This window comes from Ipomoea nil, unplaced genomic scaffold (genome assembly GCF_001879475.1).
Source record: "Ipomoea nil cultivar Tokyo-kokei standard unplaced genomic scaffold, Asagao_1.1 scaffold2921, whole genome shotgun sequence".
NCBI lineage: Eukaryota > Viridiplantae > Streptophyta > Magnoliopsida > Solanales > Convolvulaceae > Ipomoea > Ipomoea nil.
In genome coordinates this window covers 2,001,155-2,144,628 of record NW_017619349.1, presented here as the reverse complement: position 1 = coordinate 2,144,628, position 143,474 = coordinate 2,001,155, and the positions used below count along the sequence as shown (strand labels likewise).

Here is a 143,474-nt window from a genome sequence, read left to right as displayed (position 1 = left end):
GTACTTTTAGTATATTAAGAATGTACATTACATTTAGAAAAAATATATTATTTGAGTACTGAAAATATATTATTTTATAGAGTTTTATTACATGTACTCCCAATTCTTACTCCCTCAATTTTACTCCCTGACGTGGCGGACTCTAATAAGTTATTTTTTTTCATGTGGGTCCCAATACAAGTGTCTACATCAAGGTTTTGTGTGTGGAAGTAAAAATTGGGAGTAAAAAATGTGAGTACACGTAGCATTTTTCTATTTAATATAATGTATATTCGATACACAAATAATGTACTTTTAATATATTAAAAAAGTACTTTTCACTATGTGAATCATGATCCACACAATAATTTGCGTAGGGTAGTTGATTGGGTTGTTAGCACCAACATAGAATACATACGTACGTGTGTGTATTAGAGTAAAAATATCCAAGGTTTAAACCTAGTATAGGTCCAAGGGAGTACGTGTCCAACAGCTTGCATACAAAATGCAAAAAAACATAGACTTCAGCTCTTGTATGGTGTCAACTCAAATTCTGCTACAATTGGGCCGGGGATTAATGTACGAGTGAAGCGTTGTATATATACCTCCCTTGTGTGCAAATTACACAATGAACCAGGTTCAATCTTACATTGTGAATTCTAGTGTAAAATGACATTCAGATTATGTGCAAGGTCGATCAACCTTGTATACTACTTGTTAGGATTAAACGTTTACTACTAATCCAAAAATTATAACTTATAGTAGAGACATAACTTTATTTTTTTATATCGCCACAAAATCTACCAGAAAGATAAACATATATACCCTCACAAGCACATCCTCCACAATACCCTTAGGGTATTTAGTTGACCTATCGGTCAATTGGATGCACATCCTAGTAGGTGTGAGGGGAGGTAAATTTTGACTTCTCAAAAAGATAAAGAGGCATCAAGTTGATAGAGGCCGGTCCCCAAGTCGGCTAGCTAGGCTCTATCAAATTGGAGATCATCGATGAAGCAACTCAAGCAATGTGTTTTCTATTTGAATCATTTTATCAAACTATTTATGTTTCATATTTTGGTATAAATATTTTGTTTTTATAAAGTTTTGATGTATTTTGATTTCTCAATTCGCCATATCCAACAATATTTATAGTTATGCTTTTAAGTGTTTTTTTTTTCTATCTTTTTTGTATTAATCTTTTGCCCCACTGAAAAAAATTTCTGGATCCGGCCCTAGAACTTTTGACGTCATTAAAAAACATATTGTTCTACCTAAAAACTGTGTTTGAGATACTAACCCAATATAAGTTTTTATCATTTATCTTAAGTTACTTTTAATTTACTCTTTTTCTAAAAATGTCAAACATATCTATCAATTATTATCTTATCTTATAATCTTAATCAAGTGGAGCGCAGCTATAGTCTCTTCATGATCAATTATCCATCAGTGATAAGATGTTTTTCTCCCTACCTTATCTTTTTAATCATCAATAGGCAAAAGGCTAACTGTACTCACAATAATATATAATGGGATTAATGGCCAGATCGAATATGACTGTAACAAAATTGTAGACTTGCCACAGAAGGTGATGAGGCAAATTAATCAATTATAATTATCAAGTGAAAAATCATGTGTGGCACCTTTTGGACAATTTGGTCCCAACTTTGATTGGACATGGAATTGTGACTATGTCCCCAACCCACCCTCTCTTGTCTATGTGCTTAGCGTCGGCCGAGTTGGTCCAACTTAACCTCTGCTTGATTCTAGACGTGACAGTGTAACTTATCATGGAGGGATGCGGTTAAATAGTTAATGTCCACCTATTTATTACCAATTAGTTTTAAGTAGGATATATAGGGTAACCAGATAGGCAAAGAACTCTGTGGTTAAGCGAAGATTGTGATCCAACACTATGTATATATTCATCTTCATCTTCTATACATACATACACTTACAACCAATTTATTCCATGAAGTGGATTGTATGTATTCGATCAGGTGACATGTTGTGATGTTGTGTTGCTTTCTTCTACTATTTAGTATTTACCACCCACTCATGTATAGTTATAGATTTCAAGGTCGTTCTCCCACTAGTTCAAATATGTTGTCCAAATGTTCACTTCAAATAAAATAAAAAAAAAAATTATTCATAGAATAATGTGAATATTAGATTTTTTTTTTTTTGTTAGATCATGAGGTGTTCTAAGCAGGCTCTAACTATAGGAGGCACCTTTAAGGCTGTACCATATATACTCAGCACATTGTAAACATTTAAACATTTCCAAACACTGTGTGATGCATTTATGCATACCTGATGGAGTCCGCACCAGCGGCAAGGGAATCACTGTCCGCATTTTCTGGCTTTGGATCCCATGAGAACACACTCATATGAGAAAACTAAGAACAAATCTCAGTCTTACATCTGTGAAAATTTGATGGTTCTGATCAGATTTAAAAAAATAAAACGTGATCGGCATTTTCGTAATTATCATCAACTTCACTATGCAAACATGAACACTTAAATATGCAATCTTTAACAACTAAATATGCAAACCTGGTAAATTTTATAAAATCAATGAAAAAATAAAAATTTAAATCTAAACCATAGATGCTAGAATCACTAAACCAAATAAAACAAAAAAACAGAGTCATAAATTCTAAAATTGAAACCCTAAGTGCACTATACTTTCGCATTTTTGCAAGTGCAATCTTTTAATACTAAATGTGCAAAATGTTAGTACTAAATGTGCCAATCTAAAAATTTTGAAATTGCATATTTTAGTGTTCAAGTTTGCATAGTAAAGTTGGTGATAATTACGAAAAATGTCACAACGTTTTTTTTAATCAAATTTGGTCAATCCAAATTTTCCATGTGTAAGGTTGAGATTGGTTCTTACTTTTCTCCTAAGGACTTGTTATCAAATGATCCAATACCTATATATATATATATATATATCAGTTTCCAGAAAGCCCATACGAGTGTATAAGGCAAATTATACCATGGATCATGGTTTATCTTACATTGTAGACCTTGTAAGTACATAATTTATTAACTATAGATATATAATATATTAATTGTATATGCATAATCTGAATGTGTTTTAGAGCAGAATTCGCAATGCAAGATGGACCATGATAATATATGCTATAACAATTGGGTGTATATATAGTAGCTAGTAGCTAGCTGTGGTACAAAGGCCAAACAATTAGTAACAACTTGCCTGGTACGGAGAGCATGTGTTAGTTAGACAAAACCCTTCGAAATCAATGAGAAATAGTTATTACGTGTAAGTGTAACATGCATGCATGTATTTATGCCACCAACTACCAATATGACACTGATTTGATGAACAGAACCAGTTATTGTTGGAATCAGAATTAGCCAATTAGGTTACTTCTTCGATCCAGATTCTTTTAAAAATCATGATTGTCAATTCACATTCAAATTAGCTCGAGCACATAAAAAAGGAAATCCACCCACACACGTGAGAGGCGTATTAAGCATCTATATATAAATGTACAGTTGAACTATCAGTTTAAATTTTTAATTTAATTGAGTTTACGAAAAGTATAATACATTTGATGAAAAATATAATGTAAAAGTATTATATTTTCTCTTATAAGTAATGAACACTTTAATTTATTCTTGATTATTATTACATTTTTCAATATAAATAGACAATAGTGCATTTTCATATTGATTCGACCCGACTAGTCCCACGAATAAGGATCCAAGAGACAGTTTCACACAAGTGTGACCCGAATTATAATATTTGTAAATGATGTATGTTTTTTTTTCCATTTATTCATATTTCCACATATGAGCAATAATTTGTTGGAGAAGAAAATTAAATGAAATATGTATTTTGTCCCTTTTTTTAAGAGTAAAAATATCCATTTTTATATAAAGGACGAAAATCGTCACTTTTAAAATAATTGAGAAATTAATGTGAATACATCAATAATTCAAGGGAAAAAAAACCTTATAAGCATATAATTGAGGAGGAAAAAGTGTATTTTTTCCTACTACCCCCCCCCCCCCCCCCCCCCCCACACACACACACACACACATATATATATATATATATATATATATATATATATATATATATATATATATATATATATATATATATATATATATATATATATATATTCTCTCATATTAGATTAATCTACAAAGAAAAATGAGTTATATTTTTTATGGTTTTATTTTTTATGTTTAATAAAATAAAGATACAAGAAAGATTTTGATTTGACGACAGGCAGAGCTTTATTGGCTTTAAATGTGACATTACATCAACTATTTTACCCAAAGCTACACGTACGAAATATTTAGCGTTTCGTATATATATCTGTATCTTGCAAATCAAATCAAAAGCTGCTCCTTCAAGTCTCAGACCCATGTGCATTGCTCCTTTGAACTGTCACCCCACAATCTATCAAATATTATAATCTTCTCATGAGTTACTTAATGATATTGTACATGTTTGTAAGTATCCCACGTAAAAAAGATTCTAAACCAACATCCTAGATTGGAAAATTATGCATATCCATGATTGAGTAGTTGTCAGAGTGCCCGCACGGGCTTAGCTTACTAGTTCAGTAAACAGTATTTGAAAGAAAAAACTAGGTTCGAACCTCAATAGTAACAGCGTGGGGATTATGCCCAAAGTAGACAGATCCCTTGTTCGCACCGACATTTGATAATGTCTATTGAGTCACTATGATTTACATCTTCTCAAATGCTCTGTCGGGTTAGGGTGTGAGGGGCTCTTGGGATTGAGATTTAACCTTTTGAGAGAAGAAGAGTAATTGTCATAGGCTCATAGCCATGCCTTGAATTGGTTCAATTCCAATTGATTTATACAAATGAAATAGGTGATTTTTTAAGTTGTAACAATTTACAAGTATTCCACTTAAATCGATTTATAAATCTGTTGAGCGGAAGCTAATGAAGGGCCAAGTGCCCAAGTCCAATACTGCCAGGTGACTAGGGGATATGATTATTGGGCGGAGGTCTGAAATTAAAGACTAAGTCCAGCACTCAACCTCTCAAAAATGTGACGGACATAAGAAAATAAAGCGTTACTAATTCAGTATGAGTTATAATTTTGACCGTAACTGTAAACGTTTGATCCAGACAAAAATAAAAATGGCGGACTCAAATTAATTGGTATTGTATGTATGACTCCAATTTTAGACCACTAGGCACTAGCTAGTTACAAAATCGACTAAAGTTAAATTCAATTTCAGATTCTGGTTTCGACTTAAAATTAAAAACAAAAAATTAGTGTGACAATGCTTCATTAAATCTAATCAAATTTGGTTTAGTGATCTAGTACAATAGAACTCCACCAAATATAGGAACCCTACCTTATCTAGATCAGTACAGGTAGAAGGCCATTGTTTGTCTGCAGTTTGCTTTCCACAGCCATTGTACTTAGAGAAAAATGAGTTTGTCAAGTGGTCATGCATGTCGGCAACTGTCAAAAGGATGCACCGCATATTTTTCCCTTTAGGGCATCGTCAATAGTAGTGATTTTTTTTGCGATTTTGAGATGCTAATTAAGGAGGAGAGAGGAGGGCAAGAAAAAAGAGAGAAAAAGAAAAAAGGGAACAAATTTAAAAATAAAATGGGAAAAGGCTTAAATACGCGCCAGTAGGTGCGTGTATGGGCGTGATTCTTGCACTCCACGCGGCTTCAATTACATTTATTTTCCCTTTTCTCTCTCCTGACGAGTCCCACAAAAATCAAAATTTATAAGAGTAAAAATCACTCTTCACCTCGGTTAAAAACCCACCCTCTAATGTTCTGTGCATGCCGTGCACGAAAAGTGGGCCCAACGTACAGCTGACACGACAACTCTTACTTTTCTTTCCTCTTTTTTTTTTTTTTTCTATATATAAAAACTTTCAAAAAACTCATGATAGAGTTGCTCTAAATTTCTTTTTTTCCTTGAAAAACCTATGGAGAGATGCCTGTAATCTATGTTAATATTAAGTAAGATATTAAAAAATCCAATAAAACTCAGAGGATCAACTATTCTGTATGTACAATCTGATAATTAACTTTACTCCTGTGTACCCAGAAGATTAAACTTTACTTTGTTCCCCAGAAGAGTCTTCTATATTTACACCCGCATAATAAACTTTAACAGCCCGTTTGATTGGAGGAACAATTGAAGATATATATTTTTTTTATGTAAGCATTTAAAAAACTTAACAGTTTATCATGTTTAACTAAGTTAGTACATTTAATTTTATAAAGTTTATTGGATGTGAGCTTATAAAATTTTTGTTTATAAAGTTTTTTGGAATTGAGCTTATGAAGTTTAATGTTGCATGATTAAGTAAATATTTCAGTGATACAATTTTATATCCAAAGTGTCCAAATAACAATTACATTGTATTATAGTTTTGACATAAATTTATTTGTATCCAAAGTGTCCAAATAACAATTACATTGTATTATAGTTTGACATAAATTTATTTGTTATTTATAATTAATAATAATAATAATATGGGCATTTTAGTCGATCTTTATATTACTTATTCCCTTTCAATTTTTAGGGATACCAAACATTGAAATTAAAATTCTCAATATATAATCCTATTCATGTAAACCAAAAATTGAAATTTAAATTCTCAATTTATTCCCACATTATTCATCTCCCATAGAATGGCAATTATTTAACCACCGGTAAACTCCTCTCAGAGTAAACTTTTCTTGTCAAAAAAGAATAACAAAATCCCTACCAAACTTAGAATAATATATGCAACTCAACACCACCAATATAGTATTGAAGCTTTGGATAGATATATAGTCATGTCTAAACATGTAAAATTTAAACATTTACCGTTACATTTCTAACATCTCACTCAAAGGTAACTGCAAAAAGAAACATTAAAAAAAAAAAAAAAAAAAAAAAAATCTCCAGTTCGTTCAAACTACTTTACATCCTTCTCCTACTTGATAAAATTTGGCATCAAATGATGACAAATTCACTGGAAATCTTGTAAATATGAACCTTCAGCCACATTCTTGTTGTTCATTCTTCAGTATATGGTGTCTCATATCAACACATCTCATATTCCATTAACTGTAGAAGAGAAAATCAAAATGTAAGTAAATAATAACCAAGCTTAGCCTTTTATGGGACGTTTTGTATGATGGAATTGCAATTCCATTCTTACTAAATTCCATGAAATTTACAATTCCACAACAAATGACAATTTTGCTCTCACAAGGGTATTTTAGTCTTTATTTACTTCTTCCCTTGCAATTTTCAATAATTCTATTCTTGTCTGAAATTTGAATTTTTACTATATTACCACCTTATTCTAGTCCCGCGAAATTACAATTCATTTCCCCCCTAATTTCAAGCTTCCAATAGTTAGTTGAAATAAAACACATGCTTCAATTTGGTATTAGAGCCAACCCCATGTCAAAAATAATGGATTCAAATCTTCATATCATCCAATTAAAAGAATAAAAAAGGTTATAATCCATGTGTTGCTTGAAACCCGTCAAAAGTAATCAACCCTTCAAACAGTCACACATGTAAGAGGCATGTTGAGCATATAATATATATATCGGACATGTGTGATATATATACAAATTAAAGCATGAAGAATAAGCAAAAATAAATTAAGGAAACATATATCTTACCGCTCCACAGATTGGACAGGTTTCACTTCTTTCCTGCCACTCAAATATGCAACTCAAGTGGTAATGGTGAGAACACTTGGTGATTATTTTGGGATTCTCAAGCGTATACTCTGCAAATTAAACACAAATAAATATCAAAGTTAAACCAGTGATTATTATATTATACTACTTTAATTTTATAGAAAGTAAATAAATAAGCTAAGGTTAGAGAAATGCATGCATGCCTTCAAGACATGTAGGGCAAACATCCTCGTCGTTATCATCATTTGACGATGGAACTGACCATTGAGGTTTAACATCGAACGTTAACAAGTGTTTCTTAGGTTCATCAACATCCAATCCGAGCCCTTGGTTTTTCCCTCCAGTAGGCTTCTCATTGTGGGCTTCAACTTGAGCATTTGGAACAATAACAATTCTTCTGGTCACATTCAATGTGGCGACTTCAACTTCATGGTTGGGATTATTGTTTGGTATCACCTCCGAATTGTTTGAAGAGGTCACACTTTGATAGCGATTAATGCGAGGGCGGCGTTGGGTCCCCCCGCAAAATACAGCTTGAAACTGCAGGCAAAAAGTGCATTTGGTAGTCAGGAAAGTTCAAACTTTTTTGTAATTTATCAGGTGAAAAAATCTTGATGTTCGGTGTAATAATTCTTATACATCTGAGTCACACTAACGAAACATGTTCACTGCTAGAAATTATTGAATTTTCGACCACCTGAAAGTGATCTTAAATCAAATTGAAAGTAAAAAGTGGTCGAAAATAGCAACAAAAATTTTCCGAATACCAAAGTGGTCGGAACAAGGCTTTCGACTTAATTTAAGATCACTTTTAGGTGGTCAGAAATTTCATAATTTCCGGTAGTGGTTAATTAATTTTTCCCACAAAGTTACAGAAATTGGCTTCCAAGAAAAAAATAAAATTGGGGAAAAGGGCAAGAGTTTAAAAGTATATATATATGCACCTTGGTCAGTAAAGTAACGCAACAATTTGAACGACGCCATTCATTCGAAGCATCCGAGGTAGCATTGTTGCAGGCACCCAAACAAGAACAGGCAGAACCCATGATGTCGTCTCTGAAATTTTACTGCTTAAATTCTCCCCTCTCCACAACAACTCAATAAACACAACCTAAAAAAATTTCAAGAAAAAAAAAAAGTAAAAAAGGGAATGGAATTAAACCCCTCAAAAAGGACTGATCACATAAAGAAATTCAACAAATCATATTGTTAACAAAGCCAATTGTTCCCCCTTCATCCCATTTTATATATCTGATCTAATTAGGTTAACAAAGGTGGACCAAAGTTGTTTTTAATTTAATTTTTCATAATTTTATTTTTGAGTCTACCCAGGGTTTCAATCCTCTCACACTGAATTGTATACACTTTTATTGACTGGGATAACTGATTTTAAATTTAAGGATGCTCCATACCCAAAGCAGAGGATCATACCCTTGAAATCCTGAATTTCTAATTTTTCATAATGTTAAGTTTAATATTTATATATGATTAATATTTGTATATGAACTTTATATATTTAGAAATTACATTAAAATAGTAATAAATACCAAAAAAAAAAGTTAAAGAATGCTAAAAAAATAAGGAAGAAAAGGTTAGTTTAACCAATGAAAGTATTCTAAACAGGTAAAAGAATACAGAGAGAATAATAATTTCTTGTAAAATTGCATGCAAAACCCAATGTTGATTCTCCATAAAAATAAAGAAGATTTAACAGAGAATAGATAACTTGGAATAAAGAATACCGTGGGAAGAAGAAGAACTTTATTTGAGAAGAATTGAAGTTGACAAATTAAAACAACTAACGATCTTGGAAACTTCGATTGTATTGATCAGTAAGGCCAAGCTAATTAAGGTTTTTGGACGAGGAATCAGCAGAGCACATAAACAGTAAATCTTTCCAATTCTTTAGGGAGAATTTCCTTAATTGTTTCGAAGAAATTTGTGATCTGGTGGTGGGTTAGTTGAAGGCGAGGATTAAGTAATTCTGTTTATATCATTATATAAGATTTTTCAGAATCCTACTTCGATTCTAACTCTAAGTCCCAGGTTATGAATACGTGTGATGTCAATAATATTTAGGAAAGGAATAACTGCCACTTATCCTACTATAGCTAAAATAGCAACTAAGCTACATATTTGACTTCAAAAAGTTCCAATTGGATTGTTAAACTAAAATAACAATATTCCTTAAAAAAAAAAAAACTAAAATAATAATAATAATGCCCATTCAAGGCAACTCTTCCAATTATGTTGTGGAAAAGGTGGACCCACGGTTCTATATTCATAATTACTAAACTATATGTTCATAATTATAAAGTTATATATTCATAATTTTTTAATTTGATATTCATAATTATTAAACTCTATATTCACAATTACAGAATCCTATGTTTACAATTATTGAACTATATGTTCATACTTATGTTCACAACTCTATGTTCATAATTATGTTCACAACTCTATGTTCATAATTATAGAACTATATGTTCATAATTTTTTAGAACTATATGTTCATAATTTTTGAATTATATATTCATAATTATGAACAGTTTTAGAACCGTATTCACTTTTCAAGGTGGACACGGAGCGTTATGCTGTGCAACCGTGTGCACTCATTGGATCCATAATTTCTATACTATAGATTCATAATTCCTATACTATAGATTCATAATTTCTATAATATAGATTCTTAATTTTGAAACTGTATAATTATCAAATTATGAACATATAGTTCAGTGATTTGTGAATACAGAGTTCAACAATTGGGAATATGAACATTAAAAATTATGAACATAGAGTTTTGTAATTGTGAATATAGAGTTCAATAATTATGAACTTATAGTATAAAAATTATGAATTCAATTCCGTGTGTATCATGCATGGTGCACACGATTGCACAGCATAATTTGCACGGTTGCATAGCATAATTTGTCGTTGCTTGATTAAAACTGAATGGTTTTGGATTGATTGGCCCAAAATATTTAAATAATGGGTTAGGCAAGATTATTTGAATAGTTGGGTTACTTAATTAATGGATTGGACTTGGAATTGGCCCATAATATATTTCAAGGAAATATATGCTGTTGAGATTAATTAAGGGAATGTGGTTATCTACTATATATATATCTACTATCTACTATATCTACTATTCTACTATATTAATAAAAGCCCAAGAGAGTTAGGTCTATAATGGGTAGAAAAAATGACGGTCAAAATTTTTAATCAAATGAATGACTCAGATTGATCAGATTTTAATTTTTCTTTAAAATTTTCTATTTTATCCTTAATGAATATAATTATCCGTTAAATATTATTTTTTCCGTTAATTCCTGTCAGTTCACCGTTAACTTACTCATTGATTTTAATAAGCACACCCCAATCAAAGTTTGCATAATTAGTACTCTATTTTACTCTTATTAAATTATTACTAGTTATTATACGCCCAATAAGTAATTAGAGCATAAAGCGAAAAAGGTGAAGAAGGTTACATAGCTGCTGAGAGTTGTGTTGTTGTACGTACTTCTAGGAGAGAACAACCCTAATCATAAATTCTTTATATTGATACGAGACCAAGGTCGATTATCCATGAGAAAATAAAAACAACATCACAATGAAAGGAAGCTAATGTCATCTCTCAAACGGTGACCCAATCAATGCATACTGAGCATCTGAGTATAATAATACATATAAGAAGCCAAAAATGTGAAAGAAGCAATGAATTGAATAAGAATCCAGTTTTATTTTATTGGCAGCAAAACTACACAAACTGATCCCAAAAAGAATAACAAATCACTTAATAATGATAGAATAAAAGAAAAACCGCAATGCAATACAAATATATGCGTGTATCATAGTAGCAACATGGTAGCAAGAAAGGAAGAAAAGCTGAATTCATCAAAGAACCTTATGCAACACTGCAGCAGCAAGCAATCCTTTATCAGGTATCCTCGACTCTAGAGTGAAACACAAAGCTTGGGAACATAGTTGTAATGTCCCTGTTAAAGCAATTCAAGAACGATGTTAAAATCAATATGGTAAGTCAAATATGCACATGCAGCAGCCATCCAAAATCTATAAGGCTCTAATTCCATTATATTCCTATATTTAACATTCAAAATATTACTACATACTCACATTCAATGGCCTATGACTCTCCGCCTATTAAAAAAATACTTAAATCTTCAAATTATATATACCTGCGAATATAAACATGGCCATATTTTGTTAATTAATTTTTTGATACCTCCGTATTAATGTTCATAACACAAATTTGACTACGAATAAGCTTACTCGGTCAAGAAGCTGACTCTTTCAGCAAGCGGTGCTAAACCCAGTAAACTCAATGCAAAAATCAATGGCAGCGTAGAACAACAAATGCAAACCAAATTAAAAATCAATATTTTTTCTGTGAACTTTAGAAGAAATTCTCAGAACAACAAATGCAAACCAAATTAAAAATCAATATTTTTTTAACATTCAGCAATATAGATTTTGGATGGCTGCTGCATGTGCATATTTGACTTACCATATTGATTTTTAATTTGGTTTGCATTTGTTGTTCTGAGAGATTTGTTGACAAAGAGAGTATTCAAATCACACAACAAATTAAAGTGAGAATTACCTCGCAATGTGCTTGTTTGACAATCAGCATTTAGCGGTTAGTGTTAGTGGATTATATTAACGAATTTGACAATCGAATTATATAAACGGTTGGTAAAAAGATATTTGAAAAAATTAGCTGTTTTGATTAACATGTAAAATGACCTAAAGGTATACATTATAATAATAAAAATAATAATAATAATAATTTTTTAAAAAAAATAAAAAAATATAATTAAGACAATCATATTAATTACTTGGAGGATTTATTGACAACAAGAGTATTCAAATCACACAACAAATTGAAGTGAGAAACTATCTCGCAATGTCCTTGTTCAGTTGTTTGGCAATCAACAGTTAGCTCTTCAATATTAGTATATATTTAATATTTTATGCCCTAATTTTTATTTTCTATCCCTTGTGTCCCGTATTTGGTTTCAACCATACATATACAGTTATTTTATTGACAATTATAATCAATCTTAACCATATTATCTTGCATTTGTAAATTTAAAATTGCCTATTTAAATACACAAATTTAACACTTAATTATACAATTCCAATATAATCTTGTCTTGATATACTTTAAAGTACTTATTTAAAAAAAAAATAAACAAACACATTGGACATTATCCTAATCGCGCAACGCGTAAAAAACTAGTATATATATATATATATATATATATATATATATATATATATATATATATATATATATATATATATATATATATATATATATATATACACTAATAAGAGCCCAAGGGAGTTAGGCCTATAATGGGTAGAAAAAATGACGGTCAAATTTTTTAATCAAATGAATGACTCAGATTGATCAGATTTTAATTTTTCCTTAAGATTTTCTAATTTATCCTTAATAAATATGATTATCCGTTAACTTTTCCCTTAAATATTATCTTTTCCGTTAGTTTTTATTAGTTCACCGTTAACTTACTCATTGATTTAAATAAGAAAGGTCTTAGGTTCGAACCCCATCCTAATTAAAGTTGACATAATTAGTACTCTATTTTACTCTTATTAAATTACTAGTTTTTTACGCGCATTGCGCGATTGAGATAATGTCCAATGTTTTTTTTAAATAAGTACTATAAAGTATATCAAGGTAACTACTTTAGGTCATTTTACATGTTAATCTAAACAGTTAATTTTTTGAAATATCTTTTTACCAACCGTTGATATAATTCCCTGGTCAAATCCGCTGATATAATTCGTTAACGCTAACCGCTAACTACTAATTGTCAAACAAGGACATTGCGAGGTAGTTCTCACTTCAATTTGTTGTGTGATTTTAATACTCTCTTTGTCAACAAATCTCTCAAGTAGTTAATATGATTGGCTTTATTAATTATATTTTTTTTTATATATATATTTAAGTACTATAAAATATATCAATGCAAGATTATATTAGAATTGTTCATGCATAGATAATTAAATGTTGAATTTGCGTATTTAAATAGGTAATTCTAAGTTTACAAATGCAAGATAATATAGTCAAGATTAATTATAATTGGGAGAAGATTAATTATAATTGTCAATAAAATAGTTGTATGCGTATGGTTGAAACCAAATACGGGGAATAAGGGAGAGCAAATAAAAATTAGGGCATAAAATATTAAATATATACTTATATTGAAGGGCTAACTGCTGATTGCTAAACAAATACATTGCGAGATAGTTTCCCACCTCAATTTGTTGTGTGATTTGAATACTCTTTTTCTCAATAAATCCCCCAAGTAGTTAATATGATTGGCTTAATTATATATTTTTTAATTTTGTTATAACAATTATTATTATTATTATTATTATTATTATTATTATTATTATTATTATTATTAGTATTATTATTATTAGTATTATTATGTATACCCTTAGGTCATTTTACATGTTAATCTAAACGACTAATTTTTTCAAATATCTTTTTACCAATCGTTAATATAATTTGCTGGTCAAATCCGCTAACGTTAACCGCTAACTGCTGATTATCAAACAAGGACATTGCGATGTAGTTCTCACTTCAATTTGTTGTGTGATTTGAATACTCTCTTTGTCAACAAATCTCTCAAGTAGTTAATATGACTGGCTTTATTAATTATGTTTTTTTTAATTTTTAATTTTTTCATGGTATTAATAAAATACTTGGTAAATAAATATATAGCATTATTTGGTATTATAACTTTTATATTTAATTAAAAAATAGTGCACAAAAAAGATAATAGACAATGTAGTGAATATAATTAATTGATTAATTTGAATGTAAAGAATTTTTACATTGAAAAAAATAAAGACAATATAACTAATGAAATTATTTCTCTTATTTAAGTTATTGATAACGAATAATTATTTTTTTGAATAAAGACATAGTACACACATAATTCTAAATTAAAGAAATGCATATATATTATTTTTTGTTGTAGCTACTAAATTATTAATTAATTTAATAAGAGTAAAATAGAGTACTAATTATGCCAACTTTAATTTGATTGGAATGAGGTTCGAACCTGAGACCTTTCTTATTAAAATCAATGAGTAAGTTAACGGTGAACTAACAGAAACTAACGGAAAAGATAATATTTAACGGAAAAGTTAAAGGATAATCATATTCATTAAGGATAAATTAGGAAATCTCAAGGAAAAATTAAAATCTGATCAAAACCATTCATTTGATTAAAAAACTTGACCACTATTTTTTCTACCCATTATAGGCCTAACTCTCATGGGCTCTTATTAGTATATATATAGTATAGTAGAAATAAAAATAAGAAAAATAATTTCATTAGTTATATTGTCTTTATTTTTTTTCAATATAAAATTTCTTTACATTTAAATTCATCAATTGATTATATTCGCTACATTGTCTCTACAATGTCTTTATTAAAAAAAATATTCACTATCAATAAATTAATTAAGAGAAATAATTTTATTAATTATATTGTTTTTATTTTTCTCTAATGTAAAAATTCTTTACATTCAAATTCATCAATTGATTATATTCATTACATTGTCTATTATTTTTTTTGTACATTATTTTTTAAATTAAATATCAAAGTTATAATACAAAATAATGTTATATATTTATTTACCAAGTATTTTATTAATACCATGAAAAAATTTAAAAAGTATATAAATATAATTAATAAAGTCAATCATATTAACTACTTGAGTGATTTGTTGACAAAGAGAGTATTCAAATCACACAACAAATTGAAGTGAAAACTATCTCACAATGTCCTTGTTTGACCATTAGCAGTTAGCGGATTTGACCAACGAATTCTACTACTACTCCCTCATTTATACTCCATGAGGTGGCAAACCAGGATTGGTTATTTTCTATCATGTGAGTCCACAGAAAAATGTCACATCAAAAGCATGTGAAAGAGAGTATAAGTTGAGAGTTTAACATGGGAGTACACCAAGTATTTTCCTATTCAATTTTAAGGGAGGACGACTTGGACAAAATGGATGATGGGGTCTTCTGTGCTCTCCGGTGCCAAGACTTGGTCAAAACAAAGTGATAATCGGGGTACCGTGACAAATAAAAGTATGCTGAAAAGAGATTTTTTTGTTTTCTTTCTTAAAAAAAAAAAAAAAGAAAAAAAAAAAGAGAAATCTATGCACAAAAATTAATATAGTTTTATAATGTTTGCTTTTGTTCTCAAGCATGCATACAAGTCTAATTTAGTTGTTATTGTTATACCATAAATTATTGTACGCCGTAACTTGGTCCAAAATGATATTTGGATTATGTATTTACAATTAACATATTATATATATACCGTTAATATATTATGTACATATAATTAATAAATCATGTAATTATAGGTAATATATTACGGAGTATATACTCAGTTTCTTTATAGATACAATTAACATATTATATACATACTATTAATATATTATGTACACATAATTAATAAATTATGTAATTATAGGTAATGTATTATATACGTCCAGGTTTTTTTTTTTTTTTTTTGCTTAAAAAAATTAAATAAAACGTTAACTGTAGTTATATAGTTTTAGAAGCATTCTTGTCATTGTATGTTATACTTATGAAATGCATTTTTAGATAACATGTTTAATTGTAAAATATTGAATACTACTTTAAGTTGAAGATGAATATATATGCGTTATTTATTTAAATATTTTTTAAATTTTACTTTTTTTTATAACTAATAAACAGAGTGGGGACTTTTCGTCCTCCAATAATTCCCGTGGGGATAGAGATAGGAGGATTTTTCCCTTCTTAGGGAATTATTGGAGGAAATGGGGTGTGACTTGATATGTCCCTCCCTCTCTCCGCTTGGTTCACATCTGTAGTTTTTTACACGCGGTCACCTTCAATTGGCTCACCTGATAAAATACATTAAATGGTCCTTGGGTAGCGAGGATGTGTGTTCTTTGGGAGGCGAAAATTTTTTAGCACCACCGGGCACCGACTTGGGTCAAATGGCCCCATCAATATATTTTGTGTGACGAAGATGAAGAAGATGAGATAAATTTTCAAATGCAATCGCTTTTACCTTTGAGATAAGTAAAATGTCAATTTTAACCCGATTAAAAATGGAGATTTTTTTTTCCGGTGAAATTTTGATGAAAAAGTGACTGGAAGGACCATTTTTACAAAAAAATCAATAATCGTGCAAGGTTCAAAAGTCGTGGATCAATTATACCAGTACCACTATAGTCGTGGGACCAAAAGTGCAAAAAACTCTTGAATGTCATGACCTCAACTATTATCAACACTATTTATTTGAATTTGTTGCACTGGGCTCCACAAGGCGACTAAGCAACTATATCAACTTGCCATTTTTTTACATTTTGCACTGGCAGCACTGCCAGCGAGTAGTTGTGCATTGTGCATACGGATGCAAAAACGACGTCGTTTTATTAAAAACGCGCGTCTTCCCTTTAAAAAAAATTCAGGTTCGATTCCCAGCAACAACATTATGATGTTCATTCATTATGGAATTTTAGTTCATAGATTATGGAATTTTAGTTCATTGATTCTGGAATTATAGTTTATCGATTATGGAATTGTAGTTCATCGATTTTGAAATTTTAGTTCATAGATTATGGAATTTTAGTTTATTCATTATGGAATTTTAGTTCATAGATTATGAAATTTTAGTTCATAGATTATGAAATTTTAGTTCATAGATTATGAAATTATAGTTCATCGATTCTAGAATTATAGTTCATCGATTCTGAAATTTTAGTTCATATGTTGTTGCTTGAAATCTAACTTGATTTTTTTGTTTTTTAAGGGGAGAGGCACTTTTTTAATAAAAGGACATCGTGGTGGATACCGATACCGATGCACAACATAATTTGCTACCAGGAGATAAGAGGAAATAGAGGCGAAAAAATGACGTTGGACGCATCGTTAGGTCGTGACGGAATTTAAAGAAAAAAAACAAAAAACAACAATAATTTTTGTCTTAGTGAATAGCGACCAATGGTGCAACAAAGATTTTATGATATATGACTTTACGTCTTTACCCTCTGATTGAATGATGCAACTCCCTCCCTCTATAAATCCGCATTACCTGCCTAGCTATTGCTAAAAAAGAACTTATTGCTCTGCAAACAAGATCAAATAGACAATGTCACAAAAACCTAGACCTCTTGCAGTTTTTGTTTTTCTACTTTTTCTCCTCGCCGTGAAGCCTCTTGAAGCCACTATATCACCTATATGGGTTCATCGACACGGCGGCGAACGAGGTTCAACAGAAAACAAACGTGTTTTGTTATCATATATGAAGTGGAAATCGGTTTCCCCTCCGGCCCCCAATCTCGCCACCAACAAAGCCGTTAACTCGACAACTATCGGCCACAAGAATGGACGGCGCTCAAGAAAACTTCTTTCGTCCCCGTCTCTTGTCCGATACCCAACCCCGGCACCAACTCCGCGCTAGTCAGAGCAATGAACTTTGCAGCTGGGCTGCTCCCGAGAAAGGCGTCAAGTAATCTTCTCCTTCCTTCTCTTTAATGGCGGCAGGTTACTCCTCCATTGGCTCAGTGAGTGAACATGCCCATGCAGCCATGCAGGTGTAAAATATATATATATATATATATATATATATATATATATATATATATATATATATATATATATATATATATATATATATATATATATATATATATATATATATTCCACCATTATATTATATAAAATAAGATTCCGTCTTTGTGTAATTGTACGATCCGAACCACAATTGCACAATAATCAAGATTCTATATATCTTTATGTAAATTGGAGTGTTTGAGCATTTTCTTGATGTATGTGGGGCCGGTTTAACAATTTATTGGGTTTTGCTTGTTTAATAACGAAGAGATCGAATATGTGAAACTAACAATCTAAGCTATATATCCAACCTCAATTTGCTTGTTCAACCTCTTCTTCTGTGCATAGCAATTCCTCTGTGTTTAGTCTTACAAAAACTCTCACATGAAGAAATTTCTTAAAATTTAATCGTGTTGATAATAATTGAGTTCATGAGATTTTATTGGAAATATAATTTAATCGTGTTGATAATAATCGTGTTTGATTGACTGATTTTTAAAACCCATATCATATGTGGACATGTTACGTAATCGTGTTTGATTGACTGATTTTTAAAACCCATATCATATGTGGACATGTTACGTCACGAAGTCAATTTTAGAAAAAGAACACAAAGAACCAATAACACAAGGCTCGAACCGACAATCTTCCAAATGGAAATCAATCCGAGTACCATTAGACCACATAGTCTTGGTTAAAAAAGAAAAGAGTTATTTAATGTTTTAATGTTTAATTTGTTTGTTTTGGTGTGGTTGGACTGGCAAGTCATTTTTAGAAAAAGAAAGAGTTATTTAATGTTTTAATGTTTAATTTGTTTGTTTTGGGGTGGTGGTGGTGGAATACTATCATTTAGTTAAATCTATAGTTTAAACAAAAAGTATGATTCCATTAGATCTCATTAAACTTCATCTGATCAATCTTCTAATATATATTTATTCTGCTTTTTATGTATTAAGACTAAATAAAACACTTTTGCATATGCGTTTCGAACCTCGAAGCCTTGTCATCAACTGCCTTGTCCAAATTTTTGATAAATATGCTTCCACCACTGGGATTCCCAACTTGAGCCCGAGCCTTAACCTGTGCCATCGAATAATCAAGAACTTCACCGTATTGCATAAACATATAGGTAAAATAGATAGCCTATCAGCTAATTTGACTTATTTGACCACTATGAATGTTTAATTAATTAACATTTTTAACAACTTATTACTCTAAAATGCTAAAATTCAAAAAGTTGTTCAAAATAATTTTTTCGATTAGTTTTTTGAGAAAATCATTTTGTATGTAATCAGGTAACAGCTAACAGCTAATTTATCAAACATTTTTATACAATCAGCTAATGCTATTAACTAGTCAAACTCACTAACCCAATTAGCTAACAACTGACAACCATTTACCAAACACCCACAAATTTTCTATGCACGGTATGAAGCTTCACAGGAATTACTTGAGTATTAGCTTGGTGTCCCTGTTGTGGTGCATCTGAAGCTTCTCTTGATTCAGTTGCATCAGTACTGCAAGAAGAAACCGATTCAAAATTCAGATTCTCGCTGTTAAAGTGTCCATGGTCTTTGCCTCCACGACCTCCCCGTTTATTGTTAATGTGTCCACGGCCTTTGCCTCCATGACCTCCCCAGTTGTTGTTAATGTGTCCACCGCCTTGGCCTCCACGACCTCCTGGACTATTGTTAAAGTCTCCATTCTCTGTGCCTCCATGAAATCCTTGGTTGTTAGAGCATTCACCATCTCGCCCTCCACGACCTCCCTGATTGTTGTTAAAGCATCCACGGTTTCTGCCACCCCGACCTCCACGATTGGAGCCTTTCTTAGAGCCTTTATATCCCTGTTCGGGTGCATCCTTCAGGGATGCGCATAGGACGCAAATTATGCTGTGCAACCGAATGCACCTTGCAAGGTGCATACGGTTGTAAAACGGCGCCGTTTTGGTTAAAAAAACGTGCGTCCCACTTAAAGAAGAAATCAGGTTCGATTCCCGGCAATAACATTTTTATATATCCAGAAATTCATAATTATATAACCACAATTTCATAACTATATATCCACAATGAATGATTGAAGTAAAAATCCACAATGAATGAATGAATGAAGTAAAAATCCACAATGAATGAATGAATGAAGTAAAAATCCACAATGAATGAACTAAATATCCACAATATATTATTGAACTAAATATCCACAATGAATGAACTAAATATTCATAAATTCATAACTATATAACCACAATTTCATAACTATATATCCACAATAATACTATTGCTGAGAGTCGAACCTGATTTTTTTTTTAAAAATGGAACGCGCGTTTTTAATCAAAACGACGTCGTTTTGAACCGTATGCACCATGCGCATGGTACATTCGGTTGCACAGCATAACTATTGTCAGGGATGCATTATTGGTTTTAAGGAAAAAATTTGCCGTCACGGTCGAACATCGAGTACGAGTAGTAGTGCTCCATGAATGTTTTTTTTCTTTTGGATATCACAATATTGTCTCTTCTACACGTTTAGCCCATTCGGCCAGGCCCAGATTCTTTTTAAAATTTTGATCATTTTAAAATAATAATGAATTTTAAAGAAAGTAAATACCCAAAATAGTCACTCGACTATAGCTAAATTCACAAATTGATTCTTGACTATTGATTTCAACCAATTAAGTCCTTAACCCCACCCTGCCGCCATCTGCCGTAGCCATCGTGAGGACACGGGGGAAGCTACATATGGTATTGTGCTGTTGTCTCCGGAGGGATCTTTTATTGCGGCGAAAAATGGGAGACTATCGAATTGTTTGTCACCATTCATGGCGGAGGCACTGGCATGTAAGGAAGCTCTATCCTGGCTTTTGGAGAAGAATATAACAACGGTAACCCTTCAAACAGATTGTTTACAGCTGAGGAATGCGATACGGCAGAATACAACTATCATAATGTCCTATGTTGGAGTAGTAGTTGACCAGTGTAGGACTTTAGCTTCGTCTTTTAATTATGTCTTGTTTAATCATGTTTCTAGGCAGATTAATGCGCATGCGCACACTTTAGCTTCGTTAGCTTTTATTCAGGATCAAGCTATATATTGGGATTCTATCCCTCCAGACTGCATTGCAGCTTTGATTCATTAATACAATCATTCATTGGTTGGCTTTCAAAAAAAGTCCTTAACTTTTCAATTTTGACCCAATTAAGTCCTCTGTCTATTTGATGGTTTGTTAACCGTTATCTCTGAGGATATTTATGTAATTGAAAAGCTTCGTGGTATAGATTACGGAAACACATATAAACAAATGTCCGCGTGTAAACATCCGCACCACACTCCACCAAAATGTTGAATAACCAAACACTTTAATTTCTTTAGCATTTTTATCTTTGAGTTACATCATATTTACCAATCATCCAATATCTTTGGGTTACATTATAATTAAAATTTTTAAATTTTTACTATATCTAAATTCCTTAAATTTAGAAATTTCTTTATCCATAATAATTTATTCAACAATAATGGTTGAACTAAATAAATACTGAGCAAAACACCTAATGGACTGGTACCATTGATATGATTCATTCATGTTTTTTTGGGGGATTATGATTCATTCATTAATCTTGTATATATATGCCTTCATTAAATATATTAGAACCCTTTGCAACAAAAATACTTGGTTACTTTAAATAAGGTTTAGTAACAGTTATAATGAATCTCTTATATTACATTGTATTTATATGCTATGAGTTACATATTTAAATAAACAAATTCGACATTAAATTACTTACGTATGAACTTCTCATATATAATCTTGCATTGATATTGATAGGGATATACGCCCGGGATCCGAGTGCATTACGACCAGGTAGCTGCCCGGCTGCCCCGCCAGGACCGTGTGACCTGTCCCGACCGACCAGGACCAAGAGTCCGCGAGCTGCTCCAGACGGCGGGGCTTCCCCCCGGGTGCTCCGAACGGTGGGGCTTCCCCCCGGGTGTCGAAGCATTGGGCAGTCGGGCCCACCGGACCCTGTCAGTCGGAGTCCGGTTGTAGAGACGTCACTTAGGGGGAAGGAAGTCAGATCCTAAGCGATGCGGCCACTGGCGGTGCCCGGTGCATGTTTGTCACGTGTCCGCCATGCCAGAAGCCCGACAGCACCTACTTTTGGGGCCCTATATATAGCTTGAAACGGTAAGCAAAGAGTGCATTTAGTAGTCAGGACAGTTCAAACTTTTTTACAATTTATCAGGTGGAAAAATCTCGATAGTGTAATAATATGTCTGAGTCAGACTAACGAAACATGTTAATTAATTTTTTCTGGAAAGTTATAGAAATTGGCTTCCAAGAAAAAAAATAAAATTGGGGGAAAGGGCAAGAGTTTTAAAGTATATATATGCACCTTGGTCAGTAAAGTAACGCAACAATTTGAATGACGGCATTCATTCGAAGCATCCGACAAATCGAAGATGTAAATATAAAACAAAATCCAAATACATGATGCACCGGGGCATACCCCTGATTATTACACAAGATAAAACTAAAAACAAAGCAACTAAAAATCAAGCCTATAATAACGTTACAGTTAAAATAAGCCCAAATGACAAACAAGAAACAAACGGTAGCCAATTTAATTAGGCCAAAGCCCAACCAAATCTGCCGTGCACCACTAATTCAAGCACAATGCACCGAAAACAAAACTATCACCATAAAACATAAAAACAAATGCCAATGCTACAAGAGAGACTCGAACCCTGGCTAGCATTGTTGCAGGCACCCAAACAAGAACAGGCAGAACCCATGATGTCGTTTCTGAAACTTTACACCTTAAATCCTCCCCTCTCCAGAACAATAACTCAATAAACACAACTTAAAAAATTTCAAGAAAAAAAAAAAGTAAAAAAGGGAATGAAATTAAACCCCTAAAAAAGGACTGATCACATAAAGAAATTCAACAAATCATATTGTTAACAAAGCCAATTGTTCCCCCTTCATCCCATTTTATATATCTGATCTGATTAGGTTAACGAAGGTGGACCGAAGTTGTTTTTAATTTAATTTTTCATAATGTTATTTTTGAGTCTACCCAGGGTTTTAATCCTCTCAGGTTGATTGTATGCACTTTTATTGAGTGGGACAACTGATTTTAAATTTAAGGTTGCTCCGTACCCAAAGTCAAGGATTATATCCTTGAAATCCTGAATTTCTAATTTTTATAATATTTGTATATGAACGTTATATATTTAGAAACTATATTAAAATAGTAATAAATACAAAGAAATTAAAGAATGCTAAAAAAAATAAGGAAAAGAATTAGTTTAACCAATGAAAGTATTCTAAACAGGTAAAATAATACAAAGAGAATACTAATTTCTTGTAAAATTGCATGAAAAACCCCAATGTTGATTCTCCATAAAAATAAAGAAGATTTAACAGAGAATAGATAATTTGGAATAAAGAATACCGTGGGGGAAGAAGAGGAAGAAGAAGAACTTTCTTTGAGAAGAATTGAAGTTGACAAGACAACTAACGATCTTGGAAACTTCGATTGTATTGATCAGTAAGGCCAAGCTAATTAAGGTTTTTGGACGAGGAATCAGCAGAGCTCATAAACAGTAAATCTTTCCAATTCTTTAGGGAGAATTTCCTTAATTGTTTCGAAGAAATTTGTGATCGGGTGATGGGTTAGTTGAAGGCGAGGATTAAGTAATTCTGTTTATATCATTATATAAGATTTTTCAGAATCCTACTTCGATTCTATCTCTAAAGTCCCAGGTTATGAATACGTGTGATTAGACTTGGCAATTCGTGTATACGGGTCCGTTAACGGGTCGACACGATAACGACACGAACACGATAAAGTTAAACACGGACACGACATGTTATGGTTAACGGGTTCAAATTTTTAATACGAAAAGAACACAATTTGTTAACGGGTTAATCGGGTTGACACGATAGATACATTTTGTTAACAGGTTTCAAGTCCTGTCGACACGATATGACACGAAACCCGCTATTTCTATTAATATATTTAAAAAACTAAAATTTAAAGTTAAGTTCTATATAATAATAATAATAAAAAGAAATAAAACCTACAGTTCAATTTATTAAAGAAATTTAAAAATACTCTATTCATAACATTCATAAAATGATAAAATAACATCCAAAAATCATAATTAAAGGAGTCCATACTAATTTTTAGAATAAAATTGAACACAATAAAAATTCAAATTTCAAATTGTTGAACATCAATAATTGTTGCGTAGGATCTTGGCTTAATGTAGTAAATTCATCCTTAGTCATGTTCATAATATCTTTTGTAATCTCATTCATGACAATGGTTCTTAACGGGTTATAAACAGGTTGGGTAAACGGGTTCGTGTTAATGGGTTAACACAATAATATTAACGGATTAAACAAGTTCTTAATAGGTTAAACGGGTTGACCTATTAAGACACGAAACCTAACGGGTCAACCCGTTAACGACTCGAAACACGTTAAGGCTAAACACTAACTCGTTATTTTCGTGTCATATTAACGGGTCGTATCGATAATTGCCAGGTCTACGTGTGATGTCAATAATATTTAGGAAAGGAATAACTGCCTCTTATCCTACTATAGCTGAAATAGCAACTAAGCTACATATTTGACTTCAAAAAGTTCCAATTGGATTGTTAAACTAAAATAATAATATTCCTAAAAAAGAAAAACTAAAATAATAATAATAATGCCCAAGGCAACTCTTCCAATTATGCTGTGGAAAAGGTGAACACGGTTCTATGTTCATAATTACTAAACTATATATTCATAATTATTAAGTTATATATTCATAATTTTTTAAATTGATATTCATTATTATTAAACTCTATATTCACAATTACAGAACTCTATGTTTACAATTACTGAACTATATAATCATAATTATAAAGCTATATATTCATAATTTTTGAACTTCATATTCACAATTATTGAATCTCTATATTCATAATTATAGAACTATGTGTCCATAATTATGTTCACAACTCTATGTTCATAATTATAGAACTATATGTTCATAATTTTTGAATTATATATTCATAATTATGAACAGTTTTAGAACCGTGTTCACTTTTCAAGGTGGACACGGAGCGTTATGCTGTGCAACCAGGTGCACCCATTGAATCCATAATTTCTATACTATAGATTTGTAATTTCTATACTATAGATTCATAATTTCTAAACTGTATAGTTATCAAATTATGAACATATAGTACAGTGATTTGTGAATACAAAGTTCAACAATTGGGAATATAAACATTGAAAATTATGAACATAGAGTTTTGTAATTGTGAATATAGAGTTCAATAATTATGAATCTATAGTATAAAAATTATGAACTTATAATATTGAAATTATGAATTCATTTCCGTGTCTGCATGTTGCACACGATTGCACAACATAATTTGCACGGTTACATAGCATAATATGTCGTTGCTTGATTAAAACTGAATGGTTTTGGATTGATTGGCCCAAAATATTTAAATAATAGGTTAGGCAAGATTATTTGAATAGTTGGGTTACTTAATTAATGGATTGGACTTGGTATTGGCCCATAATATATTTCAAGGAAACATATGCTGTTGAGATTAATTAAGGGAATAATGTGGTTATTATTTTGATAAATTCGAAGATGTTATTGGGATTATGAACCTGAACGTACTAGTATACTAGTATAAATAGTGTTCTTCTTCCAAAGGTTAAATCCTAACCCTAAGAGCCCCCACACTCTGACCCGACAGAGCATTTAGGAGGATATAAATCATGGTAACTCTACTGAACATAAATCACAAATAAAGAGTTAATACCCAAAATCATCCTTGACTATAGTGGTTTTTCTCAATTTCGTCCTAAACGATTTTGGTGACCTAATATCATCCCAGACTTTTGTGTTTCGCTCAATTTAGTCCTCCATTTGTTATTTCGTCAAATTGATGTTAAATAAAGGGACAATTCAGTAATGTGAATATTGATCTCTCTTTACTTTCAACTTGTGAAGTGCGAAATTCCTCTTTCTTGTACGAATTACACCCAGAATTACTCCCGTACCTGCAAATCAAATTTTATATTCGCAGTTTTAAGAGTAATTCTGAAAGTAATTCGTAAAAAAAAAGGATTTCGCAGTTCACATGTCTATGAGTAAAGAGATGCCAATATTAAAATTACTGAATTGTCTATTTATTTAACACCAAATGGACAGAATAACAAATGAGGGACTAAATTGAGCGAAACACAAAAGTTTGGGACGATATTAGATCACCAAAGTCGTTTAGGACGAAATTGAAAAAAATGTATAGTCCAGGACGATTTTGGGTATTAACTCCACAAACAAATATACATTAGACATTCAGTTCATACCAATACCATACCGTACAAACATCAAAATTAGTGTTTTTTTAAAAGCACAATCACATACTGACAATACATTCAGACATTCAGTTCATACCAATACCATACCGTACAAACATCAAAATTAGTGTTTTTTTAAAAGCACAATCACATACTGACAACATACATAATCCGTACATAAAGTACTTCATACCAAACATACATAGTATTCCAGGGAGATTTCGGAAGATTTGAGGATTGATAGATAGATGTCGGATTTATCACACGAGTTGATCGCCAGGATGCGCGCGGAGGTTCCTGAAGTAGGATCTGGTGTTGGCCTCAAACACATCTCTGGGCATCCTGCAGTTCCTCCCCGGAGCTTTCATCATCCGCCGCCGGCCGCCGCCTCCACAGCAGCAGCAGCGGCAGCAGCAGATGAGGAGGGTGAGGACCACGGCGGCGATGAGGAAGGGGAGGGCGACTTGGAACCAGTGGATGATGGTATCTTCTCTGGTCTCCGGCGGAAAGATTTGGTCGAACCACTGAAGGGCTTCTCCGCCCAGATTTTGTATGGTTTGGAGGAACTCTTTCAGCTTCTCCACCACAAAATTCATCACATCATCAAACCCCATCTCTCTAGATCTGTTGTGGTTTTCACTTGTTTTTTTTTTTTTTTTTTTTTTTTTTTTCTTGCACTTCAGGCTTAGCCTTGTAGAGTTGTAGTAAAATAATAGTTGGAATTGAATCTCTTTTATCTTTAAGCTTTTCCAGCGGAAGATAAGGCTTTTTGATGTTGATTGGACTTGATTCTTTTGTTTTTTGAGAACTGATTGGAGTTGATTCTATAATTACTTTTGTCAAGTCTTCCCACGACTCAACCACCCCAATATAATCTTTTCCAAGTCTTCTCAAAGTCTGCTTTTTTTATTTGGTTTAAAATCAAAACATCCAAAACCATGATAGTTAAATATAACTCAACAAATTATTTCATCTTGCAAAGAAACTTCGACACAAGTTTATTATAAGTATTTTATATATTCATTTTTGTTAAATTCATTATATGTTTATACAAAGTTATTTTAGTATACTACATGTTAAAATGAACTACATGTATATATAATATAATAAAAATGAATGCATATCAAAAAATTTATAATCACCCCCAAAAAAAAAACCCTACCCTAAAACTAATAATATAACATGCTAATTAGTTGAAAGAGGCAAATAGTTAGAAGAAACAAAAGATCACAACAAAATACAAAAGTAGCTAAAATATTAGACACCAAAAGTCAGTCCTATATGCTTTATTAGTACTGTTGTTGTTGTTGTTGTGAAGGCTGCAAGAAACCAAGCAAGAACGAAGACGATTCACCGTCAAACTCATGACTGTGAGTTTCATCGTGAATACGTTGGCTAAGTTTGTGAACCCAGACCACCTCACACTGATAGTCACGGCCGTGAGTATCAGCGTGAGGCCGAGGTCCAAAGATTTGGTTCAGAGTATGAGGCCAAGGTTATAATTTATCACATTATTCAAATATAAATTTTTTTTTATCATTATTTTTGTTTGGTGGCTACATGTGAAGAAAATATTTGATACAAAAATCATGTGATTGTAAATCATGGACTCTGATGTTACGTACGTTGGAAAGACATCCAAAGCTCAACATGAAAATGACTAATGGTGGATAATCTGATCCTTAGCAGACCAACAAAAACCCTGTAAAGAGCAACACTCACACACAATGTAAGTAACTAGCTAGATATATTGTTATCACAACCTTAATTATCTGAGGTAAATGCACATGCAAAACTGAATTTCAAGCTTTTGCATATTCACACACACACACACACACACACACACATATATATATATATACAGTTGCAACATCATATCACATCAAGAACCCTTCTTTCTTGCTAAGAAATCATGGACTTCTGGGGTTGAAGTGCCCGACCCCCTTATCGTCGACATAGAGTACTTTGGTGATAGCTCTATATCCCTTTTGTACTGCTTCCACAGATTTCTTTGATTCAGTTTCATTAGTAGTGGAAACAGATTTCTTATGAACTTTTCCAACATTTTTGTTCTGGTAAGCTCTCCGCACATACCACTCTTTGTTATCAAACTTGTGGCCATTTAGCACTTCAACCGACCAAGCAGCATCATCTGCATCATTAAAGTTGACGAATCCAAAACCCTCTGATTTCCCGTCTCCATCTTTCACAACCACAGCGCTAACTATTGTTCCAAAATGGCCAAAAACTTCCCTAAGATCCTTTTCGGTTGTAGATATAGATAAGTTCCCCACAAAAACGTTAGTGAAGTTTGTCACTTCCATAGCCTTTGCTCTACCTTGCTTTCTCGCAAAAGGTGCTACATACATTTTTTTTTTTAATAAGCCAATAACGCCTCCATTAAGGCTCGAATTCACAACCTCCCCTGTCATCAATTGCCTTGTCCAAATTCTTGATAAATATGCTTCCACCACTGGGATTCCCATCTTGAGCCTGAGCCTTAACCTGTGCCATCGAATTCAAATCCTAGCAAGAATTAGGCCCGTTCACTAACTGCAAAAATTTGTCAGAAAATTGGAGAATAGAAAACAGAAAACATGTTCACTAGCACAGTTTTCCATTTTGAAAACAGGAAACAATTTTCCTGTTTTCTAGAAAACTGGAAAACTATCCTCAGAGAGCTTTAACTTGCTGGATAAAAAGCAAAGCCATGGCATCCTTCTTTCGAACTTCTCGTAAAACCTCAACAGTCAGCTCTTCTTCTATATAGCCCCCTTCCACCATGTCCCAAAGATCTTGGGACACAAAAAAGTTCTTCATCATGCTGCTCCAAAAATCTCATATCCACTCCCATGGAACACCGGGATTCTTCCCAACAAGAAACTTCAGTAAAAAAGTTTGATATTAGCATATTACCAACCTGAATTAGATACCAGATAATGGAAACAATACCATATATTTCAGCAAGCAAGAACTTGCATCAAGTAATTCCATCTAACATCACCCATACAGAAAATAACATAAAAAAAGACCCTACATAGCTCGAGATACTAAATTAGTCGAAATTTATGGTGCGTTTGGTTCGAACATGGGGATCAGAATCAAAATTGAAATCAAATACTTAGTAATTGGAATGATCTGAGGGACATTTTCATTTCAAGATCACAAGCTGAAACACCAAATCTTCTCACATGGATGCTCAAAAAAAAAAAACTTATGAATCTCCAAATTTGCAAGACAACAAACGATGGAATTTAGTAGTTTACCCAACATCAGCAAATTGGTTCTCCGCCGCTTCCACTGATCTTGTTTCTGCTTCAGCTTTTGATTCTCTATTAAAGACTCCAAAATGCTGTGCATAATAGTATGCCGTCGAAGCTGCTTTGGCAACGGCAGCCACTGCTCCCACAGTAGTCAATATCGGATTCATCTCTCAGTTGAAGGTTTTTCTCTTTTTTTTTTTTTTTTTTTCTTTTAGTCTGTGTTTTGGTCTTCCGGTGACAGGAGAAAATGGAATCATGTCTACTCATGTGAGTCATTGCTTCATTCCGTTTTGGAAAAAGTATCAGCACCGAAACTTTTAACATTTAGTGTGTAATTGAATCATCAAACAAAAAAGTGTATAATTAGACTACTAAATAAATAAAAAAATTTATAAATAATATTTTTTGTATGTTACTTTTAAATTTCTTGTAAAATATGTTGTCATAGTGTTAAATTATATAAATTATTTTAATTATTATTTTAAAAAAATTTAAATTATTTTTAAATAAAAAATTAGAAGTCATGACGGTCCCTACTCCCTACTTCATATGTTGTGGATGAAGGGAGAAAACAACTATAGCTGCCCCCACCTTAGTCCTGGACGAGGATGGAGGCAACAGAGATTGCCCCCTCCTTTAATCTGATTTGGATGAAGGGGAGGCTAACACGACTCCTATATTTTCAAACTTCACCATATTGACTCACGCTAAAAACCCTTACCCAAACACGAGCCATCTTTTCCTTCTTTCGATTTTGGATTATGCTTCTAAGCAAAATCCGTTCTCCATAGTTGTTTTTGCCGTTGGATTGGACTCATAATCTGAGGATTATTTGTTCCAATTTTTGGTTGATATATATTGATATATCCTTTTCGTAGATATATATATATATATATATATATATATATATAACCGATGGATCCGTTTTATATATATTTGTGTGTATATATATATTTCGGATAAATATCTAATAATGTTTTATATACTTGTGTGTGTATATATAAATATTATTTTTGGGATATTAAATAGATTTTGGTTCATTATCACCAACAAATAAGTGGCCGAGGCTGCTTGGGGGAGTGAGGGCGTGCCTGTTCACCCGTCCAGTGCACCTTGCACGCCCTGAACCCTGAGCCTGTAATAACTTCTTTTTTTTTTCTCTTTCCCCCCTCATCTTCTCTTTCCTATTCACACTTGTAAAAAATTACTCAAAAATCATAAGAGTTGGAGATGCTCTAACAATTGACTTTAATGACCGCTAGTGAGTGCATGTGAAGTATAAAGGCAAATTGCAGATTCATAAAAGCTTGTGGGTCTTATAAGCTGTACGGAACCAATACGAAGCGCTTGCTTAATGCTTACTCTGATTGTGGTGCCCACAAAATATAAATTATGAATATGAATTATGAATGATAGTAAAAGCAAAAGCAGATCAGAAGAAAAAGTGGGTGGGAAAGAATCAAAGAAAAAGCAAAAGTTGGGGAAATTTTAGAGCGACTGTGCTTAAGTAGATGCATATATACTAGCTTAGCTTCGTCCTAAGATCAGATCAGAGACATTATTATTATTGTCTGGATCGGAAGATACATACGATGATGGTGATGGAGGGAGTGATAGTAAGCGCAGAAACGGCGGCGAAACAGCTTCAGGTTAAGGTCAAAGAGATGATCGCCGAGATTCTCATCGACAACGTGGTGGAGAAGTTACGAGATTGGGTCGTCCGAGGTTATAACCACTACTACTACATCTTTCTCGCCTGCGTTTTTCTTCTGTTCCTCGGCTGCTGCTGTTGTGGTTGCGGCGGCGGCCGCCGCAGGACGATGAAGGCGCCCGGGCGGGGCGGGAGAATGGCGAGATCTGAGTTTGAGAAAAATCCCAAATCTTATTTCAAGAATCTCCGCCAAAAGCAAAACTAGATAGATCGAGATCCATGAATTTAGCTATCCTAGCTCATTCATCAGATCAAATGCATTGCATTTCATGTATTAATTTGTTGCATTTTGTACTAATACATGTTTCTTTAATCTCATCCTAGCTATTATGTATGATCACGACATTGACTGAGCTACAATGGTTTAATTTCTTGATCATCTGAAACAGACATTTTATAGCGACCTTGTTTGATAAATGACTAATTCATTAAAATTTGGGCAAATTCGTCATAATAAAAATAGAAAATGGTCAAATAGGCCCTCGAACTTTAGTTTAAAAGTCAATTAGGTCCCTAAACTTTTTAAAGATACAATTACACTCATCAACAATTCATTTAAGTGCAATGAAGCTCAAAAACAAATTAATGACCTGCTATCACAGGTCATTATGGTTCAGGCCACCTTCCGGTAAATTTTTCGGCAGAAAAAAAAAAGTGACCAGCAAAATTTTCGACAAAAGAAGTGACTGGCGAAATTTTCAACAAATCTGGGTCGGTTGCTGGTCACCTTTTTTTGGTCAAAAAATTCGTCAGAATGTGGCCTGAACCCTAATGACCTGTGATAACATGTCATTAATTTATTTTTGGACTTCATTGCACTTAAATGAATTGTTGATGGGTGTAATTGAACTTTTAAAAAGTTTAGAAGCCTATAATTGACTTTTAAGCTAAAATTCGATGACCTATTTGACCTTTTTTCCCTAATACAAAAATACTTGCTCATTTGGTAAACATGCAACAATTTGGAGTAGCTTATTTGCTCCAAATTGCTGATATTTGAAACAAATGCAGCTTTTCTATAAAAACCCAAAACGCCCCTTAGAAATCCTAAAAAGAAATATCTTACCGTATATGTGTTAACTACCGTTTCATTTTGATTCCAAGTACAGTTTCATTCTACATTATATATACAATGATCTTATTACAGTGAGTTATGTTATTGAATTTTATTTTATACACGGTTTCATTAGACAATATATACTCAAATATGTGAAATTATTATTCAGTTTCATTTTATATACACTGCAGTTTCATTACACACACAACTACAATATTATTTCGATATAACTACTGTTTCATTGGACAATATACACTCAAATATATGAAATTGTTATTCAGTTTCATTTATATACACTGTAATTTCATTTCAACACAACTACAGTAACATTTCGATATAACTACAATTTCATTGGAGAATAATATACACTCAAATATGTGAAACTGTTATTCAGTTTCATTTTATATACAATATAGTTTTATTATAACACAACTATAGTCTCATTTCTATTTAGCTACAATTCTATTTGACAATATACACTCAATATGTGAGACATTTTATTCGGTTTCATTTTATACATATTGCAGTTTCATTTTAACACAACTAAAGTATCATTTCAATTCAATTACAGTTTCATTTTATAATATAAAAATAATATGTGAGACAGTTTCATTTTAAATACAATGTAATTTCATTTTATTATGAACAATAAAAAGAATACAGACTCTTTTAAGATATAACTACAGCCGTTTCCATAGGGTCAAATAGGCCATTGAACTGCACACAATAATGCAATTAAGCCACTGAACTTAAAAACCCAACAATTAGATCCCTAAACTAATCAATTTCAAACAATTTTTCCAATTTGAAGGCTTCCAACAGGTCATAATCACCAATTAATTATTTTTTTAAAAATAAATTTAAAAAATTAATTATTTTTAAATTAAAAAAAAAAAAAGGACTACGGCTACCCGTCTCCGGCCGATTTCTTCGTCTCCATGGCCGGAGACGAAGAAACCCTTCGTCTCCACTGCCGGAGACGAAGAGTTTCTTCGTCTCCGGCCATGGAGACGAAGAGTTTCTTCGTCTCTAGCCATGGAGAAGAAGAAACTCTTCCTCTCCATGGCCGGAGACGAAGAAACTCTTCGTCTTCGGCCGTGGAGACGAAGAAACCGGCCAGAGACCTTTTTTTTTTTTTAATTTAAATAATTAATTGTTAAAATTTATTTATTTTTTTTTTAAGGGAAAAGGGTCAAATAAGCCACTGAACATTTCGTGAAAAGTCAATTAGACCCATGAACTTTTTAAAAGTGCAATTGAATACATGAACTCATGATTTTGAGTCATCCGATCCCATTAGCAGGTTACCTCCCAAATAGGTGTCGGTAACTGCCCTCGTGGCTTGCCACATAAGCTATGTTTTGATTATTTAGATTGCCAAATAAGCATAGATTTAAAAAAAAAAAAAAAAAAAAAAAAAAAAAAAAAAACTTCTGGACGCCCATGTTCTTCTTCTTCTTCTTTATTCTTCTGCTTCACGCTCCATCATCTTTTATTATTATTATTATTATTATTATTATTATTATTATTATTATTATTATTATTATTATTAGTTTTGAGACGAATCATTGTGAGGATCAGGAAACTCCATCGTCGTCATCGTGTTCATCCTCGGAGGCCGATGATGAGCATCAATTTACTTCACTGCTGCCTTGAGGATTCAGAAGCAACAACAGGTTGAGAAAGAGGCTAGACCCAGATCAAGAACGTTGGTTTGGGGCTGTTCGGGTCCATTCTGAAGCGATTGAAGGATCGAAACAGGAACAAAAAGAGGGAGAATAATAAGAACGGTACTGAGGATCAGAGGAAGTTCATCATAGTTTCAGGCAAGGATGATGATAATGTAGTAAATGAAGCTGTGGGGTGAAGGGAAATGGAGATGCAAGTATGGGAGTTTCTTGCTATAGTAGGCATAGTAGTGCAGGGTGGTCGGAGAGCAACGAAGAGAAATCTTTGGATTTGGAGACTTCCAGCAGTTGCAGGTCTGAAGAAGAGTCGGAAGAAATTGAGGAGAGATTGAGCGCCAATTTCCAAGCCTTTGAAATCCTCTTCTGTTCAAGCCCTCTAAGCCCATTCAGATTCTCCCTCAAAAGATGCGAATCTCTTGGTCGCCGGATGCCGGACTTCTCTTCTCCGGCGACTTCTCCCAATCTCTAAAGATGAAGATGATTAAGCAGTGAAATAAATAAAGATGAAGATGATGAAGCGGTGAAATGAATAAAGAAAAAGAAGACGAAGCAGAATAAAGAAGAAGAAGAAGAAGAACAGAGCGTACGAAAGTTTTTTTTTTTTTTTTTTTTTTTTTTTTGTATAATTTATGCTTATGTGGCAATCCAAATAATCCAAACATAGCTTATGTGGCAAGCCACGAGGACAGTTACCGACACCTACTAGATAGGTAACCTGCTAATGGGGTCGGACGACTCGAAATCATGAGTTCATATGTTCAATTGCACTTTTAAAAAGTTCATAGGTCTAATTGACTTTTTACGAAATGTTCAGGGGCCTATTTGACGCTTTTCTATTTTTTTAAAAATAATTAATTTGAAAGACCTGTTGACCTGTTAGAAATCTTCAAATTAGAAAAATTGTTTGAAATTGGTTAGTTTAGGGATCTAATGGTTTTTTTTTTTTTTTTTTTTTTTTTTTTTTTTTTTTTTTTTTTTTTTTTATGTTCAGTGGCCTAATTGAATTATGATGTGCAGTTCGATGGCCTATTTGACCCTTAGGGGCCGTTTGGTTCACGGAATGTTAGATTACCTTAGGGAATGTTAGATTACTTTAGGGAATGTTAGATTGCTAAGAATGTTAGATTACTGGGAATGTTAGATTCCTGTGTTTGGTTAAAATTGAGGTATGTAATATAATCATGTTTGGTTTAGGGTTATCTTTTATTATATATATATATATATATATATATATATATATATATATATATATATATATATATATATATATATATATATATATATAGTATCCTTAACATATTTTCATATATTTTAATAAATTAAATAAATAAAATAATTACATGATTTTAAAATATTAATTAAAATCTTGAACTTGAGAAACAAAATTATTTTATATGCTAACATAACGTAATAAAAAATATATAATATAATTACAAAAATAATTAATAATAATAATAAGCTAACATAAAATATATATCTTTAAATAATTAGAATTAAAATGACAAAATTTATAAATATCCAAGGTTATCTTACATTACCTAACAAAATGAAGGGAATCATATTCCCTTCAAAATTCTATGTGGAGGGAATGTTGCATTCCCTGGGAATGTTATATTCCCTCAGAGAATATAATCCAAACATAGGAATGTAAACTCGGGAATGTCACATTCCCTTGTTTATATAATATAACATAAACCAAACGCCCCCTTATTCCTTTCTTCATTTAAAGAAACAGTGTCGTTTTTGAACCATGATCACGGTATAACTACTGGACTCCGACTCTTCAATTAGCTATAGTCCATATATGCAATCGTTATGCCATGGAACCGTGTTTACCATTCATGGTGAACACGGTTCCAACGGTGTTAGTACACCGTTATCTTTTTTTTTTTTCTTAATTAATTGCGTGACTTTTCTTCTTCATTTTCACATTTCACGGTTTCACTTTAATTTGAGGTGAGCAATGATTTCGGATATTCATAAATTATGAATTCATGCCTGCACATTCACTTTGGAACCATGCCTACACATTCCCGTCCAAAATCACGGACATTCATAAATTATGAATCCATGCCTGCACATTCACTTTGGAACCATGCCTACACATTCACTTTGGAACCATGAGATTATGAATTTTCAGTTATGAGATTATGAATTTTCTGTTATGAGATTATGAATTTTCTGTTATGAAATTATGAATTTTCTGTTATGAGATTATGAATCTACATTACATTCATAATCTCATAACAGAAAATTCAGAATTTAATAAATATTTTACTTTTATGCGATTATGAATTTTCTGTTATGAGATTATGAATTTACATTACATTCATAATCTCATAACAGAAAATTCATAATTTGATCAAACGCGCACCGTTAACTCCATATTCGCGAATTTCTTTTTTTTTTTTTTTTGGCGTAAAAATGACGTTGTTTGAACTTGTGTTCACTATTCACGGTAAACACGTTTACAGGGCATAATTTGCGTCATATATGGCTCTACTCGAATTGCCTTAAAAACCAAACAAGCCCATTTTTTTAACTAAAGAAACTGGGTCTGGATCAATGGGCCAGACCCAACATAACTTAATAACACCCCGAAGAGGCAAATTATACCGTGCACCAGGACGCACAATGCATTGTGTGGCCTAGTTCAAAACGATGTCGTTTTGTACTTTTTGTGTGTATCAACTATTAACCCCTTAAAAAAATTTATGTTTCAAATGTACAGAATTGTATAATAATAAAAAAAACTTAATTTTATACCTGAAAACATAAAATTTTTATAACGGAAAACCCTCATGTTTCGAATGTACAGAATTATATAATAGAAAACACATAATTTTATAACTGAAAATTCTCATGTTTCGAATGTACAGAATTATATAATAGAAAACACAGAATTTTATAACTGAAAATTCTCATGTTTCGAATGTACAGAATTATATAATAGAAAACACAGAATTTTATACCTTAAAATCACATAATTTTATACCTGAAAACACATAATCTTTTTTAAAAGAATAAAAATCCAATATTTTGAATGTACAAAATTTTATACCTGAAAATACAGAATTTTATAACAGAATACAAAATGACATCGTTTTGGGATGCGCGAGGCAATCTGCGCCCTGGTGAGTGGTGAACGGTATAAAGATTGCCCCCACCATATTCTTTCCTCAACAAATTAAATCAAAATCTACCTAGCAATTTATATCGTAGGGCAGACATTACATTGTAATATCAAATCTTAGAACCTCGTTAAAATAAAATAACAAAAAGAGAGCTGGAGAGAATTGATGAAGTCAAACTAAAGAATATATACTTTGTTTGGTTGTGTGTATATATATAAAATCATTAACGACATACATATTTCAGTTAAGTTGTCACTTTCTTTTGTAGTAAACAAATCTCCAAATGGCACAGAAAGACATGCATAAACCTCTCGTTGTCCAACGGTGTTTATCAGATCACTTGCCGACCTTTAATTCCTTGTTTATGTCGTCCATATATAAACTAATATTAAAAATAAAATTTAAAAGAATGATACGTAAAAGTTAAACTAATTAACAATAATAATAAGTTAATCAACTGTAAAATACGTACACATTATAGCAATATATTTCAACGATATGATATCTATTAATTATGATCATTTTTTTTTATGAGAATGAGCTTAGTAGTTTAATTAGTTGGGAAAATTGTAATTTTGGTTTTTCAATATTGTGAAAAATATATAGTCAATTCAAAATTTTTCATTGTATCTAATGCCTAAGTTGTCGAGGTTGTGACAAATTTAATCCTCAAGATGACAGAAAATATTAATTTTGATAGTTAAGTGTTAAAAAGTAAAAACTTAAGTCCTTAAGATTATATTTTAAAACATTTTTCTCTGTAATAAAATTAATTTTACAGTTTAGAAATTAAAGTGAGTATTGAATACTGTAGAAGAAAATTGCAAATTCTACAAACACGAGTAATTATAGTTTTTGAGTATTTAATTAATAGTTAAAATTAACGCTTCTGTCACCTCAAGGACTAATTCCGCCACAATCTTGACAACTCAATCAAAGATCAAACTGAACGTAATGATGCATATGACCGAGAGAGTGAATTAACTATTTTCCTACAAGAATATTGCAACCTACAAACATAACTAATTATAGTTTTGAGTATTTAATTGTCAAAATTAACATTTACAAACTACGTTACTTGGAGAACTAATTTTGGGACAATCTTGACAACTCGATTAAAGGTCAAACTGAACGCAGTGATGCATATAATTGAGCGCAAATTATGCTATGGAATCGTGTTCACCGAGAATGGTGAATACAAGGCAAAACAACGTCGTTTTTAGGCCAAAAAAAAAAATTTCGCGGATGTGGAGTTAACGGCGCGCGTTTGATCAAATTATGAATTTTCTGTTATGAGATTATGAATTTTATGAAAATTCATAATCTCATAACAGAAAATTCATAATCGCATAACAGAAAATTCATAATCTCACAACTGAAAATTCATAATCTCATAACAGAAAATTAATAATCTTATAACAGAAAATTCATAATCTCATGGTTCCAAAGTGAATGTGTAGGCATGGTTCCAAAGTGAATGTGCAGGCATGGATTTATAATTTATGAATGTCCGTAATTTCGGACGGGAATATGTAAGCATGGTTCCAAAGTGAATGTGCAGGCATGAATTCATAATTTATGAATGTCCGAAATTATGAATGTAATGAAAATTCATAATCTCATAACAGAAAATTCATAATCGCATAACAGAAAATTCATAATCTCATAACTGAAAATTCATAATCTCATAACAGAAAATTCATAATCTTATAACAGAAAATTCATAATCTCATGGTTCCAAAGTGAATGTGTAGGCATGGTTCCAAAGTGAATGTGCAGGCATGGATTCATAATTTATGAATATCCGTGATTTCGGACGGGAATGTGTAGGCATGGTTCCAAAGTGAATGTGCAGGCATGAATTCATAATTTATGAATGTCCGAAATCTTTGTTCACCTCAAATTAAAGTGAAACCGCAAAATGTGAAAATAAAGAAAAAAAAAGTCACGCAATTAATTTAAAAAAAAAAAAAAGAAAGAAGATAACGGTGTACTAACACCGTTAGAACCGTGTTCACCATTTCATGGTGAACACGGTTCCATGGCATAACGTCTGATAATTGAGAGAGTAAATCAACTATTTGCGGGCTTACAATGTTAGAGGATCAAAACTACCATTTTGCCTAGTTAATTAGTTTATTTATACCCCACAATCTTGACAACTCAATTTAGATTATTAAAATTGTCATTTTCCAAATTATTTATTATTCGTATGGATGTTTAATTTGTGACCTAACTTGCATTTACCTTTGTAGTTTATGTCAACCATAAAACTGCAAATTAAAGCCATTGGGATTCCCATCCCAATGGGTATCTGGTATCTATATATGTATATAGGTTAGAGTTAATTGTATCCTAGTTCATATATCATTTTGTGAGCAAAAGGGGCAATGGACATAGCAGTTTCAACTGCAATGATAGTTTCATCTTTCTTCATCTCTCTCTGCTTACTAATAGCTGCAAGATTTATATACAAAGTGATATGGGTTCCATTTGTGGTGGGATATGCTATGCGATCACAGGGAATCAAAGGCCCTCCTTACAAGTTTATCTATGGAAATACCAAAGAGGTAATTCAGATGAGGATGCAATCCATTAGTAGTGCCATGGAAATATCACATGATATCTTGCCTAGGGTGCAACCTCACTACTTTTCATGGATCAAGTTATATGGTACGTTGGTTACAAGTATTATATGTTAGCATGATTTTGTTGTCTTTAATTTGCTTTTTCTTAATCTGGTAGACGTACTAGACTTGACCCTTCACTGACCTCCGCAAAACAATTCACTCCCAGCACATATTACTTGAACGTTTACCACTATGCCAAAAGATATAGCTCATAGCGAAGGCGCAACTTTGTTTTCTTATACCACTACATTTTCGAGAGGCAGGGTATGGTGATGGACTTGGCCCTTCAGGGTCTCGCCCAACAATCCCCTAGTCACTAGGTATTGGACTTGGCAGTTGTCTTTCACCAACTAACCTCCGCTCAATAGTAATTTTACTATCACTTTAAATATCACTGCTGGAAATTATGGAATTTCCGACCACCTGAAAGTGATCTTAAATCAAGTCGAAAGTAAAAAATGGTCAGAAATAGCAACAAAGGTTTTTCCGGATACCAAAAGTGGTCGGAACAAGGCTTTCGACTTGATTTAAGATCACTTTCAGGTGGTCAGAAATTCCATAATTTCCAGCAGTGAATTCTTAGTTGAGACAATTAAAATATCTTTCAATTTGACATGATCGTAACAAATACTTATTTGTCACTGTTATCATATTATCTGTGACCTAAAAAAAGTTATCACAATTATCTCATACAATAGTGTCGAATTATTTTTTTGGTCATAAAAAGAGTATTATTTAATTTGTGACTAAATTATGAAGTGTCATAAAAGATTTATCACTAAATGTCCTCATTCTTGTAGCACGATATGTAGTAAAGCAAGCAAATAAAATGTCAATTTGGAAGTTGTTCTTAATTGTGTTTATATATGCATGCAGGGGCTAACTTTGTTCATTGGATTGGCCCTAAACCACAAATGGTTGTGACTGATCCTGAGCTGATCAAGGAGATACTAGGCAACAAAGAGGGATCCTTCGGCAAAATTAAACTTGAAGGTGATCCAAAGAGGATGTTGGGGGATGGACTTGCAATGACAGATAGTGACAAATGGTCAAAGCTAAGAAAACTAGCCACCCAGGCTTTTCATGCAGAAAGTTTGAAGGCAATATACTTCCATCTGCTCTGATATCACTTGTTAAGATAAAGCGCTTACAGCTTATCACTACGTCAAAAACTATAGCTAGTAGTAAAGACGCAAATTTATAATTCTTTTATACCTGTACGTGTAGCAACTAACACCACATCTTTAAAGAACAGGATGTTGGACTGGCCAGTCGCCTGGTATTGCTGGACTTGGCCTTTCTGGCCTCCACCTAACAATGTTAATTCTATTATTGGCAAAGTTTAATTTTTATTTGATTAGTTCTAATGTTGTGGGGGTTTTCAGGATATGGCTCCAGACATGATTGCAAGTGTGGAAGAGATGTTGGAGAGATGGAAACATGAACAAGGGAAGGGGAAGGAGATTGAAGTGACTGAAGATTTCAGGCTTTTAACCTGTGAGGTGATCTCAAAGACAGCTTTTGGAAGCAGCTATTTGGAAGGGAAAAACATCTTTGAAATGCTGATGAGACTTTCCGCCAACATAATCAGAGATATTACTAGACCTCGATTTTTTGGCATTGAGTGAGTATGACTCCAATTTCTTTAATATACTCTAGCTACCAATATAATTAAACTTATAACTATAATTTAGGTAAATTCTTATCTAGTCCACATCAGGTCTCTGTCCAATTATCTCCTAATTATCTAGTGTTAGACTGGTCTCTGTCCAACAATTTCTTATTAATTTTGAGGGATAGAGTGTTGGACTTGACCCTTCATATCTTCGTCCAACAATCTCCTTAATCACCTAGTGCTGGATTTGATCATTCACCAACTTCCGCTAACAATTCCCCCCCACACCCCAAGCCCTTGACAACCTTAATTGTACTTTGAGTCATCAAAATGGATTTAGCCTATTGGGCTAGTCCGTCCTTCACCAACTTCCGCGCAACAATTCTCACCCACCCCCAAGCGCTTGACAACCTTAATTATACTTAGAGACATCAAAATAGGTTTAGCCCGTTGGACTAGTCCGTCCCGTCCCGCCAAAAGGGCAGAGCAGGCTCTATTTTGCAAAGCCTGTTTTATAACGAGTTTTAGCCTGCCCCGCCTAACTTATACATTGATAGCTCTAATTGTACTACACTTATTTTACTCTTATTGGGACTCGAACCTGACTTTGATATCACTTGTTAAAATCAAGCGCTTACTAACCGAACAAATATTGCAGAAAACTTCTGAGGCTGAATGAAGACATGGAATCAAACAGGATTGAACGTTCTCTTTACGAATCAATCACGGAGCTCATAAGAAGAAGAGAAGCCATGATGGCAGAATCTGGAAAAGTAGAGAGCTTGGGGAGTGATTATCTTGGATCACTTCTCAAACTCCATCACCATATTGACAAACAAAACCGCATTTCCGTACAAGACATCATCGACGAATGCAAAACATTCCATTTTGCCGGACACGAGACAACTAACAGCCTCCTCGCCTGGGTTATTGTTGTCTTAGCAATCCACACTGATTGGCAGGAAAAAGCAAGAAAAGAAGTTCTTGAAATATGCGGTCAACAAAAGCCCAAGCCTGATGCCGTTCAACGATTAAAGACAGTAAATTCTCTACCTCTTCTTTACATCCCAATTTGCCACCCTAAATTATACCACGGATCAGAGTCTACCTTGCATTCAAAATGACCTTCAAATTATGCATGTGTGATATATTTTGTACATACAAATAATAATTTGTGTCTATAAGCAAATTAAAAGCACATAACTGTTAACTATTGACACATAAAATGATAACTATACACATAAACTATTAACTGGTACAGAATATAGGTTAACTGCAGACACATAAAATAATAACTATACACATAAACTATTAATTGGTACAGAATAGAGGTTAACTGCAGACACATAACATAGTATTAACATATTATGTGTCTGCACTTAACATATTCTATATTATTTAATAGTTTCTATATAGTTAACATGTTATGTGCCTTTGATTTATTTATAGGCACATAAACTGTAAATTGCATATAAAAAATATATAAACTATTACAAACATATAATTTTTAGATTAGGGTCCACAATACAATATGTACCCTGGGTCCATGGTATAACAATCGAATTGGGATGCCCTCCTACTCGACCCTTAGTCGAGCATAAGGGAGCGAATGATGACCTCCCTTGGCCCCACTCGGGGTGCGACTGGGCCAAATGCAACTCCTTGGCGACAGACGTCGCGACAAGGGGTTGCGTACCCGTGTGCATATTGTTGCGCAGTGTCCCCGTCGTTCGTGGGGCCCATTAGTGTAACTCTCCGACCGTGACCACAAGTCTGGCGGAAATACCACTCGTTGGCCAAGCTACGTACTATACCATGGTGGACGATGACAGCCTTGAATTACAATTCCGATCATTCAACCAAACAAGGTAATCAAACTTAGATTGTCTATGATTAATGCAGATGAGCATGATAATCCAAGAAACCAGCAGGCTATACGCACCGGTGCTCACAATCCTGAGAAGAGTGAAAAGGAAAACCAAAATAGGGAAACTCACAATCCCAGCAGGAGTGGAGATAGACATCCCAATTCTAGCAGTCCACCATAACCCAGAGATATGGGGAGAAGATGCCCACTTATTCAACCCAGAAAGATTTGCAGAAGGGGTGGCTAATGCAACCAAGAATAACGCCATGGCGTACTTCACTTTTGGCACTGGCCCTCGCAAATGTGTTGGCTTGAATTTCACCATACTGGAAGTGAAGATAGCTCTCACCATGATCCTCCAACGCTACACCTTCATCCTCTCTCCTAATTATGTTCATTCGCCCTTCATGGTTTTGACTCTTCGCCCTCAACAAGGAGTTAAGATCCTTCTCCGCCCTCTATCATAAGACTACTCCTCACAGGTCTAGATATAAGAAACTATATATACTACTCACAAACTATATACCAATAAATAATAAATGGTACGTTTCTTTTCATTGCTTATTTGTATTTTGTTGTTTTATTTTGAATTGTTTTTGCGTTGTAGAATATTAAAATATTAGTCTATTATATAGGGACATGATTAAATGAGAATAGAGTCATATGGTAAAAACTAAAAAGTGAAGACAGATCTCAGCCGACCATCAGGATTAATCAATGGTTGAAGGTTTAGTAAAAAAAAAATGAAAAAAAAAATACTTGATTAATTATATAATTATTACACATTTTTAAGTTTCAATATTTATGAAAAGAATCTCACCTTCTTTCCATTAATTTTCGGTAATCCTCAACCGTTAATCTACCTAAATGGATGGATCAAATCAGTTCTCAGTTTTTATATGTGATCATTTTCTCACGTCACGTAATATGAATATATTTTGAATAATGGCAACGGAAAACAGAAGGCAATCTCATATTTCAATGATTATTACTTCTTAAAAGGTAATCCTATTATTCAATGTAAATATGTAATCCCACATTCCTTGAACTAAACTAACTGTATAATATTTAAATCAGTGACCTTCATTGCAAAACAGTTGCTGTGGTGTAGTGGTTATCACGTTAGTCTTACACACTAAAGGTCCCCAGTTCGATCCTGGGCAGCAACATTATTTTTCCTCTTTCGTAAGTGAAATGGCAAACGATCCTGGTATGTACTACAAAAAATTGGAACACTTTTTTTGTTAGTAAAATAACAAACCTCCTAATTATGTAGAGACAAATTTTGGATGCTTAGATGGTTGACATGGCTGGCATTCATGTATATAAAAAAATTTACACGTAAAAATCACATCAACATAATCTGCAATAACAGAAAACTTATTGGTAAAATAGTTTTTTTTTTTTTTAAAATTTTCGAGTGCTACTGACTCTATTACAATGTAATAACTATCAATACATATTTTCTCAATTTATTAAAGTACATGGAGTTCGAATTTATGACCTTTCATTTGGAGGCGCCACTGAAATATCATTGAGCTACAATCTACTTAACAATTGATAAAAAAGTTTTTGTTACACATTTTTAAAAAGTTTGATGACTATTATGGAACTTTTTGTAATAACAATTAACTTTTACTAAATAATTTGGGGTTTATTTGCCCTTCCCCTTCTTTAGCTTTCTAAGAGCATTATGATATGTCTTCGATTTTTAAATTTTTATATAACATTTTAAGTTAATAACTTTTTTTTGAGAGTTGTAAAAAAAAAAAAAAAAAAAACATTTGAAATATTTTATACAATCTTGTATCTCTTTTTTTTTAAAAAAAATTTCTCTTTTCTAACTTTTCTAAGAACAAATTTTCAGGGATCGATGGATTTTCAACAATCTCCCTAGTCACCTAGTGCTGAATTTGGTGGTCATTTTGGTCCTTCACCAACTTCTGCCCAACAATTCTCTCCCACCCCTAAGCGCTTGACAACCTTATTAATTGTATTGCACAATTTTTATTCTTATTGAGACTCGAACCCGTAACTTCTTTGATATGACTTGTTAAAATCAAGCGCTTACCTTAATAGATCAGAACTAATATTGCAGAAAACTTCTGAGGAACGTTCTCATATTTCAATGATTATTACTTGTTAAAAGGTAATCCTATTATTCTATGTAATCCCACATTCTTTGAACTAAACTAACTTTATAAAAAAACTTATTAAGATTAATTTATCCAGTGATCTTAATTCCCAAATGGTTGCTGTGGTGTAGTGGTTATCACGTTAGTCTTACACACTAAAGGTCCCCAGTTCGATCCTGGGCAGCAACATTATAAAGTTATTATTAAGTGAAACGGCAAACCATTTGCTATGTGGTTCAAGACAAATTTTGGAACACTTTTTGTAACTAAAATAACAAACATCCTTTTATGTATAGACAAATTTTTGTATACATGGATACCCTGTAGACTATTTTACATTTTTTAAAATAATTTCTTTATGTAAATAAAATTAAAGAAAAATTACAAGTTATGTTGACATGAATCTATGTGACATTTATATATACAAAGAAAATTACACGTAAAAATCACATCAACATAACCTGCAATAGTAGATAACTTATTGATTTAGGGTAGTGCTACTGACTCTATTACAATGTACTAATACATATAATCTCTCATTTAAGAGAGCCACAGCGATGTTATTGAGTTACAAGCTACATGACAATTGGTAAAAAGGTTTTTAAGAGTGAAAAATTATTTTTAGTTTTCAAAATGAAAAATTGTATTAGTAAACATGTTTTTTGTTTTCTATTATACAGTTTCAAGCAAACTGGATAAAATTTCCAGTTAGTAAACAACTTCTAAGTTTCTCTAGTTTGTGCACCGCATATATATAATGGGTTTATAAGGGTGTTTTTTTTAATAGTAACAAATAATTATTCCTAACATACTAGAAATAGCTAATAGCAATGGGGTCTTGAAATGTTTATTCCCATTGCGATTTGCAAATGAAATAGATCATTCCATAAAATTTTATTCCTTACTCTAAAAATTGAACCAAACAGTGAGGTGGATCTATTCCAATGAATGGTATTTCATAAATCAAAAGTTTTATGATCATAAATCGTAAAGTTTTAAAATTTTTGTAAGAGTATATAAAAATTTTTCATATTAAAAAGTCTACAAATTTAATTAAAACACCATAAATTAAATACATTTTTACAAATATTTTAATATATAGGAAATTTTAAAAATGGTCATCCGATTATGACCCTTTCTCAAATTGGTCATATGACTTTTAATTAAATCCAAACTGATCCTACAACTATTAGATTTTAAGTCAATCGATCCTCCATTAGTTGGCCGTGAACATGGCATCAAATTAAGGGGCAAAACAAGAAATTCAACTCATATATTTCATTATATAAAGATTTCGACTCCATTGCTGAATGTATTGAAGATGTTGTGTAAAATATAGGATTTCCTGATATGCTCTGGAAGAATTTTGATACCTTTGCTTAACTTCAATTGGATTAGGGGTTTTCTGGCTTCAACAGTTCGTTTGCTAAACCAAAGGTACTAATAGACTAAACATGATACAACGTAAATTTCCTATTTTAGTTTTTAATTTGACAGCCAAGTTCACGCCTAACTAACAGAAGACCGATTTAGTTTAAAATCTAATAGTTGAATAACCAATTTAGATTCAAGGAATAAGGTTCAAATTGGCCACTGAACGTAACCTGAAAATGCAATTAGGCCACTGAACGAACAAAAAGTGCAATTAGGCCACTAAACACTCCAAAAACGTGCAATTAGGCCACTGAACTCTCCAAACGTATGCAATTTCACCGAATAGCAGGTTACCATCAATTTTAACAGGTTACCTGCTTACGTGGCAGCTGAGTTGGCATTTTTAATAATTTTTAAATAATTTTTAATAATTAATTTTAATAATAAATTTTATAAAAAATTAAAAATAAATTAAATAAAAAATAAAATAAAGTCGTTTTTATTTTTTTAAATTTTTTTTAAATAAAAATTTATTATTAAAATTTATTAAAAATAATTTAAAATTTATTAAAAATGCCAACTCAGCTGCCACGTAAGCAGATAACCTGCTAAAATTGAGGGTAACCTGCTATAAGGTGAAATTGCACATTTTTAGAGTGCTCAGTGACCTAATTGCACTTTGTTTTCGTTTAGTGGCCTAATTGCATTTTCAGATTACGTTCAGTGGCCAATTTGAACCTTATTCCTAGATTCAATTAAAAGTCGTAACACCTAATTTGATAAAGGACTATAGAGTCGAAGAACATTTTGGAAATTTCTACTTTTACTATATATATGGTATATGTGTGTATTGTATGTTTATATGATCATATCCGTGTTGTACGGACTACGGGTGCCTCCAGAATCAATTTCCAATTTTGCTTTTGCTTTTGCTTTTGCTTTTTCAAGAATCAAGGGGCGGTCTTTGGTTCAATTACCATGGGCTATTTAAGCAGTATAAATACCCAAATTCAAATTTTCCTCACCTAAACATTGAAATGGTGACATTAGTGGTGGCGACGACGACGGATCCGGCGTCGAATGGCCCGGCAACGGCGCTGCTATCGATGCCGGGTTGGACTCCCGGGCCCAATCTCGACGGGGTCATTAGAAGCTTCATTTGTGGCCACCTCAGATTGCTCCAACACGACAAGGGAATCGTCGAAGAGGACGACTTGGATCTTCGCTGGGAAAAGGCCACCGCCGAGGCCGTCGATGAGGTCATCTTCCTCAGTAAACACACCGCCGTCTCTAACCGCCCCGCCCTCACCATTCACCCCATCGGTATCAAGTTTAATCCATTGAGTTTTGAAGCGAGCGATTGCTAATTGTCACTGGGTATATCATATTTTTTAGATTTTAATATGGGTTTTTAGGAGTTCCCCATTTGAAAGAGGGCGATGTTCCGCCGCAAGGAGGGAGACCAGGGTGGGCGGCGCCGCCAAATCCTAGGATGGGTCCTTGGTTGATTCTCTTGAAGAAGATTGCTCAGTCTCATAATCTGATTCCTGAGTTTGAGGTATGCAGAAGAAGTGTGTTCAAAGTTTTTATCTTTATCTGTAAATATATGCATAAGTTTAGTTCTCTTATGTTTAATTCCTATCTTTAGATTACTCTGGAGGCTACTCATCATGGACCTATCACTACCAAGCCCACAATGTTTATTGAAATAGGTAAGCTTAAAATAACTCCCATTATGATTTTCATGGCCACCATAGCTGATACTTATCTATACTGCAAAAAAAAAAAAAAAAAAAAAAAATCAAGACAATTGATCTTAAGAGTGACGATGAAGCGAGGAAGTCGATGAAGTGGGGAGAGATGAGTGAGGAGGCGACGAAATGAGGAGGCGATGAAATGAGGAGGGATAAGGTTGAATTAATGGAATGATACCTGATTTAAATTAGGTAATGGGTTTTGTAATTATACAGATAATCTGTAATCATATCCTGTGTTTTAAAAAATTGTCAACCAAACAATTTTCATGACTTTCATTCCCATTCCTTGTGGCTAACCCCATGAACCAAACACACCCTTAATTTGACAATGGTGGATCCATTTCTTTCTAAAACATGGTATGTTTTGAAGCATTCTTTTGAATGGTGGATGGTTGATATATTCTTGAGTGAATCGAAGGACTTATTGATGATTAGATAGAGTGTCCAGAGTACTAGAACAGTTCTCTACATGCTATGTTTACAAAGTTTTTGTTCCTCAAATGAAGGTGGCCCGACAAAAAGGGTCACTTTGTTTTTGTATTTCTTTTACCTTTCCACTTCTTCCCATTTTGGATTCCTCCTCTTTCATTATACATCTGTTTTTCCCGCATTCTGTCATCATTGCAGATGTGAGTAGTTCATTTGTAACAATTTTATCTAATTTTTACAAAAATGAAATAGGGAGTACGGAGGAGTACTGGAAGAGGCAGGATGCTGCTCGTGTTGTTGCTTTAGTGAGTATACTTTGTATTGACCGTTTAAATTTCTGAAAAATCTTTAACTTCTCTACGTCTTATATTGTGTTTCTTGAAGTTTAGCTCTTACAATAATCTATGTTGCTTGAATCTACTTATTGCCCGAATGTGCTTCTGTTGTGTTTTTGTGTAACTAATATTTCGGGTTAGTCACATTACTGAATTTTCCTAACGGTGTTTTCTTGCTCTCGTAAGCTAATTTGGGAAGGACATGGGCTAGGCGAAGGTTCTGCTATTGGCACTTGGGACGGGTAATATTCAAGTGTTTTCTTTTCTCGTTTTTGTCTCTTTCCTCAGTTTTCTTAGTAGTTTCTATACCTTAATTCGAGTTTCCTTTTCTGGGTTGAATTATATGACTTCCACAGTTTCTGCATAGTTTTTATTATTTTGAATTATGTTCTTAAAACTTGATTTATTACCAGATGCACAACGCCAAAGAATAAAGTTCTTCTCGGACTTGGTGGAGGGCATTATGTTCCCAGGCATATGGACATTATCCAGTAAGTTATATGTCCTTACTTTCTCGTATTGACTGCTTGTTGCTAAACAGTTACCTACCAATTTAAGCCTATTAGATTATTAGTATGGTGACAAAACTCAAAAACATTAACTGTTATTCATCCGAGCAAATTCTATAGTCGTTATGTTTCTAAACACTATCAAATCGATTTTTTCTCTTTATCCAGGAAAGACGGTTGTTGGGTGGGTCATCTCCTGTCGGGGTATTCCTTGCCGATGGAAGATCCTGGGCAGTCGAAAGTGAAGGCAGAAGAGATCGGAGGCACTTGGCGACAAGCGATAAAAGCAGCTTTTGACGCCACGAGGGAAGCTTTCCCTGGCGGTGAAATTTTGGCTCATCTTGATCAGAAGTAAGTACCGTTTCAAAAGCTTTTTGCGTTTCACTAAAAACTCGGTTCCCCATTCCCATTGCAAGTGCAAAAACCCTCGTAAAAGCTTCATGGCGTATAAACCTCCTCGTTTACTTTGATGTTGGTGCAGGAGCTTCAAGGGGTGGCAGAAGAACGCCATCACCGAGTACTTAGCTTCACAAAACATTAAGGTGGGGAAGCCGAGTGACTTCTGCTGATTGTGCGGCCACCAAAGTAAATTTTGATGTAGTATACCGGGAACGTATTCATTCCCTTTTCTATATTTGGTTTCCAAGCTACAATATTACTTCGGTTTAAGCCGCCTAAGGCTGAAATCGCCTCGGCCTAAGGGCGCCTAGTGTCTAGTCAGTGTCCAGATGGCCACTTAGATCGATTTTTACAATACTGATATATATAGGATCAAATGAGAATCACTATTCCCATGCAAACTGCAGAATCCGGGGTCCATGAAATGGGAAGGCTTGCACAATTGACAACAATGTTAAAGTTTGAACCTTTCACTAGAGGAGCAAGACTTGTTAGTCTTTATATATTGCAATAATGGAGTGGAACATATAAGTGTATGATTTTAGTCTAGTTAGGTAGTTAATAATAAGAAATGATCCCAAGCATCAAGACTTTACACAACTTTGCAAATTCTTAATGTAATAATTGTGAGGATCCCACCAGGCCACAAAGTCTAGATATGCATATGGAGATCTACCTATGTTATAATAGGGTGTTGCTATTTGCACCACCCTTTGACCAAAAATTGGTATAAAGCATTTTGAGATTGTAAAAATGTGAAAATTTTTAATAATTAATAGGTGGTATAAATAGCTAAATGATGGTACATTTTGCTATTTGCACCATCTTAGTCAAACTCGTTTATGAGGTGTAATTAATAATTTTTTAATTTAAAATTTAATTAAGAGAAATTGATACTTTTTTCCCCTAAGTTATATACTTATAACACTTTTCCCCCTGAATTATTCATGTTAGCATTAGCCCCTCAATTATTCTAAAAGTTACGATTTTCCTCTCTGATATATTAAATTGACATTTCTACCCTTAAAGTAAACATTTTATTTATTTTTCTTCTATAACAAATTATTGTGTATACGTAGGGATGACCAGGGGCGGAGCCAAAGGGGGAGGGGGGGCAGGGGGCAGCAGCTGCTCCCTCACCCCACTCCCACCCCATATATAATCTTTGTATGTATATATAGTATAGAAGATTATTCGATATAATCTTATACATAAATTATAGAGTAAATATCCAAAATGGTCCCTCGATTACAGCTAAATTTACAAATTGGTCCTCGACTTTTAATTTCAACCAATTAAGTCCTTAACTTTGTAATTTTAACACAATTTGGTCCTCTGTCTATTTGACCGTTTGTTGACTGTGATTTTTGAGGATATATATGTAATTTCATGGTCCATCGTCAATTTTTAAGGTTCTGGTTGCATTTCCAGACCGCACTGTTACATTGGAACCCACTATCGAAAGCAATTACCAAATCCGATCACCTTTCTTCATCCTCCCTTTGGATTCAATGTAGTTGAGTTCGTACCAGAGCGAAAAAGACGACGTGTTTCCGAACCAGTGCAACGTCATCCTGGAGGCCTCCACGTGCTCCGACGAGAGCTGAAGGTTCTACTGGAAATCGTCGATCACGGTCAACAAACGATCAAATAGATAGAGGACCAAATCGTGTCAAAATTACAAAGTTAAGGACTTAATTAGTTGAAATTGAAAGTCGAGAACCAATTTGTGAATTTAGCTATAGTCGGGGGACCATTTTGAGTATTTACTCTAAATTATACTCCGTAACAAACACACAACAAATCAATAAATATACTTATTTATTGCACATATTATATATACTCATTACTAACCCAAACCCAAATCTACTCATTACTAACCCTTCGTCTTCCTCACGACGTTCCTCTGTGTCTCTGCCCTCCGGCGGCGGTGAAGCCCTCACACCCTCTGGCCCTACCCTTGCTTCTCAGTCGTCTCGGTTTCTGCTTCTCACTCAAACTGTCAAACGTCACGACGGAAGGTACATCATTCCTCTATTGCTCGCTTCAAATTTGAATTGGGTGGATGGTAGAGTTTTGGATCTTTCAATAAGTTATTGATTTGAGGATTGAATCATTTGACTTTTCAAAATTTCTATCTGGAATATCAATCGGAAATGGAAAACTGCGAATTACCAAGCGATCTGGTGATTAACATTTTGACCAGATTGTCCGTAAGATCTCTTATGCGGTTGAAATGTGTTTGTAAATTTTTCTATAATTTAATTAAAAACGATCATTAATTCATTCAAAAACACTTTGAATTTAGTCGAACTAAAACTGGTGGAGCTGTCATAGAGTTTAATTCTGCCGATGGTGAAAGTCTGCTATTTTACTTGGTCTACAAAGATTTAGAGTCTAATGAGACTAGATGCATATACCTAGACGTGCCAAATTCAAGATTATTCAGATACATCAAGTGTTGTGATGGTATGCTATGCCTGATTATAAATGGAATTAAGGGTGATTCAACTGTTGATGTTTTCATATTGAATCCATCCACTATGGAAATTATGGCCTTACCTTCAATTAAGGTGCCCAACAAATCACCTGTAATGCGGTTTGGATTTGGGTTGTCTAACAATATCGTCGGGAAGGTTATCATGCTTTTGAGTTTTGAAGATGTAAAGTCCAATTGTGATGATAGTTATGAAATTGTAATGGTTTGTAGCCAAGTAGATGATTCATGGAATTGGAGGCAAGTAGATGTTCCACAAGCTCTTAAAGATTCACTTAGGTCTGCATATTTTGGTGATTTTTATTTCAAAGGAAAATACTATTGGTACGGTTTGCCTGGATTGATTTGGTTTGACATGGATGATGAGGTTTTTGGTATGATTAATACTCCATTTGAATTGAAAATTAATTTCTTTACGTTTATGAATGAGACCATTGTGTGTGTTAGTCAACCCATTCTTCCCCCTGATGAACAGGGTAAGGTTTATTTTGACATTTGGTTAATGGAGGAAAATAATAACATTTTTAATTGGCATAAACAAGCAAGGATACTCGTCCATAGCATGGGTGAACAGTGGATGCCAGTAGGAATTTGGAATCCAAGTGGCCATTTACTAATGCTTGTGAGCTATTTGAATCCGGACTTCTTCATGAATGATGATATTGAAGACAGTGATGTTCCTTTTTTCAAGAACGGCCGGATCTAATTTCTATAGATTTGGTAACTCAAGAAAAGAAGATTATTTATACAAGTCAAGAAAAAAAGAGTGCCATTAATATTGTTTTGAATCCAAGTGGGGATGTTCAAGTTTGCAAGAATGTTATTAAAGCTCCAGAGTGGAATGAGAGTAATATTTTTTGGCATGCGGGAGCATATTCTCAAGTTTTTTATGAGAGTTTGAAATTTCTTTAAAAATAAAAATTAAAAATATTATGCATGGATGGTCTTTTCAAATCATGCCGTTTATGGAATGGTGTACTTCGTTCCTCCTAGTATTATTTTGGATAACTTTATCTTCTTTTTTTTTTTAAAAAAAAAATCATTTTTATTAAAATATTTATTAAAATTTATTTATTTATTTATTTATTTTTATAAACAACTAATAACAATCAACTATTTCCGTTGACAAACAACCGCAAATTATGCTGTGCAACCGTATGGTGCACACGGTTGCAAAAACGACGTCGTTTTGACTAAAAACGTGCGTCCCACTTAAAAAAAAATTCAGATTCGATTTCCGGCAATAGCATTTCTTTTTTTGCATAATTTGAATTATATATCCACAAATTCATAACTATATATCCCGTGGATGAATAACACAAAATTCAGAATGAATGAACTAAATATTCACAATGAATGAACTAAACATCCACAATGAATGAACTACATATCCACAAATTCATAACTATATATCCACAATAATGCTGTTGAGGAGAATCAAAATTGATTTTTTTTTTTTAAAATGGGACACGTGTTTTTAGTCAAAACGACGTCGTTTTGCAACCGTGTGCACCACGGTTGCACATCATAACTATTGACAAACAACTAATGTGGCTATTTGTTAATGGACTAGACACCCATAATATTGTTCAGATCTTGTCCATGTAAGGCTAACATTATTCTTACAAATCTCTCTCATCTTAAAAAATGGGTTCCACTTTTACATCACTCAATTTGCAAATGATTTACTATTCACACTATATCCTTACAAATCCAATCAATTTTCAAAAGGTAGACCTAATATATTAAAATAACATTATAATTTATATTAATTACATTAAAATATTAAAAAGTAATATATTTTTTTTAAAGTACAAAACTGCCGCAGCAAATTTGCTATCAGATGCAAATCCCTTTACTTAAGAAAAATATATAAATGATGTATGTAGCAAATGCCACATCATTTTGCAAATGGGCAAATTGAAAGATAATCTCAGTCTAACATGACAGATGTACATGTTTAATAGAGGTGGTTGTTGTGCCTGCCTTCATATGAGAGGAACATAAGCGAGCATGGTTGTTGTGCTTGCCTTCATATGAGAGGAACAAAGGCGAGCATTATGGTTTGAGAACCTACTATCCATCAACGAAATAGCATTAGGGTGGTGCAAATAGAATTTCCCGTTATAATAACATAATATGTATATTTGTATTAAAATTTAAATTAAAGTGTTAGTAGCTAGCTAAGGTGCTCAATTAACACCATTTATATTGTCATATACGAAATGAAGATTGTACATTCATACATATAACCTACTATGGAGTATCTAATATTAGATCATTTCCAATTCAAAATATTAAATTTTACACCAAATTTTACGTTAAAAAAAATAAAAAAATAATATTAGTATATTTTTGCATCAAATTTTATTAATCTCTAACCCATTTACATCAATTTTTATTTCTATGCAAAAATAATTTGTATTATCATAATTAAAACTTTATATTGATACTTTAATTATTTAAATATAAAATATAATTGTAATGCAAATAATATTTTTATTCCAAAATAATATAGAATATAACATCCATCACGTTTAATTTTGAGAATTATCGTATCGTTCCCGCATATGCTCAAGTAATGTATTACGAAGTGCATAATGCACTTTTTTATATTTTATTTGTTTATGTCGAGTAAAAAAAAATCTTGAGATAAAGTACTCTCACTTCTAGTTATATTCAATATGTTATTCTTGTTTTAATCGTCTTAATAAAATCTTTTAAATGATATAATTTATTTTTAATAATATAAATTTTATGTTTAGGTATTTAACAAAATACATAATAATAAAAAAAAAAATCAGGTAGAAAACGTGAAAATTTATGCCAAAATGACATTTGACTGCCTTCCATAGCAAGTTCCATTTGTTGAAGTAACCTTCAAGCTCATGTTCTTCATCTCGAAGCCTAGTGTTTTGTCAGTGCGATGCACGGTGTAAATTTAAATATATCTTAATAAGTTTTATAAAATAAATTAAAATGATAGAATAAAGATATCTCGGAAGTCATTGCCATTTTTTTCTCCTTTTTCTTTAGCAATACTAAGTTTTTTGTTCATATTGAACATCACAACATCCTACCGAAGGAATATCAGAAGGTCCAACATGCGTCAAAGTTTGTAAATTATTATAAGTATAAAACAAAAAAAAATTGTAACTTCTAATAAATGTCAAGCACATTGTACTCAGATGACATGTAGTGACCTCTTCCATGTGGGAGGTCATGAGATTGAGCCTCAGTTGAGGCGTTGTTGACTATGGGAGGTCATGAGATTGAGCCTCAGTGGAGGCGTTGTTGACTCTTTGTGCTTCATTAGATTGAGAAAGTATGTTCGAACAGATACTACATTGTAATAGAGTCACTAGTATTCAAAAAAAAAAATTAAAAAAAAATAGATGGAACGATTACATCAATTCTATATTATTATAAATTATAAATATAAAGTTAATATAATTAAAAAAGAATAATTACACATTAATATAAATTTATGTAACCAAACCCCAGCTCATTTATTGAACATAATAACTAGCTCTATTATTAAGCCCATTTATTTTACCCTCAAAATCAACAATTGTTATATCGTGCATCAGTGCGCATAATGCATTGGGCGCCTTAACAATCTCATATTTCGTATGTACATAATTTTATAGTAAAATACACAAACTCTTAACATGATATACATAATCTTAACATAATACATAATACACATGAACTCATAACATAATACACATAAATCTTTAGTATAATACACATCAATTTTTACATAATACACATAAACTCTTAGGGCGCACAATGCATTGTGCGTCCTGATGCACGGTATAATTTGCCCAAAATCAAAGTTATTATTTATAAAACCCAACAGGGTAGCTCAAATGACAAATGAGCTCTCTTTGTGGGGGAGAATTCCCTTTGGGCCAGCTTCTGTGCCTCTCGGAGCGAACCGGGTGGACCTGAATCGTTAAACTGACAGAGAAAGACCCGGACCACAATGTGTGGTTTACACCAAAAAAAAAAGTTATTATTTATATTACCAAAATTCGGCCCAAAAAAATAAAAACAAAACAAAACCCAACCCAAAATCTAACACTTGACCCAACCCATTATATATAACCCTAGACACGACCCATTATATATATATATATATATATATATATATATATATATATATATATATATATTTATATAAAATCTGCAAATCCCTAACCCTAATCCATTATTGCGCTGCTCGATAATCTCTCTCCCTTTTTGTCCCATCTCCAGCTTTCCGCCCTCTGTTTATCTCTGCTTCAGGTCTAATCTCTTTTCTGTGAATTTGATTAGATTTTAGGTTTCATGTTTATGGGTTGACTATTGTTTCTGTGTGTATTGTACTGATATTTGTTTTGAACTTATAATAATTATGCATTAATCGATGAAAGGGCTTTGTTTATTATCTACTTTCTTATACACTAGTAAGATGTGGCCTTTTGGTGACAGATTTGTGGATTTTTCTTTTTGGCGCTTCTCTAAATTGGAGTTAAATTTACACAGGAATTTGGATGTCAATCCGTGTACTTGGGATAGGGGTTCTGTTTTTGTTTTTGAATCTATTAGTATGTTTTTACAACAATTGCTGTTCTGCTTTTATTTGAATTTATTTATTTATTTATTTATATTATTCATCTTTGCTAGGACTTTGAAGTTATTTTGATTATTCTCTGATGAGGAATTTATTGTGTCCCATTTGTTTATAAAACCTTAGTTCACTGGCAGTGTTCATCGATTCTAAGTTCTCTTGACTTTTTTTTTTTTTTTTTTTTTTTTTTTTTTATAATAAATAAAGTGTGAGTCTTTTCTGCTTATTTTATCTTACAGAGTATGTGTGTTTATGATAATGTTATGTTTATATTAAGTTTGATTTATGGACATATAACATAAGAATGAATTGGGTATGCAGAATGGAATCTCAAATCAAGCACGCAATTGTGGTGAAGGTTATGGGCCGCACTGGATCCAGAGGACAGGTAACTCAAGTGAGGGTAAAGTTTATTGATGACCAAAACAGGTTTATTATGAGGAATGTGAAGGGACCAGTGAGAGAGGGTGATGTCCTCACCCTGCTCGAGTCCGAGAGAGAGGCTAGGAGATTGCGGTGATGGCTTTTTTATCTATCAAAGTACTATGAGGGTCTTGAATACCTTTTGATGCCTTGTTAAGTTGTTTCGACGTAATGATTAGTAGTTGGAATAGTTGTGTGGGATACTCAAGTCTATGTTTGATTGAGCTATTTTTACTTGTATTTTCAGTTTGGACTGCTGTTTTTGGCTACTAAATGGAATGTGATTTTGATTATATATGTTGTCTTTAATTTAAGTTTTATTCTACTAGTTAATACATGCTTAGGAGCTGCTCTTTGTGAAGTTCTGTTGCCTCTGCATTGATATTATAGTGTGTTGTGGGCCATTGATCGAAATAGGAGTTTGGTTAAGTTTTTGTGACATGAGATTAGGGGCAGTGGAGAGAGGCTTTTTGGGATTTTACCAAATCAAAATGAATTTTTAGGTGAGAGCTTATGTCTCATTAGTCATGATCACTGTAGGTTTTGATATATTGATCTTCTTGTTTTGAGCCGATCATCTATGAACAATTTAGATTGTTTTATCTCATTGATCCATCCTTTGCTGATTAGAGTTATAAGACATGATTTAGATTAATTTATCCTTGTGATTTGATATATTGATCTTTTTGTTTTGAGTTGACCATTTATGAACAATTTGGATTGATTTATCTCATTCATCTTTTGCCGATTAGAGTTATAGGACATGGTTTAGATTAATTTATCCTTGTGATCCTTTGACAACTGGAATCACAAGCTTGTTTGTTTCCCAATCCATTGTGTCTGAAATTTAACTTACCTTCAAATTATACATTAAATTTCATATTTTTTTTAGTAGTGCAGTAATGTTTTTCTATTTCTTGTATACTCTTTGAATTAAAATTAAATAAACTCTCCATCTATTTTTAAAAGCACAATATTCTCAAACTAAAAAAGCTTTAATTGAACTGTAAATTCATAAAAATAGTGTAATTAGCTTATATAACTAATGATGGCATGTTAATATTAAGTTACTCAACATTAGATCCCGTCTAATATATTTATCATATTCATCGTTTGTAATATGGAAAAGATCCGTTGTAGGGAAATCAAATTCAAACAGATATAAACCAAGCATAGAGATCAGCTGGTAATTTGTAGGTGAGTGTGTCATATTTTTCAACCGTTAAAGGCTTAAATTGTGCTGAGTATATCTAAAGTCGTCAAAAGGTTTTTTGAAAAATATCTTTTTTTTTTTGGGATGTGTTCATAGGACTCACTTTGTCTTAAAGTTTCGAATTGTAAGCTCAAAGAGTGTCTCAACCATTCGTAACCGAAAGGTTGCAAAAGATCAAAAGATGGAAGGACTTAGGAATAAGAGTGATCCATAATTTGGCATACTTTGATTGCTCAATTTAATAAGAGATCATGATGTTTATCCATTTCTTTTTTTCTTCCTCCAATCAAATTTGAAGGACTTAGGAATAAGTGTGATTAAGAAAGAGATAAAAATGTAAGTGAAAAAGAAAAAGAAAAAATTAAACAAAATTTAACATTTAAAAAAAAAAAGAAAAAAAAAGAGAAGAAGTTAAAAGTAGTATAAAAGTCCCACTCTGACGCGCCCCAGTGGACGCGAATTGCGCCTAACGCGCATTGCAGTGTTTTTTTTTCCCAGCCATTAACTTAACCTTTGCAGGGTATTCTTTCTATTAAAACATGTGCCTCCTATCAGTTGCTCTGCAGAATACTATTTTAATAATTAGATATTCACTTCTGATGGTGATGCTTTTAAGTTCTCGGATTCTTGGGAGTTTATGAAATAATTTTTCTAATTTTTTTTGGCTCCGTGCTCGAGTAATACAACGGGCATGAGCTGGTTGTACATGATTAGTTTGTGCGACGTCATATACTCATATAGTCATATATATGTATGCTGTGTGTTTTTGAGTGCCTTTAATAATAATAATAATAGTAATAATAATAATAATAATCTTGGAATTTAGAATTGATGTGATATATGAAAACATGGAAGCGGGTTTTGTTGTTTACACCAATCCCCATGCAACTATTTTCGTTTTCTACATATTTAATTGCCCAAAACTCTAGTGATCACAAATTCATTTATTTATTATTTCATTTTATTTTATGCAACATTATGACTTTATGACTATTTATAACTTATTTTAAATAACAGCTAAATTATTATTTTTATTTGGCAAATAAATATGAGGTTAAAATAATTTATTTCAAACTTATATTCAGAAACTAAAACAAGAAAAATGGAGCGTGGGACATGATTAGACAATGTGTCACGTGGGCCTCGCACACAGTAAAACGGGAAAGTAAGCCATTCATATTCCTAGTCTTTAGGTAGATCATGTACTTCCCGGGTGCTCAAGAAGAGCCCTAGCAATTAGCTAACTTGTTCATTTTGGGCCGAGAACGATCGGCCATGGTCGATGTGATCGACTAGCGTATTTTGATCGGAGTCTGACACAATGACTAATTCCTTGTCGAATATAGATACCTCTAAAAGTGAAATAGAAGACTTAAGACTATTCAATACTCAAGTTTAATGATCGACTATTTGATGTTTGGTTAATGATAAATGAGTCACGTTTACTCAATCACACTTAAGTAATGATGATAGTGAAAGTGGGCGTGCACATGCTATTTAGGCAAATTATATATATATATATATATATATATATATATATATATATATATATATATGTCTAGGCAATTAGGGTTTCCCTTTCGCTCAACAACGAACCACAATATATGTTGACACCATAGACACCCATTATCCATTTTGGCCGACCACGTCGCTATCCCCATCTGTCATTTTTGTCCTATAAAAATTAAACATTTTTATGCACTGCCCAGTGCCCCCCTACGGCCTACCCTTCACATTTTCAGTCCCTATAATGTCCACTCCCTTAACCAACCAATTTACATTAACTAATGAATAAAAATAATTTTATTGTAGGTCAAAATGTAAACATTAAGAAGTAAGACCAAGAGAGAAAAATTAAATAATATCTTTTTTTATAATTTTTATAAATATAAATATTTGGGTATTTATATAGTAAATATATGGTTGATTTTAATGTCAAGTACATTTTACTATATAAATGAAAGAAGATTGTTGGAGATTTATATAGGTTATGAGTATAGTATAATTTTTTCATAAAAATTAAAGTATAATATATAAATTATGAGTATAGTATAATTTTCTCCTTCTTTTTTTCAACCCCTTAAAATAACTAAAATATTTTCACTTTTTCATATTTGGTAAAAGGCATCGGATTGGAGTATGAAGTATTGAAGAATCTTCTATGTTGTTTGATCAAATTTATTCATTATACTAATTAAAATATATTTTATACTATAATTAGATTCACATTATATCTCTCATATGACCATTAAATATGTTAGGTGTACTATGTGCATGTTAACATTAACATATCAACTTTATTGGTATAAGTAAATCAATAAAATAAAAGTTTGACATTTACATAATACATTAATGAGGATAACTAATAATTCAGAAATTTTATAAGTTTAGACATAAGATTCAATTCAATATAGTCAAATGACTTTGTACAACTTAAAGTTACTTAGTCAACGAATGCCTCAAAATAGATACATTGTTTTGAGAAGTTTTTAAGGAATTGAAATAAATAGGATAATTTCACCAAGGGCCATGTGGTCCAATGGTACCAAGTTAAACTCCTACATTGGATGCGCTATTGACTCTTTGTATTTCAGTAAATTGAGAAAGCAGTTATGAACTGCATTGTAATAGAGTTAATAGTATTAAAAAAAAAAAAGATAATTTCTTTTAGTTTGATTTATTTTTCGTTCTCACAAATATTAGTTCACAAGATAAATATAAAAAATAAATAAACTAATGTGGAAATTGAAGACTGATTGAGTGATTCGTGATTTATCTCCTCCCGCGTCTTTGAATAGGGTTCTGGAGATTTATGAATAGTTTAATATATGGATGACAATTCGCACCATTCTTGATCACTATCCTTAAAATATGGATGGAGAAATTTTTGAGTAATTATTATAATCTAAAAGAAAAAAAGGAAATATATACACACACATTATTTTAATTTTTAAAATTATGACTTAAATTCTTATTATTTTTTTTGAAAGTTACTGGCTCTATTACATTGTAGTATTTGTTTATATACTTTCGCCTCCACTAAGGCTTGAACTCATAATCTTCCAATTGGAAGTCCAACTTGGATACCATTAGACAACGTAATCCTGGTTAAAAATTATTTTTTAATTATTAAAAATTACAATAATTTAACACGTTGACTAAGAATTGATCGGGATGGGGAAATTCCATCTCCACCTAATTTTCATAAGAATAGAATGTGGAATATTTCTAATTTCCCGTTGAGGATGAGAACGACCAAAATAAAGAGATAAAAATAAGGTCGGGATAACAAAAATGGGGACGGAGAGTATACTCCTTGTCCTATTGTCATTCCTATTTAAAGTAAAATATATCAAAAGAAAAAAAAAAAAAAGAAAAAAAAAGTATGGACAGGTAGATGAAGTTTTGACTTTGTATTTGTCTTTGTCCCTCCCATTCCCATCCCCGGAAAAATGTCAAGTGTCCAACAACATGGATTCTATTGTCAGACGCTGTCTTTTCTCTCTCTCTACATTCTTCAAAATACACACACATATTTCCGGCCGGTGCCGCCGGAGATTAACTTTCCGGCGAACCCGAGATTCTGTTTTTTTTTTTTACCCTTTTCTTTATTCTCTTTTCTCTTTTCGCCACATCTCTCAATAATTAATGCCTTTCACCCTCCTTCGTGCACTGCACTCTCTCTCTCTCTCTATCTATCTATACATACATACATACAAATGGGTAACAGAATATTAATTGCGGGGATACATACGGCGGAACAGACCATGGAGAGAGAGATGAGTAGTTGACCCCTTTTTCATGGCTTAGGGATACCCACTAGGCCACTACTATTATTACTGGCTGCCACTTTCCTTTTCTTCTCTCTCTCTGTCTCGCTTGTACAAGTACAACACCCACATATATATATCATATATGCATACATACACTTTTATACATACATTATTTTCTCTCTCTCTCTCTCTCTCTATATTCATCTCATCTCCGCTGCAATATCAAAGGTAATCTTCCTCTCTCATTCTCTCTTCCATATGTTTGTGATTATATGTATTGAGATATTTGTTTGTATGTGTGTCACAACTCTGCTCTTTTTTTTTTGGGAATGTTTAAAATTTTGAGGTTGTTTTTCCTGTGTGTATTTCTTTGATATGATTATAGTTCTAAGCTTTGATATGATCATTCGCCCTATGCCTCGACCCGACAGAATTTGTGAATGTAGTAATTCACGTTGACTTTGCGACTCATTAGGTGGGAGGACCTAGCCTAGCTAATGCCCAGAAGGAGCCTACATAGCGGCCCATTAGATAGGAGGACAGTACCTAGTGCCAACAAGGAGTTAACCATATTGAATGTAGCTCCCACACTAGGGTTACTAGATTCGATCCTGTGTTCTTGCCCATAATTTGGTACCTAAAAACCAACTGAGCGTAATTTTTTAGATGACGATGGAAACTCCACAACCCTTTCTCGAGTGTGAGTAAACCCCGTCTTGTGACCCTAGCTGATAAAGGACCACAATGAAAGTGACTGGCTCAAACCAAGGGGATAAAGTGAATGCTTAGGGTTACATTAACTATGTTAAAATTGGATCTAAGTTCTGATTAGAAGTGATTGGTGAGTGAGAGCTATGGGATTTTGGGTTAAACTTTTCAACAGCTACATTTTGTTGGGGCAATTATTACTCCCTTATAGATGATTAACTGTAAAGGCACCACTTTTATTGTCTCATTATGATGAGCTTTGAATGATGGGAATTCAACTCTAATTGGATTTAGTTAATGGATACCTTCCCCTTGCCCACAATAGGCGAAATTCCCTCGCCCCTAAGGTCCCCACACTCCGGCCCGACAAAATAGTAGAGGGGTAAATCACGGTGACTCAGCTGTTCATTAGGTGGGAGGACCAATGTCTGGGGCCCACAAGGAGTCCACCACATTCGGTGCAACTCCCACACTGTCAGGCTCAATCTTGTGTCTTTACCCACAATCTACCACCCAGAAACCATCTGAACTGCCCGTGTGGGCTAGTTGATTGCATTGATTTTTGTAGAGGAGTGTCTCTTGATCAAACATTTATATCCATCCTTGTTACACCATGATTTGCTGTTCTAATAATCCCTTTATTATCCTCCCTCCCTTTTTGGTTTCCATTGAAAATGTATAACTCAACTCATCTTCAAGATCATGTGGCAGGTTATCAGTCTTATCTACCTGGGCAGTAGATGTTTGCATCACAGCTTTCGCGAATCCTCCAAGCTCTACCCGCTGATGTGAACTATGAAACCTGGTAATTTCCAAGTTCTTATGTTCTCTCTTTACTGTGCCTCCTTAAAATCTATCCCAAAATCTTATATTGTTCTTGTGTTATTCTTCAATTTGTCTGTAATGTGTTGTTCTGCTCTAAACATGATTTTTGAACCGTTACGTTTGAAATGAAATAGCAGTGAAGAGAAAACGAGCACGAAGGAAAATCAGCCCGAGATTATATGCATAAGCAATGATGGCAAGGAGGCAGCAGATCTGTTTAGCTTTGGCAAAAAAGGCGTGCTTGGTTCGAATAACTCAGACGAATTCTCAAAGGTTCGAGATCTCGATTGTTCTCCCGAGAGTGTTGAAAAAAATTCAGAAGGTTTGCAAGTGAAGAAGGATGACCCGAATGGACTGTTTCATTTCATTGCTCGAAAGACAGGCGAACAGATAGTTTTCACAGATATTTGTGTCGATAAGGCGGGGGTACCTTGTAAAGTTTCAGTCGAAAGCCAAAAGGATGATTGTGCCACGGGATTTCTAGCTCTGCAGAAGCCTCCCGGGGACGAAAACTTGGCGGGCCATACTGCAATATCAACGCTCGAGCCTGAAACCGAGCCCTCTCAGGAAGAAGGGAATCCCGAGTTGCAAGAAGTAGCTAATAGCGAGGAAAAGGCGAAAGGAAACCGTTCAATTACTAGCAGGGGGGATGAATATGGTGAGGGAGAGGCTAGTTTTTCTGGGCTCGGTTCGGTTACTTACTCGGGCTTGATACCATATTCTGGGAGCATTTCTGTTCGATCGGATAGCAGCACAACTAGCACGAGATCCTTCGCGTTCCCAATGTAAGTTTCTACCGAGTTTTCGACGCCATTATTATCCATCATTCCCTGGTTTGATAAGTGGTAATTAAGAATGTGTGTATTTGGGGTTGCAGATTACAATCAGAGTGGAATAGCAGTCCTGTGAAAATGAGGAAATCAGATAGGAGATTGCAGAAGCATAATAGGGGTTGGAGGCTGCAGGGTCTTCTTTGCTGTAGATTCTAAATTCATTTATAAATACATCAGATCTCACCCACAAGCTTATATTGCATGGGTATTTTGTAAGTATATAATTTAGTTTATGAATCTTAGGCTAGCTTGCAGACCATGTCTTAACACCTCTATTCTGTTTCAGTTCAGAAGAACTACATTGCATTATCTAGCAAATCATTTTTGTTCGAATTTTTTCTACTTTTGGTGTCTCGACTTTTAAAATCTTGCTACATTTGATCTTTCGGACTAATTTTCTATGACCGGTGATCAAATTTGTGTCTTTTTTCTACCTTTGGTCTCTCGACTTTTAAAATCTTGCTACATTTGGTCTTTCGGTCTAATTTTTCTATGATTGGTGATCAAATTTGTGTCTTTATGGTGCTTTCCTACAATCTTCAGGTCTAATTTTCTGGTTGGTCTTCTGGTCTAATTTTTCTATGATCAGTAAATTTTGTGTTTAAACGACCACAGTGGGAGTCGAACCCACGACCTTCTGATCCGAAGTCAGACGCGCTAATCCACTGCGCTATGTGGTCAGGTGACCTATATTTCTAAAGGATCATATTTATTTGGTTAACAAATGCCGTGCAATTCAATAAGTGATGGAAATTAATGTGATAGACTATAGACTTACAAAATGTAAATGAGATGATGTTAGATATATTTTTTCCTTTAGATTAATCTTCGATTTTTTGGTTTTCTCTTGAAAAGTCGATAACCAATTGAAAAATTAAAATTTTTTTTTACCTTAATAACTGAAATCGAACCGAAAATCAAAATATTCGAGTGGTTCGGTTTTTCGATCGATCCAATTTTTTTGTTCACCCCTCACTATTACTACAGTGCTTCGTACACTTGTGATGACATATTAAAATTGTCCATCATAAACTACTAGAAGTAAAATTCAATAATTAACTTTCCGGTTGACCAAGAATTAACTGCTCGATCATGCACTCTATGCATTAAGGGATCATAATAATTTATTTATTATTGACTCATGGCGATCCTTCAAGGATTGACTTGGGATCTATGGACTCTTTTTGATCAAATATCCATAATCGAGGGCTTGGGCCAAGATAATGGGTGACCGATAAAATTAGTGCTCTTAATTTACCTTTTGGGCAAAACTATATTAAAAATTTAGCACTATCATTTTGTTTAAATACTCATATTTGATTTCTTCAATATTCAAGACTCATGTCATATAATTTTATGATAAAACTAGCACCATCAATATGCTTGAATTTGGACAAATAATCATAGACTTTTGAATTATTATCAAGTCAATTTGACACTAGAGTCATATAAATTGTCCTATTGGTTAGTGCTATTATCATATAATAATAATAATTAGTGCTATGAATTTGCTTTCTGGGCAAAACCATATTAAATATTCATGCTATAACTCCTCTTAAAACATATGGTACGATGTCAGATAGATCACAACATTCAGGCTCATATCATATAATTGTTATAACAAGAGCAAGTTAAGATTTTGTAACAACAGGTGCAACTTCACAAAATCATGTCATTGTTTTGTGGTATGAAAACCAAGAATAAAATATCACATGCTATGTTTTTAGTAATATTTTCTAGAAATTAACTTTAGATTGTAGCTATCATTCATAAGATGTGAGATAAGTCTCAACATTTATACTCTATAACAAATAATAGTCAGTTTACCATAACAAATTTTTTTGGTAATAATAAGCAAGTTCAAAAAAATGCACAACTCGTACAAAATAAAGCCTTAACTTTGGTTAATTTGCAATCAAGGTGACAGATAGCAAGTTCATAATTAACAAAGTGCATCCTTTATTATTACCATTAAAAACTTGAGATAACTCATATATATGGTTAGGTAATTACAACAAAACCTTATCAACTGACATATTTGTATTGAAAATTTGGAGAAAATATTTGGATTTAGTGCTTGGAGAAAAAAAAGGGGAAACATGCACCGCAGAAAACTTTCAAGCGCGCGAACAAACGACCACAGTGGGAGTCGAACCCACGACCTTCTGATCCGAAGTCAGACGCGCTAATCCACTGCGCTATGCGGTTAGATGAGTGTGTTTCTCCAAAGAAGTATATTTATCCTATGCGATCAGGTGATTGTATCTTTCCAAAGAAGTATATTTATTGTTCGTTTTATTTTTTTTTTTTAACTTTTTAAAGAGATGGGAATGTATATATGTATGCCTACGCTAATTAAAGCTCTGGTTGTTTAGAAATAAAAGCAGTTATACATTGCATCTTTGTTCACTTCAATATCATAATATTCCCTTCAAATGAAAAACGAATAGTAGAATATTGACTATTTAATTTAAATGCTTTATTACGATTACGGTATATTAACATTCATTATAAATGTGACTATGATTGATACACAATCAAACATTCAAATTTTCAAATAAAATAAAAATGACTAGACTTCCACGTGTGACAAGACATCTTATCTAATGGTGACTTGAAATCAATAAAATTGGAGTATTTTTAATCAAGTACATACCAAAAAAAAAAACACATTTAACCACAACGAGGATGAATGCTTTGGTTTATATCTTGTACAACAAAAACTTGAATGATAGACACTTGGAAGTTAAAATTCTTAACAGATAATGAAGATAGTTTGTTGATTGATGAATTGCTTATGGGTGAAAATGATGAACATTTTCTCAATATAAGTGTGTATGGCCTTGATGCAAATGCTTTTGAGGGTGAGCCATCACAAGCAACTCAAACTCAATCAACTACATCCTCAAGCAAGAAAACTAGTACTCAAGGGTTAAGGGAAAAAGGAAAATTGCAATTAAGCGATGAGAGTGCATTACCACTCAAACGATTTATCTTAGATGACGATAAAATTAAAATCCAAAATCAAAATTTGCACTAGTTCAGAGGAACACTCATTAAAAACATCATTTTCTGACATTGTTGATTGAACAAGGAGGGTAAATGTAGTATCCAAATGCTTCAGATTGTTTGCATCCCCTACAACTAGGAACCCAACAAAATAAACATTTAAGAGAAGCTTGAACTTGGGGGTGCACCGCCACCAAATCCTCCAGCACCGCGACCAAATCCAGGTCTTCCTCCCGCACCACCCTACAGGTCAAAGTAACAAGTCTCTAATTTGTAAAACTTTAACCTTAGTTCAATTCAATTAATCAATAGAGTAAAACAGAACAGGAGCCATAACGGTTAATACAAATCGAGGAAATAGTTTATAGGTACAAAAATGATCGTATGGCAACTGTGTATACAAGAGCATTATTGGAAACAACGGACCAACACAAATGAAAGATTTAATGGAGCATTTAATAACTAAAGAAATGAAAAATTGGAGAAAAGAAATTAGAACATCCTAAGTTTCTATAGAGCCACAATTTCTACCAAAGTCATGACTTTCCCTTTGAATAACCTAAAGTTCCGACCCAACATCTAATCTAAAACCATAATTTGATGATACTATATGTTCAGAAATGTGCAGACTGCATACTGATGTTTCATAGTTCAATGGGTGCTTTATGGACTGACTAAGTGACTAACTTATAAGGAGTACTATATTACATATTGGGAATTAATCTTGCAATTGAACCTAATTTCTAAATTATGTGCAACAAGGAATCTAAGATCCGGTAAACAAGCAAATGCATTTTTAACAAGCTACAACAGACATTCATGAATTCCAGATTTCAGAGGACATCAAAGCAAGTGATTACCCTGAAGGCAGGCTGGTAATCAGCAGGAGCTCCACCCTTCTCGCCTCCAAATTCACCGGGTGGGCCTCGTGGACCTGCTCGGTATCCATCTCTGTCACCGAACCTTCTCTCCCCATCACCAAACCTGGGCGGTCCACTGCCCCAATCGGAAATCACATCAAAGACAGTCAGTTTAGAGAAACCAACCTAGATTTTCAAAAATGGTGGAGAAATCAATGCATAATTACCGTGGACGGTCACCAGGAGGGCCGCCCATTGGCCTGCCGAGGGGCTTGGCAGACTTTTTGAGAGTGTTGGGGACAATCTCAGAGGGAAGGTTAAGGTACGTCCTGAGGAACTCAATGCCATCGTTTGTAAGATACCAGTAATAGTGCATCCAAGCAAAAGTTTCCCTCACATACTCCTTCGATTTGAAGCTCTGCATAAGCTTTATCACCTGGAGATTCGGCACATCAATCAACGGATGCTTCGCCAAATTGTAATCCTTTTTGGCATAGCAAACTCCCTCTTCATCATCACAACAACGCAATTTCAAAAACACGCAACGCACTATTCAGATTGAAGAAAAAAAATACGAGCACACATACGAAAATAAGCATCTTATGCATTTATGAATGTATCAGCGTATATACACACCTTGGAAGAGATATTTTGAGATCTCTCTTCGGTTCTTCTCAGAAATGATCTAAAAAAAAATGTTAAATGAGTGTATTAGATACATAATTAACGTGCAGATACATAAAGTGCATAGCTATGAGGAATCCGACTGTAGTGCCGGTAAAGGTGCAGAGAGCATACCATTGCGGCGGCGGCGCTGTGAGGATTACGGAGGGATGGAAGTTTCCGGCGAGTATAGCTACTTTAGTTAACTCCTCTGAAAACCCTAAATTGGTTGTGAACGAGGTTTATATGGGTTGGATTGGATCCGATTCAGCTCCTACTAGGGTTGGGAATTGGGATTTATAATTTGGGTTTTACATTTTTTTTATTAACAGTCTTTTTTCTATTTTGTTGAGAAAAAATTAGTTTATTTTAAAAATATATTACAAAGTTATAACGACCACAGTGGGAGTCGAACCCACGACCTTCTGATCCGAAGTCAGACGCGCTAATCCACTACGCTATGCGGTCAGGTGGCCTATTTCCCCAAAAGATTATATTTATTGTTGGTTTATTTTTTTATTTTTTTTAAACTTTTTTTAAGAGATGCGAATGTATGTATGCCTAATTGCCTATGCTAATTAAAGCTCTGGTTATTTATTTAGAAATAAAAGCAGTTAATGTACATTGCATCTTTGCTTCCCTTCAAATTAAAAGTAGTAGAATATTGACTATTTAATTTAAATGTTTTATATATTTTTTGTTTTATATGGATAAGTTAAAATCTCGGTGATTAAGGTTGAATCTTATTTTTTTTATTTGGTGCTCTATATTCAGCCATGTTAAACGAGTAAATTTTGAATTTATTTATATAGAAAAAATAGTAAATTAAAGAGTTAATATCAAATTTGACTGTTTCGACTTATAACAATATTTTCAATTTTAGTAATAACTATTAGTTTCACCAAATTTATTCTTCAACTTTATTTGAATCGACTAAATTCGATATAAAATATCATTGCTGGTACTCTGGTATAAGGGAGAAGCTTGATAAAATGTTCAAAAATTGAAAGTACATTGTACATTTTGAAGCCATTTAACACACTATTTCTCATTCGTCAACAACTCTTAATTGCTCTGAAATGTAATTCACCATGGCACCATGTCATCCTTGTATAATGGCAGACATATGTTTCTACTGATACTTGCAAATTGAGTTAATGCCAGTTGAGATCCTCGGAGTATAGTGGCACCATCACGTTTAGTCTTAAAACTTCCAATTTAACCACCCTTGTTCCTTCAACTTTTCAAGTTAACCACCCTTCTTCCTTCAGCTTTCAACTTTTTAACCAGCCTTGGTCCTAAACTTTGCTCTTACTTAAACTATAGAAGAACCACGACTGGTTAAAATTAAAAGTTGCAGGATCAAGGGCAGTTAAATTGAAATTTTAGGACTAAACGTGACGGGTGCCACTATACTCAAGGATCCTAGCTGACATTTACTCCTTGAAAATTTTATACAACACCAAATGAACATGTACAGATAGTGTAAGCAAACAAACATTTAGAGCTTGGATGGCGATTAAACCCTAGATAAATTTGATGGTTTCACATAACCTCATGGTGGTGGGAAAGACCACATATGGACTGCAGTTTGAATCTTGGTTTTGGGTTGTGTTGTGCAAAGCCTAAAACACACAGTAGTATCAATAATACTTTTTTTCTCAGGAATGAATCTGAACAGATGGTAGTTTAGTTGATTCAGATCATTAAGTTTTGGAGTTCTATTGGGGTTTTGGATTAAACTAAGATGAAGACAATGACCTTCACCAAACAAAGTTGAAAAAGAAAAAAAAAAAAAAAAAAAATGACACAGCAAATACATGGGTATGAACTCCGGGGGATGATAGAACAACAAGACTAAACCATATGCACAACTATTTTCTCAACTGGCAGGTCGTAACACAAAACTGACTTGAAATAGTTCAGGTACGGTATGCTGTACCTAAATCCTCAGCCTTTTCTGAGCTTGGTCCAAGTCATCATCAGTGCTTGTGTCCCGAAAATGTCCCACCGCTGGGCAAACAGATGGTGCCGGTTTGTCATTAGTATCCTGTAACAAATAAAAATACAATTTAAGGAAAGAAGAAAGTGTATCTGAAGAGGGCAGATCGTGGACCAGGGCATCAGTACACATAACATTTTACTAATCCCCCCCCACAAGCCCTTCTTCCATCAGGGGATTTCAACTTTCAAGATAATTGGAATGAGAGAAATATTCCAGACCCTGGCAACCATTAGCGATGAGTTTAATCCTCTATTTGCCCGTTTTCCAAGATTTATCTGCACAGAGATGGTGGCTTGTGAAAGGTCTACACCAGTACTTTGCAATGCTTGTGCCAATGAATTTAGTAGCCTGATAAAGAAAAGGAGTACATCAATAATAACTTTCTCACACAAAAATTGGGTAAGATTGCTACTTTGTTAAATAAACAATCATTATTAAAATAATAACTCAACTAAGACTATGTTTGGAAATAATACGCAAAATTTACAGATTTTACTAATTACAAATTTGCATGTAGCTCTCAACCAAATTATGGAGCAAGTACAGAGAAGAAAGTGCAGCAACAGCCAGGGAGGTGGTGTGGGGGAGGGGGGTGGGGGTGGGGGTGGTCGAATTAAACTAATGAATTCGAGAATAATATCAAAGTATAGCTGGTGAAATGTAAAGACTACTTGATTGCTTAATTACCACACATAATATGTGGAGATATAACACATCCTCTAAGATCATGGCATCACACTATGCTAAGACATTATAAGTACATTCATCAAGCAGATGCAATGACGGGCCATTATTTAGCATCAATGCAGATAATTTAAGCAGGTTGTTTTAATGTTAGAAAGAGAATCTATTTGTCTGAGGTTCTGCGGATGAGCAGATCAGAACTAATCTATAAGCTATGCCAAGACACTATAAGTAACAGCAATCATCAAATGAGGGGCCACAATTTAGCACCAATGGAGAGAATTTAAGCCAGTCATATTAATCGTAGAAAGGGAATCTATTTGTGTGAGGTTCTCCTGATGATTCAGAGCAAAACAGGCCCCAACTTTGAATAGTATACAGTTACTCACCCCTCGGAATAAACACTTGAAATGCTAATTGTGCCACCCTCTATAGTCGACTCCTCACGATGACTCAGAGCTTCTATTCTGTTCGGGCATTCATTTGATTGAGCATCAGAAGCAGGCCTAGGTGTGGTGTGGGAGTAAGAACCTTCATTTTGGACAGCGGCAGGCAGACTTGCCTGCAGAGTCATGGGAGTTGTAACCGCCTTAGTAGCAAGCTCATTATGTGAATCCACCGCATTGAAGGCAGAATCACTGCTAGGATGAGATTCAATTGGATTCTGCTGAATTGGTTGCATGGCTGAAGGGACTGTGACAGGATTTTCATCAAACCTCCCAGCATATGTCGGTCCTGGACCAGTACCATTCTTTACAATTTGTGGGGATCCAACAAAACTCTGCATTCGCCAATGACTGTTTCTCTGGGCCAATAAGAAATAGATTAAACATCAGACCTTATCCAGAAATGCTTATCCAGAAATGCTTCTCAAAACAAAGCAAAATAAAGTTCGATAGAAGAAATATGAATGATAGAAGAGTCATAGAACAAAATAAAGTTCAATAAAGTTGCATGGACAAGCACTCATACGTTGTGTGTGAGTTTGTTTACAGGAAATAGAAAGACACGTCATCTGAAAGTTAATGGTGGATTGGTGGTAGAATATGTAGACATAAAACTAGAGAAGTCATGACCGTTCTCTCATTTCTAGTTATCCACATATTTTTCTTTTTCTTTTTCCAATGTCATTGCAACCTAGTGAGTTTAAAAAGCCACATTAAAAAGCCAAAGGAGTCTACCCATGGCATTAGTTTGGTTGGCTCAGAACTCCAAGGTTGATATGACCCTTCATACTTTTGTACCTTCTCCTGTAAAAACTGTACATACTGAATAACCTGCATACAAAGAACAGAGATGAATAACAGCAACAATCTCAATGCAAGGTTGGGACTTGGGAGCATAAAAAAGCAATGTATTGAATGTTCTAGTTCAGCAATGTACCTCCAGCAGAAATGATGCAGTATCTCGCTTTTGATCTGTGTTAGGTATCAGATCTCTTAATATCTGAAATCTGATTGAACTCAATTTTTTAATTAAAAAAAAAAGTAAACAACAAAATAAAATATCATCAAGAATTTGAAACAAAACATCACAAAAATGGTATTGAATGCAACTGCTAGTTCATAAAAACGTATATGTTTTGTCCTGTTTCCTTTCCCATTTTTTCTTCTGATTACATGCACATCTGAGATGACAAGATCATACATAAAGGCATAACCAAGTCTAGCTCAATTTAAAAAAAAAAAAAAAAAAAAAAAAAAAAAAAAAAGATAAACAAAAAATGACATCAAAAGTAACATGCAGAAATATTAGAATTTCATTTACTAGAAGAACAAACTCATAAAAATATAAGCAACTTCACAAAATGCAGATAGTGGAAAACTAATTTTATGTCATTATAAGTCAGAAAACAGAGGTTACGGCTGTTTTAGATGCTTTGACAGTGGTTCAAAGCACCAAGTGTTTGCACAGTTAACTACTACAAAAGCATAGTAACTAAGTTTGATACTTTGATCATAGTCCAACTATCTCTTGCCACCACCGATCACTCCCAATATGCCCTTTAGCATGTGTCAGTACCGCAATCGTCTAAATCTTGTAAATTTTATATATGCATCATAAAATCATTTGAGATTTTGATGTAAGCTACTTCTCTTTATTTTCAGAAGTTGAGTCGATAGATGGTTTGTCGGTTTGTCCTATTATAAAAGAGTTGCAAATATCATCCCTGCTTCCCCTTATTTTCAGAGAGAAAGTTAAACAGATAATTTGGACAAAAACAAGGCAATCAAAAGAGAAAACAAAACCTCCATTGTCAGCCCCTCTATTCCCAAAATCCCCAAATCATTATATCCAGTAGCCACCAAAATTCACCACAAAAACATAACTGAAAGGAAAAAACAAAATTCATAGATTTAACTATATAACCACACAAGAAATTAGATTATACCTCTCATTGATCTTACTCCTCCTACGCTGCTCCGTTACTGAATGCTTAGACCTTATTGCATTAGCCTTATCACTATTCTTTCCATCTATTCCACATAAAGAAGCATCATGTCATCCCAAAACAACAAATCCAAATTCATAATTTCACAGTTCTGAATCAAAACCCAAGCCTAGAAAATTTCCTATGAAGAAAATTCAAGCTCAGAAAAAGAGCAACGAAATGAAGAACAAACCTCTGGAAGTATTACTATTAGAATTCGTAGCATCTCTTTTGGAACCGAGCTCCTCCTCATCCTCTTCCTCCTCATGGCTCTTCACAGTTTTCATAGTATCTTTCCACGATTTTTCTATAACCTACATAAATTCAGGAAATTGAAGAGCGAATTGAACTTATATCTACTAGAAAAACGAAATCAAAATTATTTTAAAAAAACAAAAAAACTTGAGATCTATTGAATAAAATAAGGTCCCCGGGAATTGGAAGGAGGAGTAAAGAGATTAGAGATTTCGGGGAAAAATCGAAACCTTCTGTGAGAGTTAAGATTACCGGATTCTGTGTTCCAGGTGTGGAGGTCGCCGGAGAGTTTGAGTTTACAGTAAGTACGACTGCTTCGCCGGTGTATCTGGGTTTGGTGATGTGAAACAGAAAAGGTACGCTGCTTTAAATGTTGTACCATTTATGGGTTGTACATTGTGCATTATTGTTCACATACCTAATTTGCATGAAAACGGTTTCACGAGTTGTCGACTCATGTGACTCAATCCATTATTATGAAGGCTATTTTGCTCGATATAATAGGGGGAAATTTTTTTTTCCTATTTTTTGAGTGATGAGGTGAATTTGTGAGAGTAAATTATGGAGATATTAAAAATGACTTAAGAATGAAAAAAATGGAGTTTAAGAGTACATGATTTTAGATTCAGAAAAAGTTCACAACTTGATGTTCAACAAAATACTACTATCTAGAGCTTAGAATCTATGATCCATAAATTAAAAGTGAGGGGTGTTTGAGAGTGATTCGGAGGAAGTCATATATGGTCTCATGCTGGAAGGTATGGAGAACACTATGATTCATAACCTTCTTGTTGCCTGCAAACATGAACTCCGCGGCATTACGGATTGGAGGATAGCTTGGATTGTACGGGAGCAGAACTCCACAGCTGATGCCCTTGCTAAGCTTGTCGGAAACTGGCCCCAATGAATACATTTGTTGTCGCAACCCCCTGTTGGAGTTGAACCTTTTCTTGCTGATGATTTGAATGGTTCTCCCTTTTGGCGCTTTGTAAATATTTTGGACTAGCCTGTATTATTCTTCCTGTTGGGTAGCCCCATTCTTATTAAAAACAAAAAAAAAAAAAAAAAAAAAAAAAAAAAAAAAAAAACGAGAAGTGTTCCGAACATGACACAAAGAACCCCAACCAAAGGGTGAGACCCGAGCATTGAGGCCACCCTCATGCCGACAATCATTTCCACCAAGAGCCCATCTTTGGGTTAGGGATGGTGGACATTGATATGGTCTCTCGACCCACCATGTTTTAAGAACTTTGTTGAGTCATTTTCTTTATATAAATTGGTAATATTTTGGCTTAGACAATAAAGTTTTATTTATTACACAATAGCATTTGTAATACAATCCACAAAATATTACTATATCTATCTTGTCTTTATTATTTACCCTTGTTCTTTATGCGAACTTAATTGATTCGGACAATCTCTAACTCAATTAGTTCAATTATTAGTGTTTTCATTGAAATGAGTAGGGTTGAGCTCGACTCATTTCTTTCCCAACCTATGATGAATCAGCCCGTATGAGCCAAGCTAACCCATTTTAACAACTACACCTAAGTCGAACCAGGGTGTGAACCCCGCCTTGGACCCACATTCTACCACTTTTTGAAGCCCAAAACAACCCCTTATCACCTGAATGACCTCCTAACGACATAGGCACATAAGGGGCGAAGACCACCGATGCCAAAGCTCGACAACCATTTCCATCCTAAAGTCCATATTTAAGCTTGGGATGATGGGCCTTGACTTGGTATCTCGACCCACCATGTTTTTAAAACGTTGTTGTGATGATGAACTACTCGCAAGCCGATCAATCAAAGCTTAGCTTGGGCTCGGTCAACTTCGAACTCGACCGGTTTGTTTCGTATTCGAATCGAGCTCGAACTCAATTATTTTAGGCTAGTGACTTGTCGAGCCGCTCGCGAGCCCCCCATATATTTTTATCTTTTTATATGAGTTAATACCCAAAATAGTCCCTTGACTATGTCGTAATTACCAATTTAGTCCTCGACTATCATTCTTACCCAATTAAGTCCTCAACTATACAATTTTTATCCAATTTAGTCCTTTGTCAATTTGACTGTTTGTTGACTGTCAAAAGTGGAAATAAAGTTGTAATTTTACAAGTTTTCTCCTTCCTCCTCATTTAGCAGCGCCAAACCATGTAGTAATAAGCTCCGATTGGGTTCTAAACCTGTCAATATCGAAGTAGTGGTTATGCATCGGATAGCCCATGAATTTGATTTCCAACGATTTTTTGACGATCGAAATCTGATCGGAGTGTATTACTGCATGGTTTTGGCGCTGCTAAATGGAGAGGAAGGAGAAATCTTGTAAAATTATAATTTTATTCCGATTTTTGACAGTCAACAAACAGTCAAATTAATACAGAGGGCTAAATTGGGTAAGAATTGTATAGTTGAGGACTTAATTGAGTAAAAGTTACGTAGTTGAGGACTTAATTGGGTAAGAATGGTAGTTGAGGATCAAATTAGTAATTGTAGCATAGTCGAGGGACCATTTTGGGTATTAACTCTTTTTATATTTTTCTTTTGTTAATTGTCCAATATCAATCTGTTTAATTGGTTTAAGACTTTAAAGATAACCTATTGTTTATAGTAAGTAACACAAGACCCGAAATGTGACCCGAGTGAAAACGGACAGGAACCGGCTCCCTCTCCATGGAGTCACCGTGTCCGTGTGCAGTGGGAAGAAGCATCTCATCTCTCCCACCGGAAACCCTCTTCCTCTTCCTCTCAGCTTCTCCGGAAACCTATTTCTCATAACAAAGAATTTTCGCTCAAGCTTCTTCTCTGCTCAAGAAGATCCAGTTTTCGAGGTAACATACTTATCTGATTGCGTTCATTCAAATTTACTTTCACGGCAACTAAAATTTCTTCCATCTTCTTCTTCTTCAGAGCAAATTACCGCTGCCGCTTCCTCATCTTTCCTTATTTTCTCGGGCAAGACACAGAGATAGAGGATAATAACGTTTCCTTAGCGGATTTTCTTCTCCGATAGTAGCAATTTCTCCCCAAATCGAAAGGAGCCTACCAACCGTAGAGACGAGAGCTATTTTCTTTTGGATGACCGAAGTGGAGTTCTGAAATTATTGGTGTTGAATTTTCCGAATAGAGCGAAAATGGCGGAAAATTCGTCCTCATCCCCGAAACCAATGCAATCAGGGAACCAAGTTATGGAGGCGTCGAACACGCAGTTACAAACGGTCGCTGCGGCGACCGGGGCGGCTATGCCCTCGCCGTCAAATTCAATTTCCCACTCGCCTTCCGTTGACCTTCCGCAAATCCCCATGACTCCTTCACAACAACAGCCACAGATGCTTCAGCAACAACAGCAGCAGCAGAGTAGTAATAGCAACAACAATAACAATTGTAGCAGTAACAACAATAATATGATGGCGGCTGCCATGGCGTCTAATTTTCAGATGCAGCAAAGCTTGCAGAGATCGCCCTCAATGTCGAGGTTGAGTCAAGTACAGCAACAACAGCAGCAGCAGTTTGGTATGACAAGACAGCAAATGGCTGCTGGGCTTTACGGGCAGATGAATTTTGGTGGTGGCGGGGTTGGTGTACCTCAGCAACAGCAGCAGCAGCAGCAACCACAACAGCAGCAGCAGAATCCCCAACAGCAACAAATGGGGCAGATGGTTGGCGGTGGGAATTTATCTAGATCAGCATTGATAGGACAGACCGGGCAACTCTCCATGTTACCTGGACAAAATGTCATGGCTGCTGCGACTGCTCAGTTTAATTTGCAGTCTCAATTTTTGTCTGCGGTATGGAAGTTGCTTCTTTATTCACCTGCATTCACTATTTGTTTAACAACACTATATTCCCCTAGCATGATATAGTTCCAAGTTTAAAATTGAGCATTGAGACGTAGAAAAGCTCAGATGTGTGTTTATCTGATCCTGTTCCAGAATCTTAATCCAAGCATACAGGGAATATGAGCTTGACCTATAGAGATAGTTGTTATAATCTTGTGAGTTTTTCTGGAATGGGTGCCATCAGCCATTGTAGTGCTAAAAGGCCTCTTTTGTTAAGAATATTTCTGTATTTTGATGAGGGATATTAGCGTGGTGTATGTATTGTGTAAAGAAGTCCATTACTATATATGTATAGAGAGAGAGAGAGAGAGAGTTAAAGCTTGTTTCTTTGTGCATATCTGAAGTGGTTTTGCTTCTTGGTGCAGCCTCGGCCGAAGACTGGTTTGGTGCAGAGCTCCCATGGGCAGCCATTGCAGGGAATTCAGGCAATGGGGATGATGGGATCTCTAAATTTGAGCTCTCAACTTAGAGCCAATGGATCCCTTTATGCCCAGCAAAGGCACCTGAGGCAGCAAGTGTCTCAGCAAACTCCGCTCACCTCCAATCAGGTATTTATTTTAATATTTTGCTAGTATGCATCCATTATGGTAGAATCTACTCTTGCAATATTTCTTTTATTTAGTTTTGGTTCTTTCACTTCATAGTATTGGTAAGCTTGTAGCAAACCTTTTAAAGAATGTAGTTGCAGTCGTATCCTTAAATTAGGTTTTACTTAGATTATATTAGGCCACGTATTTACCCAATAGTTTTCACTCCCAAGCAACATGAATTGTCTAGTTTTTGTTCTAGGGAAAAACTATTAGGCATAAGAAATAGTCCTTTGGCAACATCATTTGATAGTGTTTAGTGAAATTCTAGCCTATCTGGGGATATACTACTCAACGTTTTGGCATTTCTAGAAATTTTCTTCTTTGGCTTCTTCCCCATTCCAGTTGCTGATCAGCTCTACCTCCAGAATATTCTGCGTTGATCCCATGTCCCGTTGACTAATGCCACCATTAAAATTATAACTCCTGTTTGAATTCTCACTAGAAATCAACAATTCAGTGCAATATTGAAAGGACCAACAATTTTGTGCTGCTTAAGCTGACTACACTATATGATACAGAGTACTACTCTAGTACTCTTTGCTTAGGCTTACTTTTACTTTTTAAATTCACTCTAGTTCAGGATTTGAGTCAAGTCTTACTGGCATACTGGCAGTGAAAAACTTTGTATCTAAGGCATACTTTAGGGAAGCTAAATCTTGGTAAAAGTACCTGCTATGTCTTCTTTTTAGCATTTCCATTGCTAATGGCTTGTTACACGCATACACTTGCTGAAAAGCGTGAGAATATGAAAATAGAGTTTATGCTGCCTTTTCTCTTTTTTTCTATTGATGAGGTGTCATTGATCTTCTTTTCCCATTTAAGGTGATTTAACTTCTAACTAGGCAGAGGTTATTTAAGAGCATTTATTATGCCAGTGTCTTCAGTACATTGTGTTCTAAAGTTTCTGCTCGTGTGTTGACTGCTACATTCTTCTCAGTTTATGTTTTTGCGTCACAATGTTGTCTAGACATTACAGGCACAGAACCTTCAAAGGACGTCATTTATGAATTCTCAGTTATCTGGATTGACTCCAAATGTTCAATCAGCTATGATACAGAACACTTTAGCTCAGCAGCAGTGGTTAAAGCAAATGCCTACATTATCTTCTTCACCAAATTCCCCTTCATTCCGTCTTCAGCAGCAGAGGCAATTACTTATTCAACAGCAATTAGCTTCAAATCAACAGTTGCAACAAAATTCAATGGCTTTGAACCAACAACAGTTATCCCAAATTGTACAGCAGCAACAAATGGGGCATCCCCAGATGCAGCAGCAGCAGCAGCAGGCACCACCAGCACCAATGCAGCAACAGTCGCAGCCAGCAGACCAGCAGCAACAACAGCCTGGACAGCAGCTTTTGCATCAACAGCAGCAGTCTTCTCCGCATATGGCTGCCCCCACTTGCCAAAAATCAATGAGTTTAACTGGATCACAACCAGATGCTACTGCATCTGGAGCCACTACTCCTGGGGGAAGCTCAAGCCAGGGAACTGAAGCAAGCAACCAACTTCTTGGGAAGAGAAAAATACAGGATCTAGTTTCACAGGTTCAATCTCTGGATCCACTTGTTTCAGAGTGTCCTTTATGAATAATAGTTAAACCATAAGAACATCAGTTCAATTTCATTTTAGGTTGAAAATTATTTCCACTTTAAGCTCTATACGAAATCAAAGTAAATTAGTAATTTAAGAATCTGACATCTGGCAAGAGACTTTCTGACATATAGAGTAATGTTATAAGATATGTCTTTGTTGCTTCAAGTAATTCATCCCATAAGGATATTATTTCAAGTGCTCTGATCAATCTTTATAATGGTCCAGGTGGATTCTCTGGGTAAGCTTGATCCTGATGTTGAAGATCTTCTTTTAGAGATGGCTGATGACTTCATTGATTCAGTGAGGCTCTGAAATACTCTTTCTTTCTTCATTTGGTGTCTGGCATTCGAAGCTATCTATGCAAATCACATCATTTACATTTTGCCTTTTCTTAATATATAGAAATCTTTTGTTGCATGGTTATTGCAGGTTACTACATTCGCTTGCAATTTGGCGAAGCATAGAAAATCATCAACCCTGGAATCAAAGGATGTATTGTTGCATCTAGGTCTGTCCTGCAAGTGTGGCTTACTTGTTTGTGTTGTTTGTCTATTTATTTTCTTTAGAATCATGCCATTTATGACTTCATAACTTCAATCATTGTAGTTATGCCAAGTCTTGCAAAGTATTATATTCAAATTACTAATGGAGGGCATTTGTTTTGGTTTATTTTACTGCACACTTAAATTGGTTGCCGTAAAATAAACCTTTCCAATTAATGCAGGGCAGGGCACTGTACCACTTAATATGATTTTATGGAAGGGTTATCCATGCATATAAGTGGTACAGTGCTTGTGTGTGTGTGTTTTTTTTTGGAATGTGAGTTGATGGGTACACTACTGTAAAATCATATTATTCTTGCCCTATGGTTGATTTAACATGAGGTGGAAAATCATTTGCCTTTTCCACTGAAACTTTTCGGAAATTGAGGCTTGCAGTAATTAACTCAAATATTTTACAGAAAAGAACTGGCACTTGACAATTCCAGGCTTCTCAAGTGAGGAGAGGAAACAGCAATCAGAGCATGTAAGTCTTATCTCTCTCTCTGAATTCCAACCAAATTGTATATTCAATTTGTGTTTCTGCTATTCATCTGTAAATGAAAAAATCTTTAGTTGTAATGGCCAGCTGAAGTAGACTAATGTGCTAATATTTGAGCTGGGTTAAGAGGCTAGGCTTAGTCATTAAGAGCACAATTGAGGCCTTGAATCAGAACTTGTTCCACCTCTTCACCCTTCCACCCCATCCACCGAGAAATGAAGATGATAAAATATGCTGTTGCTGATTAATATTTGTTTTATTTCCTTTGATGGGTTAGGAAATTCTATTACTAAGGGCAGTATGGTCAATACTCTTGTAGCTTGTAATGAGCTAGAACTCAAAAAAAATGATACTGGTTTTACTTTTATTGCAGCCATCAAGTGATATCCACAAAAAGCGCTTGGATATGGTAAGTAAAGAGTGTTATACCTATTTCTCTTCATGCATACACACATATATTACCTTCTTTCAAGTTGGTTTACTTTTGAAACTGTCATATTTTGCTTAGATACGCTCATTGATGGAAGCTTCACATGCTGAAACAAGCACAAGTGCAAATAATGCTAAGCAGATGGTTAGACAGGGGATGGGTGACCATATTGGTCAAAACCCCATGATAAGAGCTCCAAATTCGGAGCAGCTGGTTTCACAGGCTAATGCTTCTAAGATGTTGCAACAACTGACAAGGTTTTGATGCACATCTTTATTGGACTCCCTATTGAGGAACTTGTAGGTAAGGACATATCAATAGCATCAGTGAATGAATTATCCATGTTTTTATTAACTCTTGATGCAAGGGGGTTTAGGGGCCTTGAATTTACACCCATCCTGTCTTTTGCTTTCTGTTTGTGGGGTTCACATCAATTTTGGTTTCGAATAAATAATTTCTTTCCCAAGATTTTTTTTTTTTTTTTTTTTTTGAATGCTACTAACTCTATTACAATGTAGTATCTGTTCATAGCTACTTTCTCAACCTACTGAAGCACAAAGAGCCAATAACGCCTCCAGTGAGGCTTGAACTCACAACCTCCCATATGGGAGTCCAACCCGGGTGCCATCTGAGCACAATGTGCTTGGCCTTTCCCAAGATTTAAAATCTTAAATTGTCAAAGATGGTCAAAGTACCTACGAGGTCCCTGTACTATAGTGTTTTGTTCAATTTAGTCCTATTCTAATACTTTAAAGAAAGCTAAACTGCATATATGGTATTTGATGAATGAAGTATATTACGTTGAGCTCCCTCCATGATGCCTATTTGGTGTTTCTCCATGTCCATGCTACCAAAATATAGGCATATATGTACCCATCTGGAAAGTTTATTTGCAACTTTTGTCAGATTGGCAGAATTGATGCCATAAACTAGTTTATTATAATAATGACATTAGCTTATTATTCTTTCCAGCTCCTTTGTCTAATTGTCTTGAATGGATGATTCACCTACAAAATTTTTCAACATCATACCTCTAATCCATGTTACAGGTTATAGTCACAAAAGCAGAAATTCTTCAGCTGACCAAAGTGCTAGCAAGTTGGAACACTTGAAGCATGTTTGTGAAGTCCTTGTGTTATCAAGTGGTGGCAAATTTCTCAGTTTCTGTAAGTTAACATGTCTTCTGCAGAATGTAAAATTTTGGTCAGTTATATATATATATATATATATATATATATATATATATATATATATATATATATATATATATATATATATATATATAGGTTGTATAGTGTTTATAGAATGCATTTGAAAAGTCAGTTTGTGACAATAGGTGTTTGTTTAGTAGCCTAAACTATACACTTTCTAGTTGGATTGCTGAAGTATTTTTTGTTTATATTGAGATTGACATTAAAAAAAAAGAAGAGGTTATTGACCATGTAGTAGCATGTGGTTCTTATTAAAATTACAAACTAAAAGCAAACAATAGAAAAAAAAAAAAGGTCAATTTACTTTTCATCTTAGGAATATAGTACTATTTTTTTTTTCAGTTTTAATACTCAATTTTTTATTGTCATACATTATTCCACTTTAATGTTTGGTGAAATTTTTATAAAGTTAAAGTATATTAAATATTTTTAATTAAATGTAGAATACTTTTAAGAGTTGAAAGTCCAGAAAAAGAATAAAGCCAAAAGTTAAATGTAAAAAATATTTAAACACAAAATGAAGAAGACATAAATTAAAGTCAATTCCAAACTTTAGCAATTAACAAAAGGCATAACATACATGGAGAATATTCTTCTATCTAAAAAGAAATATAGGGGACCCGACCGACCAGTAAATGTTTTTGTTTTTTGTTTTTTGTTTTTTTTTTTTTTTTTTTTTTTTTGTTTTTTGTTTTTTTGTTTTTTGTTTTTTTTTTTTTGTTTTTGTTGTTGTTTGTTTTTTGTTTTGTTTTGTTTTTTTGTTTTGTTTTTTTTTTTTTTTGTTTTCTCAAGAATTAGAGATTAAACATGTAATTTTTTTTTTTTGAATGCTACTGGCTCTATTACAATGTAGTATATGTTCACATACTTTCTCAACCTACTAAAACACAAAGAATCAATAACGTCTCCACTGAGGCTCGAACTCACAACCTTCCAAATGGAAGTCCAACCCGGGTACCATACATAGTCTTAGAAATTAAACATGTAAATTTTAAATACTCACAAATATTAAAGATTCATGATCAACCAAGAGATTATAAAATAAATATAGTCATTTAAGAAAACACTATAAAACTCATGAGAATTTTCTTTGTCTAATGAGTATCGGAAAAAAACAAACAAAAGATGATGGTTTTATTAGGACCGGGTCCACCATAAATCGTGTATAGAGATACAGAATAGGGGTAGGAAAAGAGTAACTTTATTACCCGGGCGCTAGGCCTAAAACAATGGGTACAAAGCCTAGAATGGCGGCACAAATACAAAGAACAAGGACCACGGGGTGGGCTATAACTAACTATGCTACTGATAGGAATCAAACCCAGGTGGCTGGGTTGAGAGTATAGACCAAGGACCACTAAACCAATGTGCATGTCGTGTCTGAGTTGTCCTTTGTTGAGAATCCAGGACCCCTATTTATAGCTTGCCCCTTCCCATTCCAGACATCCACGTGTCCCACGTGCTTAGACGCCACTCCCCCATTTTCCGTACGTCAATCCGCACGTTCACCATACCTCCTAAACTCCCGCGCCTTCTACACGCACCCCGCACACCCGCGCACGGGAGACCGCACCCCCGCGATAGGGGCGTCGGGCCCACGCCCAGCCGCGCACCAGGCGCGCTGGGCGCGACATCGCCGGCCGGGATCAGCGCCCCGACCGGCGACCCGCCCTAGCTGCGGGCGCCGACCACCCCGATGGCGTGGCGTCCTGCCCCGGCCCAAGAAACCCCCCATACCCCCTGGCCCAACAACTTGAGCCCACTACGTTCGTGGCCCACCCCCAATATCCCCATCAGATTCATATTGATAACTATAGCTGATCGATTCAAGCCAAAAATACTAATAAACAATTTCTACTGAAAATTAAATTTTAAACTTTGTGGTTATCAAGTCAACAATTTAACTAACTTACCTGAAATTGTCCTTATCTTATTAATTTCAAACATGGTCTAATTTAACTAACTTACCTGAAATTGTCCTTATCTTATTAATTTCAAACATGGTAAGACCGATAAAGTTTGTTGACAACTATAAAGTTTGGTTTTGTACTAGAAAGACATCCGAGTTTATACAAGCTGGGTCTCTTGACTATTGCGATTTGCTTGTAAAAGTTTCCTGTTTAATTTTTCGCTCAATTTAGTCCCTTAACTATTAAAACTTTACCTAAAGTAGTCTTCAGTTACATTTTATGTTAACTCTCTGTTTAACACAGCGGTATTCTTCGCTCTCCCACACCAGAATCGACCGATCGCAGGCCCCGATTTGTGCTTCTCCATTCACAGGGACGACCAGTTCTTCTTAAAATTTGTGCATCAAAGAGATGATAAGGGAGCTTCTGTTGTTGGTTTACCTCGTTGTCTTTTACCGTTTGAAGTCAGAATACCGATTTAATCCAAAATGCATATTTAGATAGCAGACAATAAACTTTCTCATAGAATATATAACATGGTAATATTAAAATCAAATCCTAACTAATTTTTTACATTATTGGATAAGGTTGATATAATTTATTATTCTTAAAATAGCATTATATTATTCGATATTCTAATCTTTGGACGATTTTGAAATTTAAGAAAATTCAAAGAATCGGTTATACATATTATCAATGAAGGTCAGCATCAAAATAATTTACTTGTAGGTAAAGGCAAGTCTAAGTCCATGACACGTGGTATTTATACATCATTTCAATAAGCCAACTTGAAACTACATATACCTATATAAAAAAATCACCTTGTGACGGGGCGTCAATGATAATCTTAAAAATAAATTGTGATTAGGTTTACTCTGTGGATAGTTGAATAAGTATATCTAAAATGAATTGGAATAATAGTTTAATTTTGCCGAAATAAAATTATAGAATATATATACAAAATGAAATTGAATAACATATCTCACATATTGAGTATATATATATATATATATATATATATATATATATATATATATTGTCAAATGAAACTGTAGTTATATCAAAATGATACTTTAATTGTGCCGTAATAAAATTACACTGTTTATAAAATGAAATTGAATAACAATTTTATATATTTGAGTGTATCTTGTCGAATGAAATCGTAGTTGAATTAAAATTATAATTTAGTGGTGCTTTAATAAGACTACAGTGTGTATAAAATAAAATTCAATAACATGTCTCTCTGTAATAAGACTATTGTATGTATAATGTCAAATGAAACGGTAGATGAAACAAAATGAAACTTTAGCTGTGTTCACTGTTGCAAAAATCGGTCTAGGTGCTAGGCGCTCCTAGACCGTGGCGATTTCCCCTCAAGGCGCCTGCCTAGGCGCGCGACCGGCCGCCTAGCGCCTAACTCGGCCAATTCGGCCGCCTAGGAAGCCGCACTAAGCGCCTAACTCAGTCGAGTTAATTCGTCCATTTCGATCGAGTTAGTCGAGTTAACTCGGTCAGCTCGCGGCCTTGCTAATTTATTTTATATGTATATATATATATATATATATATATATATATATATATATATATATATATATATATATATATATATATATATACCCACACATGGGCACTGTTTTTTTCTTTTTTACTAAGTCGCATAATTGTCCGCCTAGGCCGCTTAGGCGCTGCCTAGACTGTTTACCGCCCGACTAAAGCCTAAGTGCCTACTGTAACTGTAACTGTGCTAAAATGAAACTACAATGTATATAAAATGAAACCAAATATGTTATACAAATAGAACTAATTACAGAGAATGAGTGACGTTTCTTCTCATGAAAAGGACACCTACCAGCAATAACACCCAAAAATTAAATCCTCTACAATCTAGCTAGAAAACAGTCAAAACACACATACCATATACAAAGAAAATCAGCAAGCGTTGTTATTAATAGAAATACATATTATGCTGATCAGTGATCTAAGTGCACTTTATGTGCAGAAGAGAAATGTTTGAATGAAGCCACCATAGCCGCCTCCGGGTCGTAAGGCGGCGGCGCTGCGGCGGCTTTGCACGGCGTGAGAGGAGCACGCTTCTCCGACGACGACTCCGAGTAAAAGCACGGAGCGAAGAAGGATCTGCAGACTGAAGAATACCATCGCCGCCGCGCTAACACTTTCTTATTGCCTTTTCCCATCTTCCCTTCCGATCCGCTGCCGTTGAAAACCTATAAGTTATAGTGGTTGCAGAGTTGCAGTTATTTGATGTAATATATATAGAAGAATTGAAGAGCGCAGCTGAGATTTGATTCCTTGGAGAGCAAGACTGCAGTGTATTATTAGTGAAATTTTGTGAGATAGATAGATGGTCAAAGTGTGAAACAAAGTGGCATTTTTTTGGAATGTTCACTATGGGCCACCTCACACCGTTCTTACTTTCTCGAGGAAGAGAGATAATAGGATGTATAAAGGTGCACACATAATTGGATTCATAAATTTTATACTATAGATCCATAATTTTTATATTATAAATTTATAAAATTTATATAGATGGAGGGGACTGGAACGATGAGTCCCCTTCGTCTGGAACAAGAGCGGCGGCTAAGGCCGTAGCCCTCGTCCAGATCTAGAAGATAACCATGGCCGTCTTCCTTCGTTGATCATGACAGTCTTCCTTAAACGACTGTGATCGGACGGCCACAGTTCTTTATATATATATATATATATATATATATATATATATATATATATATATATATATATATATATATTAATTATTATTATTATTTTAATTAATTTATAATAAAATAATATTTTTAATAAAAAATAAAATAAGGACACGTGTCAACACCATATGCATTTAACCTGATAAACAAGATAACTTGAACTTAATTAAATAATTTTATCGGTTTAGGGGACTTGAATGAAGTTTTTTTTTTTTTTTTTTTTTTTTTTTTTTTTTTTAAACTTAGGGGATCCAATTGCACTATCCACTTGACTTAAGGGGCCAATTTAACATTTTTTTCCTTATAATTATGAACATAGAACAGCGTGCACCATGCATGGTACACACGGTTGCACAGTATAATTTGCCCCAAACGTACCCTTAGTTTCGAAGCCCACTTCCACTTTCTTAAATGGTCTCTCCCTAGTTAAGCTCACTCCTCTGGCAATTTATATCCTGTACCGTGGCGCGCGTTGCATTGTGCGCCCAGATGCAAAACGACGTCGTTTCAATTTTTTTTTTTTTTTTGAAATTTCGCTATCCAGTGTTTGGCAGTTAATTTTCTAAAAAAAAAAAACTCATGTTTAAAAATGTACATAATGTTATACTAGAATATACATAATTGTATACATGAATGTACATAATTATATAACAAAATATACATACTATTTTTTAAAAGATAATACACATAATCTAACATAATACATAATAAACATCAACTTTTAACATAATACACATCAACTCTTAACATAATACACAAAAATTTCCTGATTCGCATGTACATAATTGTATAAAAAATGTATATAATAAAAAAATACATAATTGTATAAACAGATATATATAATCATGTCAACTTCCTACTGCGCCTCCCAAAATGACATCGTTTTGAGAAACGCGGGGCGCATAACGATTGTACTCCTCTCTTGTCTAAACGGATTTCCCTTTGCTCAGGCACACTTCCTCAATTATCCATTGGGCCGTACCCTGGGCCAATCACTTATAATTAATACGGAGTAAATGATAATTTATGTGTTATTTTATTTGATTTGATTTGATATCAAACAAGTTTAACAAATCTTATTATTAATGAGGGGGCCACGCACGTGACTTGCCAAACCCTTTATCGCCCCGTCACCCTCACCCTCTCTACAATCTAACGGCAGCGAAGACCAAAAGCTCTGACCATGGTTGATCTTTAACCAATGCTGGTTCCGACCCAACATTTGCGCTTCTGCATATTTAACAGAAAAACAGAAAAAAGATAACAGAAAATGGAAACCCTGATTCTATGAAGAGGAAGAGCTAGAAAACAAGTATACGGATACTTCGAGTTCATCATCATACGATACGGAGTGGATAATGCATTAGATACAGCATACATGCATAGATATATATAAACACTGTGAGCGTGAAAGAGAAAAGGAAGCCGGCAAAAGCCGGACGGAGCAATAGATATCCATATACCGTATACGTATACTTCACCGGCTGATTTCTAGAATTTGCATATCGGAACCTCCGATCAGCGTTGAACGGTCAATGTGGATTCTCGGTGGTCGGAAAATGAGCCGAACAATGGAGCCTGTATACCGATCTCACATATCCGGCTATCAGGTAACTTTATTCACTCAATCTCTCAAATTTCATTCATCTTTTTGCTTTCTTTTATTTATTTATTCATTTATTTACGTTTCGTATGTTATCAATCACCAAATGCTGATGTTCTGTATTGATTGATTTGAAAAAAAAAATGAAATTATTGTTGATGAGTATAGTGATTTTTTATGGAAATAATTGTGTGTCTTTAGTTTGTGCCTTAGTGGAAATGCCTGGTAATGAGATTTTATTGTTTCACGTTGTTTTACGGAGTATTTTTTACGTTATAATTTTTTTTTTTCAATCCCGTTATCGTCTACTAAATGCTGGAGTTAATATCTAGAGATTGATCAGTAGATCTGGAACAAGAATTATTGTTATTGTTGATTAGTACATTGATTTTTTTTAGAAACAATTGTGTTTATAGTAATAGTTCTTTCCAAAAGGTTGAATTCCCAACCCTGGTCCGGTCGAGCATTTGGGAGGATGTAAATCATGATAATTCCTCTGAACACAGAGGCTAGACCTTTATTTACTGCGTACAAGGAGCTCCCCTCACTTTGAGAGGTTGCTCCCACACTGCAGCGGGTGAAACTCGATCCCGGGTCATTCTTCCCAAATTTTATCCCTGGGACCAACTGAGCTGTCCATGCGGGCGTGTTTATAGTAATAGTGTTACTGTGTTTGGTAGCATTTAATTAGATTTGGTAACGTGTGGATTGCCTGTAGTTTTTGGAGTTTTAGGTTTATGAAACATTGAAACCATTGCTGGACATTAATTATGGATTCAGTGGTAGTAAATGCTTGCTTCTTTAGTATTTAGGAATTTATGTGAGTTAAGAGTTACAGAAAATATAATAAATGAAAAGGCTGTTCCAAACAGAGAATCTGAGCCCCTCTATGTTTTGTTTATTGAATTATCTCTGGCTGCTTAGTGATTTAGAGGCCTCCTGCTTCGGAACCAAGTCCAATTTATGGGGTCAATCTGAAAAGGAGTGGTTCATGTGCATACAGTATTCTGAATATATTTTTCTGCTACTGTTGCATCATATAAGATTGTTTTTCTATTTATTGTTCTAGACTAGATCAGAAATATGATTTAGATTTGTTGTTTTCTGCAGATTGGAGTGCACTGATATCACCAATCGTCAGATGACTCCATCCTATTGTTTGGGATAGTCCCATTTCTCTGTTCTAATTTGTCTTGATATGACTTAATCTGTTCTTGAGCACTGCTCGGGTGACTCAGATCTGTGTTTTATCACTAGATGATTGCTTATGGCTTGGGTATTTTGTGATTCACTCACAATTGGCTTCTGAGTTTGTCATCCAATCAACAGTGCAGAGGAGACTGTCGTTGCCATCACTGTTTTGCCATTGTTAAATTTGGCAATCTTTTCATGTCTCCTAACTTGGATAGCCCTGTTCAGACTCAAATGGCTGTGGCTGTCTGCAAAAGCTCCCTTGGCGGGGAGTATCACAGGAACAAAATGATGGAAGGGAAACCTGCTAGCTGGAGACGTGTTTTTGTGCAAACTGAAACTGGTTGTGTAGTGGGCATTGAGTTAGACCGCAGTGACAATGTGCATACTGTGAAAAGAAGATTGCAGGTTGCCCTTAATTTCCCAACTGAGGAAAGTTGTTTGACATTTGGTGATACCGTGTTGAAGAATGATTTAAGTGCTATTAGGAATGATTCCCCTCTTCTTCTCACTTGGAACTCATTGCATAGAAGTTCATCAACTCCCTGTCTTTCACCTACTGGGAGGGAGATCCAACAGAGAGATCAAAGTGTTCCTATTGAGATACTGGGTAAGACTAGTAGATTTGCAAAGACAAAACAACTTGTCAAGGAGATTGCTAAAGCAATGAAGGCTGGGATTGAACCCCTCCCTGTTCATGGTGGACTCGGAGGGGCATATTTTTTTAGGAATATCAGAGGTCAGAATACTGCCATTGTTAAGCCAACAGATGAAGAACCATTTGCCCCAAATAATCCAAATGGGTTTATCGGAAGAGCCCTTGGACAACCTGGTTTGAAGAGTTCGGTGAGGGTTGGTGAAACAGGTTTCAGGGAAGTTGCTGCATATCTTCTCGACTATGATCATTTTGCCAATGTGCCTCCCACTGCATTGGTGAAGATCACTCATTCAATTTTTAATGTAAATGATGGTATGAATGGGAACAAGCCTCAAAACAAAAAGCAACTTGTCAGCAAAATTGCATCTTTTCAACAGTTCATCCCACATGATTGTGATGCTAATGACCATGGAACCTCTAGCTTCCCAGTTGCTTCTGTTCATCGTATTGGGATATTAGATATTAGGATATTTAACATAGATAGGCATGCGGGAAATATTCTAGTTAGGAAACTTGATGGAGCTGGGAGGTTTGATCAAGTGGAACTCATTCCCATTGACCATGGCCTTTGCCTACCAGAAAGCTTGGAAGATCCATACTTTGAGTGGATTCATTGGCCACAAGCTTCTATTCCATTCTCAGATGATGAGCTTGAGTACATAGATCAGCTTGATCCTCTACGTGACCGTGAGTTGCTGCGAAGTGAGATCCCCATGATTCATGAAGCTTGCCTCCGTGTACTGGTCCTTTGCACAATTTTCCTTAAGGAAGCTGCTGCCTATGGCCTGTGCCTTGGAGAGATTGGCAAGATGATGAGCAGGGAATTTCATAGCAGTGAGGAGGAACCAAGCGGGCTGGAGGTATTATGTATCCAGGCTAGAAAGCTAGTTGCTGAGAGGGCGACGTTTTCTCCCAAGGATGAAGTGGATGATGAGGAGTTTCAATTTGACATAGATTGTGAAGATGTGCATAACTCTACTAAAAAACTTGGTTCTTTGGAACTTATGACCAAAAATCATTTTGCATTTGGTGGAGGGAATGGTTGCTCCTTACTTCCTAAACTTGAAGAAAGTGTTGAGGAGGACGAGGAGAATGAAGTCGAGGAACAGGAAAAGAGTTTTATTAGCATTCCTGTTGCTGCTAACTACAAGACTATTTCCAAAATATCCAAGTCTCTTAAGAATACCTTTGCTGGGGAGAAGAATCTGAAGTATCCAAAAATTTCAGGAGCAAAACAGGAAAAGGGCTTCCTTGCTACTGCATCATCTGGCAATCAGAGCGCACATGAGCCGCTTTCTGCAAGTGTTAGCTTTGTGAAGCTAGCAGATATGAATGAGGAAGAGTGGGCAATGTTTCTAGGGAAGTTCCAAGAATTGCTGAGCCCTGCTTTTGCCAAGCTCAAGTCTCAAACTCTTGGTCATAGACAGCTACAGAGGCTTGGAACTTCTTGCCAGTTCTGAGATTCAGGTAATTACTTTGTCTTATACTAATTCTCTCGATATGACTAACATTGAATAAGAACTCTAGTTAATGGATTTTCTCCCTGAAGTTGTTGTAGGCTGGAATAACAGCAGAAAGTTGTGTAATTCTTCTGTAAATAGTTCCTGAGCGCAACCGAGTGGAAGGGGAAACCTAGAACAGGTTGCTTTTCTATATTTTCTTTTTGCCTTTGTTATGGAGACTTGACAGATACATAATTTGTAGGGTATAGTGTCATACTTGGTCTTCTATGTTGGCTGAAATCATATTTCTTTATCTAAGTTTGTGGTTGGCACCCAAGTAATTTGAGAGTTGACTGTGGTACGACGAGATTGTATACAAAATGTGTCAACTATAGAAACAAAATCTGACTTGATAATTGCTAATACATAATATGATAGCTACAGGTACAGAAACTATCAAGGTGTTGAATATATTAACTATTGATACAAAATCTGAAGGTTATTTTTGGATCAGGGTTTACAAGGTAAAGTAGACCATGATCCATGATCCATGGTATAATTTGCCTGTAGTATTTATTTGAAACTGACAAGGCAAAGAAGCTAGCTAGCTAGCTTAAACTAAATAGGATGCTTTAGAATTTAGATAGACTTAACCAGAATTGGAAGGTGAATTAAGTTGGGATAGCTGTTCCACAAGCCCATCCAAAGCTTTCATCGAGCTCCCGCCAACCTTAACTGCATCACACGCTTTATCTCTCAACTCCTTTGCTCTCACTTTCTCCACAATATGCCCATTCATTGACTCACTAATTATCTTGGCCAACTCGGTTGTGTCAGGAACCGTGTCTGCACCCTCGGACACGCGGACCGAAACCCCCAACTCATCCACTAATAACCTCACATTCACATATTGATCTGCCTCCATTGGCCAACCCAATATTAGGACTCCGGCTGCTATTGCTTCCAGCGTCGAGTTCCATCCACAATGACTTAAAAACCCACCCACGGCCCGGTGACTTAGTATCTCCACTTGTGGGGCCCAACCTCTTATCACGAGGCCTCTCCCGGTGACTCGGTCCTCGAACCCAGCCGGAACGGACCCGTAGCCCTGCGCCACTTGTTCCACTGTGGGCTCTTTAACCACCAACACAAAGCGCACCCCACTTTTCTCAAGCCCTATAGTGAGAGCTTCTAGCTGGGGCTTCTTCATCAACTTCTGGCTCCCAAAGGCTACGTATAACACAGACTCATCAGGGCATCCTTCCAGCCATGAAAACAAACTCCTCTGATCACCACCACCACCCCCATGGGGTACACCAATCAAACTCAATGGCCCAATAGAGAAAACTCTGTTTTCTTTCTTCTTCTTCTTCTCCAACCACTCCAAATACTTCCCTTCCAATGCACCAAATGTATTCACGATAAACCCCCAACTGCCTGTATTTTCAACCATGCCACTCCTAATAGTCTCCCAATCAGGGTCAGATTCCTTGTAGTTCTTTATTATTGATGGTAGATGGTCCCTCACAAAGCTCGGAGAATTCGGCATCTCTGGAAACCCAACAACCTCCATAGACTTCAAACCTTTGATGTTCTTCCAAGCACAATCAAAAACACAAACCAAGAAGGCGGCGGTGCTGTTAAAACAGATGCCCGGCACACCAATTTCTCCCGCCACGTCCTGAGCCCAACCGGAGAAGGAATCGTGTATAATCGCGGCTGGGGGATTGGGATGTGACCGGAACCACTCAACCACGGGGGCGCGTAGCTTGGTGAGAGAGCTAATGATGGGAACATTGCCCCAATTCCCGAGATCCTTGACGTGCTCGACGCCGGCGGGGAGGAGAGGGTGGCCGGCCGGGAAAGGGAGGACTAACGTTTGGATGGAGGGGTGGGTGGAGAGGAGAGGGTCTAGAATTGGGAGGTTTTTGGGGGTGATTAGAATAGTAATGGTTATGCCACGGAGGGCTAGTTGGTGGGTGAAGTCTAGAAAGGGAAGAATGTGACCTTGGGCTGGGTATGGGATGAGCAATATATGGACTCCTTCGCCATTTTTAGAGCTTGACATCGTGGCTGCTAACTTGATTCTCTTCAGCGAGCCAGAGAATGGTTGAGAGTCTGTGATTGGAAGAAGATGCAAAGAGATTACAGATTTCTGGGAAAATTTGGAAGGATGAGTGGAATGGAGTGGATGGTGGTGAGTCAACTGCAGAAGTCAGAGAATGGAGTGTCTGATATCAAGGGTTAAAAAGAACATGATTTGCCCCGTGGGAGGGTTGTCAAAGTATACCAAAATTCGTGGTACAGGTTAGAGTCTAAAATTTTCAGCCCACGAAAATGTGAAGCTCAAGTTAGTCCATGTTGACTACGAGCAATCATTATTGTGTAGACGACAAATAAAAATACATTATTTGAATATTGAAAGTATATTATTTTGTATACTATAAATAATGTATTTTTAGTATATTAAAAATATTTTTTTTATAATTCACAGTACAGACCATGATCCACATAAAAATTTGCCGGCTATGTGCTAATCCGCATGCTAACAATATATATATATATATATATATATATAATACTAAATATTAAAAGAATATTAATTTTTAAAACACGAAAGAATTTAATATTATTGAGATTAAAGTATTAGAATATAGAATAATATTATAATTTTTAAATTCTTGAAGTTGACGGGTCGACTCTGTGAGCCCTTATGAGGTGGACTAGGATTGAATAATTCTAGCTCGTAAGATAATTTGTAAAAGCTCGCAAAAATTACAATCAGTTGTGGGGTGGGGTTAACTCAGTTGGTTGAATTCGATAGAAAGGATGATTGGATTTAGATCCCAATTTATATTGGTTTGTGGAATTTTTGGTATGGAAATTGGAAAGTAAGGTAGAAGTCATGCAATTTGTTTGGTGGGTGCGTAGACAGTGACGTCATGGGGATAACGTATGATACAATATGCAATGCTGATGCTAATGAATGTTAAGGCTAAGAGCATCCTTAGTAGTTGATTTTCTTTATGGTTTTTTAGTATTTTTGTAAATGTGATTAGGAAAGAGAATGTGAGAGGGGAGAGAAAAAAGAAAGAAAAAAATTTGAATTTAAAAATATATATATATGTATATATTTAAATTACACTATTAGACGCATCTGGCGCGCCTGACGCACCCGGATTTGGCCAAGTTGTGCGCGAAACGCACACATCGTTTCCTTTTTGTTTTTTCAGATTTGTGTAGAGTTATTGTTCCAATAACCAGGTCTTTGCATATGAACCCTTCCATTCTCTTTCCTACACTCTGTTGACATTATCTCCCAAATAACCCGTAGTAGGGATGCTCTAAGATGATCCATTTCCATATAAACGGGAATCCATTTCCCTAGCAGTTTCAACAAAAGTGTGGCCCTGTTTGGTATCATAGTTAGTTTATTAATCAATTTTGACTTATTTAATCACTATTAGTTGTTTGACTTGATTAAACAATCAATAAGAGTATTTGATTAATTAGCTTTTTATAACAACTTATTACTCCAAAATGCTAAAATTCAAAAAGCTGTTCAAAGTAATTTTTTCGACAAGTTTTTTGAGAAAGTCATTTTGCATGTAATCAGCTATTATAGCTAATAACTAATTTATCAAACACTTTCATACACCCAACTGTCAACTAACAACTAATTTACCAAACACTTTTCTACGTGGATAACATGTGATACAATGTGCAATGCTAATGCTAAGATGATCCGTTTCCATATAAACACGGCAACCCATTTTTTCTAACTTGTTTGGTTAATTTTTGTTTCGTATTTTATTGTTTATTTTAAATAGTTATTTTTGTTTGATTCTAAATGGATATCAAGATGCATTTATTTCGTTAATTTTGTGGATTTATGTTGTGGTTATGTGGTAAATTTTACAGTTAATTTAATAGAATAATGTAAAAATTATGTAGTATTCGTGTTCGAGAAAACAATTGCTATTATGTTATGTTGTGAGGATGATAGTTTTCAAAAAATAATCAATAGTCTTTTAAATATGCGTGAATGTTTTCATTCTTTCAATAGTATCTATCATTTTTTATTTCTTTTTGCGATTAATATAGTTAAAGATTACACTTTATAACAAGATGGTGATAAATTTTTTTACTGATGATTTGTTAGTGTATATTGAAAAGCATATTACAAAATAATTTAATATAGATTCAATTATAAATTTGCGATGTAATGATTATTTTGGAATATGTTAAATGAATATCAACGTATTTGACAAATGTAGTTGATCCCACGCTACAAAGTTAATTCTTAGATAAACTAAAATTAATTCCAAGCTTTCTGAACTCATGAAATTTGTTTTACACTATGCACAAAAAAAAAAAAAAAAAAAAAAAGAGTCTTTATGCTACACAATTCAAACTCCTTAAAAACGCAGTATTTAATGAGAAAAATGATTGATTTTACACCAAAGAAAGAAAGAAATAAACCAATACAACAAAATCATCATCACTAGCCAATTCAAATGATGGAACTTTTCCTTTTCCAATTGAAGAGTAAAAGTAGCAGCCTTATCAACTCTCACTGAATTTACAACTGCATTTTCTCCTGAAAATCTTACACTTTCACTGCCTGTACAACTCAACAGCATCAAATGTATACTGTGTATCATGGTGATGAATAGCTTAGCTTCCAATTCATACTGAGAAATACCTGACTGGATATTCAACTTTACAGGAGGCCTCAGAACTGGAAAAAATAACTTGCCGAAATGATGAGAGCGAGCAGGCTTAGATAGCAACAGATATCGAATAAAATGTTCAGTCAGGGTTCTGTTTTCGTAAGATCGGGTGGTGGTAGAGAGCCTATAAATGCAGAAAAAGAGATTTCAAGGTTACTAAAGTGCTTCTGTTCCTTTGGTTAGATGGAAAAAAAAAAACAAAAAAGAAGTTCAGTTATGATCAGAAATTCGGATTCTACTCGTGAATTGGCTGCTGAGGGGAGCAGTGGAGTTGAAACCCATCTGGAAAACATTATGGAACTCACTCCATGTGTTAGATACCTGCAAATTGTTAATACTAACATGAATGGTTTTTTAGAAATCTTCAGTTTTTGTTTTGAAATGTAAAGTAAATGTTTTCTTTTCTTCCGTTAGCAAAGATTGCCTTAACTACTTTAGCGACAGTGTAGTTGGTTCTTAGGTGGTAGATTATGGACAACGACACAGGATCGAGCCCAGTGTGGTAGTTACACGCAATATGATGGGCTCCCTATTGGCACCAGGCACTGATCCTCTCACCTAATGGGACACTGAATCACCGTGATCTACCCCTCCACTATTGTGGGCAAGCTAAAACAGCCTTAACTACTTTACGGCTAACTCAGTTAATTCCTGGGTGGTAGATTATGGGCAAGGACACAAGACCAAACTTTGACAACAACAATGTAAGAGTTACACCAATGTGGCGGGCGCTTTGTTGGCACCAGACACTGGTCCTCCCACCTAATTACCATGATTTATCGCTCTACTATCCAGTCGGGCCCGCATGTGGGGGCTCTGGGGGCGAGGGAATTTCGTTTTTTTTTTTTTTTGTGGGTAAGCAAAGACAACCTTAACTACTTTACAAATACATGTTAAAAGCACACACATACTAGCACTACCTTAGATGTAGGATGATCCTTGTTGGTCTCACTTGTGTTTGGTAATTGGGAATTGATGGTTCTATGCAATGCAACAGTGGAATTTTCCAAGCCAGGAAGGCCTCCTTGAATCAGCATCGGTTGTGGAGAGTGTATTGGTGGATAGGGCATAGCCATATCGGGTGGAAATGCTAACGAAGACGAAGAAGAAGCAGCTCGGGAAATCTGCAATACAATGGCGAATAATGTGTATTCTATCATTAAACGGCATATATGCGAATGTGCACACACGATTCTTGAACATCGAAATCTTACCTCCTTTGTAAAGACCACATCAGAGTTGAAATCCAGCCCGGGGTTTATCGTTGCAAGCTTCATCGATAAGAACTGAAAGAAAAATAAGCCCACTCACATAACATTCATGATTCATACATACAATGTGGCGGGCATTAGGAAATAAAATTGCGTCTACGCTACAAGTTATAGCTTTTCGCATAATAGTAAGCGTTTGATCCTAACAGAAAGGATCATCGAATTAAATGATTCATTAACTTTGCATACCTCAACCTGTCGTTGCAGTGATTGCACATAATTAATGATTTCATCCAGCATTACGGCTTTACCAATGACCTGCAAGATCACCATAAATATGCAATTCAACTATCAGCTTAGACTTTCAGTTGAGATGGAGCAGATGCTTCAATTGTGGCTAATAGAGCTATATATAAGGCTAACCTTGTTGCAACCAGGTACGAGATCCTGGAGAAACTTCATTCTTTCACTGATTTTTTCCCTCCTTACCTGCAATATATGGAGTATAAAAATCGATCTACAAAGAAACGTAGAAAATTTCACGGATAGTGCAAGAAAATGGAAATTCTATAAGCAGCAGCCTCACTCTTTCTGCGAGACTATGACTATTTGTCGCCTGGCCTCTCCTGGCCCGAACATGTATGTATTCGTCTTTAGGAGTATCTGAAGTTTGGGACCCCTGTTTATCGTCATTTCCCGGTTCTCTCTTGTTTTGATCAAGTTCAGCACCCTGCCAAGCAAACGAGGCATTCATTCGATATAAAGCTCGAAACGAAGAATTGGCACCGAACCATAGTTTCATATAGTATATATACCTGTCCTCTTCTTTTCCGTTTCTTGGAGCCAAGTCCCTTTGCAGAAGACTGCCCAACTGCACTCTCTGATAAACATTCGAGTCCATCAGACTCGGCCTCAGATACTCCAGCTCGTTCTTTTGCTTCTTCAGCGAAATTATGACCAATTGGTAAAGATTCGTTTTTTAAGCCATTCCCCACCAAAGCCTCTCGAGGCCTTTGAGTTTGCGGTGGTGGTGCTAAACCCTTCGAATGAGCATTGATACACTCGAGAGTATTGAACGGGTTCATCACATTCCCTCCACCAAAGCACGAAAACCTCGCTGCCCTTTCAACGAAATCAGAATCAACTTGAAAATGAGGTAAAAACCGAGGAGGGGGGAGTAGCCCGGGAACAGCGGGTGGGAGCAAGGTGCTCCCTTTAAGCATTCCATTGGGAGGAACACCAAAACTTCCATTTCCACCGCTAATTCTAGATGGTTCAAACTCAACATTATTGGCATCACCTAAGCCTAGGACTAGGTGGTTTACCGGGTTAGGTTGATCCCAGATTGCGGAGCAAAATGAGTCTATGCTGGGATTGGAATTAGGAACCATTCCCATTCCAAGATTGGCAGTATTCATATTAGATGAGTTGAACAAGTTCACACCACCATCATCATCATCAGCTCTCCTCTCCGCCTCGAACTCATCCATATGATCCATTTTTTAAAACACTAGAAAAATTCAGAAAGAAAACAGGCAGCACTGCTTGAATTTTCCAGGAAAAACACCGAAATTAGAGAAACTCAACTGCAAAAGATCCATCATTTTCAGGGTTCTAGAAACAATTTAGGAAACTATAGAGAAATTGGATAACATAAACAATGGAGAAATTGGAAAGCATAAACAGGTTGATCTTTAGACCATATTAGAGATATTTCTTGAAGAAGTAAGCTCAACAATATGCAAAACAGATGAAAACTTGAATAGCTACCCTCAAAGAGTTGGGTAAAACTAAAAAATAAAAGAATTAACCAAATACCCAATTCAATTCACACCTGAAGAAACAAAATGCAGGATAGAAAACAGCATAAATGAAGCAACAAAGGTTGAAGCTTTAATGAAGACTCAAGACCCCACTCCCCAACCTCTTCTTTAATGTTCAAGAAAACAGAAACCCAGTGCAATAAAGAGCTGGACAAAGTGTCCAGAATTAGTCAATAGAGCACAGACATTGATTTCACCCTCATAAATACTCATCAAGTAAAACCCTAGTCAGACCCACCCTCTTAAACAAACCCCAAAAAAAAAAAAGATACCTTAATTCAGATTGTGTGCTACTTTTGGTACTTTGAACATCACATAATAAGAAGCTTTTGCTGGAGAAAAAAAAAAAAAAAAGAAGGAAAAACCAAAAACAAAAATAGAAACTTTTTTTTTTTTTTAATTCTGGTGTTGTGGGATATATTCAATGTTCAAAGTTCAAACTCTGCTGTGCTCTTTCACTGTAGCATTAAAACAAAAACCGCAGTAAAGACTCAGAGAGAGATATCAGAAAAGAACAGAGAAGAGAGAAATATTGGAAGTGAAAAAAGAAAAGATTCACAGCACCAATTCATGATGGTTACTTACATTTATATCATCCCAGCCTCCCAGGCCTACATAAAAAACTGAGCTTTGATGATTAACTACCACCTCTGCTACTGTAAAAGAAAAGTGCAATATTTCAAATTTAATATTGCAATATTTGATGCGTGATTTCACATAAGAATGGCAAGTTCTTTTCAACATTTGCAGTGTATCAAATATATATATATATATATATATATATATATATATATATATATATATATAAACCTTTGATTTTGTCAAAACCAACAGCTCAAAATGAAGAACAATTAAAAAAAATGTAGTGGTATTATAGTCATTTTGTGTAAGCTCATAGCTTAAGCTGCTTAAGTTTAAAGCTTAAGGTTCCTAAGTTCAAACGTTAAAGTGCGTAAGTTTATAGTTTAAGTGCTGTAGCTGACTAAGTTAGTTTAAGGTGTTTTAAGTCTGAAACTTGTGCGTGAGTTTATAGCTTAATGTGTTTAAGTTTATAGCTTAAGGTGAGTATGTTTAAAGCTTAAGATGCGACACTTTCTAGTTTAAGGTGCATTAGTTTAACTCTTGGGGTATGTTTAAAACTTAAGGTAAATTATTTTTCAGCTAAACATGCATAAGTTCGAAGCTTAAGATGTGTTAGTTTGAAACACTTGATCATTTACATTCATGTTGACGGGAAGGGTGTTTTTTATTTTTAAAATTTTTTCTTCAATTTGAACCGTTGATCTAGATTAGATCAACCCTCAAATCTCACCCCATTTTTCTTGGTCAATTTTGTGTTTTTGTCATACTTTTTGTTAAAATTTCAATAAAACTTTAACCCAATGGGAAAGTATTATCAGTTTTCTAATTTTTCACTGAGTTAATTTCAATTTTAGTCCTAGATTTATAGGTGTCAATTCACTTTAAGTCCTTTTTTATTAGAACATTCACTTTTGGTCCTAGTATTATTGTGGTATGACCATTTTGGTCATTTATCAACAAAACAGTTTAAATATCGTTAAATACAAGGCATTTCAGTTTTCAATTATGTTTTTTTTTTTAAATAAACATAAAAAATATAGCGGTTTAACCTATTTTGTATAAAAAAAATTAAAATGTCTTTATATTTAATGATATTTCAACGATTTTGTTGAAGGATGACTAAAAATGATCATGTCACAATAATACTAAGACTAAATGAGAATGTTCTAATAAAAAATGACTAAAATGAATTGTCACCTATATTTTATAGGACAAAAAATGGAATTAACTCCTTTTCACCTAATTCAGAAGAATTAACTATTGGCCATTTGGCCTACCATACAACTGCAAAAAATCCTCTAGGTGTATTGTTTTGTTTTAAGTGTCAAATTATTTTTTTATTTTTATTTTTCGAAGACACAATTTACAAAATTATGTCACATACACTTTGGCATTTTTTTTTCCTGAACTTGAAAATAACAAAGAAAAAAAGTTGTAATATAGGATCAAAATTAATTGTTTTTTTTTCCCTCATATTAAAGTAACACAAATTACAAATTATATTATCATATCATCCGGATTGGTGTAAATTCTTAGGGTGTTAGAAAAAAAAAATAAAAAAAAAAATTCTTTCACATCTAGGAGACTAGGACATATTGACATAATAGGAAAGTTGATAGAATTGCACTACTTACTACCCCAAGTTGGAGAATATGGTTACATGAATCTTACGCAAGCCTAGAGACAATGAATTATGAAATTTTAAGCTCAAGAAAAAATGTTCACCGACAAAATGACTTCACCTAACATTTTCATTATGAAACAGTTGTTTGTGCAAATTGATTTGCTAGAAAATTCGATCATCTTTTGTGTGATTTACATTTTTTAGATTTATTATGTACATTTCATTGTGTTTTTTTCCCCTAATATTGTTAGTGATGTTTGGTCTAAATTTTTAGTTAATTTTATTTTGTGTTGCTTCTCTAGTATGTGATGGGTAATAAATGGATTAAACACTAACAATGATAATAACAAATGATGAACAATAATAAGTCTGAAAAGACTCTTTCTTTGTCCTAATATGAAGCTTGGTTACAAATTTGCCAAGTATTCTTGTTGGAGTAAAAATAGTAAAGTTACAATAATGTGATTGGTATTGGGAGCTTCCCCTCTCGAGTATATAACCCTTTGTTTATTGATGAGCATTAATTATATATATTATTTTGTGATGTTTAATTTAATAATAATTTGTATTAATTAGTTCGATATTGTGTCATTTTTTAATATTATTGATTCTATTATAATGTAGTATTTGTTTTATACTTTCTCTATCTGTTGAAGATCAAAGAATCAATACCCCACCACCAGAATTCAATCATGTGACTTTCTCTTAAAGAGAGTTACAGAGGTGTCATCTGAGCACGTACAAGGTGCTCGACTATTATTTGTTCCATAGTTGTGTTTCTTCATAACTTGTCTTGATTTCTTTGACGAACACTTCAGTCCAACATCTTAATTGACTATCAGTTTAAGACATTATATATATATATATATATATATATATATATATATATATATATATCCTATATATAATAAAGCTATATGGTCTTGTGAAAATTAAATAATGATAATCAACATTTAATTTTCACAAGACCATAATAATAATAATAATAATAATAATAATAATAATAATAATAATGATAATAATTTTCACTGACAGTTTCTAATATATATATATATATATATATATATATATATATATATATATATATATATATATTTATTTATTTATTTATTTATTTATATTTTAATTTCTACTAGCAAATTATTGTGTGAACGATGGTCCACATAATTGTATGGATCATGAATATCAAATACATTTTTAATATATTAAAAATACATTATTTTTATATTGAAAGTACCTTACATACATATATAATGTACCCTTAGTATATTTAAAATATACTTTTTATTGCATGCAACCCCAAAGTTCATAAGTTTGAAATTAATATATGGTATAGCTAGGCGGCCTAATATTTAAGATTGTTGATGTGCATATTGAGGACTACGGAGACAAATATGCGTTATTCGTGGATTCATCGGATACTATCCAACAACACTCTCCAACTTAATTGACGTGAAGTAGGCTTAGTAACATTAAACTTATATTCTCGAATTATTAGTTCTCATCTTTTATTGATTACACACTTAATTCGATAGTATTTGAAAGAAAAAATCAATGTTCGAACTAAGATTGTTATTTTGGTCTTTAAAGGTCAATTGTATGTTGCTACATCTAGAGTTAGAAATCTCAAAGGTCTAAAAATTTTGATCCGTGGTGACTCTAAAATTGTAATTCAATTACTATTGTAGTTTACTAAGTTCTTAAAATTTTGTAATATTAAATACTATGTACTAAATTTTTAATATAGTTTAAGATTTGTAGTAATCACCCACCTTAAATATTATTTTAATTGTGAATATATTTATGTTTCATAATTTTATCATAGGAATTCACACATAATAATTATTAAATAACAAAAATCTTATATATGAATAAACCTCATATATGGTATATTTTTATAACATATTTTTCGTGCATCGCACGGGACAAATACTAGTGTGTATATATATATATATATATATATATATATATATATATATATATATATATATATTGTACTTCAAAATGAACATGTGCAACATAGATGTGGACTAACTGGACACATTGCGATATAAGTATTCGGACTACCTGCAGAGTCATTGTTGTTACTATTAAGTAAACAAGTTATGAAACTACAACACAACATGTACTACTCATAAACATTCTACAAATATAATAAATATTACTTCATAATATTTTGTTCAATACTTTCACATGAGAATCTATGACACAAATCTCACAACACATGAGACATATAGGGAAAATTTATCACTACCAAATATCAACAGACGCTTGCAAAATCAAGAGTTCATATATAATACAACTAAGATTTAGTCATATACAATATCTCATATATTATCTTGCATTCATATACTTTGAATTACCGATTTAAATAAATAAACTCAACATTGAATTACATATGCATGAGTACCTCTTATATAATCTTGCATTGATATACTTTGAAGTATTTATTTAAAAATAAACCTTAGACATTATCATATTCACACAATACGCGTAAAAACTAGTGCGCGAGCGCATACACAATTATGTTAACTATTACGTTAAATTATTACAAATAAAACAATTAATTATTAGCTAACTATCAAACACCACTTTAAAATTTTTAAAAGTTCATAAAAATATTCATTAAATACACCCGATAAATGACATGTCAGCTATTTTACTAATAATATTGCTCAAATTAGTCTAATTGCACGCAATTAACTTATTTGAGAAGTTAATTGAACGTTTTTGAGTTGTATAACTGATGAATTATATTTTTGTTTGTAATTGAGTAATTATTTTGATTTTTTTTTTGTGGTTAATGAGAGCTATGAACAACTACATCAATGCATTTTTAGGGGTTCTTTTTTTTTTTTTTGTAATATTTAAAATAATATTTAGTATATTAAAAATAAACTCTCAAAAATATTAAAAAATAAATATATATTAATGATCAAGCTTATAATATATAATTTTTCATCTCTTTAAAATGAGGGAAAGATAATTAATGCAATAAAAATATATAGAAGAATAACATTATTACTCAATTGTTATATATGCTAATTATAATATTGGGTAGAAATTAATAAAGAATATATTTTTTTGGCTATAGGAATAAAGTATTAAAGCTGGCAAAACTGACACTGCCAACTATTACCAGACATTAAAAAAAAAAAATTATCAGTATTATATTGTCTGTCCTTCATTAGACCTTGGGGGAAGATATTATAGTAATGTTTAGTTGGTTAATTTGTTTGGTCAAGAAACCTACTTTATAGCTTGTTTTCACACACTTTTGTGCCCATTTTGCTTGCTTCTAAAGTAGCCCTACCCACCATTAGATTAGTACTTCCATGACTAGCAGGCTGGCTTATCAATGTTTAGGGATCAACTAGCACCCTATGAATTTACAACAATTAATTATCTAGGATACTACTAATAAATATTTAGAGCATCCTCATCATTATTGTAATTTTGTAAAAGTTTTTGTCACGCCATATAAGAGGGAAAAGGTGAGAGAAAAAGAGAAAAAGAGAAAAAATAATAATAATAATGCGCTAGCTAAACGCGCCTAGTGCACGTCAAAGGTGGTTTTTTTTTTTTTTAAAGTTTCACTATAAGACCTAAAAAAAAAAAAAAAAATCTATACTTTCTTTTAAATCTTAACTCCCTTCTCTCCCCTCTAACTCACAATTTTTCTCCTCCATTAAAGTTTTTTTTTTTTTTTTTTTAAATCACTATTAATGTTGCTCTAAACACCTTGGTTTTTTTTTTTAATATAATGTTTGCTTTAATTCTCAATTTTTTATTTTATTTTTTTTTTGTTTTAATTTAGAAAATATATATACTAGTACCCTTTTTTAAAATCTCTATTTTCCTTTTTAAAATTTTTTATTTGTTCAAAAAATAAAAATTTCTCTAGTAATATGTTTAGTGAATGGAAATTTTAAAATGGAAATGAATAATGAAAATTGTATGTAAGTATACAAATTTGTTTTTCATTTGGAAAATGGAAACTATTTTCTATTTAAAAAAAAATTACTCAAAAAATTTAAAAAATATGCAAAATAGTTTTCTAATTAGAAAATAAGTGAACACTACTATTCATCATTGATAACATCTTTAATTGGGATGAAACTCGAACCTTTGTGATATTTCGTTTAAAATAGTAACAATGATCCCATTAAATCACGAGATACTTGATCTCACTTATTTGAAAATTAAAACAGAAAATTAGAGAACGGAATTGAAAAAGTAAACAAATGGAACTAGAAAAAGTGAATTTTCAATTCCAAGAGCAAAGAGTAATGTTATATCTTTTACAAGAAAATTTTAACACTGAATTTTGTTTTCAGGGTTCCTTTAATAGTCTTTAACTAGTATTTATATGGACATTTTTAACAATAATATTCCTCTATCCAGGTAACCATTGGCAATGGTTATTCACAAAACTAATAATATTCATTTCAAAGACCCAAAAAAAATTGTTATCATAGAAAATTTAATTTAATCACTATAATAATAGCTATAATAATAAAATAGAAATATGTAGTGAAAAAATTATTCCCTTTAATTTTCATTTTCCTAGTTTGGGATGCCATTCAATTCGAGGACTTTTTGACTGCAATAATTGTAAGGGATTCTTTTGCCTATGACTTAATGAAAAAACAGTAAACATCATAAATTAGTGCCAGTGAACAGATTTTCCCACTTCAATAAATTTGGATGGGTATGATTTTATTGATGTGCTGTTTGTTTTTTCTTTTTGGATTGGGATTGGGGTATAATACAAACATAATATACATAAACTCTTAATATAATACACATAAACTCTTAATATAATACATATAAACTCTGAACATAATACACATAAACTCTTAGAACGCACTGCACAATGCATTGTGCGCCCTGGTGCACGGTATAATTTGCCAATTCCCAACTCCAAGGCCCCCACGCTCCGGCCCGACAGAACATCTGGGATGATGTAAATCATGATTACTCAGCTGAACACATATGCTAGATCTTTGCTTATTGCGCACAAGAAACCCCTCATTTTAAGAGGTTGCTCTCACCGTGCCACTGGTAGAATTCGATCACGAGTCATTGTTCTCAAACTTCACCCCTATGTTATATATAAGGAATACTGATGTGAGTTATACGTACTTTATTTGTTTGTACAGGGAATATTTGATCCCCATTTTTTTTTTTTTTTACTAAATCAATATCTTCAATTAATAATAAGATGATAAATACAGTCTGAATGAGACACCTTCCAAAAACCATGATCCCCATTTAATATAAATTATGAATATTATCATAATGTGATTGTATGTAATGATATGTGTTGAGTATTTATCGATTGTGTTATAATTATGGTTGAAGTGCAATCATCATTATCACGGATACCCCAAACCGATACTATGGTTGGAAAGATCAAACTGCCAGAAACTTTCTGATGCCAAGGTGGTTGTGCAAGGTCTTGTCTTAAACTATGGTTTTTCTTTGATCTCTTGATCTGTTTTTGTTAGATATTAAGGATATGATGAGTAGATTTACTCACATTCATATCTTTTTTGTTATATGTTTAGTAAATTATTAGACTGTCCATTTGTTAACTAGAGAGTAGGGAGTCTGTTTCTAGACTTGAACTATCGTAGGGAGTCTGTTTCTGTTTCTAAACTTGAACTTAGAGAGTCTGTTTCCGTACACTTTATATACTTTATAAAATAGAAACAGTGAAAGTATTTTAGTCATATACTCATATATAATCATGTAGGGGAAAATAAGAAAGTGACATGTGCATAACCAAAATACCCTTGTTTCATTGTTTAGCAGTTGAATAGATTAAAGTTTTTTATAAAAAAAAAGTATTGGGTAAATTCCCTAATATTATACATTCACTGTGAAAACCTCATTCGCAAAATATCTTTTTTTTTTTTTTTTTCCTTTTTAAAGAAACCAAAGGAAAATACTACAGAGTATTAAATAAGGTGCCGAATATACTCGTGAGGAGAAGACTTTCAAATTGTCGGACCAGACTAAGGGTCAACCGCTTTTGTTAAAGCATAATTAAGCAAGTTGGTTCCTATATCGCCTGATAAAACAAACAGAACAAGAACCAATCAGAAGCATAAGCTTAATACAATCACTCAGAAGGAGTGCATATTTAGTTAGTCCAAGGTATAACTTGGGTATTTTTAGAAAATAGAGATCAAATAAATTAGAATTTGCAAAATATCATCATAAAGTACTAAATCCTTGAGAATTGAAAGATTGAATTTGTATATATGTATATATTTTTTATTACAGAGGAAGGGTAACCTAGACCTCCCACATAGGGGAGCAATTCAATACCAGTGAACTACAAGCCACTTGGTATGTATATCTAAAAACATATTAAGTGTGAATGAAAGTTATACCCCTAATTTATGTCCGTTTTTTCCGTTAAGTTTTTTTGTACATTTATGCTATAAAGGTTGTACATTAAAATATTTTGGACAAACATACCCCTACCGTTATAACTTCCGTTATCTTTTCCACTATTGTTACCATGCACATACATCCACCATATATTTTCTTATCTTCTTCATTAATAATAATATATACACATTAAATATTTGAGTTATATGTTAATTATTACATAAATATAAATATCAAATTTTGTAAAAATGATTTACATTATTATTATTATTATTATTTATAATAATTTAAATATCTAAAATCTAAATAAATTTAAAATTTTAATATAATGTATTAATATTGGGCACCTAATTTTTACGCATCGCGCATAAAAAATACTAGTATATATATATATATATAAAAGATATTAGATTTATTATTCGTAAATAATTGAAAGTTTTAAATGTAATTTTTAAAATTGTAAGTATACCCACTATTTTTTATTTTGCAAATACAACATTTTTACATATTATATTATAGCATTTACCTAGCTAATTATTATTATTTATGTTCTACAATGTCATCATGTCTTTAACTTAATGTGGGAAGAGGGGAAGAATTTGAGGTTTAATTTATCAGCATGGGTCATGATAGTATCTTACAATTAGCTTTTTGTGAAATTCATGCAAAAAATTATAGCAAAAAAGCATGATGATGAGATGTAGACAAATAATTGTTTCCAAACTTTTTCTTTAGGCTTTTCTTGGCCACAACTCCAAAAACAAAATTAAAAAAGATCTCCTTTTCCCTCCTTTGAAAGCTGCATGCTTTTTTAAACTCCATCTCATGAGTGTTGAGAGTCGTCTCCATCTTTTTGGAATCAAAGAATCCAATCATGTATGATAGCACATCATATATATCTATAATATAATCTATACATACATTCATGCATACCTACACCAAAATAATGCTGCATTGATCGGCAGCCCAATTATGGTGAGACCCGACCCTCCATCATTACTATAGAGTCCACTACGCTGAGTAAAGAGATGTTTTAGGCATTAGTATAAATAATAGGCACTGTAACAAGTAGGGGACACACTCTATCTTATACTCAGAGTCACCAGACAACGTAACATTACTTATTTGTTCTTTCCAAATATACTCCCATAACGTTCTTACCGTCATCTTATTTTATTCACAATTAAACCTAAAACTTGTTGCCAAGCACCTTGTGCTCAGATGGCATGTAGTGATCTTTCTCATGTGGGAGATCATGAGATCGAGCCTTAGTAGAGGTGTTGTTGACTCTGTGTGCTCCATTAGGTTGAGAAAGTATGTTTGAACAGATACAACAATGTAATAGAGTCAGTAGCATTCGAAAACTTAAAACTTGTTTAGGTTTTTTAACCCTACAACAACTTTTATATATTTTTTCTATTTATCTGATTCTATAGTGAATGTATGCAAATTGTTCTGGGGACCCAGAGTTTAAATGTTCTTAATTTACCTTTTAAAAATTCACAATTGACTATGTGTGCTTTATTAGGTTGTGAAAGTATGTTTAAACAGATACTACAATATAATAGAGTCAGTAGCATTCAAAACCTAAAACTTGTTTAGGTTTTTTAACCCTACCAGGCTACCACAACTTTTATATATTTTTTCTATTTATCTGATTCTATAGTGAATGTATGCAAATTGTTTTGTGGACCCGAGTCTAAATGTTCGCAATTTACCTTTTAAAAATTCACAATTTGTATACTACGAAACATATATATAATTAATTACCTTGTTTTTGTATTCACAAATTTCTTTCAAATACTGCAGGGTCACATAATACGGAGTATTAAACAAATTAGGATTTGATAACTCTAACAGCTGTTATGTGTTGTGACTTAAAAACACGTACAATTTATATTCTAGAAGTTCACAATTCCAATACTAAAAATACACAATTTATACGTCGTTTAGGACTGCAAAGTGGACCCTGACCCATGGTATAACAACTCAGTAAATGTATATGCTGCTTAATTTTTTTTATATGATTTCTATATACATATACATATACATACATACATACATATACACACACACTATTAAGAACATTGCACTACTTATGAGTACTTTGTTGAAAAAGAAATTATGTTGTTCTTCAATTTTTTTTGTTACTTATATGAATATTTTGTTTTATAACTTACATAATGCGTTTTTTTTAATACTATAATTGCTATAGAATAATATTATTTAAAAGTCTTATGTATTATTATTAATAAATATTTTGTATAGAGATATTTATGTATTTTAAAAAACATATTCCATTCTATTTCTTAAACCAACCAAATCTAATAACATTCGTAAAGTCTATTCTTTGTATGAATGTAACCAAACAATAGAATACAATTTTTGTTTTATTCTTTACTTATTTCATTCCTTATGGAATAACATTCCCACTTCCTTCAATATTCATTCACTAAACCAAATACTGTTAAACTAATGTCACAAAATAGTCATTGATATAATAATTATTTATATATAAAATCTAAAAGTGATGAATTGATGCTTAATATTGCATTCAATATAGTCTATCGTGATTGGTCGATTACCACATAGTAATTGTAAATGTATTACTTTTAAAAAAAAAAAAAAACTTTAAACTAATTATGATAAAATTGATAAGTAGATCAATTTTCTTGAATTTACAAGAAAAACTGAGTATACATTTGATTTATGAAAAAACTCACAGTTATTACGTACTTAGTTCAAATGTTTCCTACATTTATACTTAAAATTAACTTTTTAAAACTTTAAACTAACTTTTTTTTTTTATCGTGTTTCCTACATTTATTATTATAGTTTGAAAAACTTATACTTTTTATCTTTAAGGTATAGAATAATTGTAGAATTCATTTTTATTTGTTGATTGTACAATACAAGCTTTAATGTTCTCATATAAGACATTGAAAGTAAAACATAACATAATCAGGCCTAACATTTATGGATCAGGATTCACCTTGCATTGTGAACCATGGTCCAAAAAGACATTTAAATTTTGTGTATGCAATAATTAATATATTCTGTGTCTACAGTTAACAAATTATATACATATAAATAAATAGAAACCAGACACATATTATACAGTTAGCATATTATCCATTTACTGTTAACATATTATGTATTTGTAATTAATATACTGTGTACTTACAATTAACAAATTATGTGTCTTCACTTTATTTACTGACACATAATTTATTAACTAAAGACATAATATATTAACTATAGACACATAATTTTTTTGACTAAGTTTCACAATATGGACTCTAGTCCATTGTATAACAATTGTTTTTGTACTTTGTCGGCCCAATACTTTTTTTTTTTTTTAGAGATAGAGAGAAGTCAGCCCAATACTTTTAAGTGCTGAACAATTGTTATGCCATGGACCCGTGTCCACTTGCAAGGTGGACACGGGTTCAATACGACGCAGTTTTGCACTTATGGAGTAACGGTGTCGTTAGTAGTACCATTTTTCCTCTGTCGTATTGTGAAAATTGTGAATATAGCGTTCTGCAGTTGTGAATATAGAATTCAAGAATTATGAATATAGAGTTTAAAAATTATGAACATAGAATTCTGTAATTGTGAATATAGAGTCCAATAATCGTGAATATGGAGTTAAAAAATTATGAACATAGAGTTCTATAATTATGAACATAGAGTTCAGTAATTATGAACATAAACTTATAGAGTTCAAAAATTATGAACATAAATTTCTATAATTATGAACATAGAGTTCTGTAATTGTGAATATAGAGTTCAATAATTGTGAATATGAAGTTAAAAAATTATGAACATAGAGTTCAGTAATTATGAACATAGACATCCTAAAGACAAACGCCATTAACAACGAAAGAAAGCAATTTTTTTTTCTTAATTGACACGACGTTATTTTTTACTAAAACAACACTATTTTAAAATTGTGTCTGCCTTGCAAGGTGGACACGTTCCACAGCGCATAATTTGCCTTGCTGAAAATGCCATATTGCAAGCCGTTTATTGGAGAAGATTTCATAATTGAAGATAGCCCAATTGCCAAGGTAGAATGTACCTAAAAGAGCACTCTTCAAAGCTGTCCATATAACCCATATATGGCCAGCACAATTAGGTAAATTATACTATGGACTAGTATCTATATTGTAATGTCAATCGTTAATATATTATATAATATATTAAAAGTTCATTTTTAAGTAATGTATCAAAGAAATAAACTTTTAGCATACTAAAAATAAACATTTAATGTATTAAAAATCAACATTTACTATATTGAAAATGAACCATATGTAATTGTTCTGCCTTGCAAGGTAAATCATGATTCATGATTCATGATATAATGATTGGTACAATTTAGGAATGACAATGGATCGGGGGTGGGTCGGAGAGCGCTACATCCATCACCCGATCCACCTTATATTTTCTCCACACAATCCCACTCCTAACCCGCATCGGGTGGACTTTTTCAAAACCCACCCCCACCCCGGTGTGGGTGCCAACTACGGCTACCCACCACTTATAATTTTAGTATTATTTTTCAAAATATAATATTTAAATTACTTATACATAATAAAATAATAAAATTCATTAGTTATACTAAAACATAAAATAATAGAAATATTTAAATATAATAACTAAAATTTTAATTTTTAAAAGTAAACTTAGTTGTTTAGATATAAAAATAGTAAAAAGTTACACGAAGTTATAGAAATTTCTATAAATAACTACGTACTAATACTTATTTTAATATTATTTATATATAGACACACACATGGTGGATTGGGTGGGGTTTTAGGCGAGTTTTGTACCTAGAATCCGAATCCAACCCGACCCACCGCGGGTTTATTTTTTAAAAATCCACACCGACCCACCATCCAAAAAACCCGATCCATGCAGGGTGGATTCGGGTGAATATCCGCGGGCGGATTGAAATTGCCATCCCTAGTACAATTAGGACAAATCATACTGTTTACCATGGTCCACAATGCAATGTGAATTATAGATATTGTCATTTACTGAAAGTTCTTTTTAATATACTACAGCTTTCAAATTTTTTTTTTTTTAATATACTACATTTTTACTTTTAATTAGTATACTTAAAAATGAACTATTGATATATACAACTAATGAACTTTAATAAAATTAATTTTATGTTAGTAGTTTGGTCCAATTTATAAAAAAAATCATGGTCTATAGTATAATGATTCCACAATTAGCATGTTGCAAGGACTTCACATCCAAAATTTTTGAATAAGGATCAGTTGTGAAATTAGTTTTAAAAACACATGACAGTTATTTAAACCCACCAAATCACTATCGACCCTATGATTCGCTAAGGATATTATTGAAGCACTAGTTTTTTACGCGCGATTGGGATAATGCTCAATGCCTTTTTTTAAATAAGTACTTTAAAGTATATTAAGGTAGGATTATATTGAAATTGTTCATGCATAGATAATTGAAAGTTGAATTTGTGTATTTAAATAGGTAATTCTTCTCCCAAAGGTTGAGTCCCCAACCCCAAGGGCCCCCCACACTCCGACCCGACAGAGCATTGTGGGATGTTGTAAATCACGGTGACTCAATGGTTCAGCAGACAGGGCCAAATGCTGATACGCACAAGGAATCTGCCCACTTTGGACATAATTCCCGCACTGCCGCCGCCGAGGTTCAAACCTTGGTCTCTTCTCCCAAATACTACCCACTAAACCATTGAGCTAAGCCCGTGCGGGTTAAATAGGTAATTCTAAGTTTACAAATGCAAGATAATATAGTTAAGATTGATTATAATTGTCAATAAAATAATTGTATAGGCATGGTTGAAACCAAATACGGGACATAAGGGAGAACAAATAAAAATTAGGGCATAAAATATTAAATATATACTAATATTGTTTGAGGAGATTCCGACATTAGTATTTGTGGTTAAGTTCTATTAAGACTTTAATATTAGAATTAGATTAATGGTGTAGTTATAATTCTATATTAGACTTTAATATTAGAATTAGACTAACAGTGAATTAACGGAAAAGTTAAATGGATAATCATATAATTAAGGATAAATTAGAAAATCTAAAGAAAAAAATTAAAACCTGAACAATATGAACCATTCATTTGATTTAATAATTTGGTGGTCATTTTTTCTACCCAATGTTAATAATTAAATAAATTCGCTGGTCAAATCCGCTAGTATAATCCGCTAACGCTAACCGTTAACTGCTGATTGTCAAACAAGGACATTGCGAGGTAGTTCTCACTTCAATTTGTAGTGTGATTTGAATACTCTCTTTGTCACAAAATCTCTCAAGTAGTTAATATGGTTGGCTTTATTAATTATATTTTTTTTAATTTTTTCATGGTATTAATAAAATACTTGGTAAATAAATATATATAACATTATTTTGTATTATAACTTTGATATTTAATTAGAAAAATACTGCACAAAAAAGGTAATAGATAATGTAGTGAATATAATCAATTGATGAATTTGAATGTAAAACTTTTACATTTGAGAAAAATAAAGACAATATAACTAATGAAAATATTTATTTTAATTAATTTATTGATAATTAATAATTTTTTTTTCACTGAATAAAGACATTGTAAGGATAATGTAGCGAATATAATCAATTAATAAATTTGAATATAAAGAATTTTTATATTGAAGAAAAATAAAGACAATATAACTAATAAAATTATTTCTCTTATTTAATTTATTGATAATGAATAATTTTTTTTTTTTGAATAAAGGCATTGTGGACACATAATTCTAAATTAAAGAAATGCATATGTATTATTTTTTGTTGTAACTACTAAATTATTATTTATATAATTTAATAAGAGTAAAATAGAGTACTAATTATGCCAACTTTGATTGGGATGAGGTTCGAACCTAAGACTTTTTTATTTTATTGAAATCAATGAGTAAGTTAACGGTGAACTAACGGCAATTCTTAAAATTTTAACGAAATTAGTAACGGTGTGTGGGTATTTTAGGAAATTTTAGTGTAAAATTTAAATCTGATCAATCTTAAAGAGTAAAATAGAGTACTAATTATGCCAACTTTGATTGGGATGAGGTTCGAACCAAAGACTTTTTTATTTTATTGAAATCAATGAGTAAGTTAACGGTGAACTAACGGCAATTCTTAAAATTTTAACGGAATTAGTAACTGTGTGTGGGTATTTTAGGAAATTTTAGTGTAAGATTTAAATCTGATCAATCTTTTAATCAATCTGAACCATTCATTTGATTAAAATCTGTGACCGCCATTTTTTCTACCCATTATAGGCCTAACTCTCTTGGGAGCTTATTAGTATAGTAGATATTGTCATATGTGATTTCATTATTGAATGTTTAAAACTATAAATAGTTGAACAAAAATTATTAAAATTTTATATTATTATAACTATTTTTTCTTTCAATTCTTTTTTAAAATGAATCTCGGTTAAGATCTCACCAATCTTTATTTGTAAGAGAGGTTGAGTCAAGATAAAAATGTAATATTTATGCTGAAAAATATAAAACTAATCAATACTTATTTTACTAAAGTTTCAACCATTAATGAATCTTGATTATTGATTGTTGAGATCAGTCATTACTTTTTATGGGAGGAAATTATTCTCATTTGAACTCTCTCTCTCTCTCTCTCTCTCTATATATATATATATATATATATATATATATATAAGGGTCAAATATGCGATTCAACTATACAGTAAATTATGTGGTCTCGAATGCAATAAAGAGACACTTGACCAAACTCTTTCATATGAGTGAGATGGAGACATGACAACCATTTTCCTCCAAATGAAAAAATGTGGGAGTCAACTACATTACATTGTACAAATCACGTTATGATCGTAAATGGAAAGTTAATCCTGCCACCCTATGAGACCTTGCACTCACCTAATTAAGAAAGACAAAACGTATATATAATAGAATTTAGCCTGACATAAATTTTTTATAATATTTCATTACGATTTGGCTCCAATGTAGTGCTCAATTATTAAACTTTGTTTATTCCGCTAGTACTAACGTACATCATAATGATATTACTATTTATTACGCTCCATATTTATCATCATTGATTCCGCTTCTGAATGAGAAAAATGTAATCTTTTAAACTTGATATGACACTTAAAAGTTTACGTGCAATTTTTAAACTTTAATCAACATTAAATTTAAGTATAGTTACAAATTTACAATTATGTATGTCACACCCACTTTTTTTTTTTAAAAAAAATTATTAATAATTCGTAAATCTGGTAAAAGAAAAAAAGTTGAAATTATTTTTATTTTTATTTTTAAAAAGTGCATTTAAGATTTTAAATTTTAAATTGAAAAACTGTGGCAATCAATTGAGTGAACATTTTTTTTTTTAATCTTGATAAAGGGTAATATACATATCGTTATCTTTAAGATTGGAATATATTTGCACATAATTAGAAGATCAAAACCATAATTACATCTTTAGTATTATTATTATTATTATTATTATTATTTTAAAAATTGAGATATATAATTTCACTTTCTCTAATGGCCCGTTTGATTCACGGAATAAATTTCGAGGGAATAAGCGTATTATTGGGAATGCTATGACATTCCCGATCTATTCCGTGAACTAAACGGGCCATAAAAGTATGAAAGTTACAAGAATTATGCATTTCCTATAAAATTATAAAGTTGTGTAAAGGGTAGTTCAAGATACCATTTGTTTAATAAAAATCCTGAAATTACAAGATTTTTTCTTGTCATTTCCTATTTTTTAACGATGACACTTTTATATGTAACATTAAAAAAATTATGCTTTAATTTGTATATAAATATAAATAACTAATAAATAGTAAATATGACAGATAAAATATAACAAACAACTAGTTGTCATTACCGGAGTGTAAGAAATGTAAAAGGAAAATGTTATATGTACTCTAATTTTCTATTCTCAACTTGTATTTTCACACTCACAATTTTAATGTAGACTATTGTATTAGGACCCACATAAAAGTAAAATAATAGCTTATTAAATCTGTCACGTTATAGTAGAACTCATTGTAAAATTGTGCTACCTACAGGAGTTGGCTCTAATGCTGACGTGGCGAGATAAGATTGTAAATTCCAGAGGCGTGGGCCCCCCGTAATTACAGGTTGACTGTTCGGTCCCTCCAGATCACGGGACTGCATCATTCTGTGTTAAATGAGTGGCAGTAAAGAAAGGGTCTCTGTAATTAATTGATTACGCCCCAATGACTTCATCTTTAATTTCTGAGAATTCAAGAATACCCACCCACCCACAAAGGCTCCCCAGTTTCCTCTGAGGTATGTGTTCTAAATCCTACTAGTCTAGAATGAAAGCTAAGACTTAAAGTCTAGATTTTGCTCTTTCTTTGGTTAGTTCTTGATTCTGATCTGGACCCAATCTTAGTATGCTCCTCACTTTTCAGCTAATTTTCTTTCAATTCTGAATCAACTATGAATAGCTATGTTGTTATGTGCTGTTTGTTAAAGTAATGTTTTTTACTTCTGCGATTCATAGTGCTCTCAACATTTACTGCTCAACCATTAGTAGATTTGAGGTCTGTGGTGGTTGGATTATTTACAGCTTAATGGTTTTCAAGACCCATAATGGGTTTAAGTTAGAAAAATGTTTTCCAAGATTTAATTAGGATGAAGCTCATAGAGTAAATGCAGATTGGTAAAGCTTATTGTGATTATGGATTGGCAACTTGGGAGGGTGCTAAGACTTGGCCCTTCAGCCCTCTCAACCTGGCTCTGATACTACTTTGTTAGGATCATACGACCCAAAAATTATAGTTAGTAGCAAAGACGCAACTTTATTTCTTTATACTATAACATTTTCAAGAGCCAGGGTGCTAGACTGGCCCTTCAGCTTCCGTCCAACAATCCCTTAGCAACTTGGTGCTAGACTTGACCCTTCACCGGCCTCCTCATAGCAACATGTAAAATGTAGATTAGTGGAAGTGATTCTAATAATCCGGTTAAAAATAGACTTGGCCCTTCACTGGCCTCCGCCTAACAACATGTAAAATGTAGATTAGTGAACGCGATTCTAATGATCTGGTTTAAAAAATCCTTTATCAATGGTAATGCATCAAAGAAAACGGGCTGACAGTCTTATAATTTGATATTGTTGGCAATTCGAAGCTTTGGATGGGATACTTTGTTGTTACTATTAGAACTTTGACATATTGCTATTTTCTTTTTTTTTTCAATAGTGTCTTGTTCATAGCTTATCATATATCATCTCGGGTATATATAAACTCTCACCTTTTAAAATCAATGGTAATCTGGGGTATTTGATTTTTCTATCAGCAACCAATTTCGGTGTAAAATAATGGTAATGGAAGACTTGGATGCTTGTACTCTTGGTATTATTGATCGAGAACCAATTCAGATCATACTAAATGAAGGTCCTTCGATCGAAGCCAAAGACATGGAAGAGGTAAGAAGTTCGATGGAAATTTTGAACAGAGTGGACTTGGACTTGGCATATTCTTCCGAGAAGTTGGTGAATCTTGGCAACCTTCTCGTGAGTGTGAGTGCAAAACGAGACGAAGTTGAAGCGTTGGCAGTAGCGAATGACGATTCCGTGGATTCGGTCAAGAAAGCACTGACGTTGGATCACTTGAATGCTATTCTAAATTCCGAAATAACACAGCTGGATGAGTTTTTCAGTGATCTTCACGATCTAATTCTCGATGCCCGCCAAAAGATTTCTTCGTGTGGGAGGTTGAGCGAATTGGGTATAATAGTGGAGAACAAATTGCACGATTCCGAAGAATCGTTGGGGCAATTAAAAGAACGGATTCTGAAAATGAAGATGCAGATTGGCTCGTTAGTTTCTAATCGAGATGAATGTAAGTCTTAGAACATCGATTCTCTAACATTTTTGTTTTTTTGGTTAACTAAAATGTTTAAAGCGTGACAGGGACTCCGAAGCCACAAGTGAAGGCAGCAGAGCAAAAGCGAGTTCTAAGAATGCTGGAAAAGTCTCTTGCAAGAGAGCTGGATCTCGAGAAGAAAATAACCGAAATGAAACAAAACGAAGACGATCTTAAATTGAAGCTGAGGTTAAGAGAGCAAGTAGCTTTTTGTATGGAAGAGGCGGCCGAGGTCATATGGGGTCGGTTTCTCGAGGCAGAAAATACAGTTGAAGTGCTAATGGGTATATCAAAAGAGATGGCGGGCCGACTCCAGATCATCAATTTCAACCTCCATGGTTCCCTTCAAAGGGAGCACGAAACGATATTGAAACTCGAGGCTTGCACCCAGCAGCTAAACGCTAAAGATATTGCCATTCGGGAGCTCGACGAAAGCATTGCACGGCTTAACACCGAAAACTCCAAAGTACTCTCTTTGAAACAAAACATCGAAACGTTGGAACAAAGTTTGAGTGGATCCGAGTCTCGACTAATGAAGGCAAACGCATCGATCGAAGCAAACCGGGAGCAAATTAAAGAAATGGAAAGCGAAATAGAGTCTTTGAAAGACGACGTTTATCAATTGGAGAATCGGGCCGAAAGCGCTGAGGCAAAAGTGGCGGAGCTAACCGAGACGAACTTGGAGCTAAGTGAAGAGTTGGGTTTCCTTAAAGGCAGTAATGATAGTAGTACCAAAAAAGCGAGCATACTCGAGAAGAAGATAAGAGAATTGGAACTTCAACTACAGCACGCTAAAGCATCTTCCGAAGCGGGCCAAGAGCAGCAAAACATGTTATATTCTGCCATCTGGGATATGGAAACCCTAATCGATGAATTAAAACAAAAAGTTTCGGAAGCAGAGAACAAGACGGACACCGCAGAGGAGCAATGCATTATCTTGTCCGAAGCTAATTTTGAGCTTAACAAAGAAACCGATATCCTAAGGACGAGAGTTGAAGACTTGGAGACATCTTTGAATCAAGCTACTGTCGAGAAAATGGCAAGTGCAAAAGACATTAACATTAAGACCAATTTTATTATGGATTTGGTGATGCAACTAGCAATTGAAAGGGAACGAGTACAAAAACAGGTTTGTTTTCCGCTTATCAATTACTCCACTTGATTCCGAGTCTGAACATAAGTTAACTTTCTTAGCGGTTTCACTTGAAACCGACTGTTTTCTTATTGTTGCAGTTATGCTCTTTGAAAAATGAAAACAAAATGTTGGCCGGGAGATTAAAGAAGGCCGAGGAAAATTCATCTCCAACTGGTGTTGAGAGTGGAAATGGTGATGATATAGCGCCTCCACCTTTTACCGATAATTTGGCTGGTGCTACTTGTGTAGAAACTCCTCAAGAAGTGGCGGTAGAATGCCCTTCGAGAAGCTGGGAGGTATATTTTCTTTTGTGCCCTTCAATTTTGTTTTTAGTAAGGATATATGTCAAGTAACGAAGGTGCCGCCACAATTTTGAGAGGCAGGGTGCTGGACTTGGCCCTCCATCCAACAATTCCCCCGCACCTGCCAACCTTAACTAAACTCAAACCTGTGACCTGACTCTGATACCCTTGTTAGGATCAAACGCTTACCACTACGTCAAAAGCTATAGCTAGTAGCGAAGACAAAACTTTATTTCCTTATACTGCCACATTTTCGAGAGGCAAGGTGTACCCTCCGCCCAACAATCTCCTACCCACTTGGTGCTGGACTTGGCCCTTCATTGACCTCCGCCCAACAAATTCATGTGCTCCATCTCAACTAAAAGTCTAAGTTGATTGTTGGATTGCACGTTTATATATTATATGCTCAACACGCCCACTTACGTGTGTGAGCCCTTTGGCATGAGGTTGGCTCTGATACCAAATTGAATCATGTGCTTCATCTCAACTAAAAGGCTAAGATGATAGTTGGATTGCACATTTATGTTTATATATTATATATGCTCAACAAACTGTTCATGCTTAACAACTAATCATACGAGATGGTCTTTCATCACCGCATTAAATCCTCGTTTTGCATGATTTCATATCGAACTTTCATCTGAGAACATTGTAACCTATGTGCCATTTGATTTTGCAAACTACTCTCCCTTTTTTTATCTATTTCTTTGGATAGTCCATTCTGCTGCTAATATCTGATTTAACTCAAATAAGGTGGAAGAGTTACCCGACCATGCACCCGATAATCAAACCAGAAAAGGGATGTCTTCCTCTTCTGCCAATACAGTTGTAGAGCCAGAGAAAACCGAGGGAGCAGCGGAGACAAGGCGGCATAAGAGCAGAAGGTACATATATGTTGCGATTCTAGGCGTATTGCTCTCTATATTAGCGCCATTTTTATACACCCGAAGATCTTCTTTTGTTAACTTTGATGGTTGAATCATGTGGTGCCAGAAATTCTTTTAATTCGTGTGTAAGTAAATATTCCTGCAAACATTTGTACAGCATTATTGGTTCATTTCACATTCATAAGCTTTATTAGGTGGGATAAAAAAAAATACAAGAGAAAATTGCATTTTTTTTTTTTTTTTTTTTTTTTTTGGGTTGTAACTTTGTACCATTCCACTTCAAGATTGCAGTGTATATTCTATGTGAGAATTCTCCACTCCAAACCACATGCGTGTAATGAATTTTGGTGTTTCTATTTATTTTATTTGGAAGGAAATGTTGATTTTCAGTTTTTCACTTTATTTTTTTTATTTAGTGTTTTTGTACAGAATTAATATATATAATATTCATGGTTGTTTATTAAAAAAGAATTACTCTGATTTTTCTTTATTATTTGACATTGATTCTTGCGATATTATCATCATAATAATTCATAATGATCATCAAAAGATGGCAATCATATTCACTACCCATTTCATGAGAGGCAGAAAAACTAGAAATTACTTCCAAGAAGCCCCGAATTGAGGAGCCATCCAAACCGAGCAAGAAGGCAACAGATCGACCAGCAAAGAGGTACCCTAAAAAAAGAGGGAGGGCCGCCTAGAGCCGGAGTCTTCACCTCGAGCAAACCTCCGAGGTTACATCCATCAATGCCTACGGCACCGATATCTTTGATGCTATTAACCGAGCAACTAAGCGAGGTGAAATTTGAAAGGAAGTTAAAATTGTAGGGATGTAAAATGAATTTTAAAACTAAAGGGTATTAAATCAAATGGGTGCCAACAAACCTTACCAAGAAACATGGAGGAGGACAACAGATAAGAAACAATTCAGATTTATTTCAAATCAAATAGTTTGTTGTTTATTTTCATAATAAAATGAATAACAAAAAAAGGATTTGTGCTGCCCAGGATCGAACTGGGGACCTTCAGTGTGTAAGACTGACGTGATAACCACTACACCATAGCAACATCTGGTTTATGGAGTTAAGAACAATTTATTTAATGGTCTGTTTGGTTCGTGGAAAGATGCATGAAGATAACAAAATCTAAATTTCGATTTCATATTCTATTTGGTGGGAAAGAAATTAATGAAAAATTATATTTTATTATTTGGTTAGTTTTTAAAAATGCTATATAATAATTAGTATAAATATCCAAATCCCATGCATAATAATAATATTATTAATGATATATAACGGCAATAGTATCTCAACATATTTACTTTTTTGAATTAATACCTAATTTAATTCTCGACTATTGTGATTTTTCTTAATTTAGTTCTAAACGTCTTTTTTTTTTTTTTTTTTTTTTTTTTTTTTTTAATGTTTAATTGGGTCATCAATTTCAATATTTTACCTAATTGAGTCATCTGTAATGTAACCTGGTAATTTTCCCTCTATTAATACCCAATTTAGTTTTTGATTAGAGTGATTTTACCCATATTAGTCATCGACACTAGTAGTTTTTAACGATTTAGTCCTAAACATCTTTTTGTCCTTAATTGGGTCATCGACTTTGATAGGTTTTCCTAATTGAGTCATTGACGGTTAGAATCAAGGCCTAAACATCTTTTTGTCCTTAATTGGGTACTGGACTTTGATGGCTTACCTAATTGAGTCATTAGCTGTTAAAATCAATGACTAATAAATAAAAAAAAAACATTATAGTTAATGACTAAATTGGATATTAACTTTGAATTTTTCTGCCTAAGTATTGAGAAATTTAAAATATCAAAGGGAACCTTTGATTTGTTCCATCAAAAATTGAAAAACTTGTAGAGTTGCTACTGCACAGGATTGAACTAGGGACCTTGAATGTGTAAGAATAATGTGCTAACAACTACACCACAACAACATTCACAAGATATTAGCTATGTAAGAAATATGAAAATGTATTATCTTAAAAATAACTAATGTTACAAAGACTATGTGGTCTAATGGTATCCATGTTGGACTTTTATTTGGAAGGTTGTGAGTTCGAGCCTCAGTGGAGGCGTTATTGGTTAACAGATACTACATTGTAATAGAGCCAATAGCATAAAAAGAAATGACTAATGTTATTATATAGATTGTTGAAAAATATTTAAACAAAATAGATACTCAAATAACATACATTGATTTTGAAATACTTTATACATAATTTAAAAGAGAACTGCCACTTTACATATTATTAAAAGAGAAAAAAGATGTATATAATTAATGGGCTAAAAACAATCATTTCTTTGTTCAGGTTAATATTGACATCAACATTATATTAAGCATGCCTAATTGTCAATCGTTATGCTGCGCATCCGTATGCACCATGCATGGTGCATACGGATGCCAAAACGACGTCGTTTTATTAAAAAACGCGCGTCTCCCCTTTAAAAAAAATTCAGGTTCGATTCTCAGCAACAACATTATATTGTTCATTCATTCTGGAATTTTAGTTCATAGATTATGGAATTATAGTTCATTGATTATGGAATTATAGTTCATCGATTATGGAATTGTAGTTCATCGATTCTGAAATTTTAGTTTATAGATTATAGAATTTTAGTTCATTCATTCTGGAATTTTTAGTTAATAGATTAGATTATGGAATTATAGTTCATTGATTATGGAATTATAGTTCATCGATTCTGAAATTTTAGTTAGTTTATAGATTATGGAATTTTAGTTCATTCATTCTGGAATTTTTAGTTAATAGATTAGATTATGGAATTATAGTTTTTAAGGGGAGACGCACATTTTATTAAAACGACATCATTTTTGCATCCGTATGCACCATGTACCATACATGGTGCATACGGATGCACAACATAATTTGCCCCTAATTGTTGTTGCCCAAGATTGACCTAGGGGCCTTTAATGTGTAAGACTAATGTGATAACCACTACACCACAACAACATTTGCAATACACTAACTACTATCAAAATATATCATCTTAAAAATGACTAATATTAGAAAAACATTTAAGCAAAATAGATGTTCAAATGACATACATTGATTTTGAAATACTTTACACATAATTTAAAAGAGAAATGCCACTTTACATATTATTAAAAGAGCAAAAAGATGTATATAATTTTTTTGTTCAGGTTAATATATTGACATCAACATTATATTAAGCATGCCTAATTGTTGTTGCCCAGGATTAAACTGGGGGCCTTAAGTGTGTAAGACTGACGTAATAACCACTACACCATAACAACTCTTACAATACATTAACTACGTAAGAATAAATATCAAAATGTATCATCTTAAAAATGACTAATGTTATTACACAGATTGTTGAAAAATATATAAGCAAAATAGATGCTCAAATGACATACATTGATTTTGAAATACTTTACACATAATTTAAAAGAGAAATGCCACTTTACATATTATTAAAAGAGGAAAAAGATGTATATAATTTTTTTATGCAAGTTAATATTGACATCAACATTATATTAAGAATAACAACTCTTACAATACATTAACTACGTAATAATAAATATCAAAATGTATCATCTTAAAAATGACTAATGTTATTACCAAGGTTGCAGTAGGCGCTAGGCGCTAGTCGGGCGGCCGGGCAGCGCCTAGCGCCTAGGCGGCGCCTAGGCGGATTCTAGGCGGCGCTAGGCGGGCACCAAAAAAATTAAAAAAAATAGTGACAGACTTGTAGTTCGACAATTTTAATGAGGTTGTTTTCAACGTTCACTCAAATAACACATCTAAATAAATGAAATAATGATAATTTATAAGTCATAATGTCATAATAATATTAAAATCAATAATTAATGAAAGACGACATCGGTCAAAATCAGACAAAATCGATCAAAATCGGTCAAAACGGTCAAAATCGGACGAAATCGGTCGACTCGGCCGAGTTGACTGACTTGGCCGAGTTTGACCGCCCAGGCCGCCTAGCGGCCGCCCAGGCCGCCTAGGCGGCCGCCTAGGCCGCCGACCGAGTTTTGGCCGCCTATAGGCCAAAACTCCAAGGCAAGTGGCCGCCTAGCGCCTAGGCGGCTAGGCGGCCGAGTTTTACAACACTGGTTATTACACAGATTGTTGAAAAATATTTAAGCAAAATAGATGCTCAAATGACATACATTGATTTTGAAATACTTTACACATAATTTAAAAGAGAAATGCCACTTTACATATTATTAAAAGAGGAAAAAGATGTATATAATTTTTTATGCAAGTTAATATTGACATCAACATTATATTAAGCATGCCAGATTATATTAAGTATGTCTTTGTTGCTACCCAGGATTGAACTGGGGGCCTTCAGTGTGTAAGACTGACGTGATAACCACTACACCACAGCAACACTTGCAATACATTAACTACGTAAGAAGAAATATCAAAATGTATCATCTTAAAAATGACTAATGTTATTACGTAGATTGTTGAAAAACATTTAAGCAAAATAGATGCTCAAATGACATACATTGATTTTGAAATACTTTACACATAATTTAAAAGAGAAATGCCACTTTACATATTATTAAAAGAGCAAAAAGATATAATTTTTTTTGTTCAGGTTAATACTGACATCAACATTATATTAAGCATGCCTAATTGTTGCTGCCCAGGATTGAACTGGGGGCCTTCAGTGTGTAAAACTGACGTGATAACCACTACACCACAACAACACTTGCAATACATTAACTACGTAAGAAGAAATATCAAAATGTATCATCTTAAAAATGACTAATGTTATTACATAGATTGTTGAAAAATATTTAAGCAAAATAGATGCTCAAATGACATACATTGATTTTGAAATACATTACACATAATTTAAAAGAGAAATGTCACTTTACATATTATTACAATAGCAAAAAGATGTATATAATTTTTTTTTGTTCAAGTTAATATTCACATCAATATTATATTAAGCATGCCTAATTGTTGCTGCCCAGGATTGAACTAGGGGCCTTCAGTGTGTAAAACTGACGTGATAACCACTACACCACAACAACACCTGCAATACATTAACTACGTAATAAGAAATACCAAAATGTATCATCTTAAAAATGACTAATGTTATTACATAGATTGTTGAAAAATATTTAAGCAAAATAGATGCTCAAATGACATACATTGATTTTGAAATACTTTACACATAATTTAAAAGAGAAATGCCACTTTACATATTATTAAAAGAGGAAAAAGATGTATATAATTTTTTTATGCAAGTTAATATTGACATCAACATTATATTAAGCATGCCTTTGTTGCTGCCCAGGATTGAATTGGGGGCCTTCAGTGTGTAAGACTAACATGATAACCACTACACCACAGCAACACTTGCAATACATTAACTACGTAAGAAGAAATATCAAAATGTATCATCTTAAAAATGACTAATGTTATTACGTAGATTGTTGAAAAACATTTAAGCAAAATAGATGCTCAAATGACAGACATTGATTTTGAAATACTTTACACATAATTTAAAAGAGAAATGCCACTTTACATATTATTAAAAGAGCAAAAAGATATAATTTTTCTTGTTCAGGTTAATACTGACATCAACATTATATTAAGCATGCCTAATTGTTGTTACCCAGGATTGAACTGGGGGCCTTCAGTGTGTAAGACTGACGTGATAACCACTACACCACAACAACACTTGCAATACATTAACTACGTAAGAAGAAATATCAAAATGTATCATCTTAAAAATGACTAATGTTATTACATAGATTGTTGAAAAATATTTAAGCAAAATAGATGCTCAAATGACATACATTGATTTTGAAATACATTACACATAATTTAAAAGAGAAATGCCACTTTACATATTATTACAATAGCAAAAAGATGTATATAATTTTTTTTGTTCAAGTTAATATTCACATCAATATTATATTAAGCATCCCTAATTGTTGCAGCCCAGGATTGAACTGGGGGCCTTCAGTGTGTAAAACTAACGTGATAACCACTACACCACAACAACACTTGCAATACATTAACTACGTAATAAGAAATACCAAAATGTATCATCTTAAAAATGACTAATGTTATTACATAGATTGTTGAAAAATATTTAAGCAAAATAGATGCTCAAATGACATACATTGATTTTGAAATACTTTACACATAATTTAAAAGAGAAATGCCACTTTACATATTATTAAAAGAGGAAAAAGATGTATATAATTTTTTTATGCAAGTTAATATTGACATCAACATTATATTAAAGCATGCCTTTGTTGCTGCCCAGGATTGAACTGGGGGCCTTCAGTGTGTAAGACTGACGTGACAACCACTACACCACAGCAACACTTGCAATACATTAACTACGTAAGAAGAAATATCAAAATGTATCATCTTAAAAATGACTAATGTTATTACGTAGATTGTTGAAAAACATTTAAGCAAAATAGATGCTCAAATGACATACATTGATTTTGAAATACTTTACACATAATTTAAAAGAGAAATGCCACTTTACATATTACTAAAAGAGCAAAAAGATATAATTTTTTTTGTTCAGGTTAATACTGACATCAACATTATATTAAGCATGCCTAATTGTTGCTGCCCAGGATTGAACTGGGGGCCTTCAGTGTGTAAGACTGACGTGATAACCGCTACACCACAACAACACTTGCAATACATTAACTACGTAAGAAGAAATATCAAAATGTATCATCTTAAAAATGACTAATGTTATTACATAGATTGTTGAAAAATATTTAAGCAAAATAGATGCTCAAATGACATACATTGATTTTGAAATACATTACACATAATTTAAAAGAGAAATGCCACTTTACATATTATTACAATAGCAAAAAGATGTATATAATTTTTTTTGTTCAAGTTAATATTATATTAAACATGCCTAATTGTTGCTGCCCAGGATTGAACTGGGGGCCTTCAGTGTGTAAAACTGACGTGATAACCACTACACCACAACAACACTTGCAATACATTAACTACGTAATAAGAAATATCAAAATGTATCATCTTAAAAATGACTAATGTTATTACATAGATTGTTGAAAAATATTTAAGCAAAATAGATGCTCAAATGACATACATTGATTTTGAAATACTTTACACATAATTTAAAAGAGAAATGCCACTTTACATATTATTAAAATAGCAAAAAGATGTATATAATTTTTTTTTGTTCAGGTTAATATTGACATCAATATATTATATTAAGCATGCCTAATTGTTGCTGCCCAGGATTGAACTGGGGGCCTTCAGTGTGTAAGACTGACGTGATAACCACTACACCACAGCAACACTTGCAATACATTAACTACGTAAGAAGAAATATCAAAATGTATCATCTTAAAAATAACTATGTAAAAAGAAGATTGGAATAGAAATATATTACCCGAACCACACTAACAATTTCTGATTCACCTATTTACCTTTTATCTCTTTACTTTTTGTTGGGCTTAATCCTTAGACACATTCACACGTTTAATCTTATTATAAATTATCTTTAAGACAAGTTAAAAGACTTTCGTTAGCAAATACTCATACTTTTTCAAAAAAATTGTTTATTAAAAATCTATTTAACTCTTCTAGATTTTTACTTGCCCGGACCAAAAGAAATTCTCAAATGAATAGCATTTTTCAGTCTCGTCGCACACTGCTACAGAGGCCAATGCAGCTTTTATGGGTCGCATTTAATTTGTTCTCTTTTGGAATAAGTGCTTGCAGCTATTGGGTTTGCAAGAGATAGAATTCCAAATAAAGTGGGAGACAATGAGCTTATTTAGAGTAGTGTCATCAAGTCAATACACCTTCATCCAATAATTCTATTACATGAACTTCCAAATCTTAGAATTTTATTTTTGATGTGGTGAACATGATAATCTACTTTTTTTTTTTTTTTATATGAATTATAATACAAATGTTTACATCAAGATTTTGTGTGTGAGAATAAAAGTTAAGAGTAGAAAATGAGAGTACACATAGTATTATTTTTTCTCCATCCAATTATCCTTAAATTTGCCTACCCATAAACCTCATCATTCGTTTCCTTCTTCCAAAAGGTCGAATCCCCAATCCCAACGACTCCTAGCACCTCAGTCTAATAAAGTATTTAAGAGGATGTAAATCACGGTGACTGAATGGTTCAATATACAGACTCCCCACACCTAGGAGGATGTCCACACCTCAGTCCAATAAAATATTTAGGAAGATGTAAATCACGATAACTCAATAGGCAGACTCCTCACACCTCCGTCCAATAAAGTATATGAGAGGATGTAAATCACGGTGACACAATGGCTCAACAGACAGCCAAATGCTGGTGCGCACAAGGGATCTGCCTACTTTAGACATAGTCCTCACAGTATCACTGTTGAGATTTGAACATTAGTCTCTTCCCCTAAATACTACCTACTGAACCAATTAGCTAAACATGTGCGACAACCTCATCATCCGTTTACTTAGCCTAACGTGGATAGAGAGAAACCGGCACGAATAAGAATAATGGAACCTGATGATGTATTCCAAAAAAAAAAAATAATAATAATAATAAATAAAACATGGAACCAGATGCATATATGTATACACACAATGTAGGAGTCAATGTTTTGTTGTTATTTCCCATCAATGATGACAACATTCATTAGCTTCACTTGTATCAATGGAGTGTTATGTTAGAATATATACATATATACTCCGATTAATGATTTAACACTCCATCTTTGCTATTTATTAAACTTACCACAACTAAAAAATTTAAATTCTTACACACAAAAGTAAACATTGTTTTTGTGTGCAAAAAATGTTAGTTTGACATATCCAAGACATTAAAAAAAAAAAATCATTTTGGTTTATAATTAAAATCTTTAAAAAGTTAGTATCTTAATCATATCATGTTAGAATATATATATTTTTCTTTGATAATTTGACATTTCATTTTTACTATTTATTAAAGTAGATTATTATGAACAAAAGAATCACACTTTTAGGATATTTAATACTTTTATGTATTAATAATTTTCATTATTCCAGGCTTATTTTTATAGAAAAATTACATTTTAGTCTATTAGTAGTCTCTGAACTAGTTAAATTGGTTGTTCCAAATTGAATTGGTAATGAACATAAATTTAGTCCCTAATTATGTTCAATTTGGACAATTTTAGTTCATCTCAGCATTGTATTTTGTTGTCATTCTTTGTTATGTTTAAGGAAAATTACTTTTTAGTTGTGTTTTACTACTTCATATTAGAGACTAAAACTAATCGTTGTGGACTGTTACCAAGTTCAAAAGACTCAAAATAGTGAACAAGGAGCTTATCATTTCAGCTAATTCACTCAACCACCTCTCTTGTCCGTTGTACTGATGTAGGTAACAATTAACAGCTAATTTATCAAATACTTTTCTATAATCAGCTAATTGATGTTATCAACTAGTCAAATTCACTAACCCAATCAGCTAACAGTCATTTACCAAACACCCCTTAATTTATATTGATGCCAATCTTAATTTAATTGAGTTTGAAAATTATGTAATAAGTTCAAGAGTAGTTAATTATCTACTAAAAAACATTATAATATATACGACATAGCACTATAATATCACAAATATACTTAACAGAACAAAATGAGTTAATAATATCATAAGACAATTAAATTGATATTTTGCTTAATTAAAGTTAAATTAGTTTCATTATTGTCACTCATACTTTAATTGAATTATATATAGATATTATTCTGTAAGACATATATTCTCAATTTAATTATATTCACTCATTTAAAGTGGATTAAGAGCTCTACATCGTACGTATAGTAAGCAAATATATAATATATATATGCGTGCAAATCAATAGTAATTTTATTGTAGAAGGAATAGTGTGCCACTAATTATCAAATCAGACAAATTGCACTGAATAAATAAATACCCATCAGATCAGCAAGAGGATGGAATATTGGTAATTATATTACAACGTTAATTAATTGAAAAAGATACGGATAATGTTAGAAATTAGGGTGAATAATACTATATTTAATTTATAATTAGAAGGAAGAGGAGAGAGAGAGAGAGGGGGAGGAAGAAGATGATGAAAAGCTTATCCTCTTTGATCCAATCAGGTGGTGGAGACATGAAGAAAGAATTTGTATAAAGGACGAAAAATGTTGGGCGTTTTGCGTGGGGTGGGAGTGAAAGTGGAGACAATTTAAAGCACAAGGTACAAAGACTTCTATTACCAATATATATATATATATATATATATATATATATATATATATATATATATATATATATATATGATTGCATTCATGTGCGAACTACCCGGCTAAGAGAGAACTCATAATGCATGACAATCGGCCACATGTCCATATCTAACATACGAGAAACACTGAATTTAAAAAAAAAATGCGGTGACATTTTCGTAAATAATTGAACATCAAATTGCAAATAAAATGTATTACAAGTGCAAGTAGCAGTTTTGTATAGTGAACCTCAGTGCATGTAAAATGTATTATAAGTGCAGGTAAAATATATTATAGGTGCAAGTAAAATTTACACTGACCATCAAAACTAAGTACACCTAACGTTATAACTAGGTGCACGAATAGTTATAAGTAATTGCACTTATGTGCATGAATGTTAACAAGGTAAAATTACATGCACTTGTAAGAGAGTTTACCTGCACTTTTTACTTGCAAATGTGCACCAGCTTCTTATTATACTTATAACACATTTACATGCACCAAAGTTGAGTTATTTACGAAAATGTCACCGCGTTATTTTTTTAAAATTACATCTAATTCATTTATCTGGACACGTGGACGGCGTTGAATGATTCTCATTCCTCCCATTCGAATGAGAGTGTGCCCCTATATAGGCATTATTGGTTTAAACTGGTCAGCTATCGGCAACCTAGAGTAATTTACCTCCTTGTGGTCCTTTTTTGACTAGGTCGACAAGACGATATTCTCCTAGAGCGCACCTTTAAGAGGCAACTCAAGTTGAATTAGTTGGACAATTAGTTTGGTTGCCACAAGGCTCCAAGTGCTTATTGAACTTCTTAGTTTGAGTACAGTTGGTCAATTATAGACAACCATTTTATTTTTTTATTTTTGTAATTTTTTGTCGACTAGAGCTTCAAGATGAGCTTCACCCAAAGCGTATATGCATTTAAATAACGGTTGCGAATTTTTTAGTAAATTAGTCATGCATATATTGAAAATATAACAATACTTGTATAATATGTGACATTTGAGACTAAAACTTCAAGCAAGAGACCAATTCAAAAATGACAAGTAGGTGTTGTCTCTTAAGCCTCAACCGTAAGAAGGAGAAGTTTGCATCACTACTTAGATGTGTTATAACCTTATAATTAGTTATTATTAACTGTTATATTAATGTTTTATATATAATTATAATTTTTTTTTCCAAAAAAAAAAATTATAATTTTTTTTTGAAGAGATATAATTATAAATTTTTATGTATTTCTTTTTTACTTGCCCTAAAGGTTGAACTCTCAACCGAAGAGAGTATTTGGACATAATTCCTATATTGTTATTGTCAAGTTTCAAACCTTGGTCTCTTGTCTAAAGAGTTAATACCCAAAATCGTCCTCGACTATAGTGGTTTTTCTCAATTTCGTCCTAAACGATTTTGGTGACCTAGTATCGTCCCAGACTTTTGTGTTTCGCTCAATTTAGTCCTCCATTTGTTATTCCGTCAAATTGGTGTTAAATTTAGGGACAATTCAGTAATGTCAATATTGATCTCTCTTTACTTTCAACTTGTGAAGTGCGAAATTCCTCTTTCTTGTACGAATTACACCCAGAATTACTCCCGGACCTGCAAATCAAATTTTATATTTGCAGTTTTAGGAGTAATTCTGGGACTAATTCGTAAAAAAAAAGGATTTCGCAGTTCACATGTCTATGAGTAAAGAGATGCCAATACTAAAATTACTTAATTGTCTATTTATTTAACACCAAATGGATAGAATAACAAATGAGGGACTAAATTGAGCAAAAACACAAAAGTATGGGACGAAATTGAGCGAAACATAAAAGTCTGGGACGATATTAGGTCACCAAAGTCGTTTAGGACGAAATTGAGAAAAACCACTATAGTCGAGGACGATTTTGGGTATTAACTCCTTGTCTAAATATTGCTTACTGAGCCAGTGAGTTAAGCACGTGCGGATTGTATTTCTTTTTTTCACTATAATTAGAGTATATGTCTTCTCATTTTCGCATTATCTTAAACCAATAAAAAAAATTGTTGCATGTCTTTCCAAACATTATCGACAAAAGGAGAAATTCCTTCACTCCAGGACACCATACTCCGACCAAATAGTGGAATAATAAATTAAGGTAATTCACCGGCTTATTAAGTGGGAGGACCGGTCCCTAGTACATGTCTTTCCAAATCTTGCCCACAAAAAGGAGAAATTCGGTCACTCCAAACCCCATACCCCGACCAAATAGTGGAATGATAAATCTCGATAACTCACCAACTTATTAAGTGGGAGGACCAATGCCTGGTACAGATCTTTTCAAATCTTGCCCACAAAGGAGAAATTCCTTCACTCCAGACCCCCATACTCTTACCGGATAGTGAAATGGTAAATCACCGTAACTCACCAACTTATTAAGTGGGAGGACCAGATCAGAGTGCCTCGTACTAGTCTTTCCCAACTTTCCCACCTCATCAACACGGCCCCCTCTTCTTCTGCAAGTTCATTCTCCACTCTTATATCCTAAGAAAGCATAACCACAGAAGAAGGCATTATATTTTAGGGTGTAAATAGCCCATAATTATATATCCATTTGTACAGTGTTATATTGAACATTCATTATATATGTTCTGTCATGTCTGCCCTATAAATGCATGTTATAAGTACCCCAGGCTAGCTTGTATCATTGCAAATGGTTGTGGAACAGTAGTATTTTGAGATCAGATCAGATCTATTTTGCACAATATTTTATTTTATTTATTTATTTATTTTTTTGTGTGTGAATGGGTGGAACTGTTGTATAGATAACGGCCTTTCATGCACAGCCACACCTGAAGCTAACATTACATTAAAATTAAAGCATGCCAGGCCAACACACATATGATTCTACTAACCAATCATTTTTTTTTTTTTTTTTTGGTGTAGACGACGAGTTGGTCTGGATCTTTCTATGTCCGTTTAATGGTCCAGGTTTTTTTTTTTTTTGGTGTAAATCACGAGTTGGTCCGGGTCTTTCGTTGTCCGTTGAATGGTCCAGGTCCACCGGACTAATTCCCGTTTGCTCCGGGAGGCACGGGAGTTAGTCCAAAGGAAATCGAACCCGAATTATCTCAAAATTCTCCTCCACAAAGAGAGCTCATTTGCCACTTGAACTACCGTGTTGGATTTCCACTAACCAATCATCAAGCTAAGCTTGCTAGTCCGCAAATTATGGTCCGCACAGTACTGTGTGACCATAACAAAAAAATACATTTTTAATATACTAAAAGTAAATTATTCGAATATATATTGTACAAAATAATATATTTTTAGTACTTAAATAATATATTTTTTTTGAATATAATGTACATTTCTAATATACTAAAAATACATTATTTATATATTGAATATACATTATTTAATAGTATGGTATACACAATTGTGTGAACCATAATGATGGTTGCTGGTCCCCCCCGCGCCAGTTGCTGTCTTGCTGACAACGTAACAAGCGTAAAACAAAATACACAAAACAACACTACACTATCATCACTACGTACCACAATTATACTTGAATAGTCTTATCCCAACTATGCCTTGTTTCAAATCTATTTTACATGTGTGACTCAAATAAAAAGAAGGAAAATGTTCAAATTAGCCACCATATACTATATATAAAAGTGAATTGGATTCTTGAACTGTTCACAATTATGCAATTCGACCAAATTTGACATGTACTGTTCCTCCGATCCGGTTATCATTGACTTAGCAGTCATCCTGTTATAAAATTAATTTTTAAATTTATTGTTTTGAATAAAAAAATAATAAAAAGGAAAAACTCACACTCTTCTATTATTGGTCTCTGGCCCGGGATAAAGAAAACTTACACTTCGCCGGAGACGAAGACATTTCATTAATCTTCATTGGAGACAACGGAGATAGGGAGGGGCTGAGGTTTGTTTTTAAAATTTTATTTGATTTAACATTATTAAAATTAAATTTTAAAATTAAAATTTTAATATGATAAATGCCACGTCAGTGATAACCAGATGAATCACCATTTATTGTGGATGTATGTGCATGCTAACAATAACGGAAAGACAAAATCTCTTATGAGACTTACGCGAGATGGGTTGGATTTTTCATAAATATTATACTTTCTCTCATAAATATTGCAATTTTCCTCTCAGTAGATTCACCCTAATGAAAAAAGATTTTTAAAAAAAATTTATAACGATATGGTTATTTTTGTCAAAAAAAAAAATGTAATGTACAACTTAAATGTGCAATGTGACAAAAATTAAAGTAATAGAAAGACAAACATAAATGAAGTGTAACAACCTTCATTAACTCTTATTAGATTTTTATATTTATTTATTATTAGATTTTAGATTAAAGAGTTTAGATAACAATAAAATAAATTATGATAGTAAATGAGTATAATATTTATATTGCATTGCTAATTCAATTCATTTTATCCGATATAGATATTTTCCTAACTTCAAAACCTATGTAACTCGTAGCTAGACAACTCTATCTATTAAAATGTACATGTCCATGTGGAACAATATGGTTCACTTGTTACAAGAATCTAAGCCAACCATGAATAGAAAGAAATTTCTATTGGAGATATATCTTATAGCGTTAGACGAAGATTTAGAAAGTCGAGTTTAACATTCTATCATTAAAATTTAGCATTAATTGTTATACGCAAATATTAAAAAATAATATTGTATTATAACTTTAGATGTACTTATAAATGTCAAGGGTTTGAATTCTATTGAAAGTTTAAATGGTAAAAGGTAATATAATATTTTAAGTTAAATTATTGGTGTAATCAAATTGTCTTATGCATAACATTCATGAACTTATAATTGTGGGCTTCCTTTGTACGAATATTATATTTACATTATTTTTTAAAATATTATTTAATTTCTACTAAATGATAATACCAATTATAATATATCAAATGGTATTATTATATATTTATATTTATGAGAGTGATAAAAAAATATTCATGAATTGCTTATTCTTTTCACAGTTAGTCATATGTGATTGAAGTTACGTTTACTTAAGACTTTATAATACACTAATTAACTTATGACTTTACTTAAAATGCCATTGGTTTGATCTTCGAACTCTTTAGATGTATCTAAAAAAAACATATATGAATTTACGTCAAATGATATAAAATTTGATATGTTAACCATTGTGCAGAATAGTACAAAAATTAATATCTAATGTTATGCAGCAATTAAAAAAAAAAAAAGTTGTCATCTTGGCTAGGGTATACTACTTGAAGAATTGACAAGCAATCCAATAGAGCATCAAGATCGTGCACCAGGCACCTAGGGAAAGTGCTCACAAACCTTTATTTGTTTGTTTGTTGGCTTTTTTTTTTTTTTTTTTTTTTTTTTTTTAAATGCTTTGATTTAGTTATTTAGTTATTTTTATGTCTTATATTTTTGTGAAGTGAATGGGAGATGTTACTCATCTTTAGAGGCGAGCAAAGATTTGTCAAATTCAGTCCAATTCGTCAAATTTGTTGTCTCCTTATCGCCATCCACTTAAAGTAGATGGGATGTGCATCCATTTGATGAAAATTCGTTACTAGTAAATTTGATGTGGATGTGACTTCTCAAAATCAACAATATCCAATCTACTATGTTAATATATAGGGCCAGGATCAGATTTCTCAAAATCGACTATGTTAATATATAGGGCCAGGATCACATGAGAAGTTGAGAACCAAGCTCCATATGCTATGTGAACTGCACAACTCAGTAACAACAGTTGCATAATCATGTGTTACAAGTTGTACAATCGTAAGTTTAAATTAATTACGAAATTGTCATCGCGTTTTTTTTTTTTTTAAATACTCTATTGTGTGTGTTGATAGTCCTTTTTCATATACACAATCATTTATTAAAAGTTACACAATTAGGTAGTAGCAAATATATATTTTGAGTACTGAAAATATATTATTTTGTATAATGTATATTCAATACATGAATAATATACTTTTAATATATTAAAAATGTATTTTATGTTATAATCCACACAATAATTTGACAGTATTTGATGCAAGCTGTTCATCGGCTACATACTAACAATAATTAAAATAATGTTGGTATTCTTGAGTTGTCATTTTCCTTAATTTATATGTAGGGCATAGTTTTTTGGCGTCATCTAATAATAGAGGATTTTATAACAAACCTTGTACCTAGTATGGGCAACTATTTAAAAGTTATGTTAAACAGTGTTTTATATGTTCGTAAATAATTTTAGCAATTAAAAGAAAAACCCTTTTGGTTATATATACTAATAAGTAACTAGAGATGAACCATCTCATGTATATAACTAAATGAGAAAACATTATTCCAAAGAGTTTGAATCCCCAACCTCAAAGGCTCCACACAACCCGGCCCGACAGAGCATTTGGGAGAATGTAAATCGCGATAACTCAATGGCTCAGCAGACATTGTCAAATGCTGATGCGCACAAGGGATCTACCCACTTTGAGCATAATAATCCCCAAACTGCGCCGCTGAGGTTCGAAGCTTGGTCTCTTCTCCCAAATACTGCATAGTGAACCATTAAACTAAGCCCGTGCATGGCAGGCAACTAAATGAGAAAACTGAAACGACTGATCGCAGGGTTCTTAAGGTCTGGATTCGATCCATTGTGTGCATATGAAGACTAGGAATTGATCGGATCGGTAGGGTGATCGATTGCAGGACTCGCGATTTACTTCAGCAATGGCTCTAGGGGTGGGGTCTTATGATCTTAGGATTAGTCCGACGAAATTGGAATCACCTAAATAAATAAATAAACTGGAAAGACAGAAATTAAGTGGGAACTTATTCAATAAACACGCTCGCAAGTCGCAACCTCTATTTCATGCTCTCTATCACGTACATTTGTTTAGTAAAAATGTAGTTGGGAGTAAATTCATCATAGCAGAAGGCTTAAACTTATCAATTTATTTGTAGCTTGGTTTAGTTTGCTTAAAGAAAATTACGAAGTTATGAGTATGTGATTTGTATCAATTACAAGTAATATAAAGAGATCGGTAGGGATGAAAGGTTGAGAGAGTGAAACTCTACACTGCGATTTTCAGAATTTGATTTTACATTCTTATATGCAATTCAAAAATCAATTGAACTATCCGTGCATGGATAATTACTCCATAATACTCTTGTTATAGATCCAAGTTGTTTGATTTATTTATTTTATTGCGCATCTTATCTCAAGTTACTGGTGATGAAAGATTGATGTAATTATAGGGCTTGTGATTATCTTTTACTACAAAATATATATTTTCACTTTATAAACCTATGTGGATATATATAATTATATATTCTTCACGTGCATGCATCTTGGATCGAAGATCGAGAATAAACGAATTTTTAAAATAAAACAAATAAACAAAAGAAAGCATCAAGAATCAAAGGATGTTGGCATGTTACCCTAAAAATGTTGCCTTTTTCATCAAGTCTTGTACGTGTTATATGTATTTCTAAGTGTGACAATAACGATAATAATGTTCTTCCTTGATTGGAAAGAAGAGAACCCACTCGACTTATACTTGATAGCTGCACACCAATAGCATATCATGTCAATATTTGACAAATGGTTCTAACTTATTAGTTAAACTAGAAGTGACGTGTTGTTAAGAAGTATTAATTTAACTCAAGTGAAAAAGATTTGAAACGTTTAAACGTGTAATAACAATATTGTTGAGGGAATTTTTCTTGAATAAATTTCAACTGAAACTCAATTATATTATTAGTCTCATTTTGCGAGACATGTTATCAATATTAGACTCGATTATATTAGTTTCATTCAGCAACAAATCTAATTAACTACATTATTTGGTTTGATGGAATTGCAATTTCATGTAATTGCAAATCTCTCAACCCATGATAACAAACATATTATCAATGTCTATTTTCTATCTATTTATATAGATATATATTATATTTATAGTATTTTGTACACAATGAAAATATTATATACACATTAATTGCTATAGTGATTACTCATTAATAAATTTTTATTTTAAAATTTTTCTAAAATCATATTCTTAATTAGAAAATTCATAAGCATTTAGAAACATGCTTAAACACGTATATATAGTTATTACCTACTTTAACCCATACAAAATTTTTAAAAAAATCGTTTAATTTCTAAATGCAATTCCTTAATTATAATTAAGGCAATATAAAATATAATTAAAGAAATAAAATTATAAAATTAACGTATTCATAATTATTTAGAAATTTGCTTAAATACATACATATACTTATGCACTATATTAATTTTGAAAAATTAAGATATTACTTTTTTAATTTCTAAATATAATTATCTTAATTATAAATATAGCAATATAAATTGTAATTAGGAAAAGTGTATCATAAAATTTACATATATACGTATTAATAAATATTATGGACACATACAATGCATTATACAATTATATAAGAAAATACATCAAATAAAAGTATAAATTTACATATTTTAATTTCTAAATATAATTCTCTTAATTATTACTCATATTATTTTTTAAACTATAGTATCTTCTCAACATAATTACGCCAACATCATATTCTTGATTGGGGCGGGACTCAAACCTGTAACCTTCTGTTTGGAATGGTAATAGTAACCTATATTGTTAGAATTACACTATATATGAAAATCAATTAGGTATAATCAATTTAATTATCTAAATTTTGTTTATAAATTTATATAAATATCTATATGATTAGGAAGTATATTGCCTATACAAACTTTTAATTTTAATTTTATATGCTATAAAAATGTATTCCTGACCAAATATATGAGAAGTCTAACTATCTAACTATATTATTATGTTGTACATTTTAATATCTTTTCATTTTTTTAAAAATTTTTACTTAATTTCATGTATCATAATTTTTTCTATACACCGTACAGGTAAAACATTAAGTCATATTTTAAACTAACAATTTATAATTACATAAGAGATTAGGTAAAAAGATGCTCATATATAATATCACACGTGTATATATCAATAATTAAGTGTTTTTTTTATTTTAAAAAAAAAAGTTAATAGCACACAAGTGGCATATATAATTCCATCCCAACACTCCACCTGAAGACGTACAATTATACAAAGTTGAACAGTGGGAATCACCAAATTCAACAAAAAGTAAAGATAAAGGCAGTGACAAAGTGGTAGAAGATTTGTGAACCTCATTATTTAATTAATACATTTTGCGGTTGCAAGTTGCTGCCTCTGCCAATATTTAATTAATACATTATATATATATATATATATATATATATATATATATATATATATATAGGGAAGGGATCAGGTGCATTTGTGACTTTTCGTGCGGATGTGCGGTGGATTAATGTGCGTGAGGTTTATACTTAATGTGTGTGAGATTTGTACTCAATGTGCCTAAGATTTGTACTTAATGTGCGTCATGTTAATATGCGAGAGTTTTATACTTAATGTGCCTGAGTATTGTGTTTAATGTGCGTGAGATTTGTGCTTAATGTGCGTGTACGAGCGCAGAAGGAAGCAGAACAGAAACTCACGCACATTAACGTCCAAGCTTCTTGTTACTGCTTCCTTCAATTTGGCCATGGATTCTGAATTATCAGATACCTTCAATGCAGTTTGAATGTTTATATAAATGACGCACGCACAGTAAAATTTGCACAGCAGCTAAGTGTGGTTTCTGTTGTATTATTCCCATAATTCTTAACCACCATAGCTCGCATCGCATCATCATCATCAGGGAGGGGGCAAATGGCTACTGGGGATATGGAAGAAGCTGACATCAATATTTTCTGCTGCATTTTACACATTCACGCACATTAAGTACAAATCTTAGACACATTAATTAAGCACAACACTCACGCACATTGAGTACAAATCTCACGCACAT

General features: G+C 33.3%; 13 protein-coding genes, 1 long non-coding RNA gene and 16 other non-coding genes across 47 annotated transcripts; 9 read left to right on the top strand and 21 right to left on the bottom strand.

Moving 5' to 3' along the window:
• Positions 1–28,473: 28,473 nt before the first annotated feature.
• On the bottom strand, positions 28,474–29,273 carry LOC109160884 (polyadenylate-binding protein 2-like). The gene is made up of 2 exons (XM_019309145.1): positions 28,589–29,273; positions 28,474–28,554 (listed from the first exon to the last, which is right to left on the bottom strand). The coding sequence occupies exon 1, from the start codon at positions 29,216–29,218 to the stop codon at positions 28,643–28,645; it is 576 nt and encodes a 191-aa protein (XP_019164690.1). The 5' UTR covers positions 29,219–29,273; the 3' UTR covers positions 28,474–28,554; positions 28,589–28,642.
• On the bottom strand, positions 28,643–29,246 carry LOC109160813 (polyadenylate-binding protein 2-like). Its single transcript, XM_019309059.1, has 2 exons — positions 29,153–29,246; positions 28,643–29,091 (listed from the first exon to the last, which is right to left on the bottom strand). Exons 1-2 carry the CDS (start codon positions 29,244–29,246, stop codon positions 28,643–28,645), a joined length of 543 nt encoding a protein of 180 aa, XP_019164604.1.
• A 10,703-nt stretch (positions 29,274–39,976) lies between the features above and the next one.
• Positions 39,977–44,244, top strand: LOC109160876 (cytochrome P450 CYP749A22-like). Its single transcript, XM_019309128.1, has 5 exons — positions 39,977–40,258; positions 41,092–41,315; positions 41,601–41,839; positions 42,489–42,870; positions 43,733–44,244. Exons 1-5 carry the CDS (start codon positions 40,000–40,002, stop codon positions 44,162–44,164), a joined length of 1,536 nt encoding a protein of 511 aa, XP_019164673.1. The 5' UTR covers positions 39,977–39,999; the 3' UTR covers positions 44,165–44,244.
• Positions 41,839–52,960, bottom strand: LOC109160886. The gene is made up of 3 exons (XR_002050823.1): positions 52,950–52,960; positions 49,034–49,426; positions 41,839–41,849 (listed from the first exon to the last, which is right to left on the bottom strand). It is a non-coding gene; the product is annotated as an uncharacterized LOC109160886 (long non-coding RNA).
• Positions 44,794–44,866, top strand: TRNAV-UAC. The gene has a single exon. It is a non-coding gene; the product is annotated as a tRNA-Val (tRNA).
• On the top strand, positions 45,949–46,021 carry TRNAV-UAC. Its single transcript has one exon. It is a non-coding gene; the product is annotated as a tRNA-Val (tRNA).
• Positions 48,200–50,906, top strand: LOC109160882 (D-aminoacyl-tRNA deacylase-like). The gene is made up of 8 exons (XM_019309142.1): positions 48,200–48,529; positions 48,622–48,764; positions 48,855–48,918; positions 49,645–49,697; positions 49,914–49,969; positions 50,141–50,218; positions 50,405–50,587; positions 50,718–50,906. The coding sequence occupies exons 1-8, from the start codon at positions 48,244–48,246 to the stop codon at positions 50,803–50,805; spliced, it is 951 nt and encodes a 316-aa protein (XP_019164687.1). The 5' UTR covers positions 48,200–48,243; the 3' UTR covers positions 50,806–50,906.
• Positions 52,667–54,079, top strand: LOC109160883. The gene is made up of 2 exons (XM_019309144.1): positions 52,667–52,848; positions 52,998–54,079. The coding sequence occupies exon 2, from the start codon at positions 53,107–53,109 to the stop codon at positions 53,836–53,838; it is 732 nt and encodes a 243-aa protein (XP_019164689.1). The 5' UTR covers positions 52,667–52,848; positions 52,998–53,106; the 3' UTR covers positions 53,839–54,079.
• Positions 54,080–64,604: 10,525 nt separating this feature from the next.
• On the top strand, positions 64,605–65,855 carry LOC109160812. Its single transcript, XM_019309058.1, has 3 exons — positions 64,605–64,669; positions 64,824–65,474; positions 65,567–65,855. The coding sequence occupies exons 1-3, from the start codon at positions 64,605–64,607 to the stop codon at positions 65,676–65,678; spliced, it is 828 nt and encodes a 275-aa protein (XP_019164603.1). The 3' UTR covers positions 65,679–65,855.
• Positions 65,856–66,128: 273 nt separating this feature from the next.
• On the bottom strand, positions 66,129–66,202 carry TRNAR-UCG. The gene has a single exon. It is a non-coding gene; the product is annotated as a tRNA-Arg (tRNA).
• A 1,454-nt stretch (positions 66,203–67,656) lies between these two features.
• On the bottom strand, positions 67,657–67,730 carry TRNAR-UCG. Its single transcript has one exon. It is a non-coding gene; the product is annotated as a tRNA-Arg (tRNA).
• Positions 67,731–68,521: 791 nt separating this feature from the next.
• LOC109160885 (40S ribosomal protein S10-1-like) lies at positions 68,522–70,341 on the bottom strand. The gene is made up of 5 exons (XM_019309146.1): positions 70,190–70,341; positions 70,028–70,076; positions 69,619–69,898; positions 69,392–69,527; positions 68,522–68,774 (listed from the first exon to the last, which is right to left on the bottom strand). Exons 1-5 carry the CDS (start codon positions 70,190–70,192, stop codon positions 68,691–68,693), a joined length of 552 nt encoding a protein of 183 aa, XP_019164691.1. The 5' UTR covers positions 70,193–70,341; the 3' UTR covers positions 68,522–68,690.
• A 107-nt stretch (positions 70,342–70,448) lies between these two features.
• Positions 70,449–70,522, bottom strand: TRNAR-UCG. Its single transcript has one exon. It is a non-coding gene; the product is annotated as a tRNA-Arg (tRNA).
• Positions 70,523–70,931: 409 nt separating this feature from the next.
• LOC109160880 (transcription factor BIM2) lies at positions 70,932–75,885 on the bottom strand. Of its 6 annotated transcripts, none has more exons than XM_019309138.1 (9): positions 75,660–75,885; positions 75,368–75,488; positions 75,136–75,220; positions 74,127–74,196; positions 73,925–74,020; positions 73,133–73,548; positions 72,278–72,407; positions 71,997–72,104; positions 70,932–71,374 (listed from the first exon to the last, which is right to left on the bottom strand). In XM_019309138.1, exons 2-8 carry the CDS (start codon positions 75,459–75,461, stop codon positions 71,997–71,999), a joined length of 999 nt encoding a protein of 332 aa, XP_019164683.1. In that variant the 5' UTR covers positions 75,462–75,488; positions 75,660–75,885; the 3' UTR covers positions 70,932–71,374. The 6 variants fall into 6 exon arrangements, with proteins under 6 accessions (XP_019164683.1, XP_019164685.1, XP_019164684.1 ...); XM_019309140.1 differs by lacking the exon at positions 70,932–71,374 and adding an exon at positions 71,381–71,506; XM_019309139.1 differs by lacking the exon at positions 70,932–71,374 and adding an exon at positions 71,532–71,679.
• A 2,194-nt stretch (positions 75,886–78,079) lies between these two features.
• Positions 78,080–84,150, top strand: LOC109160875 (transcription initiation factor TFIID subunit 12b-like). Of its 4 annotated transcripts, XM_019309124.1 has the most exons (10): positions 78,080–78,262; positions 78,342–79,219; positions 79,636–79,818; positions 80,828–81,406; positions 81,681–81,755; positions 81,885–81,963; positions 82,417–82,481; positions 82,864–82,905; positions 83,005–83,229; positions 83,899–84,149. In XM_019309124.1, exons 2-9 carry the CDS (start codon positions 78,566–78,568, stop codon positions 83,188–83,190), a joined length of 1,863 nt encoding a protein of 620 aa, XP_019164669.1. In that variant the 5' UTR covers positions 78,080–78,262; positions 78,342–78,565; the 3' UTR covers positions 83,191–83,229; positions 83,899–84,149. The 4 variants fall into 4 exon arrangements, with proteins under 4 accessions (XP_019164669.1, XP_019164672.1, XP_019164671.1 ...); XM_019309127.1 differs by having other exon boundaries at positions 78,080–79,219; positions 80,837–81,406; positions 83,899–84,150; XM_019309126.1 differs by having other exon boundaries at positions 78,080–79,219; positions 82,870–82,905.
• Positions 84,151–89,968: 5,818 nt separating this feature from the next.
• Positions 89,969–93,964, top strand: LOC109160874 (phosphatidylinositol 4-kinase gamma 7-like). Of its 4 annotated transcripts, none has more exons than XM_019309123.1 (3): positions 89,969–90,380; positions 91,484–93,689; positions 93,781–93,964. In XM_019309123.1, the coding sequence occupies exon 2, from the start codon at positions 91,763–91,765 to the stop codon at positions 93,680–93,682; it is 1,920 nt and encodes a 639-aa protein (XP_019164668.1). In that variant the 5' UTR covers positions 89,969–90,380; positions 91,484–91,762; the 3' UTR covers positions 93,683–93,689; positions 93,781–93,964. The 4 variants fall into 4 exon arrangements, with proteins under 4 accessions (XP_019164668.1, XP_019164667.1, XP_019164665.1 ...); XM_019309122.1 differs by having other exon boundaries at positions 93,775–93,964; XM_019309120.1 differs by having other exon boundaries at positions 93,772–93,964.
• Positions 93,965–94,109: 145 nt separating this feature from the next.
• LOC109160877 (UDP-glycosyltransferase 89A2-like) lies at positions 94,110–96,016 on the bottom strand. The gene is made up of 2 exons (XM_019309129.1): positions 95,789–96,016; positions 94,110–95,744 (listed from the first exon to the last, which is right to left on the bottom strand). Exon 2 carries the CDS (start codon positions 95,730–95,732, stop codon positions 94,314–94,316), a length of 1,419 nt encoding a protein of 472 aa, XP_019164674.1. The 5' UTR covers positions 95,733–95,744; positions 95,789–96,016; the 3' UTR covers positions 94,110–94,313.
• A 2,101-nt stretch (positions 96,017–98,117) lies between these two features.
• LOC109160879 (transcription factor bHLH49-like) lies at positions 98,118–102,150 on the bottom strand. 6 transcript variants are annotated; one of them, XM_019309132.1, is made up of 9 exons: positions 102,017–102,150; positions 100,424–101,149; positions 100,195–100,338; positions 100,032–100,097; positions 99,858–99,926; positions 99,612–99,683; positions 99,318–99,521; positions 98,637–98,718; positions 98,118–98,521 (listed from the first exon to the last, which is right to left on the bottom strand). In XM_019309132.1, the coding sequence occupies exons 2-9, from the start codon at positions 101,105–101,107 to the stop codon at positions 98,481–98,483; spliced, it is 1,362 nt and encodes a 453-aa protein (XP_019164677.1). In that variant the 5' UTR covers positions 101,108–101,149; positions 102,017–102,150; the 3' UTR covers positions 98,118–98,480. The 6 variants fall into 6 exon arrangements, with proteins under 6 accessions (XP_019164677.1, XP_019164678.1, XP_019164676.1 ...); XM_019309133.1 differs by having other exon boundaries at positions 100,424–101,118; XM_019309131.1 differs by lacking the exon at positions 102,017–102,150 and adding an exon at positions 101,704–101,989 and having other exon boundaries at positions 100,424–101,118.
• Positions 102,151–119,259: 17,109 nt separating this feature from the next.
• Positions 119,260–123,689, top strand: LOC109160873 (WPP domain-interacting tail-anchored protein 2-like). Of its 2 annotated transcripts, none has more exons than XM_019309117.1 (5): positions 119,260–119,385; positions 120,400–120,944; positions 121,016–122,097; positions 122,202–122,399; positions 123,159–123,689. In XM_019309117.1, exons 2-5 carry the CDS (start codon positions 120,422–120,424, stop codon positions 123,381–123,383), a joined length of 2,028 nt encoding a protein of 675 aa, XP_019164662.1. In that variant the 5' UTR covers positions 119,260–119,385; positions 120,400–120,421; the 3' UTR covers positions 123,384–123,689. The 2 variants fall into 2 exon arrangements, with proteins under 2 accessions (XP_019164662.1, XP_019164663.1); XM_019309118.1 differs by lacking the exon at positions 119,260–119,385 and adding an exon at positions 119,433–119,456.
• Positions 123,690–124,291: 602 nt separating this feature from the next.
• Positions 124,292–124,363, bottom strand: TRNAV-UAC. The gene has a single exon. It is a non-coding gene; the product is annotated as a tRNA-Val (tRNA).
• Positions 124,364–127,627: 3,264 nt separating this feature from the next.
• Positions 127,628–127,700, bottom strand: TRNAV-UAC. The gene has a single exon. It is a non-coding gene; the product is annotated as a tRNA-Val (tRNA).
• A 252-nt stretch (positions 127,701–127,952) lies between these two features.
• TRNAV-UAC lies at positions 127,953–128,025 on the bottom strand. Its single transcript has one exon. It is a non-coding gene; the product is annotated as a tRNA-Val (tRNA).
• Positions 128,026–128,282: 257 nt separating this feature from the next.
• Positions 128,283–128,355, bottom strand: TRNAV-UAC. The gene has a single exon. It is a non-coding gene; the product is annotated as a tRNA-Val (tRNA).
• Positions 128,356–128,608: 253 nt separating this feature from the next.
• TRNAV-UAC lies at positions 128,609–128,681 on the bottom strand. Its single transcript has one exon. It is a non-coding gene; the product is annotated as a tRNA-Val (tRNA).
• Positions 128,682–128,933: 252 nt separating this feature from the next.
• On the bottom strand, positions 128,934–129,006 carry TRNAV-UAC. Its single transcript has one exon. It is a non-coding gene; the product is annotated as a tRNA-Val (tRNA).
• Positions 129,007–129,262: 256 nt separating this feature from the next.
• On the bottom strand, positions 129,263–129,335 carry TRNAV-UAC. Its single transcript has one exon. It is a non-coding gene; the product is annotated as a tRNA-Val (tRNA).
• A 254-nt stretch (positions 129,336–129,589) lies between these two features.
• On the bottom strand, positions 129,590–129,662 carry TRNAV-UAC. Its single transcript has one exon. It is a non-coding gene; the product is annotated as a tRNA-Val (tRNA).
• A 252-nt stretch (positions 129,663–129,914) lies between these two features.
• On the bottom strand, positions 129,915–129,987 carry TRNAV-UAC. The gene has a single exon. It is a non-coding gene; the product is annotated as a tRNA-Val (tRNA).
• Positions 129,988–130,231: 244 nt separating this feature from the next.
• TRNAV-UAC lies at positions 130,232–130,304 on the bottom strand. Its single transcript has one exon. It is a non-coding gene; the product is annotated as a tRNA-Val (tRNA).
• Positions 130,305–130,563: 259 nt separating this feature from the next.
• Positions 130,564–130,636, bottom strand: TRNAV-UAC. The gene has a single exon. It is a non-coding gene; the product is annotated as a tRNA-Val (tRNA).
• Positions 130,637–143,474: the final 12,838 nt, after the last annotated feature.

Coding starts and splice junctions, on each gene's coding strand:
- LOC109160877 (XM_019309129.1), bottom strand. CDS start 95,732: ATGTCAAGCTCTAAAAATGGCGAAGGAGTCCATATATTGCTCATCCCA.
- LOC109160885 (XM_019309146.1), bottom strand. Junction 69,899..70,027: donor CTCAAAATATCTCTTCCAAG/GTGTGTATATAC, acceptor GTGATGATGAAG/AGGGAGTTTGCTATGCCAAA. Junction 69,528..69,618: donor CCTCCTGGTGACCGTCCACG/GTAATTATGCAT, acceptor CGATTGGGGCAG/TGGACCGCCCAGGTTTGGTG.
- LOC109160813 (XM_019309059.1), bottom strand. CDS start 29,246: ATGGCACAGGTTAAGGCTCAGGCTCAAGATGGGAATCCCAGTGGTGGA. Junction 29,092..29,152: donor GGCAATTGATGACAGGGGAG/GTTGTGAATTCG, acceptor AAATGTATGTAG/CACCTTTTGCGAGAAAGCAA.
- LOC109160876 (XM_019309128.1), top strand. CDS start 40,000: ATGATAGTTTCATCTTTCTTCATCTCTCTCTGCTTACTAATAGCTGCA. Junction 40,259..41,091: donor TTCATGGATCAAGTTATATG/GTACGTTGGTTA, acceptor ATATGCATGCAG/GGGCTAACTTTGTTCATTGG. Junction 41,840..42,488: donor CCTCGATTTTTTGGCATTGA/GTGAGTATGACT, acceptor CAAATATTGCAG/AAAACTTCTGAGGCTGAATG.
- LOC109160873 (XM_019309117.1), top strand. CDS start 120,422: ATGGTAATGGAAGACTTGGATGCTTGTACTCTTGGTATTATTGATCGA. Junction 120,945..121,015: donor AGTTTCTAATCGAGATGAAT/GTAAGTCTTAGA, acceptor AAAGCGTGACAG/GGACTCCGAAGCCACAAGTG. Junction 122,098..122,201: donor GGGAACGAGTACAAAAACAG/GTTTGTTTTCCG, acceptor TTATTGTTGCAG/TTATGCTCTTTGAAAAATGA.
- LOC109160874 (XM_019309123.1), top strand. CDS start 91,763: ATGTCTCCTAACTTGGATAGCCCTGTTCAGACTCAAATGGCTGTGGCT.
- LOC109160882 (XM_019309142.1), top strand. CDS start 48,244: ATGGTGACATTAGTGGTGGCGACGACGACGGATCCGGCGTCGAATGGC. Junction 48,765..48,854: donor ATCTGATTCCTGAGTTTGAG/GTATGCAGAAGA, acceptor TCCTATCTTTAG/ATTACTCTGGAGGCTACTCA. Junction 48,919..49,644: donor CACAATGTTTATTGAAATAG/GTAAGCTTAAAA, acceptor AAAATGAAATAG/GGAGTACGGAGGAGTACTGG.
- LOC109160812 (XM_019309058.1), top strand. CDS start 64,605: ATGTTTGCATCACAGCTTTCGCGAATCCTCCAAGCTCTACCCGCTGAT. Junction 64,670..64,823: donor GATGTGAACTATGAAACCTG/GTAATTTCCAAG, acceptor GAAATGAAATAG/CAGTGAAGAGAAAACGAGCA. Junction 65,475..65,566: donor AGATCCTTCGCGTTCCCAAT/GTAAGTTTCTAC, acceptor TTGGGGTTGCAG/ATTACAATCAGAGTGGAATA.
- LOC109160879 (XM_019309132.1), bottom strand. CDS start 101,107: ATGGATCATATGGATGAGTTCGAGGCGGAGAGGAGAGCTGATGATGAT. Junction 100,098..100,194: donor GTCATAGTCTCGCAGAAAGA/GTGAGGCTGCTG, acceptor CATATATTGCAG/GTAAGGAGGGAAAAAATCAG. Junction 99,522..99,611: donor ATGTGGTCTTTACAAAGGAG/GTAAGATTTCGA, acceptor ATTGTATTGCAG/ATTTCCCGAGCTGCTTCTTC.
- LOC109160883 (XM_019309144.1), top strand. CDS start 53,107: ATGCTATGCCTGATTATAAATGGAATTAAGGGTGATTCAACTGTTGAT.
- LOC109160875 (XM_019309124.1), top strand. CDS start 78,566: ATGGCGGAAAATTCGTCCTCATCCCCGAAACCAATGCAATCAGGGAAC. Junction 81,407..81,680: donor TACAGGATCTAGTTTCACAG/GTTCAATCTCTG, acceptor ATAATGGTCCAG/GTGGATTCTCTGGGTAAGCT. Junction 82,906..83,004: donor ACAAAAAGCGCTTGGATATG/GTAAGTAAAGAG, acceptor TATTTTGCTTAG/ATACGCTCATTGATGGAAGC.
- LOC109160884 (XM_019309145.1), bottom strand. CDS start 29,218: ATGGGAATCCCAGTGGTGGAAGCATATTTATCAAGAATTTGGACAAGG.
- LOC109160880 (XM_019309138.1), bottom strand. CDS start 75,461: ATGAAAACTGTGAAGAGCCATGAGGAGGAAGAGGATGAGGAGGAGCTC. Junction 74,197..75,135: donor AGGAGTAAGATCAATGAGAG/GTATAATCTAAT, acceptor GAGTTCAATCAG/ATTTCAGATATTAAGAGATC. Junction 72,408..73,132: donor TCAAGTGTTTATTCCGAGGG/GTGAGTAACTGT, acceptor TTTCTTTATCAG/GCTACTAAATTCATTGGCAC.